General features: G+C 43.3%; 2 protein-coding genes across 4 annotated transcripts; one reads left to right on the top strand and one right to left on the bottom strand.

Moving 5' to 3' along the window:
• Positions 1 to 13,242: 13,242 nt before the first annotated feature.
• On the top strand, positions 13,243 to 19,653 carry CHRNA9 (cholinergic receptor nicotinic alpha 9 subunit). The gene is made up of 5 exons (XM_030948044.1): positions 13,243 to 13,312; positions 15,463 to 15,608; positions 16,438 to 16,592; positions 17,251 to 17,783; positions 19,109 to 19,653. The coding sequence occupies exons 1-5, from the start codon at positions 13,243 to 13,245 to the stop codon at positions 19,651 to 19,653; spliced, it is 1,449 nt and encodes a 482-aa protein (XP_030803904.1).
• A 22,519-nt stretch (positions 19,654 to 42,172) lies between these two features.
• Positions 42,173 to 119,123, bottom strand: RBM47 (RNA binding motif protein 47). 3 transcript variants are annotated; one of them, XM_030948258.1, is made up of 6 exons: positions 119,012 to 119,123; positions 118,717 to 118,857; positions 50,751 to 51,910; positions 49,082 to 49,288; positions 45,305 to 45,507; positions 42,173 to 44,937 (listed from the first exon to the last, which is right to left on the bottom strand). In XM_030948258.1, the coding sequence occupies exons 3-6, from the start codon at positions 51,877 to 51,879 to the stop codon at positions 44,692 to 44,694; spliced, it is 1,785 nt and encodes a 594-aa protein (XP_030804118.1). In that variant the 5' UTR covers positions 51,880 to 51,910; positions 118,717 to 118,857; positions 119,012 to 119,123; the 3' UTR covers positions 42,173 to 44,691. The 3 variants fall into 3 exon arrangements, with proteins under 3 accessions (XP_030804118.1, XP_030804117.1, XP_030804116.1); XM_030948257.1 differs by lacking the exons at positions 118,717 to 118,857; positions 119,012 to 119,123 and adding an exon at positions 117,630 to 118,077 and having other exon boundaries at positions 49,082 to 49,285; XM_030948256.1 differs by lacking the exons at positions 118,717 to 118,857; positions 119,012 to 119,123 and adding an exon at positions 117,630 to 118,077.
• Between the last annotated feature and the right edge of the window lie 10,230 nt (positions 119,124 to 129,353).

Consider the following 129,353-nt stretch of genomic DNA (forward strand, 5'->3'; position numbering starts at 1 on the left):
CCGGTCCGCCGGTGCCACCCGATCCGGAGCAGCCATCGGGACCGCACGGCAGCCACTCCATGCCGGGCTCCCGCCGCAGCAGCGCCAGCAGCGACCAGAAGGGTGAAGGGGCAGCCGGCAGCTCAGCTGTTCTCTCCATCACCAACAAAACAGCAGCCACGCAGCCAGAAGCACGTAAGAGCAACTCCTCGATGGTGCCACCGTGCTGCCCTTTTATACCCTGGCCCTCCAATGCCAACTGGAACGCCCCCTGTACGCGCCCCTCTGCGGCCCAATCCGAGCCTGTGCCTGAGGGTCCTGCGGGGCTCCCCCCATCCTGCCTCCTCCGCCCTCTTCCCACGGGGATCTCTGCGGGCGACTTACCTGGAAGGCGACAATTCCAGTGCCCAGCAACTGCTAATCGGCCCATTATCGCCTCCATTGTGCTGCAGCTGAGGGCCAAGGAAGGAGCAGAGAATGTGTCCGCGGGTGGCTTAATCTGTCCCTGGCCCTATTGTTCTGCCCTGCCACAAACCTGTGCCATTTTGTTAGTAAAAGGAGAGAGCCAGCGGCAGGGGGAGTTACAGAGGCAGTACAGGTCTCTAGGACGGCCAGGGGTAATAGTCAGATCTTGAGGGGATGGAAGCTCCCCGGGAAGGCGGCCGCCGCCGTCCCCGGACAGCTTTCTTCAAAGAGAGACCCAAAGCTTAAGTTGTCGGCTGAGGAGCCTGGTAGCTTTGGCTTTTTCTTAGGATTTTTCTGGGATAGCTACTGTGGGAAGGCAGCCGTCTCGCTGAACTGTGCAAAAGCATCTCAGCCTTTACTTTACAGCGGAGGAAGGCTGTTGAGTATTTCATTACAGAGCCAGCTGCCCTCAGCGATTCTCTGCCAAACCTGGAAATCACGTCTTGCAGAGCCCAGGAGAATAGCTGGGAGGTAACACAAGTACATTTCTCTCCTTTTTAACCTTATCATCAAATCCAGTCACATTTCAGCCTCTGGTAGAGGCCTGGCCGTTTCACACCTTCTAGTTCTCAGGGCGAGCCCGGCTTCCCATCCTCCACCCAATCACCGAGGGCAGCGCTCGGACCCCACCGGGGCTGTTCCGAGGAGGGCCCCCGATAAAAGGGCCCCCAGGGCTCAGCCTGGCAGTCTCCGTCGGGCGCTCCGGCCGCCGCTGCCTGTTCCGCTGCCCGTCTCGCTGCCCGTCCTGCTGCCATGGCCTGCCCTGCCCGCGCTGCGCCTGCCGCCTCGCCCTTCTGGGACATGCTGGCGCTGCTGGCCCGGGAGCCGGGCATGGAGTGGCTGGAGCCTCGCCTCGCCGGGCACGGAGTCACCTCCCCGCCTCGCAGCCGAGAAGCACCGCGGAGCGGTAAGTGCGGGCCGGGGCCGGGCGCTGCCGGGGGCACCGCGCCGCTGGCGGCCGTGCCTCCTGCCGGGCAGCGCCTTGGGTCTGCTCGGGTTCTTGTGTGAGGCTGGAGGGTTCGGAGGGATGGGCTGGGAGAGTTCTCCCTCCTGGGCTGGGAAATAATGTTACTTAATGGAGGGAGTGGGCTGTGTGGCCTTTGTTGTTGTTACTTCTGTAGTCGTCCCTTGGTTTAAAAATTGCTTTCTATTTGTCTTTCCCATTACCGCTCTGCAACCGGAGTGTTACCACATCCAGTGCCTGAAACGGGCCTGATATGTTGCTTGTTTCTTATTTGAAAAATATCTCCGGTGCTTCTGTGTGCGAGCTGCCTATCAGATAAACTCGCAGCGTTTTCTGGAGGTGTAATGCGCTCAGGAGTGCTGGAGTCTTTATTGCCGCTTAAGCAGTATGCTTATGTCTCTTGTCACCATGTGCTAATGTGGATCTTCTCTTGCAGGAGGCGAGATCAGTTATCATCAGAAGCATTCCTTGGGACCTTGGCCTCTGAAGACTTTGTCGTTGCTGGAGCACTCAGGGGATAGTAGGCTTTGGCAAGCCTACCTCGAAGGACTGAAGAAATTCCTTGTCTTCAGGGAAAGCACGGGAATGCCCGCAGCCTGGCCAATTCCAGTGGAGCAAATTAGAGGGTTTTTGGCCGTGGAATCTAATTATTCCTCCTCGAAGACACTCATATACATGGCAGCACTTTCTTATTTATCAAAATTGACTGGTAACTCTGATCCTCTGGAAGATCCTATAACCTGTTGCTTGGTGACAGGGTTGAAACGTCGAGCGGGTATCCTGAGGGATAAATACTTGCCTGTAACAATCGAGATGTTGAGGTCTCTCTTAGGAGTCCTGGAACCTTCATGCATAACTCACTATGAATGCTTACTGTTTCGTGCATTATTCACTGTAGCTTTTTTTGGGGCACTTCGAATAAAAGAGATTGTGGCAAAGCACCGTAATGTACTGCAGCCTGAGCTGCTGTACCTGAGTGATCTCCAGCTGATGGACAGGAAGGTGCTGCTTTTCCTGCCTTACTCTCCTGTGGATCACGAGAGACATGTCATCAGCCTAGCGCTGTCTGGAGAGCCATGGGTGTGCCCTGTTCTGGCCCTCCGGACCTACCTGGCGGCCCGTCCACGGCAGGAAGGGCCGCTCTTCGTGCACTCGGACTCCCGGCCTGTGACGAGGAGGGAGTTCCAGGCGATTCTCAGGCGTGCCCTGTGCCTGCTGGGGCTCTCTCCGGAGCAGTACGGCGTGCACTCCTTCTGGCTGGGCACTGCCCTCACCGCTGCGCGCTGTGGCTATCCAAGCGAAGATGTCACTCGCCTGGCAAGGTGGCCCTGTGTGATCCCAGAAAGATTCTTGCCAAGGAGACCAACAGGAGAATAGAAGCTAAGGAATCATCTTCTTTATGTAGAGTCAAATTTAGCTGTATAGTTTGTAGCTTTTGACAGGAATTTAGTATTAACACCTGAAATTAATTAACACCCTCACAATGGGGTGGTCCTAAATTAACACAGAACTTGTTTGTTCTGTCTGTGTTTTAAGGTAGGGGGAACGTTAAACCCTTGTGCATGGACTGCATTTTTATCTTGTATAGTATCTTTATTATCTTGAGATAATAAATATTGCCTTTTTAAAAACAGTTTCTGCCTACTAGTACTATTGCTGGTATTTACTCAGAAATCATAATCTTGGCTTTGAGAGCAAAGAATGGCAAACTGACTTTTCTCAGTTTGTCATTCTTTGCTGTCAAAGGAAAACAGAGCATTTAAACTACTAGTTCTAAAGAGGAAGTCGTTAAATGGTATTATATTTTGGCATAGCTCTACACGTTTTGACACTAACATTTCACTAAGGTCAAAAGGAAAGTATGAGCTACATTATTAGCCAAATAACAGACACCAAAGGATGATCTTCTTAAAATGTTGATCATCATAAAATGTTCAAAATTATACCTTTTACTGTTTAAATGGATGCTAGTAACTTTTCATCAGACTCTGCCTCTGAAAAAATTTAATCTCTAGACTCAATTCCCTGTGAGCATAATTAGCTTAATCAGCATTTTAAATAACAAAAATAGCACATGGTTCACCTAACAGTTAATGATTTCCTTAGGATGTGCTACATGCTGGCCTTAATTTGACCCGCTTTTTTCCTGAATTTTAAGTTACTTTTTTAAATTGAGTTTTCAACCATAACCATAAAGTACAATGGCTTGAATATTTCTAATTTTGGTGTTAATAGCATTTGTAGCACTTTGATAGCCTCTGGTGGAAAATATTTTTCATCATATGGCTGGATGGGGACAGGAGTTGGTGAGTCAGACAGTCCTTGGTCTGAGAAGTGTGGTGAGCAAGCCTTTTAGATCTCCCTTATTACTATCATTGCTTCAATCCTGTACTATGATTATAGCTCAACAGGGTGGTTTTGTATCTTGCTCTGCACTACACCCTTCTCTAACAAAATTATGGGGAACAGAAAGATGGTAGCTAGCTGAAATTTAATGCTGGCTTCATCTCCATGTGGGTGATCAGCCGTGATTTCTGAGACTTTTTGTTTTTAGTTGAAATAACCCCTGTCCATGCAGAGCAGCCCCTCCATCTCTACTGTGCACGGTGTTGGGCTCACTGTGGGAGTTACCTACAGCGCAGCAACACTTCTGTGGTTATGCTGACATCAGAGATAGCAGCTAAAAGCTGTCTTTTTCACTTCTTTCCTTTGTTCACCTGAACAAAGGTGCACAGTAATTCCCATTTCTGTGCATGAAATCTTAAGTGTAAATAGAGCTAAGCAAACGTAGCATCTCCTCAGGAATTATTCCGAGGTGCCCACCAGCTGCTGCTTCTCTTTAGGCCGAGCAAATACTTAGAACACACCTGCCTAAGGAAGTGCTTTGTGCTCCGTGGAAGCTTTGGGTTTTTGCTGTCCCCTGTGTATGTGATGTGTCTGCTCACTGGCTGGTGCTCTATCTAGGCAGGCCGGTTTCTAGTACTGTCTGTTCACCTCGCTGTGAAAGGTCTGTGTATTGGCATTAATTATGTTGCACGGCTTTAGTCGTGGTGGGAGGGGGGACTGCAGGGGTAGCTCTGTAGAAAGAGGTAAAAGGGGCTGCCCCATTCATGTTTTTGTTTCCCAGCACCCAAATATTTTAACAGCCTGACCATTTAACTACCTGCTAGGACTCTTCCATTTAATTGATGTCAGCAATAAATTGTGTTTCCCAAATGGGGATACAGGAAAGTTTTTTGCAAGTATTTTAGGGGTATGAATTGTTGTCCTAGCAGACAGGGATGGCTGTATTAATGCTTGCACCTTTAATATAGGTGCTGTTATGAAAGCTTTTAGGTAAGTCTGTCTTCTGGGGAACCTGGTATTTGGCAAGCAAATGTCATGATGATTGCTCAGGAGTACTGGGAAAATGGATGTCTGCCTTATCTGTAATTTCTATGCCTCTGATACGTGAAGCAGAAAAGAGGATTATCTTTGCTCTTATTTCTGCCTACATTTTATACCCATAGCCAGAGTTTTGATCTTGTACCACTCCCAAGTGGAAGTAAAACCTCAGAAGTAGCACCTCCTGCCCCTCCTTCTCCACTGACCTGGGTGTCTGCAGAGTTGTTCCTTTCACATATTCTCACCCTTCTCTTCTCTGGCCACAGTTACATCTGCACAATACCTTTCTTTCTTCCTCCTTAGATATGTTATCACAGAGTCATTACCACCATTTCTAACTGGCCCAGGCTTGGCCAGCAGCATGACTGTCCTGGAGCCATCTGGCATTGGCTCTGCTGGACACGGGGGAAGCTTCTGGCAGCTTCTCACAGAAGCCACAGCTTTAGCCCCCTGCTACCAAAACCTGGCCATGCAAATCCAATACACCAGTTTTCTTTTCATTTAGCAGTTCTAAACAAGGTGTAAAGTAGGGAACTATTTCAACTCACATTTTCCCCTACCATGTCAATTAATGGTTTCATGCATTTTTATCATGTTCAGGATGAAAAGCTAAGTGTACTGACTCTAGAAAAAGCTGAAAAACTCTTTGTCTTAGGTTGCAATGCAAGATGTAACCATAAGTATTCTATCACCATCAGTTAAAACCAGGTGGAGCAATGTTCTTTATCTCTTCCATGACCCACCCCTCATAACTCCAGGGGGGATGTCCTCTGTGAATAGGCCAGCTATCAAAACCAGGTAGGGTAGTTTTCTTTATCTCTTCCATGACTCATCCTTTGTCCAAGGAAAGTCTCACTGCATCTACACCACCACTAGACCTTCAGAAGGAAACTACACCCTTCTACCAGGCCACTACTTCAACAAAACTAAATCTGTCACTCCAAAAATGCAGCCACCATTTAATCAGACTTCTACCAACACCCCAACCAACAGGGTGTCAGGTTGTATTCTGACTCTGTCAGTGTTGTTTTGTCTTACTGCATTTTTATTTTAATTTTCTTAATAAAAACCTGTTATTCCTATTCCCATATCTTTGCCAGAAAGCCCCTTAATTTCAAAATTATAATAGTTCAGAAAGAGGGGGGTTACATTTTCTATTTCAAGAGAAGCTCCTGTCTTCCTTAACAGACACCTGTCTTTTCAAACCAAGACACTCTTGTATTACTGATGACTCTGCTGTGGGATTTCACTGTATTATGTGCAGATACTGGTGAATCATTCACATGGAAACTCAAACTATTAAAATTTCTAGAATTTATAATTGTTAATTTAAGTAGTTAGACTCTTCAAGAATAAAAGGGAAGTAATAGAATAATAGAATCACAGAAATTTTTGTGTTGAGATCTTTAAGACCACCCAGTTGTAGCCTCCTTGCCATAGGCAGGGACACCTTTATTAACTTCCTCAAGTTACTCAGAGCTCCATCCAGCCTGGACTTGAATACCTGCAGGAATGTGGCATCCACAAGTTCTCTGGGGAAACTCTGGGAGTACCTTATTGCTCACAAAATAAAAAAAAAAATCCTATTATCTAAACCTACTGTCTTTTAGTTGGGTCCATTTCCCATTGTCCTGCCACTGCATGCTCCTGTAAAAAATCCCTCTCAATCTTTCTTTTAGGCTCCATCCAGGTACTGGAAGGACACAATTAGGTGACTGCTAAGCCTTCTCTTTTCCAGGCTGAACAACCCAAATCATAGGAGAGGTGCTCCATCCCTCTAATCAGCTTGGTGGCCCTCCTCTGATGGGTCCATGTCCTTCCTGTGCTGGAACCCCAGAGCTGGCTGCAGCCCTGCAGGTGGGGACTCACCAGAGCAGAGCAGAACAGAGGGGCAGAATCCCCTCCCTCCCCTGCTGCCCTCGGGGCTCTGGATGCAGCCCAGGACACCTTTGGCTCTCTGGGCTGTGAGTGCCCATGGCTGGGTCATGTCCAGCCTCTCACCCACCAGCATCACCAAATCCTCCCTGGCAGGGCTGCTCTGGATCTGTTCATCCCCCAGACTGGGCTGATACCAGGGGCTGTCCTGACTGAGGTGCAGCACCCTGCATTGGTCTTGTTAAACCACGAGGGCCCACTTCTCAAACTTGCCCAGGCCCTTCTGGATGGCATCAGGTCCCTTGGGAGTGTGAATAGCACCACTCAGCTTGGTGTCATCTGAAAATCTGCTGAGGGTGCACTTAATCCCTTCATCTATGTCCTTAATGAAGATACTAAATAACACTGGTCCCAGTACAGATCCCTGAGGGACACCACTGATGTCCACCAGGACTCTGAGCCATAGACCACTACCCTCTGGATGTGACCTTTCTACCAATTTATTATCCATCTAACAGTCCACCCATCAAATCCATCTCTTTGTAATTTAGAGAGAAGGATGTTGTGGGGGACTGTGTCAAAGTCTTTACAGAAATCCAGATAAATGATGTCTGTAGCCCTTCCCTTGTACCCTGAGGGAGTCACTCCATTGTAGAAGGCCACTGGCTTGGTCAAGCAGGACTTGCCCTTGGTGGAGCTGTGCTGGCTCCCTCAAATCACCTCCCTGTTCTCCACGTGCCCTAGAACAGCTTCTGAGAGGATCTGTTCCATGATTTTCCAGGCACAGAGGTGATGATGACAGGTTGGCAGTTTCCCCTTTCTACCCTTTTAAAAGATGGATACAATGTTTCCATTTCCCCAGTCATCTGGGAAAGGGAGCTTCACCTGACTGCCATGACTTTTCAAATATCACTGGATGTGGCTCAGCAGCTCTATCAGCCAGTTCTCTCAAGACTCTGGGGCGCATCTCTTCAGGCCCCCCAGACTTCTGTGAGTGCAGGTTCTTCAGGTGGTCATAAACCTGATCTTCTCTTACAAGCGCTTCCCCACTCCTCATCCTGCTGTCCACTTGCTCGAGAGGTGTGGGAAGAAAGGCTGATATTAGAGACTGAAGCAAAAAAATTTGTTGAGTACCTCAGCCCTTTCCTCATCCATTTTTACCAATATTCTAACCTTTTTCAGGGAGGCTACACCTTCTTTGAGGTTTCTTTCCTGGTTTACATATGCTTGCCTAGGGTTTTTCTTTCATTAAAAATATAAAAAAAATTTCTTTTATACCTGGTTGGTATGCATTTGATTCCATTCTGATTGTGATGCTTATATTAAATACATATTCCTTAGAATGATAGAACTAATGTCGCATGCTCATTACTTCAGTACTAATCAAACATATGTAAATCTTATACAGCTAGAATTTTAATTTTTTTAAATTGTTAGGAAAGGCTGTACTTATACTGTAGATTTTCATCTGCAAAATTCCAAGCAATCATCCAAAAACATTATATTGTTTTCTTCTTTTCAACCCATAACACTTGTATTGAAATGAAGATTCTTAACTGAGCCACTGTGCTTACAAATACTTCAGACAAGGGATGCTGTCTTCAGCTGAAATGGGGATGCTTTGTTCCCAAGACACAAATGACTCTCTTGTGCTGGAATGAATGTAGCTGCAGAGTTTGAATAAATCAGCAGGTTTACTACAGCGTTTTGCTCAAGAGGAAATATTTTTGCTTAAACCACAGCATAATGTAGGTGTGTTCATGCTAGGACATTTTAAAGAATGTCAGTGCCCATGTACCACAAGGTGTTTCAGTAACTAAACCCATGGTTTATCAAAAGTTCTTTTCCCTCAGAGATGAGTAGTTGCTGCTTGCTTTTTCCCACAGGGAGGTTTGTTTGGGCCTAAATGCATTGTGGTAATTTAGAGTTGTGTCCTCCCCTATGGAGTAGTGCCATATTTTGTGTTGCAAGGCGGATGCGAGTTTACCAGGAAAGCATGTGTTTTTAGGAAATGCTAAACCCTCTATACAGGTACTCCTGTGGTCATGATGAGTTTTAGTAGTGTTTTAAAGGGGTGTTCCTATCAACCTCTAAATTTTGGAAAGAGTGAAACTTCAGTTTTGAATTAGTGTCTAAACTGTTGCCTTTCAGTCTCGCCTCTTCAGACATTGGTTTAATGTCTGGGGTTTTTTGTGATGCGCATAAAAGCTGAGGCACCTAGAGCTGTCTTCAGCCTGCAGTGGGAGCTGGGAGACTCTCTTCTGGTCCAAAAGCTGAGGTATTGTGCTGCCTTCCATGGCTCAAGAGTGACCATCAGGAGGCAAGATCATGTTCAGCACACTTGCAGCTGAAAAAATTCAGCCTAGAATTTTTTTCTCTAATTCAGCTTGGTTTGGAGCATCAGGCTGCCTATCAGAGCAAACTTATGGTTTGTGTCTAAGCCCAGAGGTAGCCTTTGTGTAGAGCTCGGGTTCTGCAATTGGCTATTCAAAGGCATGTTACAAAGCTGGAAATTATCCCAATGAGAAAGAGCTGTGTATAAAATAGCTTTCTGATACCTAAAATTATAAACTAGTTTTGTCCTTAACCCTGCCAGATACTGATGGACAAAATACTAATGAGCTTGTAAGCATTGTGCTGGAAAAGGGGTAACCTGCTGCATGTTAGATCACATTAAGTAATACCAGATTTCTAAGTTCAGAAAGTTTCTCTTCAGGGGCTGGGAGGTGGTTGGCAGAGCTGCCCGTGTAAGTGCACCAAAAAAATTTATATTCAGAAAACCCCAGAACTGTAACATGCAAATGAGGATTTCCTGCCTCTGGAAAATGTGGCTAATATCCTACATTATCTCATGAGCTAGAATTGTGAACTCTCCTAATGTATTTCCTATCTTCTGTGTGTACAGCAGGGTGGAAGAAAATATGAATGAGTATGTTGGTTTCGGGTGGTAGGGGATTTTTAGAGAGAAGGAAGGAGGAGGCAGTAGGTGGGTGAGAAAAAATGAGGTGGAGAGAAACATGTTGCATCTAAATGAAGTGCTGTGTGCTCTCAGCTGTTGTTACCCGTGCTGTTAAGACCAGTTAGTCTAAGGAGAGAAGTCTGACTCTGAACAGTTAGTGTGCTGCTTGACCCTATCACAAGATAATATTCAGTAGCAAATGCTGTGAAGAAAGTGAATGCAACAGCTTCTGTGGGGAAAAATTGGCAGGAAGGCAAGTAGAAGCAGACTGTGAGACATTTCTTACAAACTGTGCTTAGAAACCAATCTGTTCTTCTTTATTGTTCGCTGATGAAGGGATGGATTATAAATGGTACAGACGGCCTTGAGGCCTGTGATAGTACAGTATCTGCAGCTTTTCCAGTTGAAGGCTGAAAACTCTTGGTTTTTATGCTAAAAAGGGTAAGAATCCATTAAAAATTCTGAAAATGTGCATGTAAAAACCTTAGGCTCAAGAGCAAGTCATTATTTTATGCAGGAGAAGGATTGAAAGAACAAAGTTCTAAATATGTTTTTACACTTCTCACCTACATTGCTTATAGTTTGGCTAAGATAAATATCTAACTTTGGAAGTTTTAATATGAAAGAGATCTCTCATGTAATCTCCACTTCAGTCTGTCCTATTTATATTTTTGATGATGTCTACATAGTAGTATACGTGTGTCTAGAAGCATAAAAAGTTACAAGTGTTATGTGAGTGGTGTGCAAGCTCAGTGCACCAATGAATGGTCCACTCTCGTCCCGCTGAGTGTTCATAGCTCTGTCAATAGCCCAGACTCATTCCCACGGATTCAAATGTTTGAACAAAATACGTGGGAGCGGGGTTGGATGTTGCGCCATGTGCCTCAGTCACTCTCCGCATGGGCAGAAGCAGCCAGTGCCCAGCTTTGTGCCGCCTTCCAGGGATGGCACGGCTGGAATTCCCTCCCCTGGAGCCCCCCGTGGCTGGGCTCGGCCCTGCCGGTCCTGCCGAGAGGGATGTCCGGAAAGAGCCCGGATTCAGCCACCGAACGGTTTGGTTCCTTCTGCTCATCTTTCTCTTTAAAAGAGCGTCTTGGCTCACCGTGACTCACATCAAATGTAAGGCAGAGGATCCGCGAAGCTGATGGAAGCCGGCTGAGACGCGATGGGATTTTTTGCGTGATCGGTAGGCTTGGTGACAGGGCCATCTGCTGGCACAGGGACTCCGTCAGCATCCCGGAGAGCTCTGCTGGGAACGGCTCTCCTCCTGGGAGTGCTGAAGGAATGGCTTCATTCTAACCTCCCAACACCCGTCACTCCTCTTAAATTATCTTTGTAAACGGCTTCGTATCTTGTATTAATTTCTGATTTGGTAGCAGAACTTTTTACTCTAAAGAAAGACAACTCTCGAAATTTAAGCTTCATTCAAAAGTTAAATGGGATGTTTGATCTGGGAATAGTATTGCCTTAGATCATGCCAAAACTTAAAAACTATGTTCTGAGGAAGTGTGGGTTTGTAGAAGAATCTCTCAGATCAACGAGAAATTAATGTTAATGCTTAACATTCGTACAAAATATATACATTAGGGATATTTTGATTTAATATACAAATCAGATATCTTGTGAACAAACATAAAGAAGCCAAATGGTCTGTCATACTAACATTGTTAAATTTCTTGTGTTTTCAATATTGAAAAGGTTTTTGGAGGTGTTTTAGTTTACTTTTGCAAGCACTGTGCAATCAGTGCAGTGTCTCAAATGTAACAAACATGTCTGATATATATGTGTGTGCTCATGTTTACTTCTCTGTATGTTTAATTTAAGTATATCAGTCCACACTGCTTGACATGTGTGTATTGCTGATGTAACAGGTCACAAGGTTGTCTCAAACGTGTGGCAGAGCAAGGCATGTCCTGGTTCCAGCAGCGTTTATAGCAACTCTCTTAAAGCAGTACCCCTCATCACCCTTGTGATTGCAGTAAGAGACGTTATACAGTAGCTCCTTGCTGACAGAATGGCAATTTATTGTAGACCAAAACTATCCCCTGAGAATGCACTTATCTGGCTGCATCCAAAAATCTTTTGTCTTCTGTCCACATTTGTTGTCTCTAGCATCACATACCTTCATCCCACAGAAAATGCAAGCTATTACATACTGCCTAGGGGCTGTTCTGACCTTTTTGACTTCTAAACAGTTTTCTGCTTTTTTAGTCCTTTGACAATTCTTCAAATTAAATGACAGAAGTGGATTTCATTACAGGAGCTTTGACCAAAATTACTTATTGCTTACCTAGTAAACCTGGCCATAAATGTAATTGATTTATAAATTCCACAAAAGCACAAACATTAGCCAGTGACTGCTTGTAGTGCTGCTGTGTAGAAATTATGTGTATGGAGGGATAACTTTTCTTCAGGCCAAAAGACTGTGCAAGAATAAAACAACAATATTTTATGACCTCTGTGGATCAGGACTATTCTGGACCAATTTTTTTCCTGGTAGCTCATTCTATATTTGCACTTTCTGTTTTAGTGACTGTTTTCTGTTATCTGTTCTGAAAGGATGGCAGAATGGACTGCAGTATATCATGAAGGATGGATTGGACTGTGGAGAGGAGGAAGTAATCTCTTGTCTGAGAAACTTGGAAGAAAATGTCTGTGGTGCTAGGAAGCTAACCTGACAACATGAGTAATATAGACAGGGCTGTTGAAGTTCTGACCATCAGGGTGAGATGGAAGGCCAGGTGAGGTACTGTTTCATGTTCATATTTTTCTCCTGAAACTCTTTTGACTAAATGTAAGTGTGGTCCAGTAAATGTAATTGTTTTTTGTCAAGTTCACCTGTGAAAAATTGTACTGTATAAGGGAAATGGCATTTTACCTGCAAAGTCCAGTTTTGCTCCTGATTTACTGTGCTGAGTACTGGTCTCCAAGTTGTCTAGACATGTTGAAGTTCTTGTTTGCACAGTGATATTGGGCTACTGCAAATATTAAATGTGTTTTCTGACTTTGGTGTAACTGCATCTCTTCCATTACCAACACATTGGTAATGAAAACCTTGTTTTATCAGCATGGGAGTGGCCGTGGACATTGGGGTTTTTTTCTCTGTGACATTCGATGTGTGATGTACAGCGCTACTATTCCTATTAAAGTACTGAGATCACTTTCTTGTGAAGGTCCACAAGTTCCATAGAACAGGCTCTGAGAGGGCTATTGCAGAATATAAGTGCAATAAAACAAAGCCCTCCAAAGAACCGTAAAAGGATTTGTCATAAATGGGACGAAATCTTGCATTTGTAGTAAAAATGCAATGGAATACAGTTTTCGCACTGATACCCAATCTGTTGGTTTTCTGTCTCAGCCCCAGCTTGAGAGCAGGCAGCGCTCAGGTTACTCGGGAGGGAGGGTTCAGCAGAGCCCCGGGCGGTGGCAGGGACAGAGCCCACGATCGCTGCACGACTCTGGCAGCTGCGAGGGACGAGCGAGCTGCTTCTGGAACCGCATCCGTGTATCAGCACCTGGATGCTGCTGTACAACTTGATTTACTTCTTTGGCTAGTTTTGGATGGTGGTAAACACTTCTGTGCCCTTGGGTGAACAGTTTTGTTTGAGGTCCAGAGATGAAGATGAGGAGCCTCTCCTCCTTTTACGTCTCTCTGTGGTTGCTGTTCACAGCAGTGATACTCAAAGGTGAGAATACTGCTTGCTAGTTAAATGTTGCACTGAAGTTTATCTTATTCACATAGGATCTTGTGACCTGATCTACCCTACATGGCTGAGCCCCAGAAGTGTTTGATCTGTTTAGTTTAAATGTGTTTGATGCACAGACAAAACGATCATGTACGACCAGAATTGCAGCGCTCTTCGGGAAGTTTTGGTTTGTTGGGATATCTTTTTAGTCGGGAAGATTTGCTTTGAACTCTTAATTAGTCCGGGAAGTAGGTGTGAATCACCAGAGATATACTCCAAAGCACTTGTTCCCTACGGATTGCCGCCTGGCATTCGCTCGAGTCTTGCAGTGTGTGAGACTGGAGCGCTGAAGCGATAACGACTCCAACAACTGGCCATTTGCAAAAGCAGCGGGTGCTCGGGTGAGGCCCTATTGCATCCCACCACCGAAGGGGAGGAAGGTGGGCACAAAGCGGGTGAGCACCCATCGCCAAAGATCACCGGGACAAATTAACCTTTGCTTGGCAACAAGCTTTGAAAGAGATAAGGGAGAACACCGATAAAAAGCAGGTCCTATGAGATGGGATAATACTTCTTATCATGTACGCTGGTATCGGTCCTCTCCATTATCTACTCTCATCCTTTCTTGCTTTTGTATTTTCTTAAGTGTAATCTTTGTGCTTTTATATTGTTTAATTTCCATAGCTAATAACCGATACGACTACGTACCTCTTTCCCACTGCTGGAATTAAGGCAACATTTAAAATTTTTGGGATAACGTTAGTCAGCGGTTTGCTCGCCTTTGCCCGGGGCGGGGGAATTGAAGTTTGTCTTCAAACGACAGTTCACCGGGTAAGGTCTGATGGGTTTAACATCTACAGCTGGGGCGTAGCCAGAAGGTACCCAGGAAATAAAGGAACATTAACGGGCATTACTGCCCTGGAGACACTTGGTCTGGGAAAAGGTTGATAAGAGAACCAAGGAATGAGGGCCGAATTAGTATCGGAGGCGAAGGGATCAAAACCAATAGAAGATTGAACTCTAAGAACTGTGTAATTTAAAACGAGTGAACTTGAATTACTTTGGGGTTTTTATGTGTAAATAGGTGAAAAGTCTGGTAAAGAACCATGTAGGATGGAATGATTTTCACTGCACAACCCGGGCATGTGTGGATGAAATAATTTCTATTGCATGTCCTGCTCAGAATGACATCCTGCTCAGAATAAAGTAATACATAATTCTCTAACATGGAAAAGATGTTGTTGGAGAGTTTCTGTTTTCCCTGTAGTTTCAGTGACAGCATTGCATCAAGTTGTTCTAAAATAAACCTGCCATACATAAATATGTGTATTTATACACAACCAGTCATTCAGTGTTGTTTCACTCTTTCCCATCCCAAGGGATCTATCACGAAGAACCTCAGTTACCCCACCTTCAGGAGTGGGTTGTAACAGAGTGGTTCTGTTGTTCTTGCCCTTTGCTTGCAGAAATTTGTGAATCTATGTGAAGAGGCTGCCTAGAAAAACTGTGGTGTACAAAAGAGTATGAAACAGCAAAAGTATAATTTAAAACCTCAAGTTTCAGTTAATTGTCTTTAGTATCTAAGTTTGGATAGCAAGAAGCATTTCTAAATACATGGTTTGGAAAAGATGTTGGTGCGCAGATGTATTCACACATTAAGTAATTGCCAGGTTGTGAAGAAGAGCAGCTCAGACATTTTACAGGTGTTAGTTTAAAAAGAAAAAGATTAAATTCTGGAAGTAGCAGGAGTCTTACCAGTGCTGCAGCTAGGGACATACCAAAAGCCATTAGCCTGTGAGCAAGTGTCATTTCAGACCTTGCTGACTGTTAAGTCAGTAATACCTGCCATTGAGAGTCGTTCATAAAATAAAAGTAATTTTAATTTACTTTCAAAAAATAAGGATTGCTATATACAGTGTCTTTCAGTGGGTGTGAAAAGCTCAAGTTAGCTATTCACTTGCTCCAGGTGAACGCTGTCTTTATTTGAATAACTCCATCGGGTACTCTTCTGTATCTGAACTAATGATATTCTACCATATATGAATGATAAATATGGTTAGAGCAAATACTGCTTGAAGCAGTAGAAAGAAGGTGTTTTCTGATGCTGCTCAGTGCTTAATCTCATGTACTAAAAAATTTATGTTTTATAGCTGTAGAATCAGCCAAAGGAAAATATGCTCACATGCTGTTTAATGAATTGTTTGAAGACTACTCCAATGCTCTGAGACCAGTGGAAGACACAGATAAAGTACTGAATGTCACCCTTCAGATCACATTGTCTCAAATTAAAGACATGGTGAGTAAAAGTAGAGTTCTGTTTTTCTAAAAATATGCAGGAATATACTAGATGTAAGCCTTTTGTTTGGAGTAGGAAAAGCAGCCTTCAGTTTGTTGTGACAACTTCAGGAATGCTTCCTCAGGGGCAGGGGAGAGGGGGTGGACTGAGGGGTTGGGGGTGCATTCTGTTCTCCAGTTTTTTGTACATTCTTCTCTGGTTGCATCACTTAAGGCTTCCATTATAAGTCTGGAAGCTTAGAGCTGCTGAATTTTTAAGATTTCTTTTGTAGTTAGGTGTTGGTATCACACCCTCCAGGCAACTTTTGCTGAGTTTTAAATACAGCAAATGCTTTTTCTAAGCTGCAATAATTTCTATATAAAATCCCTAAAATTAGCCTTCAGTAATTTTTATAAATACATTTTTTTAGATACACTTTTAAGGCAAAAGAAAATGTGTTTGGAAGGAGAAGGAAAGATTATTTTTGTGACTTCTGAATTATAATTTCAAGGCCTCACCAAGCTCCCAAAGAATTTCTGAGCCTGGATCTGTTAGCTCTTTGCTATTCTGAAGCTTGCAAAATGAAATTAGGAAGAACTGGGAGCATTAGATACTGTGATTAAAACTGGGGAAGGTGCTGAAAGGTGAAGGTTTGCACAAGTGGGAGTCCAAACCGGTGATTTTCCTGTACAGTGTATGGGCCTGGATGCCTGTCTGAGAATTACTCTGTGGCCTGTTAGTATTCTGGCCTGTTTTGAGCACTACATCAAAGCCACATCACAAATGCTGTCTGTGTCTAAGATATGATTTTGTCACCTTCAGCTAGAAATATCTCTACATTTTTATGCAGGATGAAAGGAACCAAATTTTGTCAGCTTACTTATGGATTCGACAGAGCTGGTATGATGCATACCTCAGATGGGACAAAGATAAATACGATGGGCTGGATTCCATCAGGATTCCAAGCAATTTGGTTTGGAGACCAGATATTGTCCTATATAACAAGTGAGTGTGGCTGGAGAAAATCAGCTTGCATATTTGAGGGAGGGAGGGGGTTAGAGGAGAAACTGGCCTACAGAGTCTGAACTTTCATCTCTACCTTACTTTAGCAAGGGGTATGTTTGTTGTCTTAACATTTGTTGTTGATAATCTAAATATTTTGCAATGAAGCTATAGACAAGATCTGAAAATTATGCTACAGAACAAAGCTCTTCTGAATTTTTCTGCACTGGGCATTGAATACCCTGGCTGTCTGAGGTGCTTTCTGCTGAGGTTCCTGAGAACTCTGGAAGATTGTCCACAAAAAGATGATACATAAAGGCTGCACTCCCTGTCTGCTCTCCCAGGCCAATACTGACCTGCAGACTGTTTTCATCTTTTAATGGACTCCTATCCTACTGTGTTCTGTTTGAGGTCAAGTTTGAAGGAACTATGGCCAACAAATGCAACATAACTCAGCAGCACTGACGTTTGGCATTCATGGGCATTCATACCTGTAAATAATGGTTATTAGTAAGTTCCTACTAAAATTCAGTGTAAATATGATTTCAGAAACATGCTTTTAATGGTGTGAAAGGAGGGTCTTCCCCATTGCCTACCTTCTCTGGCCCTCACCCTTAAGTTTTTGTCTGTCAATCCTGACTGCCATTTTTCTGTCTTTTAGGGCTGATGATGACTTTTCAGAACCAGTAAATACTAATGTAGTGCTGAGATATGACGGAAAAATCACTTGGGATACACCTGCTATCACAAAGAGCTCTTGTGTAGTGGATGTGTCTTATTTTCCTTTCGACAGCCAGCAGTGCAACCTTACCTTTGGGTCCTGGACCTATAACGGTAATCAGGTAGACCTCATCAATTCTCTTGATAGTGGTGACCTCTCTGACTTCATAGAAGATGTGGAATGGGAGATCCATGGTATGCCAGCAGTTAAGAATGTCATCACTTATGGCTGCTGCTCTGAGCCTTATCCAGATGTGACCTTCACGCTGATTTTGAAAAGGAAGTCCTCTTTCTATATATTTAATCTGTTGCTTCCTTGCATTTTGATCTCTTTCCTGGCCCCACTGGGATTCTATCTCCCTGCAGACTCTGGTGAGAAAGTGTCTCTGGGTGTTACAGTTCTTCTTGCTCTGACCGTGTTCCAGCTGATGGTTGCAGAGATCATGCCCCCATCTGAAAATGTACCTTTGATAGGTGAGTTTTACATACTTTGTCTTTAAGCATGACTTAGTAATAGCAGGGTTGTATGTCAGCGAATCTTCATGTAATTTGTGATTTCTGGGAAGATAGATTTGCTGTATTTTTGAAACATAGTGAAGTACTTAAAATATGTGTGGAATCTGTGTAAGTATGCTACAGTATTTAGAAGTTATTTTGTGTTTATTTTAAATTATACTAGCTAGCTGTTTTATATTTATGAAATATAGTTAGAGATTTCGAATTATGCTATCACATCTTGAAGTAAAGCTGGTAATGGAAAACAATTTTAGAACTAACACATGAAGTATAATCAAAAGCTATAAGCACAAGGTCAGACTGTTTCAAGATATGTTTCTGTCAGATCCAGGCTGTTGGATGGCCTGGCTGGCATACTCACAGTTGACTTAATATCTGACAATTGCTTCATTGGATTATAGTTCCTGGGAATTCAGTATGCTGAAATTTAATTTTTGTCTGGGAGTTCAGGAAAGTCCATGTGCAGTGAAAGGAACCTAGCTCAGTCTGTTTTCTCTATTCCCACGCTCTCCCTTGCCATCCGTTCCAATCCCTTTGGAACTGGGTTTAGGCACACTTGTCTGTGGCACGTCCTGTGCTGCTGTGTTGCTGCTGTCAGCTCTTGCTTCTCCTGCAGATCTGCAGAGCAGGGCTGGGAGCTGCTTCTCTGCACAGGTTGGTTGAGTGCTCAGCTGTGTGCTTCAGTTGCCGAAAGCAGGGGCAGAGGAGCACAGCTTGTGTTCTCTCCAGCTCTGTGCTCTGACCCTGGGGCTGGCAGCACACTGGTTGTGGGTGCCAGCAAGGTCTGCCTATTCACTGACATGTTTGAGTGTGAGAGCATGGATCTGCTGGTGTGGGCTGCATCAACAGCTCAAACAAAGTGTGGTCATCACTGTTGTTAATACCTGAGGAAATGGGATTTCCATGGTGCCGTGTGAAGCCATTGCCATGGGGATTTTGCAGATACTATGAAAAGAACAAGGCTCTTGAGAAACATTTTTGAGCTGCTTTCTGAATGGATGTGTTTCAAGTAGTCAGAGGTTTTAGCTTGCAAATATTTACCATGCTAATACAGTAGTCACACACTCATCTGATAAAGACATGCCAGTAATGAGTATGAGATTTTATTTTAATGGCTTTTATCTTTGTTTTTAAATGGTGAATCCTCATCTAAGAGAATTAAAGTGATTAAAATTTTATTTCCCTTGCATTTATGCTTAGTACTATGTTGTCACACTGTTGATTCTCATTGATTTTTTTAAATTAGAGTAACATCTTTAATATAATTTTATTTTGTGTTCTAGGGAAGTACTACATAGCAACTATGACCATGATCACAGCTTCCACTGCATTGACAATCATTATAATGAATCTCCATCATTGTGGCTCAGAAGCAAAGCCTGTTCCACAGTGGGCCAAGGTGGTTATTTTGGACTATATGTCAAAAATCTTTTTTGTTTATGATGTGGGTGAAAATTGCACAAGTCCGAAAAGAGAGAAGGAAGAAGAATGTAGGTTAGAGGGGGATGATGGGGGTCAGAGGAGGCACAAAGAGGTAAGGAGTCCTCTTTCCTCTAGGAATGATGACTGCAATCTCAAGGAGAAGCTCAATGGAAATTGGAATAAAAGCTATGGAGTTCATGGTGAAAATGTTAATTGCTGTTCTTGTTACAAAATGCTGATTAAAAATATTGAGTATATTGCTAATTGTGTTAGAGACCATAAAGCAAACCGGGCCAAAGGAATTGAGTGGAAAAAAGTTGCAAAAGTGATGGACAGGTTTTTCATGTGGATTTTCTTTATCATGGTGTTTTTTATGAGTGTGCTGATCATTGGGAAAGCTGCTTAACTGAAAATGAGTGTGTTCCTTTTGTAAATCTAATATTCTATGTTAGTTCATTTAGGAGGAGTTTAGTGATGGGGTGCTTTTGGGATCTTTGTCTTGCATTCTGTAACAATAAACAAATTGATTCTGTAGGCTGTGACAGTGAGTTGAGACTCAACATAACTGAGGACTTTGCTGGTGACTGTCCTTGCCTCTCAGTATGGGTGTTCTAATGAGGCTGCAGGATAAGCAGTCACTGTTCCACCTTGGTGGGAGGTGGCCCTCACTTCAGGCTGTCTGCTTCACTCCATCGCAGCAGTGGAGCAGACAGCCTAGCAGGGAGCTGTGTATTCCCAGGGCTGCATCTCTACCCCTTGCAATTTGATCAGCCCTTTCTCTCTTCCAGGGGGAAAAAAAAAAGTGTATTTGTGATATGGCGACATTTTCTGGAGATCATCCCTTCATGGCATTGCCTTTTTCCCTTTTATTTTAGCTTGACTTGAAAACTTATGGTTTTTGTTCCAGCTCACTGATCGCTGTTCATTTCATAGGCTCTACATGCTGTGCCTTTAGTTTCTAATATGGTTGAGCTTACTGAATATGATCTTCCTCTTTATCATTTTCTGCTGCAGAATATTACTGTGTTGTCACCATGGCCCAAGTAAGCCAAATTCCCAGGGTTTCTTCCTCACTGAGTCAGAGGGCCTCTTTTCAATTCTTTCTCTTGAGCCTAATAATAGGAAGCACTTCTCCTCTCCTTCCTACATGTCTCATTGCCCTGGGCATTTGTTCAAGATGTGCCTTTAAATGTTACTTGAGACTGCTAAAATAGGAGGCTGTGACTTCTGTCTTCTCTCACTGTATTTACCTGCCAGTGTTCACCCTTTGTGTCTCTTGTTCACTCTTACAAGCTCTTTAATACTTAAATTTTAAACAGTTTACAGGAATGCCAAGGTTGCTCTGTGCATTACTTAGCACAAAATTATGATTTACAGATTCTTTAAAGTAGTGCCATAATCAACACTCCTTGCTCAACACCTTAGTTCTTACATATATGGGAAAATGTTTGTTGCTGACAACACCAAAAACCCCTGTTCTGTGTGTTAATTTCTGTTAAGCCTCTCAGACTAATGGAGCTCTGGAGGATGTCTCTTGTAGTAAAGTAAGAAACCAGTACCTCGGGCATGTCCATGGCAAATAAATTGCTTTTGCAAAGCACCCTGAACTTTGAAACCATGATATTCTAGATGCAGTGGGAGAGGCAGAATGGCATTGTAATGGATCCCAGTCAAAAGTTCATGTGATAAAACTAATTTTCATAATTGTTACAGTTAATAGGAGCATAGCTGTGAATCAGTAACTTAAGAGCAAGGAGCTAACCTGGTAAAGTGATGCAGTTGTTATGCCCAAATTTATTAGAAGAAAGGGAATTGCTCTTTTTATTTTGATGATGTAAATGATGCATTGAATTGCTAATGGCAGGTTTTCTTTTGTGTGGAATAATTAACACTGTAAACTTATCTGGATTCTCATACATAATGCAAGCCTAAAGTCCAGGTTTTAATGTAAAGCTAAACTGGGTGTCTAGCCAAGAATAAACTCAGTATGTGGAAAAAGTCTTAAGTGTGTTCCCTGTGTATTATCAGTTCCCACTCAACCAGGGTAACTTTGAGCAGCTCCTTTAGAAGACAAGCTTTTCATTTTCGTTCACTGTGCAGAAAACCGATTGCATCCCTTTGCCACATAGTTCAGGGTCTGGCACTTACACTGCCTGCTTGAGGAAACTGGTTTGCTCTTCCTTGTGGAAAAAAATATTGTCTGGAAAGCTGAGGGAGTAAGGTATTTAAAGATAAGGGTAAAATATTCAGGAGTCTTCAGCATGGAAAACTGATGACCAAGGGTTTATTTGAGGCTTATGGGTGGCATAAAGAGCTACTGTCCACAGTCTCTTACAATACAGGAACAGGGTACATGAAATGTACACAGTGTATGGCAGTGGGAGAATCTGTACAACATGTGATGAGGCTGAAGAACTCTTTGCAACACGATGGGTGGATGTCAAAAGATTATATGGATTTCCAGACTTAAGGGAAAAAATAAAAGAAAAATCTACTGGCATACTTCTAAATACAGTCACCAAGCATCTAAAGGAGGAGCAATATTTTAGGGATTCATGACTACATGTTCTTCAATGCTCTTCATCCCACTGGTGGCATCCACTGGAGGCAGCTGCAAGATTTCCACAGCTCTTTAGTCTGATTCAGAATATCTGTCTTAGAAATTCAGATTTTGTCCATGTCACTCTGTTCAAAACAAACTGTTGCAGTTGTGGGTTTTCCATGTGTAAGGGAAAGTTTGCAATCTTAGGTGGATTGTGGGCCTCTGTCATGCTGGTGCTTTTCAGTACTCTGCATGCTTGGATGATCATGATGAAATCATGCTTTGCAATTCCCTAATACTTTTTATGTGAAGATGTGATGGTATAAGAAATACCTTCCTTGCAAGAATATGATTTGAAAAATAGTTCTAATGAGTCAGCTTATTAACTATTAAATTTGCTTTTAAATTTTTATCCTTTTCTTTGGATCACCAGACATTCTCAAGTGTTTCTTTCACCCTTTATTTACATAAGGTGATTTTTCTTGATCTTGTAAGAAAGATTTTTCCATTTTTAGTTCATAAGAACCCTGGATTTGATAAAGATTGTGAGTAGCAGATGATGAGTGCCAGTAGAAGCTGGTCCCTGAATTTTTGTGATGCTAGGACCCTTGAGCCATGTCCCTGGACTTGATCATCATTCAGGGTAAAAAGCATGATGTGACACTGCATGCCATGATTCTGGTGACAAGGCTGACTCAAGGCCCACGCTGCTGCCGGGCAAGGGCTGCCTGGTTTAAAGCTAGCTCAGGAGTTTCTGAGGGACAGTAGCTTAGGTCCTAATGTTTGCAGAATCGCAGAATCATTTAGATTGGAGAAGACCTCTGAGATCATCATGTAATGTCCAGTCATTTCTTGAACACCTCCAGAGACTGTGACTGCACCGCTCCCTAGGCAGTTCATACCAACCCTTTCCATGAAGAAATTTCATCAAGAAGAAACTTCTAAATCAGCCTTGTGTGTGACTAGGCAGAACTGTACATGGGAGCTGTAGTGCTGAGCGAGACAGGACTGTTTAATCTAATTTTACCCATCTTGGTCTCTTTCTCTTTCCTTTGTGTGCCTTGTGCTCAGATCCAGTAATCTTTGAGGAAGATGAAATACAGAAATTATTAACAACTATGATTGTAGTAACATAAAATTAGCTATTTATGCTCTGAGTAACTCTGTTTACCATGAAGGCAGCTGGGTGACTTTATATTTACTGAGGAGAACAATGATGCTGTAAAAATGCTGTTTTAGGTCTCTATGCTGCAGAGGCCTTCGAGAGATGAGCTGACAGATTCTTTTGTTGCACCATCTCTTGGCAGAGAGATCAACTCTCCTTTCTTGTACCGAGTCACTGCAGTGTTGAAATGAGGAAAAATAGGAACTGTCTCTTGTGATGCCTTCACTGCTCTTTTCACAAGCAGAATTACAGAGCTTAAGTGTAATGGGATGTTGGGGTGTTGAATTTTCAACGGTGCAGAAAGGAAGAAGATGGTCTTTCCTAAGCTAGGAAATCTGTTTGTGTTCATGGAAATTGGAGCAAGAGGGTTCAGACTAAACCAAAAAGGATCATCCTGAACAATAAATGACATTCTGAGAGAGAAGAGGTTTTTCCCATGTTTCAGGAATTCAGACGTCACATTCTAAGCATCTACATCTTTTGTCCACTGGTTAGCAAAACTTGGTTCTCTAACACTGCCAGGATTATGATACATTTCTCAAGAAATGCAGGAGTGTGGCAAGAATTCCTGATTGTGCGCCAGTCCCAATTTGAGCAGCTGATGACCTGAGTATGATTGTTTTGGAGAGAGGAAAAGGAGACTGTGGGGTGAAAGGCAGCTCCTCTCATTCTGTTTGAAAGTTTGAAGAATCCATATTTTCTTACAAACTTCTGTTATTCACTGAAGAAAAGAATATATTGACTCTTGTTTTCTTTCTTAACATGTTTTCATCAGTGACAATATAGGACCAAAGGTGACCTCTTTAGTTTGTGTGCAGCCACCTCCGTTGTACCTGCAGGCAGAGTGAGTGACCTAGAGCTCCATTAAAGGCTAAACATCTATTTTCTCACTGTTCTCTGAAGTCTACTAAAAAGGAGAAATCTTTCTTCTTTGTTAGAAACAAGTCCAACTCTGTGAAGGGGCACAGAAGGTAGTGAAGGTGTTTGTATCTAGTTTGTGCTGTGCAAATTAGGGCTTCATTGTCTCCAGACACTTTTTAAGAACTTCATTTTACCTTTGCAGTAAGGAGTAACAGAGATAGCGAGTACCCAGCTCACTTTTGTTCTTATGTCTGTCTTTCTAAACACTTTTGTACATTTGATTCCTAGTCTGCAGGCCACAGACCATTGAAGATCTGCAGGGCCACCAGGAGGACGCTGCAGCACCAAGGTGAGGGTCTCAGGTGGTGCCTTCTGGTTACCTGGGGTGCAGGTCTCTTCTTGGGTATTCCTGCTTCAGAGTAGAAGTCCATCTACTGAACATCCAGAAAATGCAAATTAACATTAAAAAAGGGCATCTGCAATTTCAAGTTGGGTTTCTATTCTACTTTCTGAAAACATTTATTTAAAAAGTGATCCAGTACTACTTTTTAAGTAACCCATCTAGGATCATGGGTTTTTCTTGGGAGCAGGTATTGTTTTTTCCCTCTGCCATTATCATGTTCTCTGTCTTGACATTCACACAGTACTCACAACAAATCTTTATCTCTATTTTAAAAGAACCTGAAACAGATTTTCATAAGTCATTATTTTTATTTATATCACTCTTCACTGAACAAGATTTTATAAATGGTGTTGGGAGTGCTGGGGAGACTGCATACCACAGTCTTTCCTACATTTCACTTTTATTTGAAGAAAACACTAGTTTTGATTAATTTTAATGTGATGCCAGAGATATCAAAAGAAGAGCGGAGCAAAAAATCATATGCTTTAAAAAAATTACTTAAATTTAACCCAGATTACTGTAGGCAGAGTGTTTCACTGGATAGAATTATTAAACTGGATTCACTGGGTATTTGCTTTCTATGTGTCTGTCATCACTAACAGACATCTTGATTAATAGCAGTCTTAAATGCTGTATAATCACATCATACTCTGGTTTTGTTTGCTTTTGAATTCTCCATTAGCATGTTTAACAACAAGTTAGCAGGAAATTTTTTGAGGCAATATAATATGAACAAATAAAGAATGATAGCATCATTAATGCACACATCTGCATGCTTCTGTTGTTAGTGTGCCACAGATAAGTCATAGATCTGGTTGTTTTATTCATTTTGTGTTTTCAGTTCTAGCTGAGCACTACCAAGCTGCTCACAACATTGCAGTGACAAGAGTGCCTTTTGTTAATGTTACGTTGGAGCAAAAACGCACCCTAACAAGAAAGGTAAATAGATGGTAAAGTCATCTGGAGCAGTCTCCAGCAGTTAGAAAAGACCTTTACAGAGAAAGCATTTGGCTAGAATGTGGAGTCCATGTTCCATGGGGATGGAAGTGGTGGTTTGACTTCCATGGGGCCACAATTGCTTAGGGGATGGTAGCAGACAGAGCTGCGCTGCAAAATAATGCTACAGAATGTTAGCAAAATGAAGAAGAGGAAAGAGATGGGAAAAGCTAACTAAACATGGAGTGAAAAATGTAAAATTACTGAGACTATTGATCAGCACCTGTGGGTTCATTAGAGCACATTCAGGCTGTGGGATAGCTGCTTTAATTCTACATGTGCCATTCACTGGGCAGCCTGTGTCCAGGGGTGGGCTGCTGGCAACCCTGGGGCTGCATCACAGCACTGGCTCTGGTGTGGGGTAAGGGGTGACTGTCTTAGTCAAGGACAAAGTGCCAGCTTACCCTGAATCATGATGATGTGTCCAAGCCTTCACTAGCTTGATGGATGGGTGGGACCCTGAGGACCCACTGCCATCACCTACTGGTAAAGCACATCTACTTCATCTCTCTGCTCAGTTCCCAAAAGTGTCTGCTGGCCTTCAGCAGGAAAATTGTCACTTCTATGGTCTGGAAGGTTGGCTTTCTCTGGGCTAATTCATAGCACTAAGTTCCTTCTGGCACCATGATTATTCAATAATTTTCTGTCCAGCTCACCCATGTTCTCACAGGAAGCTGGTAGCTTCCTCCACAGAAGGCCTGACATGGTTCATAGCTGTTATAGGGGTATTTTCTTGTCCTGCAGGTTGTGCCTACTTTTGATTAGCATTTTAATATTCTAGGTGAATGCCAGCAAGATATCTGTGGTGAATTAAACTTCTGTTGCTTTTATCTACTGTTTTTAACATAGCTGAAAACAGAATGGTGGTCACAAGGTAATCTCTTTCCTCATAGTCAAAGGATGAGAGTTCATGAAAAGCTTTATGAAAAAGGCTTAGCAACTAACATCCCAAACCCAAGGGTGAACTGGCTTCTTACTCCCTCACTCTGAAACAGTCGTGTGTCGCAGATATCTTTTCATGAAAAATCCTTTCCTTAGGATTTTTTCCTCCTGAGAAGATGAGAGACCTCAGGAACAAAATGTCAACAATGGCTATCTGCTGCTGTGGAATGCAACAGGTGGATCTGTGATTGGAATCATGTGGTTGTTTGTAATTAATGGCCAATCACAGCCCAGCTGGCTTAGACACAAGGCCCAAGACACAAACCTTTGTTATCATTCTGTCTGATTCTATTCTTAGCTTAGCTAGCCTTCTGATGAAACCTTTTCTTCTATTCTTTTAGTATCGTTTTAATGTAATATATATAATAAAATAATAAATCAAGCCTTCTGAAACATGGAGTCAGATCTATGTCTCTTCCCTCATCCTAAGACCCCTGTGAACACTGTTGCAGTAGTGGAGTGCAATGACCTCAGGGGTATGCTGCTCAGGTATGGGCAAAACTCAGTCACCTTCAGGTACAGTGTCTCAGTTCTGCTTTGGAATGCCACGTCCACTACCCTGCAGAGGCTGTTTGACCTGCCACAGAGAGCATTCTCAACACCTTGGTTCAAAGTGGACTGGGCTGGATAAGTGAGTTATTTGGGACAGCACCCTTGAGCTGCATGAACTCTCAGCAGTGCTTCAAGCCAGCAAGTTTTGTGTCTCCAGGAGCGTTATACTGGGGCCCTAGACTGCTGAGGCACCAGCAGCAAACCAGTCTGGGGGTCCTGCCCTCGGGGGAATGGTAGAGAGGTGAAGGGTGTTGGAAAGAATAAGTCCAGGGCCCAAGTGTCTGCTGTGAAAGTTCCTTCTGAGGAGTTAATTCCTCATCTGAATCCTGAGACCTCTAGGGGTCATACAAGTACTGTTCTAGTTCCTGGGGTGCTTTGAGGCCAGGTTTGTAGGCAATTAAAAAAAAACCCAACAACAACAAAAAAAGGGGCTCTTAACCCTAAATGTGCTGTTTTCTCCAAGATGCAACAAGTGATGCACCCTTGCTAGCACAGCTGCTCCTTTATTAAGGACTGAGTAAATGAAGAATTCTATCCTATGGGTAAGAGCAAAGATTGCTATTCTGGAAGGCTCCTTCATTGCTTCCTCAGAAGCCATGCTTTAATTTATAGTGTGATTCAGGGGTGAACAGTCTTAGGAAGAGGTCTGATTTGAGGTAGGCTGTTAGTCCTTGAAGTACTGCAGGTTGGAGGTTTCATGAGCAGTGGAGGTTGATCCCCACCCTTGATCAGAATAGTCTGGTATATTGCTGGGACCAAGAGAAAATGCCTGCTGGAGGCATTTGGAGCTATGACAGGAGAAACCTGAGCCCTGGACCAGGTTGTGAAGGTAATTTCCCTATAAGAGCCTTCACAAAGCTGTGCTTTGCATTGGTAGCTAGAAAAGTGTGGCTAACACCCCAGAGCTTTGGCTTTGTCACTGAGCAGTGCTTCACTGCATCAGTCTGTCTCTCCAACATTCCCCTTGCCAAGGAGGCTGGAGCTGGGCATGATTTTGGGAGAGGACACAGCCAGGACAGCTGACCTACTGATCAAAGAGTACTCCATAACACAAGACATCTGCTCATCTATAAAAGCTATGAGAAAAGAGGAAAGGAGAGTGGTGGTAGGGAGGGGGTGGGGAATTTTTCTTCCATGGAAACTGCTGTGTGTACTGAATCCCTACTCCCCAGGAAGAAGCTGGACATCATCTCCTGATGGAAAGTAGAGAATTAATATTTTTGTTCGCTTTGCTTCCATGCACAGCCTTTGCTTTTGCTTTATTAATCTACCTTTGTCCTTGTCCATGAGGGATTTTTTCCCACCTTATTTTCTCCCTCCCTGTTCTGCTGAGGAAGGGAATGGTAAGAGTGACTTAGTGGGTACCTGGTGTCCATTGAGGGTCAACCCACCATACCAACTTAAACTTTCATTGTTGCATTAGGTTACCATCCTCTGAAGAATTCCTGAAGTGTAGAGACTGTGCAACTGCTCCTGTGAGGTAACAGATGTAATAAGACTGTGTTGGAGGTAATTTGGTCCAGCTCAAGAGACCCAGAGCACTCTAACTGCTGCTTGGGCCTGGTTTATGCTCTAACCTTCCCCCATGACACTGTTTCCATTTTACCTGCCGATGTGCTTTGTAGGTGGTGCTCTTGAGCCCAGCCAGGCAGGTGACTCCTTCCCCTTCCCTCTCCATCCCAGAGGACTCACACCTGGAGCTCTCCTGCACACGGCAGAGGGGAGGAGGCAGTGCTGCTGAGCAGGCAGAGTGGCTGCAGACACTACCAGACTCTGTCACCAGTCTAGCTGTATTTGCTGGCGCGGTGATGTGACCAGCCTGGGGGCAAGGACTTCATCTTGTGCAGCAGCAAAACATCAGCCACTGTTCACTCCCACTGTGCTGCTGCTGTGACTGCTACATTGCTCTTTGTAACTTGTCTTTTCTTTAAAAAACTCACAAACAGAAAAAAATAGCGGGAATAAGAAGGTAAACGTTAATCAGACCTGTATCAATATTGTCTTAAAACCATTAAATACACAAAGCCTTTCCTACAGAGAAGGAGCATGGCACAATTACTGATTTCAGAAATTTCTGATATCAGAAAAGCAATTAACTCAAAAAAAGGAAACCTTGTGAGAATGCCGTGGGACCTAAAAATTGCAGGTTCTGCACATGGATGATGGGGCTTTATCACAGGCTGGAGAGAACCAGTGGGCAGATCTGCAGTGGTGCAACATCTAATTTTAATGAGATGCTTGTTTAAAGATGAGGCAGCAAAGTATTATTATAGCTGTGGGCCATGGTCCTCCTGCTGCTTGTCTTGCTGTGACTGAGGCCTCCTCTTGTGGCTTGTACATCAGCAAGCACCCCATGTTTTTTCTCTTTAGCAGGATGTATGAATAAATTGCTCTAAATGGGGGTGAATGCAAGACAGAACAGAATGATACTGGGTTTTTTTTCATTGCCTGCTTCACTGTGTTTAGTGGGGGTGCTTAGCTAGGACACTGTGTATTGGTAGTGATTTCCCAATTCCTTTTACTTAATGACTGTAGCTGTTTTTTCTTTCAAATTTTAGTGTCTCTTGACAAGTTTAGAGATGGCATTTGTAGAAGTAGAGCATTATGCTAGAATAGCTGCTTTGGTTAAGTTCTGGGTCCTGCCGAGGTTCTTCATGCCCTGGTAGCAGGAATTATCCCAAAAGTGTGGCAGGCTTTCCTACAGCTCTGTAATTCGTAGTGTTGACCCTTCAGGTGCACCCAGGCATTACTGATGAATAAACAAACACAGGCAATTTCTATTACAGAGATAAAGATTTCTCTTAAAAAGGATTAAATCTGTAGGGAAAGGGAATAGGGACTTCATTTAGTCCAGGAAGAGCTGTGGTGGGGAGCAGGTGTAGAACAAAATGGAGATTTGTAAGAATTTTCACTTTTTACCTGGTATGTGAGCCTCCCTCTTTTTATTGCTCCTGTGGTTCATGCTGTCTCACTGTAAGTAAGATCTCTCCAAAGAGCAGCTTTATCTATACCAGGTAATTCACCTAATTGCATGCTATTGAAAGAAAAGGATTTTACTCTGGTAGGGAGCTAGAAGTTCCAAGGTTCATGGCAAAACTAGGAGAAAAAGTATCTTATCAAGGATCTGTACAATCACTTGTAGTTTGCTTTTGTTCTCTTAAATACTGTCCAGCAACTCTGGATTAATGTGGATTAAGTTTACTTTTATGACCTCAGTATACAGACAGTGATGTTTTGCATACCTCTTCTGACACCAGTACTAATTCATTTTGCTGCTGTTGGTGGATGTTGCACAGCCTAACTTCTGTCTTGCCTTCTTTGCTTTCAACCTTGCTGACTAAAATGCCAGAGGTTTATTACACGCTCTCTGTCTGAGTTAATTTTTTTGGCCTCTGAATCTACTAATTGCCATTTGTAAATTTTCCTGGTGGTAAAGGTCACAGAGATAAAGATTGGCCTCCATAGCTCAACCTCTTGGCACATCTCAGGTTATGAAAGGCGGTGTTGAAGTCTGCTGATTAAATTAATTACTCTTCTGAGGTTTCATCATAAAGAAAAAACTCTTTTGCCTTTGTAGTTTGCTTCCATAAAATTTTTGCATCATATCTCAGAGCTGGGTTAGGAACCTCTAATTTTACTGGAGCACAATCAGATGGTAGAAAGAGTTTATCCCGGTCAAACATAAACCTGATCCTGAACTGGGTGTTGCATAGATGCCTTCCTCTGCTTCATAAGACTGGAAGGCATGCTGCTGCTTTTGCTTTCCCTCTAAACTTTCTGCCTTTGCTAGGAACATCTCTGGGCTAGAAAAACCTGAGAATAAAACTGGAAAAAAAACCTGAGAATAAAACAAGAGCATTTTGGTGTCTCAAGCCACACAAACCAGCACTCAACATTCACTCTATCCCCTGCAGAAAACTCACCCATGAAAGTGTGTGCTTCTGAGCATAAGATACACTTTCCAAAGTTATGCCTGAGTGCCAACAGGGGACCTGGTGCCCGAAATTAACCTATTCCTATTTGAGGGAGCCAGGAGCAATCTAGTACCAGGATGTTGTCATAGAAAACTGGTCTCTGGCTGTTCCTTACACCCAGCACTCCTAGTTAGCCTTTGCTCCCTTGCACTGAAATGCCATCTCCTGCTGTTCCTGACAGCCAGAGTCCAGCAGGGTGGGGACAGCTGAGTTAATACCAGATCATGCCGAATAGCCCTTGATGTGAGCTCTTGGGGAGGATGTGTAAAAGCAAGCGCCCCTGTCCCTTCTGCAGGCTGTCCCCTCCTGCTGTTCTTTGCTGGGGTGGTTCTTACTGTGTTTATTCACTGGGTACAGCATTGCAAAGCTGGCATTGCCGCTCTTCTGGAACTGTTGGAATATAACTGATTGTGATCTGCTGACCCTGAAGCTTAGAAAGCTCTCCAAAGCCACTGCAGCAGAGAAGGCCACTACCTGCAGAGGTAATTAACGCAGGGACTTCTCAAATACCTCCTTGCTGTAGTCTGGTGTCCCTATGGATCAGCACTGCAGCTTTGTCTTTCCTACTAAGATCATCTCCAAGGCAGTTGCAGCAGAGCCATTGTGGTACCTCTGAAATGTAGGTTATAATTTTTAAAACAAGCAATACAGTATACATGTGGCTATATAAATCACAAGGCAAGATATAATCATTGCATTTATAGACTTATAGAATGGTTTGGCTTGAAAACAATCATCTACTTCCAAGCCCCTGCCACAGGTAGAGGTACCTCCCACTAGACCAAGCTGCTCAAGTCCCCGTCCAGCCTGGCCTTGAACATTTCCAGGGATGGGTCATTCACAATTTCTCTGGGCAACCTGTTTCAGCGCCTCACCACCCTCATAGGGAAGAATTTCTTCCTAATACCTCATTTAAATTAACCCTTTCTCACTTCAAAGCCATTTCCCCTTTTCCTGTCACTACAAGCCCTTGTGAAAAGTCCCTCTACAGCTCTCTTGCTCTTCCAGTTCCCAGTGCTGAACCCCAGCTCAGGCAGAGGGGCTGGGGCCAGAGTGTTGCAGCTGCCTGACCACCCCTGGCTGCTCTTCTCCATGCAAGTCCAAGCCTCTGGGGGTTTTGCAGAGCATTTGGAGAAGAAACATACCCTATAACATCTGTGTCCTCTTGTGCTGGGGAAAAGCTGACTTCAGCTCTTTCCAGGGTCTTTGCTGGATTACGTTTTAGCACAGAATTTATGAATATAATAATTAAATGTACTTTTGAAGCAGCTTTTCTGGCACTTCACTGTAGTGGAAGTAAGGGCAGCTTTAGAAAAAAAAAGCCCCTCCAAGCAAGATCTAAAGGCAACATTCAAAATTATCCTTAAGATGCAACTGCCTTCTCTTTCCAGAACATCCAGTCCTCATGTCACCTCCTTTTTTACTGCACTTCATTTTTCCAAAGCCCAACTTCACAGTTCCTCTGCTCTGTCATTTCCCAGCTTGGAAATCATTTGCAGCATTTCCTTGATCTTGGATACGTGAGATTCCCAGCTGGAGCCAGACTTTGTTGGCCCTTGTGCATAGGACATACTTGATACATAAGCAGTACTATGCCCAGTCTGTCCATTACATCTGCTGTATTTCTGCCAGATGTCAGGCTATCTTCCTCACCAGAACAGTGTTTGGGCATGATCTGAACAGCCTGAGCACCTATGGCAACCCCTGGCACTGAGGTTGCCACCTGCCTGCCAACACAAATTGCTTTCTGCAATATTGGGGCTGTTGTAAGCTTTATTTGCTCCTGTGGGCTGTCTGCTGTTTCTCAATTTGAATTGCCTTGTGGAAAGTAGCTCTTTCATCCACAACTCCTTCCTTAAAATCAGTGATAGCAAATACCAACACGTTCAGAAATGCTCAAGATGAAATTTTCAAGGGCACATTGCTCTAAACTGCGTTTAGTGCCTCAAAAGCCAAGACAGAATGAGGGCTAAATCTTCAGAACTGCAGAGGAAATGCTGCTGGACGGGTAAGCTTGTCAGAGTAACTGCCACAGTCTCCAAGGTGAATATCCCTTCCCACCTTCCCACAATGAGACATTATTCTCCCTCTATATTTCAGGCCCAGGAAAGTCATGTATAGTTTGAATTGAAGTAATGACAGCAAGGTAAAGGGAGTGTACAAAGTACCTATGCAAAATAAAAAGGAACCATGTCTGGTTGAGCTTCCATCTGTTTTATTTGAGAGGGAGAGTACTTGTGTGTTGACAGTTACTAAATAAACAGAAAACATGTTCAGCTGCAGAAATCCCCCAAGCTGGAACTGCATGGAGGTTGAAGGGACGCTGGGGACAGTAGATAAACTTGTCTTGTTCTTTCTCTTCTCTGGTTATTGACTTCTGACAGTGGTGGACACTAAATCTTGGGCTAAATGGATCCTGCATCAGACTCAGCACAAATACCTGTAAATTCTAACTGTGCAGCTGCTGAAGAGATGGAAATATCTTCCTGGGGAGTTAATTTATTTCCTTCCTAGGTTGTAAGAGGTGTGGAAACAAATCAATCACTCTGCTTCTTCTCCACTATTTATCTTGGGCTACTCTGAAATACCATCTTCTCTCTTAGCATTCCTTTTAGTAGCAAGCAAGTTGAGTAAATTTAAGCTGCTTTGCAGTTTGGGCTCAGCAAATGTAGAAATAAGAGTTCAAGGTAGTCACAGTTGTCTCTGTTCTGGCAGAGAGCACCCATAGTACACTGGACCAGAACAGCCATTGCATGAAGCTCCTTATAATGGGAATGTCCAACCAAAAATCAAAATTTCACATGAGCAGTTGCTTTGGCAACAGCCTGTTAGCAAGCTGTCATCTAGCAAGCTGCCAGGGTAACTCTTTACCAAGTGGGGAGGTGTTGGCAGCTTAAACCCATGGGAGCAGAAGTGATGGGTCAGGGCTGCAGCACGGGGGCTGACGCTGCGGCTGCCCAGTGCAGCACTGCTCATTCAATGTGCCTGTCCTGATTGGGATGCAGCTCAAGTGGATGCCTCTGAACAGCTTTTTGGCAGAAATTTCATAATGATTTGCCCAGCTTTATCATTTGTATCATAGTTCCTGTATCAGCTCATCCTTGTTATTGAGCCTTTAATGTCAATTTAAATGTATCTATTTCTAGCTTTCATCAGTTTGAGCCTCCTATGCCATCTGCTAGATGTCCAAAAGTTGCTTTCTTACTAGAAAATTGTGATCTGCTATATTTACTCTTCAATCAGATATTAGCTCATTTGGACTTGTTTTTTGTCTTTGATCAATAGATCCTATAAGAGTCATCAAAAGCTTTTGTTCCTTCTGATCAAAGTGGAAAAGTAAGATGTAGAGAATCACTTCCATTTTCCTTAGCATTCTTCTGCTTTTTGAGATGAAGATCCTTATTCCTTGTCTATTTTCTCTCTTCTCCACCCTCTTAAGCTTCATCACTATTAAATCTTATCTTTTGGGTTGCCATTATCTTCTTGGATCAAGCAAAGTCCTAATTACATTGAATTTCTATATTAAAAACACTGGGTAGCAGCTCCTTAACCTGCTCTGCCATTTCTGGAGTGAAATTGCTTCATAAAGCTGCCCTTTGTTTTCATTGTTGACCTCTTGCAGGTTTTTCCACTCTGCCTTCACTTTTTTCCTTCCCCCTTCTGATTTCATTAAAAGAGTAGCTTTCATCTTTTGTTTTGGGAGGTGTGTGTTTCCATGGGCGCTCATGTGCTGCTTTCACATCAAACCCAACAACAGCAGAAAACTTACAGGGGGCAAGACCTGAGACCTCTAAGCCCTGTCCAACCCTGTGACATTGTCCTGCTCATTATTTTAAATTTAGAATTGAAGTATCAGAAAGCTGTTCTGAAACCTCTTTTTGGCAGGCATGTTCTCCTTTTCCCCCAGCATAACCTGTGGTGCTAGGATGTCTTAGTAATCGCTTCTTAAAGACTTGTCATGAAATACGCAAAGACATTATGTGTATATAAGACTATTAACATGTGATCCCTTATCTTAGACAATCAGTTCCAGGGTGTTCCTAAGTTCTGCCAAAGTCAAATCCTGAAATGCTTCTTGGTAGGAATTTTCCACAGTTGTGGTAAGATGAGAAGAATGTAGTTCTGTGCAGGTGCAGTCTGATATCCCAGTCAAATCAGACCCACAGAGGAGTGATGCCACAGGAGACCAGCTCATCCTTTGCTTTTCATTAATATTTTGGTCCATTCCCTATTACAGGCAATGTAGCCTCTGTGGATCACAACAGCCAGGCCAGGTCTCCCCACAGCTTTCTCTGTTTGCAGACATGAAAATCTATTTCTCAAGCGAACTGGAGTTGACGCTCTCGGAGGTGAGCGCTGTGAGCGGTGTGTGTGAGCGCTGCCATCGCTCGGATGCTGACACCATGGCAGGAGCAATGGGGGCAGCAGCCGCCGGGGCAGCGTCCACGTGTGAAAAGCTATTGGTTCTCCATCCTTCTCCCACCGGTGGCTCCTGCTGCTGGCCCCTCCTAAGCCCTGGGGAGATGTGTAATGCCATTGTGTAAGCAGCGGGCGAGCCAGCAGAGATGAGAGGATTCTGGCGGAGTGAGTTGTCGGGGAACGGGGGCTGTGTTGTGCCCAAGAATTATCCTAGCAATAAACCTCCTCACAAGAATAAACGGGGGCCGGAGAGCTGCCAGTTAATAAAAAAGGCTCATAGCAGAAATTATTGGGGCTGAGCATCAGAAGCAGCCTGACAGGCAGAGTCACAGTGCACTGTGGCGTTGCCCAATTTTATGTACAAGATGTTTTCTGTGCCAAAGGTGGGGCTTTCACATTGCTCTGCCGTGCCATGCCTACCTGCCAGGGCATTGCTCGGTGTGCTGCTGCTGCTGCTGCTGCAGCGCCCTCAGCATCGCCCTGTGGATGCAGGCAGGCTGAGACGGGAGCAGCCGCTGGGCTGGTCCTGCAGAGCTCCCTTGGGTTGCACAGCTCAGCCCTCTGCCTCCTGCCTGGGCCAGTGCAGTGGCTCCTGTGGGGACGTGGCAGATCGCATCAGGGAGCTGAGCCTGGTTAAACACAAGCCCTCGCTCCTCCCCTTGGGTCCTGCTGGCCGGCGGGAGCTGGGGCAGCCAGACCGGGGCTGGCAGCAGCGATTCCCAGGGCTGGTCACAGGTGCTTGGGGTGTTGGCTCACCCACCATTGCTCTGGGCTGGTCAAAGCTGAGCCAGCTCCAGTCTGGAAACCTGGATGTCATTCTCTAATAACACCTGACATGGAAAGCCCTGCTTAGCTTGTATGGGTGTCCAGCTGGCAGCTCCCAGGAGATTGCAGCAGTGCCTTTACAAAGGTACATTTCATCTTCAGCTGTTGTCATGCTTAGGCCAACATTTCCATGGATTGAGTGGACTGCAACATAAAGCTGTTTAAATAATATGATGAGACTAAGGTTGCCCTAAAGAAGATGTAGGCATGCGTTAGCATGTGGGAGTGAAGCCAAACAAAAAACACCAAAAGCAAAAAGCCACAGTTCTCAGAAATCACACCACCCTAGGTGCTGAAGAAGACAATCTCCAGTGCCCAGCACTCTGACAGCTGCTGTTGCACCCCTCAGTCATTTGAGGTCCGTTCTTTGTGCTAACAGGAAAATCAGAGCATACCCTCCAGACTGCACCAGGGCAAGTCATGGGCACAGTCTGCAGTTTCTTGAACATCTTCTGTCCCCATGAAGGTTTCCCCAGCCTGTGTCCTCATCTCAGCTGACAAAGCTGACTAAACATTGCCTTGCCAAGGGCTCATAACCTCACCTACTGTGTGTCTCAGGGGCCAAGACTGCCCTTGTCCCTTCAGGGCTGCATGCTGGTCCCTGGGCATGCTCCATTAGGAGGGAGCTGCTGAGTGTACCCTGGCATCTCCACACATTCTTGGAGCATGTTCCTGATCCAGGATGGTGGCAGACCTGTGCCTCTGAACAGGATTTTGGTCTGAACTGGATTTCCCTGTCACAGTATAAGAGAGTGTGCAGCTCACCAAACACCCAGCTGTCATTTCAAGAGTTTATGATATTCTGCAGATGAAGCAGAAGTTATAGTAATTGCTGCTGCTCTATCTCAAAATGTAATTGGCTTTTGGGAAGTTGTTATTCATACTCTGGTTGCAAAAGGGAATGGTGGGCAATCCTCACCTGTGATGAGCTGACATGTCCCTAAATGCCACAACCAGGGAGAAGTAGTGAAGCTCACTGAGAGTTTTCAAGGTAAGAAAGAGTATTTGGTCACAAACAGATGCCCAGTCCCAGCCTTACCTATGTGAACCAATTCTGTAATATTTTTTTCCTCTCTTGTGGGCAAATAATTTACTGCAATTTAACAACAACCACATGAAATTCACTTCCTTCTGTTGAAAAAAAAAGACAAGAAAAATAGGATTAAATATCTCAGTTTATCTTTCCACATAGGTCACATGGCCAAAGTTGATTGTAAAATGTTGAAATACTAGTTTGAGGTGTAGCCAGTGCCAAGTGTTGTACATTTCCGTGTTCTCCCTCCCCTCCTATCGCTCACAAAGATGTCACAGAAAGACAAGGAAGTTCATTTTCTCAGGAGGCAGATTTTTTTTTAGTGTAAATTTAAAATACCATTTATTATCCTTAAATCTAATCCTGTTAGACCTTGGTATTGTCCTAGTCCTAAATCCAAAAGGAACAGCCTGAAAAAAACTCACACAAAAGCTAAAGTGTGTAATGAAGTCACTTCATCTAAGTGTGTCTCAAAAGCCCAGATGAGCTGCAAGGAGTGGGCCCAGAAATGTGAGGTGAAACCCTCAAGCACCATGTAGACTTTTGTGGAAGGAGCAGTGCAGGTCCCTGTGTTTTTGGGGTGTCTACAGGCCCAGGCAGGGGGTCAGGCAACGGGGAGCTGGCTGAACCTGGTGAACCCCTGCCTGGCAGAATGCTGAGGAGACTGGGGGTTTGAATCAGCATTTGGGAATTTGGCTCCTAAGGGTCATGGGTGTGGAGGAGTTTGGGACTCAGAGACAGTACAGTGCCATACAAAACTTGATTTTTCTTCCCAGCTACAAATTACAGCAGACTTCTATGACTTCTTTATCCACGAGCAGCAGCTTATGTTCGCTATGGTGGAAGCAACTCTGATGCTGCAAGCTCTCCTTAGCTGCCCCATTGGTGCCTGGATGCCAGCACTGGAGCTGCTGACCAGGATTGTGTCCCTCTGTGTCCTGCACAAAGGCTGATGAGCCAAGGGATCCATCTACTGGAGTGAAGCCAAGCTTTGAGGGAATACTTGGCTTTTCCGCGTGGCCAGAAAGCCTCCTGCAAGGGACAGCATCTGAAATGTCAAAGACTCAAGAAGCTAAGGATGCCCTGTGCACTGCCAATGCATGCATAACAACTTTAATAAGTAATCCCTTGTCATTACATGCCCTTTGGAATGACTGTAAGATGCCTTGGTCCATAGCCTATGGATTTGTTACAGGAGTGAGAATTGCTTGTTGTAGTTATTGCTTCAAAGATTTGGAACAAAGGACCTGCTTTAAGGGTAGGGTGTTTTGCCTCTGACTGACTTAAATGCGTTTTTCTCTCTGCTGGTTAGCGTGAGGTCACTTCTGTGGGTTGTGTAGGCTGTTTGCAGGGGTTTATTTCATGCTTCATGAAGATCTTTGGGCTTACCTGTGGCTTCCTGCTTCCCAGCAGTGCACAGATTGCAGGCAGTAGCTGAGCTGATGATGAGCTTCTGTGACATTGCAAAAACATGCAAGGATGGGCTCAAAGTGCAACCTGGCTGGCAGAAGTTATGTGTGTGTGTTTGGAGAGAGGTGAAAAACAAAAAGAACACAAGCATATTTTTCTTCACTGTAAAAGTATGATGGTGTCAGCCAAAACATGCAAAGTGACCCAGCTCCCCCTGGGGCAGCCACCACCCCACAAACCAGCTGCATGCAGAAGCACAGGAACAGTCAGGGTGAGCACCAAGTTTGTGAAGATGTGTCTCCAAATGCCCTGGGGAAAGTGGCTGTGGGGAGCCCTGGTCAGAGGAGGGGAAGCCCCAGGGCCCACTGTGGGGCAGAGTTTCAACTTTCACAGTCTGTTACATGGAGATGTCTGACAACTGACGCAGCCTAGACAAAGACATCTGACACTATGCTGGGAAGACAGAGGCATGGTACATGTGGGACAAAGCTGAGCACACCTGAGCACTTCTCCCTGTAAAGTTTTCTGGTGCAGACAGTCCTTGACTGGTCATCTCCCACGTGCAGGATTTACAGTTTTGCCTGAGTGAGGACTGTGAGACAGAACTTCTTGGATTAGGAACCAAGTGAACTCCAGTTCTTCTCTTCTGGCTGGAGGAAAAAAAAATCTGATCTAATTCATCAGCTTGACAGAAAATGTTTCATGTGGAAGTACTTCTACAGTTCCAAATTTCTAAAACTTTCCATTGTCTCTTTCCTCTTTGGCAACTTGAACAATCATAACTGCATGGCACAGCCTGTCTTTGTGCCAAAAGGGAGGGCCTTGGTGCCACAAAACTATCTTTTTATTACTCCCTAGCTTGCAGCTTCTCCCTGCAACACCATCCTGACCATTTTGCTGCCAGGCAGGACTTGGCTCTAAAACTCAGTCAAGTGTGATTCAGCATTTAATTGACACACTGAAGCATAAAACCTGAATATTGCTGGCTTTTAGATGCACAGCAGAGGTAGTTTCTCTTGTTACAATGTAGGTCTTGGGTTTATTTATTTTACAGGTCAGCATGATGGGCCAGGTGTGTGGCTTAGTGGCATCCAGGGAGCAGAGAGTCCTGTAAGTGCTCAGGACTCATTCAGACCAGAAGTGTTAGGGGTGTAACACCAGCCACAGAGAAGGAGATGAAATACTGCATCTACCTTTTTGTATGTACGAAAAATGCATTTTACATATACTCTGAGTGTTTTTATAGATGAGATGTTGCCATATCAGAGTGGTGCACTTGGATTTCTTCTAAACCTGTTCATGTAATAGTTGTATCACAGTTGTGCTACTGGATGGTGTTTCCTGAAGAAAGCCAAAGCTGGTTTTTAGCATGGTTTTTAGGATGATACCAGCCAGGGAAGAGCACATCTGTTCTTCAAGACCATGAAGAAAGACATTCAAAAAGGGAATGGGATCACCTTGATCCCAGCATTCTGAGTTGTCACGGTGCCCAAGGCCTCAGCAGAGCTTCTGACATTCCCAAGGCAGCAAGGTCATCTTGAAAGCACAATTGCATTTCTCTGGCATTGTTTATGTTAATATCCTGAGAATGACTTGCACATTTCAACCTTACAATGAGTTAATAATTAATTAAGATCTTACAAAACTGAGGACAGAAACCAGCAGTCTAGAAAAATAAAGAAATAATCTTGTAAAGTGTATGTTAAGAAAAAGTTGTGTAGATTTTTAATCTTGGTATCTTGGGTAAAGGGAAAAAGGAAAGAGCAGAAACATTTCAATGTGGCAGATTTCATCTCATTTGGAAAACATTGCTTTTTGTGAAGATCATGCCTCATGTTTAAACTATAAAGGGCCGGGATTTGCTGGTGGTTTCTTTCTCATCCAAGTGAATTATTGAGTCATTAAGGCTGGAAAATACCTTTGAAATCATTGAATCCTGCTAACCTAGCACTGCCATGATCACTAGTAAACCATGTCCCCAGGTGCCACACCCGTATAGTCTGTTAACACTACCAGGGAATGGCGATTCCACCACTTCCTTGGGCAGCCTTTCCAATGCCTGACCACCCTTTCAGTAAAGAAGTTTTTCCTAATATCCAATCTAAATCTCACCTGGCACATCTTCAGGACATTTCCCCCTGCCCTATCACTTGTTACTTGGGAGAAGAGAACAACCCCCCCAGTTACAATCCCTTTCAGGCATTTGTAGAGAGTGATCAGGTTTCCTGTGAGCCTCCTTTTCACCAGGCTGAGCACCCCCAGCTCCCTCAGCTGCTCCCCATAAGCCTTGTGCTCCAGACCCTTCCTCAGCTCTGTTGCCCTTCTCTGGACATGCTCCAGCCCCTCAATGTCCTTCCTGTGGTGAGGGGTCCAGAACTGGACAGGATTTAAGATGTGTCAGTGTTGGGTATTGGGGGAACAATCACTGCCCTGGTCCTGCTAGCCACACTGTTGCTGACACAGGCCAGGATGCCATTGGCCTCCTTGGCCACCTGGGCACACACTGGCTCATGTTCAGCAGCTCTCAGCCAGCACTCCCAGGTCGTTTTCCACTGGGCAGCTTTCCAGCCAGTCTGCCCCAAGCCTCTAGCACTGCCTGGGGTTGTTGTGACCCAAGTGCAGGACCTGGCCTTGTTGAACCCCACAGCATTGGCCTTGGCCCATGGATCCAGCCTGTCCAGGTCCTTCTGCAGAGCCATCCCGCCCACCAGCAGATCAACACTCCCGCCTGACTTGGTGTCACCTGTGAACTGACTGATGGGCACTCAGTGCCTTTGTTCAGGTCATCAACAAAGGCATTTAACAGGACTGGCCCCAGTACTGAGCCCCAGAGAACACTGCTCTTGGCTGGCTGTCAGCTGGATGTAACTCCATCCATGGGTCTAACTCTGGGCTTGGCCATTCAGACAGTTTTTTACCTAGTGAATGGTGTGCTCCTTCATGCCATGGGCAGCCAATTTCTCCAGGAGAATATTGTGAGAGACAGTGTCAAAGGCTTTACTAAAATAAAGTTAGACAAATTCCACAGCCTTTGCCTCACCAACTAAGTGGGTCACTTCTGATAGTTCCGTTTTGGAAGGTTTCTCCTTCTACTCCTTCTTGTAGATAGTTGTCAGATTAAATATCTTCCAGCAACTGGGATCTCTCTGTTTAGTCAGGACTAGTGCCCCAGACTTCTCTTCTCCACAGACTTGGTATTTGCAGCAAATTTTCTCCAAGTATATTTACACCAAGGAAACAGCCAGGGAGTCTAGAACACTGCAAATGAGGTGCAGCTTAGCTTTCTGTGTGTTTGAAGCATGGAGCATGCTGAAGGGAAAAGGATGAACCAGTTCCCAGTGCTCCTGTCTGGCAGTGAGAACATACAAGAGAGATACAGGAATTTGTGTGGGTGGATGGAAAGCACAGAGAGATATTAGCTCCACTTCCATCCACATCTAGGCACTGACTCTAAACTGCATACAAGGAGAGATTTAGGCTGTTCAGAGGATGCTGGAAGAATGGAGAAATGCCCAGTGTGCATGCTGGGAAGGTCATTGTCCTCTGTGGGTGGTGGGACAGAAGAGTCGGTGGGACAGAAGAGTCAGTGGGACAGTTCATCTCCCCTCCCTGCAGGAGCCTGCAGGGATGCTGGCTGCAGTGCCCTGCTCCCCTCCTGCCCTGAAAACCCTCTTCCCAGCTTGGAGGGGAGCACAGCCTCGCCAGAGTGGGATGTTGCAATGAAGTAACAGTCTCTGTTTTTAAAGAATGCTTTATTCACTACATCCTAGAAATGTACCATAAATGGAGCAAGAACTAAATAAACTCAGAGGCTTCTGACAATACAGAGAAGAGAGATACAATAAAATATCTAAAATATCAGCTCTTTTGAGAATAAGGCACACTAGCTTTGTTTTTTAATATATATATTTTTTTTTTCTTAGAATAGTTTGTTCTTAACCTAAAGATGTTCACATTTCAAGTTATTAGACTTACCTCAGTAGTAGTGTACATGAAATGGTTTAGAAGTAAATGTCAAGACAGGCATGGGCAGGAGGCTCAGCATGACCTGGCTGCCTGCGTGCCTGGGTCCTGCCTCCATCCCTGGGTACTGCCTGCTGCTACCCTGGCATGGGCAGCACCCACTGTTGGCTGGGGACACCTCACAGTTTTCCCTCATTGGCTCCTTTCTCTTCCTGCCATCTCTGTGAGCAGCAGGTCCCTTGTCCTGTTGGCAGGGAGAGGATTAGTGGGAAGGGAGCCATCACCCTTCCTCTCTCCTCTGGGGTCAGCCATGGCGTGGGGCTGGAAGGGCCGGCAGAGAGACCACTGGAGTGCCTTGTCCTGGCCCCAGGGCTGCTTGTGCATGGCCCAAGGACCCACGCTGGCGTTTAGTGTTGAGCCATGTAAGACCTTAGACTGGAGGAGGCAGTGCTGGACTCTGGCCAGGCGCTTGGCCCTTGGGCTTTGCCCAGATCTCCTCCTCTCTCACCCTGTACAAGGGCAGGACCTTGGGGCTGAGGTCTGGCTGTGCTTTCAGATGTGCAGGTACAGACAATAAAAGTTTCCTGGGAAGGGGCGTGGAGGGGCAGAGTCCAACCTAATGGGTAACCTCACAGTGCTTTTGCTAATGGGTTGGCAGGGTCAAGGGGAGCTCAGATTGTCTGAGCAAGAGCACCTAAAATACAACTGCTCAATTTTGAGGCAAGCAAAAGCAGTGTATTAAAAAGGTCACTTAACTGAGCTCAATGTGGTCTCAGAGTGGTTCAGTTGTCAAAATATGGCCAATGTGAAACTCCTTTGGTATGTACTTACACCTCAAAAAGTACAGGAACATTGTTTACTGACTCCCTGCTTCTCACCTTCTGTCACCAGACTTGTGTTTGTAGAGCTGATGCACTTCACACAAAGGGCAAGATATTTTTTACCATTTTACTCTATTTTACATTCACTGTACTACTAAATAAAAGCCTTTAAACAGGCCACAAAACACTGCAAGAATATATTTACTTCTTAATAAAACAAACTTTTTTATAACATTGCAATAAAAGGTTTTTGTTTTGTGGCAAACCACATACCATGTAAATTTGCAACATAAAATGACTTTAAAAATGTATATTAAAAGATATTTACAAGCTCTATGTCTTAAAATCATTGGGTCTAATCACTCCCACCCCTGATGTGCATGTACAACTCCAGTTGTGGAGAAGGGGAATTAAGAGTGGAAGGGAAGCTGGGAGGGAGGCTAGCCCTGTTTCACTAATTCCAGTATCACTACCACCCCTAGTACCTTTGAAATTTCTCATGGAGCATGATGGAGCAATGAGCAAGTAATGCTGCACATCCTCTTGGCGGGAGCGTGGCTACTCTTGCTAACAGCAACACAAAGTGTTCTCAGTCACTACAACGTATACTTCAAAGAATAAAATGAAGAGCATTGAGAAAAAGCCTTGGCTTTATACTGGATGAAGATCTAAGTCAAGACACCTCGCGCGAAACGTCAGCTACTTGTTTCTGTACATGCTGCAACTACAAGTAGCTTCAATAAATAGAAAATCCAGTTGCTAAGGAAAACCTGGAGCCTTTCTTTAGCTAAAAACAAGCCTGCAAATCACACTGTGAAGAGGTATGTGTGAGGAGGCTTTTTTTCTTTTCTCTTTCTTCCAAACAGGCAATATTAGTTACTTGTGATTTCAAATAAGAATGAGCAGATTGTATTAATGCCAGCAAAAAATGCAGAGGTCTTGCACATTTTTCAAATTGCACTTTCCAGTATAATTTTTAAATAAGATACTTGTTGTTTTCTTCTTAAAAAACAAAACAAAACAAAACAAAAAAACTAAGGTATGTATTCTTTAAATATTGAATATACTCTTCAAAATATATTGTTAAAACTTTCCCTAGCTGCTCAGGTGTGCTTTTTAATATATAGCTGATATATTATTAAAGGCACTACAAAATAGACATCTCTGGAGTGCAGAAATTACTAAAAAATAACCTTCATACCACAAATATATTGAAAATATAACTGCTAAAAAAAAAAGACCCTATGCAACCCTACTGCAGTGCATATAAATGCATGTCAGTGGTGGGCTGGATGCACTGAGGTCCTTTGGAAATGTATGAATACAGGCGTGTTAAATTTTTAAAAATAGCCTAAAAAAGTTAGTGAAAACTTCAAGCATAGAAAATATTCCAAACACGTTTTTCTATGACATTCTTCACTTTCTGCATTGTTTTACCAAGCCCAAATGTTTACTCTTCCGCAGACAGTTCTTTCTTCATAAATAGTAAAGTGTTCCTTCAGTGTGTGTTTCTCCAGCACCCTCCTCGGCCGACAGTTTCAGTAGGTCTGGTAGACGTCGTGGATGGGCACCTGGATGGTGGCGGCTGGGAATGCCGGCGGGATGTAGCTGGCGTATCCCCCGTAGGCGGCAGCGGCTGCGGCAGCGTTCTTCTGTAGCGTGGCTATTGTCGCTGTGGCCGCCGCCGGCGCCGCGAAGGGCACGTAACCTGTCCCGTAAATGCCGGCGGCAGGGATCCGCTGCACGCTGGGAGTCATGGTGTACACCGGTGTGATGGGACGGCCCTGGAGGGAAAGGGTTCAGACCTCACAAAATGTGCTTTGTTGTGACATCCCGCTTCCATGCCCTGAATGGCAAACCCCCAGAAGGGAAGGGGGTAATGGAGAGGGTAGGTAGTGCGTGCCCTGTTGATTGAGAGTTATGCTGCCATGGGAGGCTGCTCCCCTGTCATGGTTTGGGTCCCCCACAGCAGGGAAAGCAACAGCCCAATGTGCAGATGTCTGACGGGTCAGATGGACTTCAGGGCTCTTGGGCACTGTGACATCCTCAAGAGCCTGTCCTGAATGGAACAGGGCAAGAGACCAGGCTTTCCCCCACCCTGGGTATGCATAGCAGGATGCATGGGATGCAGGATTTCTGTGCTGAGCTCACCTGGAAGGGAGGAGGTGTTGAGACAGCTGGTATTACAGCTGCGGCTGCGGCTGCTGCGGCAGCTGCTGCGCTAGCTGGGTCCTGCTGGACAGCTATGGGGTTGATGATGTGCTCAACAGTGTGGATTTTGCCATCTTCCATCATCTTGGCTGGTGGAGCTGCCTGAAACATGGAGTACTGGGCACCAATGGCAGGGATGGCCACTAGGAGAGACCAGACAGATACATCAGGAGAGAGTTTCCAGGACCTCTTGTCACAGACTCTCCCTCCCAGCTGTGCCAGCTCTCCAGCAGTGATCCTGTGCTGCTCTTATCAGGGGAGGTAGCCTTTTGTGCAGGCAGGGGACCTGGGGCACCTCTTCCCTCCCATGCATGAGAGCACCATAGCTGATGCACAGCGACAGGCTCAGTGCTGCTTGGTCCAGCATCTTCCCCCATGCTCCTGCCACAAGTATCCTAGGGCCAGAGTCCTCCTGTGACTCAGATTTACACAACCCCTTCTGACCACTGCTGTCTTTCCCTCTGGCCGAGAGTGTGGCCTGAACAAAAGGGGTAATAGTGTGTAATGTCCCAGTGAGTCCCTGCTCCAGCTGTTGACATCAGGCAATATGTAGCTGCCATAGGAAGAGCTCCTCCAGGAGAGAAAGTTGTGGTTTCTACTGCAGAAGTTACAGGCAGCAATGAGTCTGCTTTACATGCCATCCTTTAGCCAACCCTGTGAAAATATCAGCTCTTTTACCAGCATTTCCCAGTACTAGCTTGGCTAAATATGTTTTATCCCATCTGTCTGCTACAGGATCAATCTACTTAATGACATTAAAAAAAACCCAACCAAACAAACTTCTCTTTAGGGAATTCTCCCTCATGCCAAAATTGGACAACATGATGTAATTAGAGCCATGGTCTTTCAGACAAAGGGAGAACACTCTGGTCACAATAATAGTGTTCAGGATAGTGAGTTTGTACATGGTCCAAAATAGAGCTTCATGTCTTGCTTAGGGAAGAAACATTCTTTGCAGAACATTTCCAGTAATCACAATAATTGCACATGGCCTGGCAAGGTGCACTTGTAGCCCAGAAAAACCAGCTGTATTCTGGGCTGTATCCAAAGTGGTGTGGCCAGTAGGTTGAGGGAGGTGATTCTGCCCCTCTATGCTGCTCAGGTGAGACTCCACCTGGAGTGCTGTGTCCAGTTCTGGGGCCCCCAATATAAGAAGGATGTGAACCTGTTGGGGCAGGTTCAGAGGGCGTTAAATGGGATGGAGCACCTCTGCTGTTAAGTCAGTCTGAGAGAGTTGAAGTTGTTCAGCCTGGAGAAAAGATGCCTCCGGGATAAAGATCTCTGCTGGAGCTTTTCAGTACTTAAAGGGGGCCTATAAGAAAGACTTTATGGTAAGGCCTGTAGTGATAGGACAAGGGGTAACAGGGTTAAACTGAAAAAGGGTTGGGAATAAGAAAGGGATGCTCTATAATGAAGGTGATGAGACGCTGGACTGGCTGTCCAGAGAAGTTTTGTGTGGCTCATTATTGGAAGTGTTCAAGTTCAGGTAGGATGGGCCTTTAAGCAACCTGATCTAGTTTAAGACATCTCTGCCCATGACAGGGGCATTGGATTAGATGAACTTTAAAGTCCCTTCCAATGGAAACCATTCTATGATGCTATGATTTCCATCATTGCCTCATATTGCACACTTCAGCATTCAGCTTGTGAGCTTTTTAGCAGTAAGGTTATCCACAAGGAAAACAAAGAAATCCATAAATAATGGATGATGGACTAAGAAGTGGCATTGGCACTTATGGGAGGTGCAGTCACTAAGCCAGAAATGAAGCCCATTATGTACACAGGTTTATTTCTGTGCAATGGAAGTTTGCAATGTTGAAGTGTGCAGTTATGCCTGGTGGAAGGAGGTGACAGAAAACAGTACTCTTGCTCTGATCCTGGAGACTGCAACAAGGAAGCTGATCAGATATCTTTCAGGCAGAGATGTATCCTCCACCCATGGACTACCACTGTTTCCTCAAGCAGAAACCCCCAACACATGAGGTTTTCCAGTTCTCCTTTTACACCCAGTCCACCTGGTCAGGTCAAACCGGTTTTATCTCTGTTTTAAATATCCTGGATAATTTCTCACCAAGGCAAAGAGCTCACATGCTCCATTCTGCAATAACTTCTGGCAGAAAACCAGTAGCAGGCATCTGGGGTATTGGGGTGACCTCCCAGGAGTATTCCAACTATTTGCAAAGAAATGAGCTTTAAGGTTGGTCCAAACAGTAGGCAGGAAACTTTGCAGTCAGTACATTTTTACTGCTCTGTTCTGTTAATGTGCTTTCAAAGTCATACCCCCTTAACAACAGAGGTAACTCTTGTGTGTGGTACCTCTTATTAGATCAGCTGATGTGACTGGGGAAAACAGACTGGGTGCTTCTGCGCTCAGAGGCCGTGCTGGAACCATACCATAGGGGAAGGTCTGATAAAAAAACCCTGAATCTCAACATGCTTCAAGTGTAGAAACATTTTGGCTTGAGATTCAAGCTTTTGTTTGGCAGTCGAATGACGTATAGACACCACTAACAAGCATGCATTTCCAAGCTCACTTTTCAAGCATCCTTTAGTAATACCTGGAATTCCCAAAGTATCTTTGTAAACACATATTGCGCTAATATTTTCTGGTGGTGAGTGGGTAGTTTTCTCAGGAAGTCTGATCTTTCTCCAGCTCTAATCTTAACAGCCTTCCTTTGTCTCTAGACTTCTGATATTGTCTCATCCAGCTGTTATGAGGAAATCTTCACAGACTTCATTAGATGCAAGCTGTAATTTTCACTGACATAAATGAAACATGTTTCGGGAAACCACAGTAGCTCTATTATTAAGCAGTCTTGTCATTTACCGTTTACTTGGAAAGAAAAATGGAGAGAAGACATCAGGACTTCAGGATGGGGTCCCTATCCCCTTCAAGAACCTTCTTCCTCAGGCTACGTTTTCAAATAAAAATCTTTCCAAACAGGATCTTGAGGAATTGCAGAGCTTCAGCTTTCCTCTTGTTCACTTGGGAATGGCAAGGGCTGGGCACTCAGCTGACAAAGCAGCAGAAGGGGGCAGTCCCTGCCCCAGCCCTTGGACTGGCCCTGCAGAGCCCAGCACAGATGAGAGCACACCTGTAGGCACTGCACAGCTGCAAAGATAGACCTGAGGGTTCCCTGCCTTGCTCCTTCCCCATGCCACTGATGGAGATGGAGGAGCCTGCCTCACCCAGGGACTTTCCTGCAATGGGAAAGCCCCAGATCCTTTTCTCAGCCTCATACCACTGGAGCAAGATGGATTAAACAACGCAGGGCTCCAGCCTGGCTGGAAGTCTAGGATAGGAATCTCCGAGGGTGAAATTAGCACTGAAGACATTAAAAGAGACGAAGATTGATCTAAGTCACCATGTTCTGGTTTCCAGGACCAGAAGGAGAGGAAAATCTGCTTCCTCCTAAACAAATGCAAAAGGGGAGAGGAGGAGTGGGAGTTGCTTTAGTCCTTTTTACTTTGGCCTGAAGAACTCCCAAATATTTGTGTCCCCTATCCTGCTGTGTGCCTCTTGTGTGAAGAAAGTCTGGCCAGGGCCAGGAGGCACTCAGCACAAGGGAGCACTGAGCCCCAGCCCTGGGGCCACCCCCATTGCTGCAGTTGCAGTTGTGGACTGGCCCTGGAGGGATCCTCACATGCTTGAGACAGGGCTTGGAGCGGGGGCCTGCCCACCACCCCTGCTTTCCTCCCCTCCTTACACATACTAACCTGCTCCAGGCTTAATGGCCACTGGATTGACTGCAGGTAACTCCAAGTTGGGAACCAGTTCAAATCCTTTCTCTTGCTGTTTTCCTTTGCCTTCATGGTACCTGCTGTAGATTCCACGGCCAGCGGAGTATCCCCCCAGGTAGGAGCCCCTGGGACCCGGAGCTCTGTTGCCAGCTGCACCTCGCCCTCTGCCTCGTATGCTGCCTGCTTATGATAACAACACAGAAGATTGTGAGTAATGGAGAGTGACAGCCCCACGGGGAGCACGAGTGACCCCAGGCTGAAATCTGGAGGCTTGCACTTAGAAATGTGGCTGCTTAGGTCAGCATGGTTGAGTCTTAGTGACCCTGCTTAGGAAAACAGAAGTGCCTAAGAAGCATCCAGTAAACCTATGCTTGTTTAGCTTTTGATGTTTGTGAGCATATATTAACTGCTCATTTATGTTGATGGAACTCTTGTGGCAAGTGTTACAAGGTTCAATGCAGTCAGTAGAGAGTGAGGGGATCCTCTGGCTGATTTCTGTGCATTAGGAACAGCTTCTGCTTTCAGCTGTCCTCCAGAGGAGACCCAACTGGCTGCAATGGGACTCTGCCAAGATGGCACAGTGTCACACCTGCCCTTTAATCAACTTTGTCCCATGACTGCATATATTTTCACTTACATTGTTTAATTGTTCTCTCTGCTATTTTATTAGGTGTATATAACCCATTTCCAATAATATTGCCTTTATTCATCTTAGTGACTCCACATCTGTTATGACAGTACTTTGAACACTGAAGTATTGATGTACTTTATGATGATCTAATTGAATATTTAGACTGTTACTCAACTCTGTCATAGTTAATTGCAAGTACAAACCTGGAAATTGAGAAGAAGCTGAAATTCTTGAATGACTACGGTTAAAAATACTTTTCAGTTTATGTGGGTGCTTTAAGAATATATTTTTGCTAAATTGCTTCTTCTATGGAAATACACATCAAATGTCAGGAAACTTTAATTCCTGTAAGTACAGGATAGTTGTAATTATAATACCAGTTATAGCTGTTAGGGTTTTTTATGAATAAGAGATTTTTGGTTAATTTTAATGACTGTAACCAATAACTAATTAAGGTATACATAATAAAAGAATTCTTTTTCACTCATGTGATTCCTTCTGCTTGTAGTTCTCAAATGACTTTATGAAGGACAGCATTGCTGTCATTTTAATGTGGAAGGTAAATGACACCTAGAGAGCTCCTAACTAAGGCTTCCCCTACCCTCCTTCCCTTTGGATAGGTCATCATACCCACGCCTCCAGAGCACTCTGTCATAGGATCCAGCTCTTTGAAAGGAGATATCAGATGATGGAATCCTTAGACTTGCTCAGACTTAGTACATCACTCATAAAACCCAGATCCATCTGTTCCCCATTTCATGCTTGGTTTTTACTTATTCTTAATCCTGTATTTGATACCTCTCTCATACTATCTTGCACATTTGCAATTATTTATAGATAAATACACTTTGTGTAGTCATAAACTAAAGACCCAACAGAAATATGCCAAAAAGGCCTATACAAGAGCATTAAGAAAAAATTGCGTGGCACTAGCTGTCCTTTGGCTGAGGCAGACCTCTGGCATCAGCCTAAGATCAAACCTGCCCATCACATCCCCTAATTGTGCTTACTAACCTTTCACAAAGTAATCTCTGTTGGGCCCGATCAAGGCATTGTATGGATATCCATAGTATGCTAGTGTGTATGGATCACAAGAGTAAACATAGTTAGGTTGCTGCGTTACTTCGGAGGTTGCTGCAGCCCCTCCTTTTGCTGCTTTCTGGTAGCGAGTGTATTGCTCCTTGTCTACCGGCTTGGCCAAGGTAACCTCCAGGCACGAGCCCTCTAGTTCAACACCATTAAGGTTGTTCATGGCATGAATGGCATCTTCCCTGGTTGTAAAGTGCACAAAGGCGTAATCACGGATTTTTTTCACTCTCTCTACACAGCCAGGGTTAAACTGACCGAACACCTTTTTAATGGTGTCCTCTGTGGTCTCAATCATTAAATTCCTCACGTATAAGATTTTAACAGTCTCCATGACATCTTCATCCACATCTATCTCTGGCTCTGCCCAGTCAACAGCAATTTGATGTCCCCACAGCTGGATCCTTCCTGGCATGAGTTTTCTCCTGGCCATGGCTGCTGCTCGATGGCTCTCATACTCCACAAAGGCAAAGCCTCTGTTCTTCATCTTGTCTGCAGCGCTGGCATACACGATGACATCCAGCACGCCTTCTGTCACCTTGGCAATCTCTTCCAGGATCTCCTCTCTCTTCTTCATCTTGGGAATGCCTCCGATGAAGAGCCGGCAGTTATCCACGCTGCAGCAGACACCCAGCAGCCTGCCGGGGCGGATTTCGTAGTTGTTCAGCTCCCTGACGGCGCGCTTCGCCTCGTGCTTCTGGGTGTACATCACGAAGGCATAGCCACGGTTCTTCCCATCGAAGTCCATCATCAGGCGCATCTCGTAGATGCGGCCCACAGACTCGAAGACGGGGACGAGCTCATCCTCGTAGACGTCGCGGGGGATTTTGCCCACGAAGACTTCGCAGCCCCGCGGAGGGTGCAGGCCCTCCCAGCCGGGAGGAGGCCCTCCGTACTTGCGCTGCCCGTTCTCCTGGATCATGCTGTATCCAGTGCGGGCCATGAGGGCCAGCAGAGCTGCCTCGTTGGGTGCACCAGCAACACCTTCGGGCACTTTTGTGGTGGCCACATTAGTGGAATCATTGCTCATCCTTGCAGTGGAATCCTCGGCGGTCATGGTGTCAAACTCATTCACAGCGTGATAAAACCTGGGCAAATGAAGAAGGAGGACACTTGTTAAAAGCTATTATCTACCATGAGAATTTCACCTCTGTCTTTCATTTTCCTGCAGTTGTTCTGCAAGTTTGTTTTTCAAACTGGGACTAAGGCTACAGAAAAACAGAGGAACAAGCCACACCAGCCTGAAGAGTGATACTGCTGGGACAGTGCATCCTGGACATAGGCAAAGCTCCTCTTCGAGGGAATGGTTGAGGATCACCTGCTCACACATCCCAGGTATCAAGAGCTGCTGCCACAGGACACCAAAGGCACATGAATGGATGCCATCAAGTACCTCAAAATCTCAAGACCTCTTTGAAATGGTAGGAAGGAGATTCCACAGAATTGGAAGAGAGAAGATACTGACAGGAAGCCAGAAGTACCCACCTACAGAGCCTTCTCCTCCCTCTCAGTCACTCATCAGTTAATCCATTTACTCCTGAACAGCACAAGCACCAGGTGCCATATTCCATGGTGAAAGGTGGCAAATGCATGAGAAGCACCAGACAGTTTCCATTTGATAACAACCCCTTGCTCCTCTAGACCTCTGCAGTAACTATTATTTCCGTCAAGTAGGAAATAATAAATACACTTTAGCAGTGGGGGTGAGGGACAATTCTTGTTCTTTTTGTGCAAAGAGTGATCTGACAAGCTTTTGAGTTGCCTACTGCTTGTGTTTCAATGTCTGATGTGTTTGTCTCTTCCATTATTACAGCAGGACTCGACAAAATCTGAAGAGAATCACTCCTTTATGAGAGGCTGTGCTTTAAACCAAGCACAGCGCTGCAAGCCTGCAAGAGGAAGGCAAATCTCAGAAACCTTATTCTGCATTTGAGCACAGGCAGAGAGCAGGAAATGTAGACATACAGGAAATGACCATGCTAACAACCAAAACTGCAAGACAGTGATCTTGCTTTCTGAGCACAATTAAATAAGACACCTTGGACTCTGAGAGTACTTAGTTCATTGACTTTTAAAGCTGCAGTGCTCCACCAGACAATTTAATACAAGTGATTGTATATGACATGGACCATTACATTTTAGTGTTATTTGCACATTAGGTGCTATAGTATTTATGTGAGTAAATTGTATCTTCCACAAGGACCTTGGCTGTAAGGAATCACAGAGCTGTGGACCACACATCCCTGTATGGCTTGTTTGCTTACCACTCCGTCATACAAATAAGTGTGCAATATTTCTCATGAGAATTTCTCTGGCTCTTGCTTCCAGATAGGATTAGATAAACTAAACAGTCTTTCAAGACCTCTGCTTATGCCTTGTAGTGATATTTAAGTCACTTAATCACAACACAAGTCTGTCTTTTGAATAGAACTTGCAGGCTAAGCTCACAATTAGTCACTTTCACCTAAAATTATTGGCCTTTGGTCTTTTGACAGTTCTCTAGAGCTTCAGCCTTTTTCACCTTTACTACATACAGGGATGAAGATCATCCCTCCTTCTTCTCCCCATGTCTGTCCTGCCAAAGCCTGCTTCTTCACACATTCTCACTAGCAAGTCACATGGAGTTGGGTGGGTTTTTTTCAATTCTGACCTCAAATCCTCTATGGAAGCACCACTTGCTCTGGTTATGTCCCATGCAGCAGGCATGACTTGTGTTTATTACTCTGAATGCCACAACCTTGCATTCAGCCCTATCCCAACTAACTTTGAGTAGATCCCACCTATTGAATGTTACACAATTGGCTCCTCCCCATTGTGTTTTACAACTCCATCAGTCTTTCCTTCACTGATTTATTTGTCCTGACTTGCATTCATCACCAGTCTGTTGATGGAACTGTCAAAATACACTGATCGTTGTAGGACACTGCAAGCCACTCTAAGAAATGTTCCCAATATATGGGTTTGACAGGGTTATTTTTTATTTTAAATAAAAAAGGACAAAGCTTCAGAGAGATTTATTTATTCTATACAGTTTTCTTATTCAGTGAGACCCAGGTTTCTCTCTGTCCCATAATTGCATTGGTGACCACCAAGAAAGATCTTTCGTTAGTGCAGCAAGCCCGAGTTCACAAAAGTATCGGTACAAATTTTAGTCACCAAAGTCTGATTTGTATGGTTCACAAAATCTATTTAAATCCTAGTAATCAAAGCACCTCAGTTTTTTCAGTAAAACTCCTGAGCTGTCCAGAATTGTGCTGGTCTATACCCAGAGGTGTCTCTGCACAAGCCAGGGCAAACACTGTTGAGCCTGGTTCATCTCCTAAATGCATTTGGGATTGGGAAACTAGACCTCTGAGCTTTGATCTGTGGTAGGACCTGATCCTGCACGTGGTTTTGGGCCGTGAGTGTTGCATGCTGATGCTTCTGAGCCATTTTAATTTAAAAATATGGAGAGTAGAGGAGATAAAGAAAGTAGAGGGCAGTAAAAGTGATGCTGATGCTCAGGCAATACTTTACTGAACACAATTCCTTTGAAGCCAGATCTGTCATGGATAGCTTCTTGAACTGTTGATACACATTTCTCTCAGATTCAAGCATTATCCTTTAACAGTTATTTAACAGACACCCTTTAACAGACATTTTAATTTTATTCCTGGGAATTATTTGAAATAATTAAGAAACTTAAGACAGAGTAAAACAGCTTCATTTTTCACTTGACAATTTGCTCCTAGAAGTGTAACTTCACCTTTCTTGGAATAAAAGCAAAGCTGGTTGTACAAACACTTTAGTGGGAAATAATTATTACCTTTACATGAGCCACCTGTTGGCAAGTCAAGTACTTATCACCCCAAGTTTGGCTAAGTTTAAAAATTACCAATTCCATTCAAACCACCTGTTTTAGGTCAACTTACAAAATAGGTCTCTATATCTCTCTTATCTGCAGGGCTCCGTGTCTGGGGCTATAGTCTGGAAAGCTACAGATGACTACTGGGTTTGTGGGGGGAGATGAAACAATCTCCCCTGAGGCCCAGAAACCAGTTGGTAATTCAATGGCCATGCAGGTGATTGCATGTTCTCCAGCCCTTTGCACTGCACCAGCAAGATGATTTCTCATATTGCAAGTTGTACCTGAAGCTGCTTCTAAGTGCTGCTGGCCACCTTTGCTGCAGACACTGCCATACACCATTTGTGACAGTGCATCATTAAAAATTCCTTATGAACCTAAAATGCATTTATCACCATGTAATTTATTTTGAATCAAGATTCATGATCAAATGTGGTTTGGGTTTTTTTCCTATGCAGCTACATAGACCTGGGTTTCATAAATAAGTACTACCTAAGAAAGTTAGAGAGCCCACAGAGCCCTAATTTTTATGACTAAATACACACTTAACAACTTGTTCATTGCCATGTTATACAATCAACACCTTGACTAAGTTCATACAATCAACACCTTGATAAATGTCACCAGAACATTTATCATCAGTGATCATCTGTAGCTTGATGAGAAAATGCACAGGCTGTCTGGTCTGAGAGCTCTTCTCTCCTGCTGTTACTGCCTTTCAAAATGGGCTACCAACACAATTTAACCCTTCTCAGACTGAAATGCAATCCCTCTCAAGAAAACAGTTTTTGAAAATACCAGTTTCCAAAGTGTTCAAACCTGCTTGTGCATTTTGTAAGTCAACAGTAAACTGGTCATGAAAACCTGCTACCCTGTCTTGTGGGTCTACACAAGGCATGGGTTGGTAATATGGGTCTAGCGGCCTTAATAAAGCCAAACTGATTTCCACCATCCAATAAGTGAGATTAAGTGTAGAAAAGGCAAAAATTTAATCTCCAATAAAATGCAGTGTCTTGTGAAATATAAGTGCTTGGTTTCTAGACTCTGAGGAGGAAGGCACACCTGATCTTGATAACATAGATTCAAAAAATGAGAGACACACAAATACATTTTTAACAAGAAAGGTTCTGTTTTGGATACAGCAAAGTTTTAAATTACTCACTATCTGGACTGAGACAAGTCCTTGGCTTCTTTTTAGAAAAAGGTAAATCCAGCTTGATTGTTCACACCAGGTTAGATGGATGCTAACATCTGCCAGCCTACCAGAAGTGAGGCTTACCAGCGCCTCAGGAGTGAGGCGTGAGTGAACCCCTCAGTCCTCTGTTCCAAGGACTCTTCCTAGCACAGGCGAACTCACAGACACACGTTTCACTGAAACCATTCAAATTTCACTTCACCTTGTTTATGAAACTCCTCTGCTGTCAGTAGGAAGGGTGTAAATAGTTGTTGCCCTAAACATGAATTACCTTCTCTTTAAAGGCACTTTTATCCCACATCCCAGAATATTAAATGGCAACCTTACTGTGTTGGCAGTGACTGGCCTAAAGCATACTGTGAGCAGGCTGGTTAACTGAGGCAGGTATTTTATTAAGTAGAAATACCACACCTTCATCAACAACAATGCAGGGCCAAATGGTGATGTCCCTTGTCCCAGGGCAAAGGCAGCTTGGGGCCTCATCAAGAAAGCAATGCCCAAAGTCCACAAAGGAACTTATCCCTGGGTTAGTCCAGCACAGGGCAGTGCCCCGAGAAGTTAGGCAGACACATTCTCCTCTGTTGAGCCTAGTGTGGTCAAACAGGCTTTTACAAACACAGGGGCACAGCCAGTGTCCTTGTGGCAGTAACTGTGTGTCCACTTCACTCACGTGCTCCTATAAAATGAGGTTGTTTATGTCTGGACTTAATTCATCCCTCCAGTTTTGTGTTACATGGATTTAGTGGCATCATCTGTGGGTGACACAACTGCTGGCAGCCACAAAGCCTGGGGACAGGTGCCAGCATCACCACAGGCAACAGGAGACACCAGGGAGATGTGCTGTCTCTGTGATAACTGTCCAGGGGAGGGATGGGGACACCTGTGCCCCACCTGCAGACCCTGTGCTGCACAAACTCCCACGGAGCTAACAGGGCGTGTCCTCATGGACTCTGCACAGCTACTGCTTCCTTCAAGAAACTGCCACCGTTTTGCATTTTAAACCACAGAGGGAAAGACAGTTGCTGAAATTTCAAATACACCCAGTTGGCACAGGAAAATAACAGCTACTGATTTAAATGTGACCTTCCTAGTATTTTACTTGAAATAATAAGGGAAAATGTTGATCCTGATGATGATGATAGACAGCAGCTCTAAAAGCATAGCTGTCATTAAAGTTATTTATTTTCAAATCCTGACTCTATTCTCATGATAACTTGATATTCATAAAATGCATACAAAAAGAACAGTTTACTAAGAACAACTGTGTAATTTTATCACAATCATCAGACACCCCAGAAATGCTCCTGCTGAAAACCCAGTTTGCCTGTTTAGAGATCTATTGGCTGAACAGAAAAATTCAATGGCCTCATCAATTCTAGATAAGGTAGTGCATTGCTTCAAGTGTCCTGTGCAAGTTACCTCCCTGCTTAAAGATGATTTCAGTGTCATTATACATCACTTTGCTCTTTCTTGACAAGACTGTCACTCTTTTCTTCCTCATTAATTTCATAAATGAGCTGAACAAAGCAGGTGTCTTTGAGACTGTTGCCAAAGCTGAGCCATGGCATGGCCAACTGCAGGATCTGGGGCCAGCGTGGGGATCAACAGGAACTGGATCACACCTGGTTTCCTACATTCTGCCATTAATGAAATTCCGGTGTCCAAAGCTGAAATTTGTGGTGGGTCAGTGCAAGAGAGTGTAGCATTTCAGTACAGCTTTTTGGCCAAGGCCCTTTTCTGAAGGTCTTTTAGGCAGGAAAGCAAAGGGTGGGTGGGATGGACGATGCCTTCACCCTTTTACAGAAAAGCCATACCTGAGGCCAACAGGCCGTGACAATGTCTGCAGTGTGTCAGACACATCTTTACCTGCAGCTGAACTGAGTAAAGAAGTTGCCCTAGGCTAGGTGAGAGATTTTGAAAAGGTGAATTTTCATAATCTGTATCATTGTGGCAAAACTTAGTGGAAAAAGTGGTGCACTGAGTCAGCAGACCTGAAGGGGCAGGAACAAGGGCTGGCGAGAGGTTTGATGAGTAGCTTGTGATGAACGGCTTGGAAGAAAGTAACCTCAGAGATCACTGACAATGACATGTCTGTCTGCTGTGCAATTTATCCTCCCGCCAGCACGGCTAAAGGACTGCTTATTCTCATCATCATCTGCATGCCTCAGCTGGGTCATTGAACTTGTCCCTTCAGCCAGGGTCAGGAACGTTTTGGCTCAGGTGCTGCACAAACGCAATGAGATGTGCATGGAGCAGCATTTGCTGCACCACACATTTCCCATGTGTGTTCAGACAAGAACATGCACAAGCAGAGGCTCTCTGCCCGCTAGAAGTACTATATTTAAATACAGAGAACAACAGTGCCTGAGAGGCAGGATAAAACCAGCCTACTAAATCCTGAGGCTAGCTGCTGAAATTAGGACAAAAGGAAACAGCCGCAAGTTGCACCAGGGAAGCAAAGATTTCTTCATCAAAAGGGCTGTCAAGCATTGGAACAGGCTGCTCAGGGATGTGGTTGAGTTGCCATCTCCAGAGGCATTTAAAAGACATGCAGATGTGGCACTTGGGGACCTGGTTTAGTGGTGGGCTTTGCAGTGTGCAGCTAATGGTTGGATTCAAAAATCTTAGAGGTCTTTTCCAACTTAAAGATTCTATGATTTTATGAAATTCCCACTTCTACTACGGTGACAATCAGCATTCTAATCTAGAGCCTATCATCAGAGTTCTGATTGATTGCCAGAGTTTGTATTTCATGCTTAAACTTCAGTTTTATTCTGGTCAGTTAGTTATGTTCACTTTGTAGGGGCAAGTTAATGTTCAAGGCCTGAAAAGCAGTCTTCAGGGTGGATTTTCTGCAGGGAGGGTCAGCGCATGGTTTTCAGTTGCTTAGATTTGCCTTAAGTGGCTAAACATATTAAAAATTGTTGGTTCCATTTAAAACCCACCAAAATCTGTTGACTTTGACTTTTGATTGTATTAGGTTCAAAGAAAGAAACAGAAAATGAAGTGTGATATTTCTGACAGTACTCACATGTAGCATGACTCCCCTGACATCAGTTACGAGACTCTAATGGCTGCAAGAGAGATATATTTAGGATAGGGATGAGCACTACAGAAAATCCTGCTTTAAAGGTCTTGCAGGGACAGGTTATATTCTCCAGACACCAACCAAAAGCAAGGTATTTGGCTTTAAAAATTGTAACAGAATTACTAGAAATCTGTTCTTTTACTTCTTGCTCCTTTTTAGGAGGAAAACACTTGAAATTATTCTGTAAATTAATATCCTGGAATTTCCCAGGTTAAAACTTGAATGCTAATCAGATAATTCAACAAGGAATTTGTACAGTCAACAATTGGCTACAGCTTCAAACTAGGATTTGAAGGTTAAACTTCTTATTTTCACCCTCATCATTAGAAAAATAACAATTATGGATCTAATTCCCCTAACCTTATTATATCAGCCCCCTTGGTGTATTAATCTGGCCTCACAGAAATTTTATGTACAATTTTAAAAATGGAGCTAAAATTATGATTCCCATACAAAATAAAGGCACCTTGTGTTGTGCAAATGTCCTGCCAATCCTGTTACCAACCCTCTCTGCATCTTTCTATGGTGTATTTAATCTTGTGTGTGATCCACTTGCATTTTATGTAAGCACTATCCATGCCTAGCAGTGAACATTCCCAGGACGAAGGTCCCTCAATGACCTGACCTCCTGCTTAAAAACTGCAAAAATTATATTCAATGAGATATGAATAATAAGTTTGGGTAAGCAAAACCTAGTCCCCCCTCTTATTTTATAATGCACTTTTCTGCAAGTCATTCAGAACTTTGTCCAACAGCTTGTGTAATCCCTGTGTTATCCTGTTTGCCCCAGCTCCATCTTTAACCCACTCCAGCTGACACTAATTCATAACTCTCCCCTATTTTGATAGGACTTGTTACTGGCTGAGGCTGAAGTTATTACCCTGCAATGTATTGAAGCCACACATGGAGGAAGGCCGAGAAGATGAGACATGGTTTGTGTAATCATATTATTAGTGGTCTAAATCAGGAAACAGCACAACCATCCCCTTCTCCCCAAATTCCCATATTTCAATCCAGTCAACAAAGTCCATCATTACCATGATCAGACAGGAAAATAAGTGATATATAAATTTCAGCGTACTCTTTCCTATTCTGGATGAGCTGTACTTGATGGGAAACTTTTCCAGTGTTTCTTTACCAAAACTGAAATTAAACACAGTTCTATGAAGAAATTCTGGTACAGGTAAGTGTGTCCTCCTCATTAACTATCTGCTTTAGAAAGCATTCTGCTTGGAAAGGGAGAAAGTTTCATTCAGGATGGACTAGAAGCTTGCAAGCTTTTGCCATAAGAAGGACAAGAGAAGCAATGTTCTGCAATTGGAAAACAAAACCACAACTAGACTCATCTGTTAATGATTACATGGGAAAGATAACACATTCACTTATTTCACTTCTTGTCCTTCTGAAGAAAAATCTTATATATGAACACATTGATTTAATTTAATAATTGAAAATGTCTGTCAAAGTCTTTGCTGAACTCTGTGGTGCAGGAATTTATAACACAGTATCTATCTGTCTGTCTACATAAAAATTACAGTAATATGTTCCACTCTGCGGTGCTACAAATAGTATCTTTAAAAGTTCATCACTTACAGCTTTTCTGATCAATATTTTCCCTCTAACTCTCCTGGAGATTTCAGAGTGAAACATAACACATTCTGCCTGTTCATATAAAGTCTACTTGCTTATCAAACTTATTACAATAAAAACAGCTTCAGAATTTTGAGTTTACCCTGATCCCATGCACTACTTTCATTGCAACATTCTAAGCTCTGTGTATACCACGTGAACACTGCAACAACAGGGGGCCCAACCTGCAACCCTGCTTTCAGCAGGAGGCAGAGATTCCAGGAAAAGCTGAAAGTGGCTCAACGTGTTCCCTCCCCCTCAGGTCACTGAAATGAAAATCAACATAAAGCAAACCACAGTTGGGATGTGAATATGTGAATGTTCGCTGCTGAAAGTACATTAAACTCAAAGCATTTGGCTTAGTCAGTGGCTGGGGTTTTGTCCTTTTTTTTTTCCTTTGTGCACTGACATTTGACCCTTTTTATAATATGCACCTTGCACTGCTGAAACCCAGTTAGTTATTAATTAAACGGAGGTACCAATGGCTGACTTGTACATATCACCATTTTAACTGCCTGCACAGAGGAGTGGGGGCTGGAAGGCAATCCTCTCTCCTGTGAAATTCTGTCATATCGGCAGAAAGGAGCTGCAAAGTGCAGCAATTTGTACCTGACCTCTGAGCTAAGAAGTTTGTACAGACCTTTGAACGTTGGGTTGGAGAATTGAGAAACAAGATTTACAAGTACAAGGAAGAGATTTTCAGCACTTGTTACCCGTGCCCAGCGTTAATATTATAAATTTAAAAAAATGTTTAACCAAGGCAGGAAATCTCTCAGAGGGCAGCTCTCCTGTGCTGGGTTAATTCAAGACAATTTAAGTCTGCCGAAATTACAGCTCACTTGAAAATATCTATGGTTTTGAAATGAAATTTCTGTTCCCTCCAGAAAAGGAGTGGGGTTTGAGACACATATAATTTGAAATTCACCTTTTGCTGACCTTAAGTGAGACTATTTCTCTTTTAATTAGAAGCTGAAGAAAGAAGACAAGGATCATTTGATTCAATATATTTTTTTTCAGAAAAGACTGGAGGTAAAATGCAGAATTGAATGGAAATCATTAAAAAGAGTAGCAAAATCTTTGTTAATTTTATTTTTATGCAACATATTTTCTAAACTTGGTTATACAGTGCAAAGCTATATGAGAAACCCATGGAAAAGTAATCAGACCAACAACATTACAACAAGTTCTTGACAGACAGTCATGTGGCCTTGCCTTGACAAACACAAAGGGCACGTTTCAATGTTCTTTTGGATTAACCATGTCAATTTAATTAGAAACCTCTCTCAACTCTTACACACACTGGCAAGGTCTTTGGTGCAACACCATCAGCTAACACCAACTGCAGAACTGCACTGGGTGTGAAGGCCTTCAGACATCAGCTGTGATAACTCTGAAAAAGATGTCCTTTCTGCAAGCCAGTCTGCCGGGCCATGGAGCACTGCAGGGCACGGCAGTAACATTTGCCATGACATCCCTCAAATGCTCTGAGCACAGGCTGTCACCCATGGCAAGCCTGGATGTGCAAGGGGAGAGGGGGTGCTTCACAGATACATTTTGAATCACGGTTTCATTCCCACCTAGCTCAGGACTGGACACCATTATGTACAGCTGCTGCGTCTGGTCCACATGTAAATTGACATTTTTGTCATTGGTTTTAATTGAACCTTACTTTCAACAACTACATTTATTTTTTTCCTGGTTTAAGTTCAAACTCCACTACTGTTATCAGCACTGACCCCAATAAAGCAATAAATTAACAATGAAATTAATAAGGGTGAACAGATTAGCGTCATGTGTCCAAAGTCACATACAAGTCTTACACATTTCACATGTTGCTTAAGTAGAATATGAATATCAAAGCTGACTTTCTTTAATGCTTTCAAATTTTCAGTATGCACATTGGGCTATATAGATTCATTTGTATTAATAATACTTGCATATATGCCCTGTTTACTCAAACATTCCTGGCCACCTTCAATCTACAAACCCTGAATTCTGCACCAAAACCTGATAATCTACTTTTAAAGTTTGATTTTTTATGCCAATCTCTTGAAAAAGCAGAACAAAATACCAGGCGGCACAGACAATGGCAGAGACAGACTGGTTGAAAACACAATGTCAAGCAGTTGGAATTGGCTACCTTTTGCTTCGATAATTTAAGATAGCAGAAAAGATATCTCAGAAACATGATTTTGTTCTCTTCTGTCTAAAATATCAATGGCTTAGTGTTCATTGTTCCGACATTTGTTTTGGTATTTGCTATGCAAATTCTTTTAGATATTCACATGTTGATCTCACAGCTCAGTCTTACAAGCAGTTGCTTAATTCTCAAACAACCCCTTAGGACCCTCTAAAGGATGGCAAACCCCTGAACCCAAACCTTGATGATGACATAGTTTTGGTCTCAACTCCCTGATAAATGAAAACCAGATAAAAAGCCGTACAGAGCAAACAAGATTTCCCTTACCTCTCCGCTCCTGTGATCGAAGTGCAACAGGTTAAGGGGACTCGCGCCTTTGCCCGAGCAACCTTTCTTCCTAATGGCAAGAGCTGTGCAACCTGGTTATAGAGTTTATGCATCTCTTTATTGGCCAGCGAGCGTTAGCCATTTAAATTCCTTGGGAGTCATTTGTTAAGGGCTCTTAGGCTGAGGCTAAGTGGGTGGGACGAGAGGGAGAGGGGATGTTAGTGCTGCCAGACGCAGCGAGCTCTCCGAAGTGGTTTGAAGATTAATAGAATACTATCTGCAACGAAGGGATCTTTGGAAGGAGGGCTGGGTCCAACCTTCAGGGAAGCATAGGAACGACAGACTGTCACATTTTCACAGGTAAAAAGAGTTTGAAGAGAAAGATTTCATTCAAAATTCAAAACTTGGAAAAAAAGGAGTGAAACATGTACAAACAACTCCTTCCTAGCACAAGGCGTTGTGCAAATAGCTTGGGTTACTCATGACAGATAAGATAAGAAAAGGGCATATTTTGCTTGACTGCATGAGGCTTTTTCAGTGAAATATTTCTTTTTCTTCATGTGTGTCTGGCAAAATTATTCCAGGCTGCGCTGAATCAATTTACCTCTGGTTCTAGGAAAAACAAAGGGTCTGCAGCTCCTGGAGTGAGAAGCAGATTTACTGAGCATGTCGGCGGTGGGACGGTAGGAATAGCTCAGCCTGTGCCGTGTACCCGACATGCACTGTGTCAGCAGTAAACACGGAAACTCCAACGTGTTTGCTCAAAAGGAAAAAAAGCACCTGGTGCAGAAGTAAAAGCACAGGGGTGGTAAAACATGATTCATGACAGTAGAAATGGTCTGTACATAACAACGGAGCATTAGGCCCTGGGAGCACTTAGGCAAAGCAAACAACACACCTTCTCGAGCAGCCAAGAGGAGGAACTGCTCCCAAACACTCTCTGGATGATAGATTTGCCGAGTTGGCAAGCAGTGTGCGCAGCCAGCCGGCGGGAGAAGAGGGAGCAGGACATACCTTGGGAGATGGCTCATTTCTGGGAAAGGAGACAGCCTGGAGAAGGTGAAAAGCAAACAGCATGTTGCAGTAGCAAAACAACTACAGTCTTCAGTTGTTTCCCAGGTGTTTTTTACAGGCATAACCATTGCTTTCTCCTTTCTCTCCTTTTTTACTGTTTTTTCCTACCCCAAAAAGAAAGCTTGATCCAAACCTCCATCCAAAGCGCAGAAGCAACAACCTCAGGACATCCACATGTGCAAGGAGAAGTGTCTTAAGCTCTCAGTGATGAACTATAAGTACAAGTATATTCTGCAGGGTCAGTTTGTTTGAGATGGTCCTACATAATAATTTATTCTTGTCCTCTGAGTCCTTTAGTCTGGGCATGTAAGACTTAAGAAATAACCTCATATTGCCAAGTCAGAGGCTGGTCAATAGGGAAGAGGGGTAAGGGAGTCAGTGGGTGTAGAGATAAGCACTCTAAAAGTGCTCTAATATTAGAAGGCTCCAAGTTAGAGAGAAAAATGTGGGGCATGGCAAAGACGGGCAAAAGAAGCATCTTTGTGGTGGTTTCTGAAAGCAAACAGGTAGGAGATCTGTTCTACTTACACTGCAAACCGATGGGTGATTACAATCACTCTGTTCTGGATTTTTATTCTTGTTTATCCACTGTGCTGGGCTGTGGCGTGTTAGGCACTGTACAAACACACCTGGAGCCTGGATCCTGGTCCCAGAGTGCTGGCAGCCCAAGTCTACCATGCAAATCTTGAATCTTCAGAATTCATCCCTACAAATGTTAAGCTGTAAGAGCTGCAGAGAAGCAGGTACTGCCCTGCAGGCAGGGAAGCTGCAGCACGGAAATTTAAATGGTTTACCCGAGACTGTGGAAAGAATCAGTATCAAAACTGGGGGAAAACAATCTAGGAGATTCTGCCAAAATAAGATCCATGCCTCAATCCCACTGACCTCTATAAGAAAGTGAATATAAAAAATCGGCAGTTATGCATTTGCAAAACTCCATCAAATTAATTGATTTTTAAAATTCAGTATCTTTCTCTTAGTTCATATTTTTCTGTTGGAAAACAAACCAAACTTACAGCTAAAAAGTATTGTAAAGTGAATCCCATCAGCTAGAGTTGTGTGTGTACTTGAATGCCCAGAGAAGACTACTCTGGTGTGAGAAAGCACTGATGCCAGTGAGCTGATGGGCTCATTTTCAGAAGGCTGTTCAAATGCTGTGTCAATTAGGATCATGCAGGGAGGCCTCTCGAACCCATGGCTTTCATTTCATATGTTCACTTTTAGCTGCATTCTGTTGTTAGTTTCCAAGTTATTTTCCCATTATTGTTTAAAGAAAAGATCATCAACAGATCATCTGTTGCAGGGTATTCTGAGGTGTTACGATTCCCAGTTGCAGAATTTAAAAATGTACTAGTTTTTCCTGCAGGCTGTGCTTTTAAAAGAAACTTCAGAAGTTAGGGCAGAACTCTGCAGTGTGTCTCCCAGCTTTCCCTGACATTAGACACCTGGTTTCCTTTGACTTCAAAACCACAGTGTTCATAATGATTGCACAACTCTTTACACACCTCTTTATGATGGCACGTAAGGAAGAGTGGAAAGTGTTAAGGGCAGAGCCATGCAAGCAGCAGGGAGAATGGGTTGCATGTACACCACACGTTCCTCTCTTCATACCGAATCCACTGCTATGGGCTAAAAATATAAGCACTTCTTTCCTAAAGTACAGCTGGTTACAATGAATAAAACCCACCCACTGTTACAATAATAACATATATATTTAGTTCTTTTGTCATTTTAATTTTTGACAGTGAAGCAGGGGCTAAATCCTCAGAGATGTGAAAGGGAGCAGTCCAGACCAGTCCATGCCCATGTTTCCCTCAAACCTTCCTTTTATTCTTTCCTGTAGTGGGATTGCAGGTGAAAGATTTTTCCTAAATAATTATTCTCCTGAACACAGTGATAGAAAAGGCTAGAAATGTAAAGGAGAAAAATGATATTCATTGGAACATGGTAATGCCTGTGAACGGGGACCTTCTCTCTGATGCCAAAAAGACTTCCAGCGAGTTGGTGTGCTTCCATTCAGCTGTCTCTCTTCTGCAAGTAGACACAACTGGCCTTTACAGAAGGAGTGCACTGGGCTCCTCAGTGTGATGACAAGCTCTAATGAAGCATTAGATCTGCTTCTGAGATTTTTAGAAAGATCAAACCCAAACGCTTTGGGAAATCCAGAGGCTGAGCAACATTTTATTGGCAGGATGTCATTGTCCAGATAAGAGTGAGTATTTTTGATTATTATGGCAGTAAACAGGTTTTCAGGAGATATTTTGTGATGGAAACTTAGCATCATGTGGCAGTGCAGACATGTGAGCAAGTGAAATGAGAAGGGAGAGTAAGGAGTGAGCAATGGGTTGGCCTTTATGATTTTATTTGCTCTTCAAAAACTACTGAGAGACTGCAGTAGAAAGAGAAGGGCATGTACCAAGTAAAATATTTCACTGAAAGGGCACATGAATCTAAGACTGACTGACAAGGTCACCCATCTCAGTCTCAGAAAGTTTTGATCACTATATTCACACATAAACCCAGTATCAGTCACAATACAGCTACAAAAATTAGGATCTCATAATGTAACAAACAGCATTTTCCCCCCTTTTTTATAATTTCCTTCTCTTTTTAACAAAGACACTCTGTATTTGGTGAAACAGGTTCCCACATGTTTATAGAACAATTTTATTGCCTACTTGAATGTTTAAAGGAACAACACCATTTTATTTAAATTAATAACATGTTATTTTACACGTGTTCTTATATAATGTGAGTTAATACCGCAGATTTTGTCATTTCCTGACTTCCTTAAGCTATTGCAGACCAAAACCTGGGGAGATCCTTCAGAGAACATAAAGCCTGTAACAGGCACAGCTTTCCAAGTTCTCTCACTCCCAAGCTTCTTCTATGCATAACCTATGTCAATGTTTTGATCTTTACCTTGCCACGTCACAGAGAACTACCCTTTTAAAGATGGATTCCCCATCTGCTCTGCCAGCAGGCACATGCTTTATCCCACCATGGAGATGACAATGTCACAGACCTGAAGGTGGAGTACCAACAGGGGGAAATTTGGCCAAGGACACCTTGGGCTTTCCCATTTTGTTTTGTAGTCTTAGGCTTTTCTAGTTCATGGGCAGTGGGATTTGCTCTGATAACCTTTATGGTCACTAGGCAAAGGTTTTGTTCTATTTTTAGCAAAAATCTATTTTATTGTCATTCTGCAATGAAAGTCAGCACAGAGGATCACTGTAACAGTCAGGCTCAGTTTTCCCATGTAGAATTTTGTGCTTTCATTTAAACTTGAAAGCAGGCTTTAGGTTCCAAAATGTAAGACAGATACTGAATAAACCCATGGAGTGTAATAGCTTTTTAATTAGCACACACAACAGGAGGAAATCAGCAAAACACAAAGTAGGTTTTTTGTTTTTATATAGCCATAGCCATTACATTTCTGTGGCATGTTTGCTTTCCATTAAAATAAATACAGGGTGAGTTCCGGATAGACATATATACAAGGGAGGTTAATACAATAATTGCCTTTCAGCCCTAGGGTAAATAAAACACTCCATAGGAAAAAGGTTTTGCCCTTGCTAGCCTGATGTGGCTGCATCAGACCACTCTTTCCCACCACAGCTTCACCAACATGCCACACTGGTGCTGTCTGCACAGGGTCCCTCTCCATCCTTACTGCAGCCTCTGCTTGTGCTGCCACAAGGATTTGTGCAGCTGCACCACGCACCCACCCACACCACCTGAGCACCTGTGCTGGCAGAGGGGTAAAAGAGGGTGGGACCTGTCCCTCTGCCAGCATTGCTGGCTTAATGCATTTATCAAGTCACCAGCATTGAGCAAATTCATGGGAAAACAGGGGAAGGGTTTCTTTTAAAACCTGCTGAATCAAGTTTCAGAGCACAGCTCCTCCTCTGAGGAGGCCAATGAGATTCCACAGTGGGGTAAATGACAGCCTTTCTGTAACACCAAGGAGCCCACTGAATCATTCAGGGAGACCAGAGGGTAGAATAGTAAAGTGCAACTCTTTATAAGTCTGTATGCGGCTGGTGAATTTTGGCACTGTAGCTATTGAGAGGCTGAAGGTCCTGGAGGAACCAAGGAAGGAGGGGCAGCACAGCAGTGTGAGCTCAACAGATCACCAAAAGGTACCCAGTGGCCACCTCCTGTGGCTAGCAGGGATATCCAACCAGCACAAGCCAGCCATGTACCAACCAATTTTGAGAATTAAAAGGTTCCTGGCAAACAACATTCTTGCTAGTTCCTTGCAGGACCTTTTTGCACAGAAAACCACAGGATTATGTGATACATGTTCACAAGAAGGAGAATGAGGACCTCCAAATGTATATTTACAGCAGCTTTCAGAATCAGGGTATGAAAATGAGTGTGGTTAGCACACACAGTCTCTTCTAGTAATTGCTCTGCTTTTATACAGCTCACAGTAGAATATAAGGATATTAAGGGAAAAACTCTTCCTCCAGCCAACAAACATCATCTTTGGTCAGGGCATAAGCTTTTCTATTTTCATTCTTAATGTCTTATTGAAAATGAAACAATAAGTACCACATGGAAATTGTGTGTAAAAAGAGGTTATCCAATAAGGAGACTGACAGAGTTTCCTTTAGGAAGACAAATATATTTTTCTGCCTCCCAGTAACATGAAGGAAAAGTTTAGACTACAGGAGACTGAATGATCTGCTGGGGAATTTAAAATATCCATTAACTCCAGCATCTCTAATATTGTATTTTATTACATGTCCACAACTTTCATTTTTCAGAAAACTGGTTTACTATCAGGATTAGAAAAAGCAGCTTTTGATGATGTTGGCAGAATCTGCACTGGCATGAACAGCAAAGGCACCATTACCAGAGAAGTCTGTGTTGAGCAGGCTGTGATGGGACTTCACAAGGAAGGAATTTGCTGTGACTCAGTCACCCATCAGTGGTGGGTGCTGCCATGAGGCTGGAGCGGGGTCACACCTCTTGGCCATGGCACGGCAGATTTTGTCCATGTGGTCCCACACAGATTTACCCACGCTGTCACATGCCTTACCTAAGCTCAGCCCAGCACTCCGGCTCCTCCTCTGCATCCTGTCTGCTCCTCTCCACTGCTGACCTTCCCTAGGGCAGGCAGGACTGGGGCTGCAAACCTGCCTCCAGCTGAGCTTTCTTCTCTGCAGCCAGCATTGTACCAGAAACGAGCTGCAGGCGTGCTGTTCCTGAGCCACTCTTTGGGGTGACTTGAGCTATGTTGCCAGCCTGAGGTGAGCTTCTGCAGCATAGGAAACAGGATGGATTTGCCTGTTATTCCACCAAATGTTATCTACAGCACAGGCAAGTGCTAGAGCTACATCTATCCCCAGCCACCTGCATGGCACACAAACAGAAGTGGAACGTGAGCAACTCTTGACAGAAACTTTGCAACCTTGTGGTAAAAGCTCTCACCTTAAATGAAACATGCTTAATAGTAAAAGGGCCCTTCCACCTCTGCAGCTGCACCTGGGCCAGGGTCCACTGCTGGTGTGAGACTCTGAGGCATCATCCCCCTGACTGCCAGAGCTGCCCAGGTCACCCCGTGGGGGAGAGCCAGTGTAATTAAACTTGAAAGTGCTCAAAGGCTGTGTTAATGGGCAGCTCTCCATAACCACAGTGAGGTGATTTTTTTACAGAATTACACTTCTGCTATAAAATGCTTCTTTCTCAAAGAAAAATCTCAGAGTGCTGGTGACATACCTCAATAGATATTTGACAAGATAAACCAGGCAAAGTGTCTGTGATTTCAAGGACCATAATAGCTGAAATAGTTAGGAATGAAAAGAATGGTCTGAATGGCAGTAATTATTAAATCCACTAGCCAAATTGCTCTTTTCCTTTCTCAGCAAAGAAAATATCTCTACAATGACCCAGGATCTGCCACTCTTGAGCCATTGACAACACCTAAGCAGGAGATATGTCTCATTCAGGAAGAACCTAAGTCCCATACTTCCTATCTCCAAGAGAAGGTTTGTATTTTCAAGAGGACATTTCCAAACTGGCAGTAAGACTTAAGTCAGACTTGGAAGCTACATGTAATGGTCCTGAGACGGGGAGACACTTTTACTTTGGCTAAAGGAGGGGCTGGAGCCACAAAATGAAATGTTCTACACTCTCAGCTCTGGTGTGTTTCTCTCGCAGATTTCTTCTCTTCTGCAGGATGGATGCTTGGGCTGCCAAGCTAGGCCCTGTGGTTGAGGCCACCTTGTTTTGGGGGGGAAGGAGAAGGCTTCATCTAAAAGGTTGTCTGCTGTGCTGTCTTTGGGTTCAGGGAAGATACCCAGCATTTTTTATTTGTTAGCAGAGATATAGCTCATGTGATCAACTGTTCTGCTGTGGGGCAGAAATAATGCTCACCATGCACCTGAGATATGAGCTGTTTGCAAGGAGGCATCTGCAATTAAGCAGGAAATTGCAGTTTGTCAGTGTGTTAAATGAGTGACAAATGGCAATCAATATGCAGAGATACTCCATTTCTTTGGAAAAAAATTAGAATTCTCAGGAACTTTAAAAGGTCAGTGACTTTGCCCTTCTGAAAATAAGCAAGATAAACTCACTCCTAAAGGAAGTACATTTAATTGGTGGGAATATTTATAGGTTACATCTTCAAAGTAACCATTTTACCAAATATCCAGAGAAGGAGCTGCAACTGTCTCTATGCAAGCTAAAATGGTTGAAATGTGACCTTTGTCTGGCTGTGTGCTGTCCTCAGAGAACCAAAGGAGGTAGGCAGAGATTTATGCATGAGGACATTGTCCTTCCTGCTGCCTCACTGGCGAGTATTCCATAAGATTAGCACAGAATGTCTGAATATGAATATGTAATATATTGCTATCTAGCACATAGATTAATGTGCCAACCACCAGGTTGTCATCTGTCCAAATACTTAGAGTTTCATGTCGCCTCTGAGGTCTGAATTTTCTATCTGTAGGAAAAAGTATTTGTTCTGTTTATATTTAGGGGTGTATATGAAGAGGTGGTTGAAATTTTGTTGGTGTATTTAGTTTATTTGAATGAAACCAATACACTCTTGGTGCCACATCATCATGCTTGACATGAACTATGTCATATCAGGACTTTAACTTGACTTCTCGTATGTTTCATGGTATGAAACTAGTGGTATGTAAAAGAGAGCACATTCCAGAAAAAGCAAATAAAGCTATCAGGTGGTGAGGTTTGCCTTGTTCTAATCTCTGGCTTTTGAAAAGTGAAGCAAAATTATTTTCTGAAGATGTACCACAAGACCAATGAAGAGTAGTAAGGTTATTCTGAGGCTTTAAACTGTTTTACTTTGGAAACTCTTAATTCTTTTGGGAACAGTTATTGCTAGAAATGAAATCTAAGTGGATTAAAATTGCCTTGATGATGCCAACAAAAGAAAAGTAATTTCTTTATGCAGTTACTGAGCTGTATCATTTCAGAGAGGAAAAAATTTAATATTTTGCCTTTGTGTATTTACTCCAGAAAAGACCATTTTATACACTTGAAAAGGTTACTTTTGGTCTTATTGATCACCTTAGAACATGAAACATAACACTAAAATAGCACTTGGGGAGCACAGCATGGGGGTTGCTGTACATGCTGTGGCGCTGGTGACCTGGAAGAACAGAAGCCTCCACAATGCCTGCCTGTTTCTCACAGGGATTCTCAGTCATGGTCAGAGCATAGTCAGCTTCACAAGAAGATCAACTTTCCCATCTAAAGCATAAGACAGTCTCTCACATTTAATAGCTAAGACAGATTTCTGAAACAAGATTTTCCATAACCCCCTCCTCAATGGACATTGCATTTTAGGGCATCTACCACTTCCCAAGACACTAAAAAAGGTCTCTCACTGTCCAGGCTCCCTTTGACACAGCCTGAACCCCTTCTAAATACCACAGGAAATATAACTATGACCACAATACTGCCAGGGTTATGGTGACTAACATACAGGTCGTTCCTCAGCTGGCTGCCAGAAGGAGGTTTGTGCCCTGCTAAGCTGTCACACAGCTGGTGCCTCTGTCAGCAGGGTGTCCCCAGCACCCAGCCATCCACTGCTTCAAGACCTCAACCAGGGACTTTGGAGGTCACAGAGAAGCAGCAGGACAGACCTTGTGCTTTCAGATGCTCTTTTACTGAAACTATCAACGAAACCTAAATCATTACAACCCCTAACAATGACTGGAACTGATTAAAGGGCATTTTACAAAAGGTTCCTCCCTGGGTACACTGTGATCGTGTTTCGCCGGGAGCAGCCAGCTTCTCTGCTACTTCAGCTGGCCAAAGGTTAGCGCGTCAGAGCGAACAAAGTCTAGCTGTAGTTCATGGTTAAAAGGCTAAAGCCACTCTGGCTTATGGCAGGTGCTCTAGCAGTAAAGCTGCTGTGACACTGAAAACACACACATAGAAACTACTGTAAAATTGGGAAGAGGAGAGAGTGCATTTCGGTACAGAAGACAAACAAGGTTTGCTGCCGTACCTGTGCAAACCGGCAATAATAGACTCATTGTCTTTGCCTGAGTTAATTTCCCTGTTTGCACATCCTAACACTTGCATGCTCTTCCTGGTTTTGTTGAATGCGTGGTGCTCCCATCCTGGTTTCCCAAAAATGGTCCCACACCCTGCCCTTGCAGGGCCTACAAACTTGTGGCATGTCTTCCAGTCTTTCATCTCCTCATTCCCACTTGTGGATCTCTGCACCAGGTGCAGTCAAGCCACTCATGGGTGGGGAGAGGTCTCAGGGAGTTCATGCAGCCTTGGGAAAGCCAGGACTAACTCTGAGATTACATTTCTATGAAGCTGAGGGAGAAGCAGTCAAAGCTGAGCTTTTCCCCAGTGCTATCTGGGGAAGCAGTGGCCAGCAGAGCTGTACAACATGCAGGTGATGGCATCCATGGCCCTCAGCAGCCACACAGCCTGCAGGACAGGGGAGAGGTTGAGAGGGTGGGAATTGCTGGGAGTCTGGACTAAAGCTGGAATTGCTCTGTAATCCTACAGTGGCATTGTATAAAAGCAGACTTAATAAATTGTGTCAGTCAGAGATCAGCCTGCTATAATTATTTTAAATCCTCCAGTCCTTGTCTGTCAAATAAACACTGAGATAAGTAGAAACTAAGCATGCTCAAGAGCCTTTGAAGACTCTATAGGTGCCTAGATCTGGGCTTGGGAGGTCTGACTTTAATTATTCATGTCTTAAAACAGCAACATATAAAAACCCTGTTCTGTCTTTCAAACACAAACTTGAATCACTCACATCTTGCCCAGGTCACAGAAATTTTATTGAAAAAAGTACATGGTAACATTCTAACCCTGAGTAAAAATCAATTTTCTGAGATTATGCTGCACTTTATTTCACTAGACAAAATTTTTAAATTAACCTAGACTTAAAGAAACATATTCCAGAAGAGCTGACCTTACAATGAAACAAGGAAGAAACACCGAGGACAGGTAGAAATCTGAAGAGCAGAGGATATCTTCTGATAAAGATGTATAAGGGAACAATCCCATTGCTTGTCTGCCTGTTGGTTTGGAAACCTCTGACAGCTAATGTACTGCATGCTACTGTGCCTTTATTTCAGCAAGGGAAAAACACACTTTATTTGTTATCCCATTATAGGGCTTTGTTTCTGATGTCCTTACACTCAAAAGCAGTAAAAGCACCAAAACAACACACTGTTTAATATCAACAGTTCTCTTGTTTTTCATCAGAATAGGGAAGTCAATGCTTCCTCAGCTGCACAACCGGAATGAATATAATTATATGTTTAGACTGGGATTATCAAATAAAATAAGGAACAGTATGAAAACAGGGCAAATTTATGATAGCAGCAAATCCTGTTAGGAGTTTCTCTAAGTGCCTGTCAAGCTACAAGCACAACGTTTTATAAAACTCAGTGTCAGTTCTTAGCTCAGAAAAAGGAACCAACAACTGCAGATGTGGCATGTGGAAAAGGAATACCTTGCATTTCAGTGCAGAGTGGCACACAAGAGCCCCAACTTTTGTAGCTGGGATAGAGGTTACTGCTGGCATCTCACAACTCAGATAGATTCTCTGCCCTGCTTTGAGTAGTTCTTTCTCTTGGTTTGACCCATAAATTACATTCTCGACATGAAAGTTCAATTGAAACTTAGTTCTTAAAAGGACATTTTTGGTTCTAATCATGTATGCTCGGCACCAAAACTGTGTTTTGCTTAAAAAAAATTCTCAATAGACCATAACATAAGCACGTCACCTGGACTTTAGCTTTCATATCTTGAGGAGGAGCTGCAGAAACTCCCTTCTGAACAAGGATCACTTTTACTCCTAGGAGGAGATTCCTGGTGAAGGAAGGACTTGCCCACTGCCTGTGCTGCACCTCCATTTGACCTGTGAGACAGCAGGGCATGGTACATGTGTCCTGTCCATTCCCAGCCAATGGACCCCTCTGCTCTCTTTTAGGTCCTCTTTTAGAGAGAATCAGCCAGTTCTTCCTGACCAAAGTTGAAATGTGGCTCCAGGGACAGACAATGGATCAGCTAGTGCCAGGAATGGCTGCCTGGGCTGATGCAGCAGAACCTTCTAAGTGGATTGTTGCACTCCCAGGTGACCCTGTGTGACCCTGTGTGACCCTATGCTCTGGTCAAATGCACATCTTCAGTTTCACAACACCCCTCTGCTATACTTCAGGAGGTGACAGCAAAAAAAAGCATATGAGAAATTATAATTATGCTTAGAACTAGGAGGGCCATCACATGTACTAGAGAAGACATGGGATACCTGTTATATGGATGAGCCAGCCTGCTCCAGAGAGGTTAGCAGGCCACCCCCAGCTTCTGACACAAATACTACATTGATAGTAATTTAAATTAATAAACTGTCTGCTACCTACTTTTATTTTCCTTAAGCAACACAGCATAATTAGCAAATATAAGTGAAAACTGTTGGTTACAAAAGTTACTCTAAAAAAAAAATATCTAGGAGGCAAAATAAATTCGGAAGTCTGAGGTGCAAGCTGCACATGTTTGGTGTCATACCTCCACATGACTTTCTGTGATTCTACTGAAACCTGCCAGGAAAAACCTACCCTGGGGTCAGATGAGGCAAAATTTATTTTCCTTCTGGTTTCTCAGAAGTGGAGTAGTTGTATGAAATGTGGGCCTATAACTAAAAGGTTATTTCATTTATAAATGTGCAGAAACTTGCATCTAGCATTGGACCAATTAGAGGATGCTGCAAACACTCCTATGTCTGCCCCCCTCTCATAGGCATTTTCACTGCAAGTGGTTAAAAAAAAACCCACACAAATAGAAATGGCATCTTCTCCTGGGAAGAGACAGGTAAGCAGAGGAGAGAGAGGCACATCATGGCACAGCCTGTGCTGACAGCCTTAAATCACCAAACAGGAATGAAATACTGTGCCATTACACCCTACTTGCACAGAAAGCATCCCACTGCTAGCAGGTGAATGGGAAAGTCATATTTCACAACCAGATTTCAGCAAGGAGGTCATGCTTTGAAAACAAGAGGCTGTGCAAAAGAAACAGGCTATTTTTAAAAGTGAAGCCCAATGCTTGGAGAAAACCTGTTAAAAGGTAGCCGCCAGCACAGCTGTGTTTATGGGTCTATTCAACCAGAGAGCTGGCTCATAGAACTTGAGTGCAAGCAATGATTCAACATCATGACCCAAGCAAGAAACTGGAACACTCCAGAAATAATCTTGGCAAGGGTTCATTTAATGAGTCAGAGTGTCCTGTTATCTGATGGCATGCTTTTACATGGGGGGAGCTATTTTAATTGCTGTGTAATAATCTGAGAAGCTGCAAAGGGTTGAACGCTTCCCCCTTCAGTACCTGCCCAGTCAACATCCATCATGGTTGTGCATTGTGTCCTCAGCAAGGGAAAACTGCTCCCTCTCCACTGGACCTATCTGGTCATGGGCCAGGGCATGGAGTCACCCTGCACATGCCCTCCAGACAGCTGGGACTGTGACCTGGGCTGCAGCTCTCCTGTCCTTTCCTCTGAACTTTCCTTGCTTTTATGGCTGGGGAAGGGGTCCCATATTCCTGGTGTTTGTGTCTGTTCTTTTTCACATGAGCAGCAAGAAGAATAAATGAGAAATAGAGCATGTTCAGGAATCAGAAATAAATCCTATTTGAAAGCAGAAGAGATGATTCAGATGGGTACATTTGTTCTGGTGATGGTTTTCATAAAAAATCACCTCCCAGACTCTTTACTCAGTCTCACATTAATTTTCCAAAAAGCCCCCAGCAAAACCCGAATATTTGACCCTTTTGATCTGTTACTGATAGAGCTGGCAGGAGACTTACAGACACTATGAATTAACCATATGACTAAAAACTGCCAGTCCCAGATATTTTTATAAGCAAACAGGAAAATCTATTGCATGTAAGAAAACCACCAATGTAATATGCTAGTCTGAGGCGTCAAAAAGCTGCCCTCACAGCTAAAAATATTTAACATTTGTAAAGTTGCTTAATTAAAAAAAAATAGTGTTTTTTTTTTTTTTTTGATCAGGAGAAAGTTAGATCTGGAATGGTCAAATGCCAGTTGCTGAACTATGTGCAATCACTTTTCTGTCAGGAATTGCCATAATCTCTAATACCAAAACTCCACCTGCATATATAGGAATATTGAATATTAACTGCCTTCCAGAGTCAAGGTGATCAGAGGGATTAAAGAGGAGGAGCAGAGGGACTTGCTTGCACATCTGTTTGTCAGGTCCTTGCATATGCTCCCCTCACACAAACTCACAGATCTTACTTGCTGACAGCCTGAAGGACACAAAGCAGAGATGTTTCCTGTGCCTGCTGTCTTGACACAGAAACTAATCTACAAGACAGAATAACCCTTTTTTAAATTCCTTGCAGTTCACTCACAGAAACATAAAATTAACATTAAGTAATTTATATAATTTCAACTCTGGAAAACCTGAGTTTAAACAGAACAGCAAAATCCCGGGAACTGGATTGGACAAGCAGGGAAAAAAAAAAAAAAAAAGAAAAAGAGAAGACACAGATCCTATTTCCCATAGCCTGACATGTTAGCACAACTCTATTCCAAAAAATTTACTTCCTAAAAAACCTGTAAAAATCTGACCTCTTGAAAATAACCTTCCTGCCCTCTTCCCCCCTGCACCCCCCCCTTTTTGTTTAATGTATCTTTATGGCATATTCAAGAACAAAACAATCAGGCCTCAAAGTTCAGCACCATTATAAAATTAAGTGCCAGTTAATAACTTGCCAAGGAGAGCAATCATGGACTCTGGACACAAAGTCTAGGGAGGTCACTGGAGTGTCCTACATACCCAGGGCTAATGGAGACCTGCACCATGAAGTTCTGTTACGTGGCGCTAGCATGGAGTCCCTTCACTTCATCAGGTAGGAGTTTAAGAAGGCTGCTCATCACCATAAGGAAAGAGAGGGAAGAATTCTTGGAAGCATGACTTTATCAGTTTTGCTATTGTCCATCAGAGATTCTAAAATTTGACTACGAATGATTATTATGTGTGTTTTTGAAATAATTCCTTCTTGACCTGTTTTTAACCTAGTTCTTCAGTTTTCCACAAAACAAAGCTCTAATTAGACTCCTGATGCAGCAAAATATCTAAGCAAGTGCAAGCAGTTTAAATTTCATCACATTAACATAATTATGCTGTGTCTAGAACTACATATGTGCTGTTGGGGGTGGATCCTCCCTGCATCTCCCAAAATTGTAGCCAGAAGTCTCAGTAAACTTCCTACCACTGTGGTTAATGAACAGAAGAGTTTCACTGTCTTTTCACACTGCCCTAAAGACACTCCCAAGTAATTCAACAATTCCTTTATTGAAACTTCCTTGTTTAAATGCAAATGAAGAGCAGAGGAGCTGAGCCTACAGTGTTGAATGAACATAAATTGAAATGCCTTAACCGGATTTAATTTCCATGCCTTCCCTCTTCCGTTAGGAAGATGTGTCATCACAAAGTTTAAAAGAAATCTCTCTATGCATCCTCTTTCTATTTACAGAGGGCTGCTCACCTTTCCATTTGCCACTTTTAAGATGAACTAAAAAGAAACACATTCTTCATTGAAACATGTCCTTCACACCTGTGCAGAAAGCAGTCACTTTGAAAAATGCTCAGTTGCAGACATGTACATTATTCCAGTTAGTGAAAGTCATAGCATTTGTACCCAACATCAACACTAACTTCCCATTTACATCAAAATATTCTGCACCACAAAATGCAGTACTCCTAGAGCGAAAAACTTAGCATATAGAACAGTACCATATTCAACAGCTGTGCATGACTCTAGCTTTAATGTGGGCTGTTATTTTGGTGGTAGTACAGAGCCACAGTGGTGGCTTTCACTCTGGCTGATCAGAAAGAAACTTTCTTCAGCCTCATTGGAGCAACTGCACAAAACAAAATAGATCAGGAGGGTCTTTGCTGACATCAGGGCTTTCAGGAAGAGGACTGTAGCCTGTTGAGTCTGTCAAAATAGATTTGCACTGGATGTACTGACCATTCCCCTTATTTCTGGATTGTGAAAAGGAGGAGCCTGTTGTAAAGAAGACAGGCTTGTTTAGGCCCTTTCTATTGCTCCTCAACACTCTAGTCCTGGATTTCCAGCCAAGTGACACCTTTCTGCTATGGGGTGTGATACATCCCTGAAACAGGCAGCTCTTCTGAAGTCCGGGCAGTTGGTCATCAGCCCATCTTACTGCTCCCCCACTCCCTTCTCCCACCATTCTCCCTGCTTATTTCTGTGACATTGCTCCCTTCCCTGGAATTTTTCTTAATGTTGTCCTGATAAAGAAGAGGTGTCCAGAGCCCTTTTCCTGCCTTTCAGCCTTCTCTCAACCAGGGCAGCAGGGTTCCCCCATGCCCACCACCATATCCAATCCTCTCCACAGAGATCTCTGGGATCAGTGGAGCTCATTTGGATAGATGTACTTGATCATGTCCCAGTCTCCCCTATGATATTGGTTTTGTAGGCACTGTGGTATGATAATGACAGCATTACTCAATTTCAAGCAATGTCCCCTCTGCTGAGAGATCCCCACCTGACTGCTGACACAGAGCTAAGCTTTGCACTTCTATACTGATTGACAAGAAATTGTAATAAAAATGTAGAGTAGATGAAAATATAGGAATTTATAGAACGGGGTCCATAGGCACATCCTATCAATTTTTTGGTACTGCAGCCTGTTTTTCCCTGGCAATCCATTCAGAGCTATCCTTGATGTTATGTCCATATAACGACCCAGGCATGCATTGACCTTTCAGATTTACTCATAAGCACAGTCCCTTCAGTAGGTGGGATGTAGTTGCAATGTAGGTCCCCAGGATAAAGTTAACAGGTATAAACCTGACACCAGATAGAGGAGGGTTTGCAGAATCAAGATTTTATCTATTATTCCCATTGATTAACATCAATGGAGCAAGTAATCCTGTTAAATTCATCCTGAAGAAGCCTATCCACACATTTTCTTAGTTTCAGGTTTATAAAGTTGTCTGCCTATACAGAGCTAATTACAGATGTGGTTTGATAATTTCTGGGAACCATTCAAGGAAGAGCTTCATGATAGAGTGGCTGTGACTTGGAGAAGCATGAACAAAGGTGCCATAAACGAGGGTAGCAAAAGCTGTTTCTGTGCATTACACTATATTTACATAGCAATGTTCCTTTTAAAGCATCCCAAGATTTTCAGGTGAGAGTATTCTGTTCAGTAAAGCTTAGCATGATCCCAGCTAACAGTTTTTTTAAGGGCTGTTGTGGGGGCTGTTTCCAGTTGCAGTAACAGAGACTTCCCAGCGGAAAGAAGATAAGAGCAAGATGTGCAATTTTTCTGGAGACCATTTAAAACTACAGTGCTGCTAAAGTACCACAGCATTTTGTCTGATAATATCTTCACAGGAGGTAGGAAAGACTGGAATAATGACTGTTTTCTGCAGTTCTTCAAGAGGGATGAGAAGTTGGTAGAGGCTGACTCTTCACTCAAAACCAAAAAAGATTTGGTTTGAACAATGTGTTTTCATTTTTAATCCAAATATTCATTAGATGCAAGAGATTCAATCTGATGACCTCTCAAAGTTGTTTCTTTCAAAATACAAAGGTTCAATGGCACTATGGCACTTTTGCTCAGTGTCTTTTTGCTTTTCACCCTTACAGCCTGGGAGTTGCAGGGAGTCAGAATACTGTGCTATGAGACCTAAGCCTTGCTTTAGTTCAGCCCTTTAAAAACATCTATGCACAATTATTTGTTATTGCTTCTACTTCTGCCTTCTAATGTGCAAGCAAATGGTGTTTGATACTGACAGCTGTTTAATGCTGGAATTAAAGGGAAATTGTGGCCCAGAACCAGGGAGGGGAAGGCAGAACTGCCATTCATCTGGATAGATATGCTTGATCATCAACTCTATACTGCACTCTGATCTGTGCAACACCTGACTCTGGAGGAAATAAAAGTTCTGAACGTTATTACAGGAAGCAAAAATTGGATAAAGAAATATCACTGAAAGCGCACATTGCAAAGAAGGAAAAACTAAATCAAGATCTATGCACTCATTCCTCTTTGGCACCACTGGGAGCCACAGATACATGCATGCAGCACAAAATAATTTTTGTAATTAAAATAATTAAAGTTACTTCATTTTGTGGAAATTGTATTTCACATTCAGCTGCAATTCATAGGTTAACTTTGTGTTATTTTAGCAAAATTGAAAAGCTGGGGTTTTAATGCATCACTAGTACTTCTGCTCAGCTCAAAATGTTCAAAGGTAAGTTTGCTTGCTGGTAATCACTGTCTTTTAATGTTTGCATTTTACCTGATAATTTCATTCACTGCAACAGAAAGAGGAAAGTCAGCTTATTGTCTCAGAATATGCTTCTTCAATTTGCTCTGAAAAAATAAATAGCTTCCCCCAGAAAACTCTTACTCCTATAAAAGAAAGTGCCCCCAAGTAAGATTTACACTTCTGCCTTAAGGAAATAAACTGCTGAAATGTCAGTGTTTTAAATTACTCCCAGAGTGACACAAAGAGCTTTTTCTGGTCGTGTGGGTCATGTACATGTAGACTTCTATAGAAAAGATTGTCCAATATTTAGAAAGAAAAGCCAGTAGCTTTTTTTTATAGAAGGAATGAGTCTTCTGCCAGAGACTGCAGAGCTCTTGCTCTCCTGCCCCAAGCCCAAAGCATCTGCAATGGCCATAATCAGCTGCCACGTGGCTGTCAGGGGGAAAAAGGTAACTACAAAGTTGTCATTTGGGGTAGGCTCTAAAACAAAGAGGTCCAACACAGCAAGACACAAGTAACCCACCTGATCCAGGTGATTTGTTATCAACATCTTTGTAAGGGGGAGTCTCACCAGAGGTGTGATAGCTGCTGCACAAACAAGTGCAGTAAGCAAATGCAAGCCACCAGAACGAGTGCTCGAGTGCAGGAGGTCACTGAAAACAGGGTCTGGATGCTCCTCTTGGCACCCTCCCAGTGACAGTCCTGTCACTCACTCACTCACAGAGAGCAGGGCCTGCGGCTATCCCAGCCTTCGGAGGGGCACTGCTCACCTTGTGGGGCCCTGGCAAGCATGGGCAAGCTGGGAAATCCTGACACTTTCTGGGGAGGAGACAGCAGAGTTTTGCAATGCCCATGCTGCAATCCTGGCTGCATGAGGGTTTTTGTTAGGCAGGGTTTCTTTTTTTGCCACTTGAATATCTGGCCCTTACACTGGGAGCATCACTGACAAAGTATCTGAAGAGACCATTTCCACTTAATATACCCCTTTAACATGGTCATTTCTGGTTCAAATCTAAATTAGAAATTTTAAAATAGCAGCATTATGTAAACTTTGCGAGATCCAGGACATTTTATTTCATAGAGGTTTAGCATTAACACCTGTGTCACAGGAACTGCCTTCAAGGGTGAAGAGAGAGTTGTTTTTAACTAGCAACTCTATAACTAGCCCAGTCTAAACACTAGTCTCAGTCTTTTTTGCTTTGTATATCCAGAAAAAGGTTTTGCAGACCAGATTGTCCTCGTGATCCCTGTGCAACCCTGCTCCTTTCAGTCTATGTACACAGGTTCAACCAACTGAAACTTGGTAAACAGCTGAGCTGAAAATCAAGCACAGGGGATGAAACCGGTTTGCTTCATTGATATGTTACTATTTGCTGAAACAATTTAAATTGTTCACAATACAGATTGTCATGGCTCCCTTATCCTGCAAGTTGTCTCAAACAGGACGTAAAGACTGAACAGATTTTGTCTGTGAACTGTCAGATAAGATTTTACCACTTTTTTTTTTGTTATTGCAAAAGAAACTTTTACATCAGTCCAAATTTACTGTCAAATTTACTGTCAAATACTGTCAAATACTCCTGGGAGGAGTGGGCAAGAATCTCACAACACTGTGACACAGATGAAAATCACAGGTTTTAGTCATAGTCATACTTTATCTCTACAAATTCACCAATAGACTGAAACTATGATGCAGCCTTTACCAAAATTTTTATTGAATCATATTTCAGTCTTTAAAGCAGCCTTTTGCGGGAATCCAGTTGCTTTGTTCTCCAGCAACCCTTCCTTGCACTTTTCTCTAGGAGTTTTAGAACTACTAAGAGTTGGAGTCACACTTAGACTACTTTTAATAAAGTGAATGTGTTGCCACACTCTACTACAACTTTACACCACAGAGCACGTACTGAGCATAAATAACATGTAGTGTGCAAGCACAGTTAGCAAACACATCAAGGAAATCTCTGTGACATCAGGAAGGATCTAAACATGAAGCAAGCACAGCCAGGGCCAGACATGGATAAACTGGAAGCAGCAGGTTATTTTTTTTAAATCTCTCGCATTTTGTTTGGCACACAAAACATACTGATGATAAATCATGAATACAGACAACATATCATTCACTTCACACTGAGCACTCTTCAGGATTATTTGACAGCTGCCTGGGGTGTAAAAAGTAATTTCTGAGGAGTCACGATATGTACTTTTATAAAAGTACATCCAGATCAGCAAAGCACACATGGAGGACGGCTCCTGCATGAATGAGTCAGTTTCCACTGCCGGGCAGAAACTTTCAGTCACTGAGCAAAATTAAAACAATTATTCAAATCCATTCATCTAAACCTCTCTGAGTGGCATATGCATACTAGGAACTTAAATCCTGGCATTTTTTCTGCATCTAGTGTCCATGTTCCATGTTCCAAGGAACATGGAAATAATCTTGAAAAAATTAGTCACTTTGCCTATTTTTGCAAAGCTCGGTCAAAAATCAGCAAGTGTTTTTCAGCATGAGTCACTGCCCACATCCCAGTTGAAATAATTGCATTACACATTTTCATTAAAACCTCTGACTATCATTCCTACTCTTCAGTTAGAAGATGAGCAGAAGTCAGGTTTGGGTTTTATTAGAAGACAATGACATTTTCAAATGCAATTATGCACTAATTTTATTTGAAGACACAACAAAATCCAAACAACTAGCTAATCAAGTGTGAGTTAATCAACCCATGCTCTAGACGACACCGTTCAGCTACACCGTGAAACTACAACTACAGCTGAAAAAAGCAAACTGCAAAATAACAAGGCTAACTCCTCTTACTACTTCCAAGCTTTGGCAAACCCCATAACCCAGAACCACTGCCCTTCTGCCTTTCGAGGCTGGGAAAATGAAAGTGGAAAAGGTACCTGGTGAGAAGCTGCAGAGTTCCCGTGGGCACTGCTGCCTGGGCTCTCGCTGCCTGCCCGGGCAGCGCTGCGCTCCCAGCGCCTCGCCCGCCGCTGGTCAATGTTTTACCCGGCTGGGAGCAGCCCGTGTGTGTCCCACCCTCCTGGGCAAACATCTGGGCCAAAAGGCAGCGCCGGGGCCACGGGGCAGAGCCAGGGCTGCAAAGGTTGCTCCTCTTCTACCTGCCCTGCTCTCCACAGGGAAAACAAAGCACTCAAGAAAATGAAAACTTGCTAAGAGGGAGATCTAGGGAAAGCATGTCGTGAAGGGTAAAAAAAAAGGTACATAAGTGGTGCTATTAATAGATAATTTGTGGCAGGTAAGTCATGATAACCTTTCTCCGTATTGTTCTAAGGTTGCAGGCAAGCCTAAGCGTGCCTCGCTGAGGGCTGAGTGAATGCTTAATTTGTGGGAGTACATCAATTTCCAGGTAAATCTTTTGCATAAGAGAGCACTCAGACAAATGACAGCTAAAACTCCAAAATTTTAACAAAAAGACCGGAACTTCATGATGAAATAACGCAAAGGGAGCCTGAACACAAAGATGGGGGAAAGAAATGGCCAAAGCAATCTGCAACATCTTGCTCTACTCCTGTGGCTTTTCAGGAGTGCCTCAGAGTTAAAGCTCCACCTGTGCTAAACAGAAGTTTCCTGTTCTCAGGAAGTTAACAATTACAAGCAGAGGGCAGACGAAATGGGCTGGCAACTGAGCCCAGTGCTGATAAAGTGACACTGCTGCTCCCTGAGGAGGAAAGGGCAGCTGCTGAACTTGGGAAGAACCCAGAGGCTGGGACTCAACATGGAGTGGCTGCTCCCAGCATGGGAGACATTTTCTGGACCTGGTACGCAGATATTTGCTCATGGAGGAACAATGGGAAAATCTAGGCTATGTTGTATGTTCTGGTTTTGTGATATTGCCTTGTCTGTCATGAGATTTCAATCCTGGTTTGGGGAAGAGCAATTAATTTCATGTCATTTGGATCCCCAGCCTAAACAGTATGTATTTTAATGTATATGTTTAAGGAAAAAAATCTACACCACAGCTGCTCCAGCTAGTCAGATTAGCTGCTAAAACCTGCCACATGGTGCAACAATGATCATTGTAATGGGGTCCATGTGATGGGGCTGCTGTTGACCTGAATCTTGTACAGCCTTGCAAAGGGTTGGGGATGTCCATATCTGGTGATGCTGGGCTGAGGGACACCATCTGGGTCCAGTCAGGTTGGAGAGGCACTCTCTGCCTGCTGGGTACCCTGCTGTGTGTGTATCACAGGTGGCCAGCAGCACAGCTCCATCCAGCTCAACAGCTTGCACACACATGTGACACCGTTGCTTCAGCAGTGGGTTGTGGCTTGACTGGAGCAGATGTGTCACTGGAATCAGGAGTGCCTTCCCTGAGCCAGGACTGCCCAGAGCCCAGGGCACACCTGCAGGGGCTGAGGCATGGCCACTTGCTGCAGCAACACAAGCCCCGTGGCTGCAATCTATACCAGATGCCCAGTGTACCCAGCGCACAAACATCTGCTCAGCTCTCCAAGGTCCATTTGCTCTGTGTGTTTTCAGGTGTGTTGCTGCCTGCTAGGATGGTTCTTTACTGGGAATGGGCAGGATGCTGGCATGATTAGAAAAGGCATGTGGACTTCCCTACAGCTGCTAGACACAATCCTGCTGCTGTAGGACTACCTGCAAAATTGATCAATACCTTTTGCATGAACCTCATGAATTCCCAACACCAATTTTTATACCCTCTGGATGAAAATCCCTCCCAGCTGCTTTACAGCATCTTCTTCCAACCTGTGAGGAGAAGTGCAATAATTGTGCAGGGAAGGGAGAGACCCATCTTCCTCTGCCAGCTTCTCAGGCTTGTAAGCCACATCCTGATAACCTCTTTGTGCCTTGCTGATATCACAGTAGGAGTAAGAACACCCTGCTATTCCACAGAGCTCCTTGGAGTCTCAGCTGTGGCTATCAACTCTGAGACCCCCAGGCAGAAGGAGGGGATTTATCTGAAAGAGCTTATCTAGGCTTAAGACCATGCCTAACCAGATTTTGGGAGCAGGAACTTCTCATGGCAGTCTTGCTCCACCTGGTAACCAATGCTGCTCTCAGCGAGGTGCACTAGATAGGCAAGGGAGAAGGTCCAGCCAAGCTGTTTCTCTCTTCAGTTTGGACATGGAGCCAATTCAAGATCTCTCAAATTTTTCCAACAAAACCTAGTTGGAAAAGACCATGTTTCTGTGAAAAGGTTTCCTTTTGGCAGTTTAACATTTTCTGGTTGCAGTAGCATTTCACAGAAGACTCTGGAGGAGACCTAGCCACACATCTCCATCAGATACAGTTTTTGTCACTGCTGTATTCCATGTCATGGTCTGGACTTTGGCAAGTTGAAAACTGAGGCTGTAGTGGTGAGATTTGGGAGTAGAAGAGCAACACACTGGTACTTGGGTTATGAAGCCAGATCAAATTTACTTTGCCTGGCAGCATAGACAAGGTTATTGCCTGTTATGGGAAGGTTGTACAAATACTCAGTTTTCCACAGTGCTAACATTTCTACAAATCATGTTAGCCTGGTACAAGCCTAAGAAAGTCAAATAGTGTGTTATATTTACACTCTAGGCCAGTGGACTTCGAAGAAGCCCAGTGATCAGTTGTAGCTGCCAGATATAGCTACCACAGAAAAATGATAGCTCTACTACAGCACACCTAAAGTTGTATCATGTCCCCCATGGCAAATAGAGCAGTGGGAAATTTGATGGGTCCTCTCTCTGAATCTGCCCTTGCAGATTAGCTGATATAAAGAAACCAAACCTTTTTTTCATGGTTGCACAAGAAATAAAAAAATAACCTTCCCTGTATAGCCATCACCTTGAGAAAACTCAGTCTGTTATTCACACATTTTCCTCTCTCAGAGATGAGGTTTCCACAGGGCTCATAGAGGAGGATGCTTCTGAAGAGGCCAAGTCTGCCCTGGTGTCACCTGGTCCCAGGTGTGCCACACCAGGCTTTGCAGGTCTCGAGGGCTTCTGATTAACACATGGCTCGCAGAAGGGACTGGGGCCCATGGAAACTTGGCATTTCAGTCTCCTTTCAGCCTGCAACCTTTGTCACAGAGCACAGGTTTCAAGGGCAATGTAACACTTGCATATTTACTCACTGTGGATGGAGGAGGTGCCGGGTTGGAGAGCATACAGACGGTAAAGTCAAACATTAATTTGATACAGACATCGTATAACTTCGTACTGGCTTGGGAGCAACTAATACACAGGGATATTAAAAGTGAGAAAGCACCTAAAATTCATAAAGTTCTTTCAATGAAACACCAATTTACTTACAAATTGTTAACAACACTAACAACACAGAGACCAAACAACAAAACTAAAACATGGGTATCAAGTAACAGAGGGGAAATTTCTGTAAATCTTAAATAGGGCTTAATTTTGTTCCAGTTCTCTTTCAACAGATGCATTTGTATTTCATCCTGCAGGGCCACACTTGCTTTGGAAAGGAGTACAGGCAGATCCAGAGGGGCTGCTGCAGAGGCTTTGAAAATTTTCCATTCCCAGTAAAGAGCCTGCATCTGAGCACATGGGGCTATTAGGAATATGTTTAGACCCATCCCTAAGCAGCGTGTTGAAACCACCTCCCCAGGAAATACAGGTACAGCACTGATCTCCTCCGACAGGAGCTACATCCCCCTCTCTGGAGCAGAAGGATTAGCAACTACCTGCTGCTGCTAAAAAGCAGGTGGGAGGGGGAAAATAATCACTGTGAGCTGTGGAAGATCTTTAGCACAGCACAACAACAGAGACCTGAAGTATGAATTGAGAGCACTATTTCAACAGTGGCCCAAATGCTGCACACATGAGGACACCTCTCCAGCTGTGGGTTTGACGGCGTGTCTGGGCTCTTGGAAATCTTACCTGGACATGCCAGCAGTGCAAGATCTACAGTCCTGCCATACCTACTCATCCTTTTGGTCCATAATTTAGTATCTTGTGCTGAGCTTTCAGATCAAAATGCCCTGTAGATATTAATCTATCAGAGAATGAGTCCTCAGCACTTGACAGAATACTCCTCTGGATGATAAAAGAGATGGTAAGGAAACTGAAACATGGCTGCTAGCTGATCCCAGAGCTGGTTGCACTGGATAGGAGTTGAAGTCATCACTATTCCCTTAGAAGGAGCAGACCTTGCAAAATACACAAGGTACGTGAGAGAAGTTGCTCGTGATTCACAGAGAAACCAAATGTTGATGGGAAAGAATATTTGCAAGCAGTTCTGTAGAGCTGCTAACAAAGAATGGGCAACACTGATACAAGATCATATATCAGGCTAGAAAACACCCTACAAAAAGAGGCCTTTTTTCAAGAAACAAACCAACATATCCCACCTTTCTTGTTCATTCCCTTATTTGTACCTTTTTTTTTTTTTCAAAAATAGTATTACAAAACATTATCATCCAAAGCTTTCAGAGAGTATTGCCTATTTTTACTCTATCTTGTTTTGTAAGACCACACTACACTTGTGATTTGGCAACTTCACACTGTGGACAAGTATTTCAAAACATTCCCTTCTTCTGAACATGCAGCTGTTAAACCACTTTCACATGTATTGCTGCATTTTGTGATTCCACCCACAGTCACTCTTAGGAAAGGACCTGGGAAACTCAGTGTTTTAAAATCAGGGATGTACATACCCCATGGGTTTGATTTTAATGCAAAAGTCTCTCATCTAAGCTGCTTCTGTGATTTGCTGATGGGACAATTTTATGTAAACAGGGAGAAGCTCAGGCTTTGGTGGTGTTGATTTAGTCAGGATCCTCACTGAACAGCTGGGAGCAGTATTTGTGATCTGGATGCTTTAACAGTGTCCTCATCTTACCCCTGGGCCCTTGTATCCAGTTGTGCAGACCAGGTGCAGAGGGGCACATGGACAGGTCTGGGAGGAGATGCCTTCAGGAGCACCTGTGCCACCACAACTGCCTGGCAGGCACACCTGTCCTGGCAGCCACTGGATGGCACTGGCTGCAGGTAGCAGTGTCTGTGGGGCACTGGTGTGTAGGGACCGTGACATTAATTTATTTATTATCTATTATCCATTATCTAGCCTTATGTCAAGATACATTAGCTTTCAAAATGCTTTGTAAGAGCTGACTAGACATGTGGAGCTCTAAAAATTTAGAGTTATTCTAATAAAAGAGAATACATGTGTTGCTAACAATACTTTAATTCTACTTTCTTGGGCATTAACATTGGAACTGAAACTAGCCTGTAGCCATTTCAGCATTGAGCATTCTTCTTACACTGTCCTTAGCACCTTATGTTAAATTTGGGCAAATATTTGCTCTCAAATTCAGTTCCTAACATTTGGTGGCATAAAGAACCTTCATTAGACTCCACAAGTGCAGCTAGTTGCTTTGAATGAACCTCAGGAGACAAATAATGTTTTTAATTTAAAATAACACTTAAAAAGATACTACATACAGAGATTTAATAGCTGAATGGAAAAGAATGGGTCTGAATCAGCCTTTCCAGAACATACTGCCAAGATGATGAATGAAATATTTTTATTCTTATTTGCTTTACTCAAAATCTCAGAGGAGATACTGATATGGATCTCTGTGAGGCCAGTTCCTGAGGACTGTACTTACGTATTTGGAAGCTATTATTTACTTAATTATCTGCATGCAGCCCAAAACATCCCAAAGCTTCAGTGCACAGATGCCTTTTACAGCACATCCACCTCATCACCAAATTCAAGGCACAAGGAAAAACATTTGTAGAGGAATGGGGTGAAGATCTGAAGGTTAGACACACACAGTGGACCTCTTGCTTTGTGGTTTTCCTATCAGCTGCTGGTAAGAGGTGTCTGGCTGCCTCTCACTTCTCTCTTTTGGTGGAACCCAAATATTTCCTGCCTAGAAATAGCAGAATGGCTAAGACACAGCTGGAGGTAGATGGGTTACCACAAAAGCATGAGTTGAGGATGCCAAGGATAGAGTGAGTGACTTAATAATTGTCTGAAAGGAAGTTAAGAGAAAATCATGGAGATTAACAGACATATGGTTCAGGAGGAGCAGGATATTGGGAGCTGCTTACAGGGTGAGGGATAGATGCAGAGGAAAGTGGGATAGAGCTGGAAGGCATCTTGTGAGTAGACAAAGAAGTTACTATATCAAGAGATAGGAAATCCACAGTTTCTGAAAGGAAAAAAATAGGATGGGGCAACATGGCTACTGAAGAGAAGTTGTTTTGGAGGGACAGCTGATGAGACATAGTAATGCTTGTGAGAAGGGAGAAAATGAGGGTTGAATTGGAAAGAGGAAGTAGCAAATACAGGATGTGCAGATGATGGCTCTGAAGGAGTGCCTGTGAGTCAGGTAAACTAACAGTGTGCTGGAAGAACATAACCAAAAGGACATCTAGTCCCTGGGTGAAGTGAGAATTGGTGGGTAGTGTGCTGGCACCACTGCACTGGGTGCTGGAAGCCACACTGCTCAAAAGCTGAAGAAATGGAGTCCATCTAGAGAGAGAAATGGGAAAGGGTCAGAGGGGACAGTGCAATGGAGCCTGACCACATTAAAAAAGGGATATTAGGGACAAAATTCCTCGTGTGGTGAAGCTGGAAGGATGCAAACTATTCAAGAGGAACTGATGGGAAAACCAAAATGATGAGAGCTCATAGGTTTGAAGATCAGAAAATAAACTGCCTATGGGGATCTGATCAGTTAGGGAGCATTTTTGTGACCAGGGTGAAGTCTTGCTTCACTTTCAAGAAATCAAGCAAAGCCATGAGGCTGAGAAGATAGAAAGATAACAGGGACACAGGACATTGAATGACAGTCACTGTGCTGAGAAATGAGAGATCTTTGGGGCAGCAGGAGAGTGCTTGAGGCGCAACATTTTGGGAGGCAAGCAATGGGGAGCAGTGTGTGGGCAGGTGGTTGGGCAGAGGGAGGAAGGAGAGGCAGTGCTGGGTGCAGTCTGCAGGGACTGAGCTCGTTAACCCTTGCTGGCAATCGGCGGCGCAGTGTCAGAAATGGGCGGGCACCGTGGCTGGGGATGGGGACGGGCCCCTGCAGGGCAGCAGGGAGGGCTGGGCCGGCTGGGACAGGGTGAAGGGAGGAGCGGGAACTGCAGCGGTAACGGGTGAGGAAGAAAAATGTCAAATGAACCTTTTTCCTGTTTATGATGAAAATACCCCCAAGCAGATTTTCATACTAATTAAAAATATTCTTATAAAAGGCTCCTAGGAGAACCAGCGATACCCTCTCTACAACAGCTACATCACATGTGCAAACGAAATATGTTGTTAAACTTGTTTTTTTTCTATGTAAAGACTAAAAGCAGATATCATTTACCCCTCTGCACACACAACCAGTAATGGTTTATGCTTGTAGAGTTCCCATCTATTGTATGAAAGCTGGAGAGCAGAGTAACACAATGTTCTGTACCAGAAAACTGCAGCATTTAGCCATTCTATCAGCTCCCCAGCGTAATTTAACGGTATTTCTATTTTTTAAACCTTCTAGTAACAGTGAAAGTGGATTTATTTTTCCATGCAAAGAAATTATTTAAGAGCAAATCTGTAATACCTACTCTGGCAAGCACATTGATGCATTTTCTGAGCTCAGTGGCAAATTGATCTTCAATCTGGCTGTTCTGAGGCAAGCAGCATGGCTAGTGAGAAAATCATGATTCAAACTCCCAAGTTAAAAAATTCATCTTGCTTCTGCTTAAGTTTTTAGAATTTAAAAACCTTTCACCAGATTATGCAGAATTCACTTTATAACATTTCATCTTAGGCAGACAATGTATTTTGAGAGCTGGTATACAGAACCCTGCTCTACTCACTACTATGAAATCAGGAGCTATTCTATACATGCATTTCAGTGAAAAAAGTGCTATCTACTTATAAGCACAGTCACAGGTATTTGTGGTTTGCTGGGTCTCAGTCTGGCTTAGCTGCAGGCTACAATCCAGATTTGAAGCTTGGACTTCATTTATGTTAGAACTGGAGTTACACATTGTGGTCTCACTAATCTTTGCACAAGATGGAGGGACTCTCAGGACCAGCTTGCTCTTGCAAGTCTTTTGCTTAGAGCAAATTGTCTCAGAGAACAAGAGTTTGCATTTGAGTTTAGCTTCATCTGTACTAGAGCAAGATCTTATAATACTAGAATTATAGAATTATAGAATAATTTGGGTTGGAAGGGACCTTTAAAGGACACCCAATCCAGCCTCTTCAGTGAATAGATATTTCAACTTGATCAGGTTAGTGAGATCCCTGTCCAATCTGAACTTGAACACTTGCAAGGATGAAGCATCTAACACCTCTCTGGGTAACATGTTCCAGCATTTTACCACCACCATCGTAAAATTTTTTTCCTTATATCTAGTCTGCATACTTTATCTATAGATATATTATATTTAGATATATATACATATCTATAGATACAGATATATCTATTTACCCTCTTTTACTTTAAAAGCATTACCCTTGTCCTATTGCAAGAGGCCCTGCTAAAAAGCTGTCTTCATCTGTCTCCCTTTAGCTCTTATAGCAGTGGAAGGTGCTGTAAGACCTCCCCAGAGCCTTTTCTTCTCCTGGCTGAACAACCTGAACTCTCAGAGTTTCCTCACAGGAGAGGTGATCCAACCCTCTGATCATCTTCATGGCCTTCTTCCAGACTTGCTCCAACAGGTCCATGTCCTTCCTGTGCTGACACCTCCAGAGCTGAATGCAGCACTCCAGGTGTGGTTTCACAGGAGTGGAGAGGGAGAATCACCTTCCTTGACCTCTTGGCCACATTTCTCCTGATACAGCCCAGCCTGTGGTTGGCTTACTGATCTTTGAGAGGACATTGCCAGCTCATGTCCAGCCTCTCATCCAGCAGCACCCCCAAGTCCTTCTCCACAGAGCCATTCTCAATTCCTTCATCCCCAGCCTGTCTTGATGCCAAGGGCTTCCCTTACCCAGGTGCAGCACCTGCCCTCATCCTTGTGCCTCGTGAGGTTCCTCTGGACCCACTTCTTTGTCCCCAGGGGTGGCATCGCAACCCAGCTTGGCATCATCTGCAAATGTGCTGAGAGTACACTCTTTGGCTTTTTGCTTTCAAAACAGTTCCCTAAGCAGTGAGGACTTAAACACCTAAAAGTACTTAATTTGATTCAGCACAATTCCGTTTGTTCCATGAGGATTTTGAAGAGCACTGAAATTTTGCCTTTGTTGTGGACCCCCAGCTGGGTCATTTTTATGGTACTGCACATCACTCATGGAAAGCTACATTTTCTTCCTGTTTTTTAAACAGAGTAGATGGATGAAAACAGCTGTTCAGAAATAACATACGAAGAGTCCTAAACGGATGTCATGGACCACGTGAAGGGAGATGATGAATCGTATTTTAATGATTACGAAGACTCTGAGCATCACCAGATTATGAGAAAGGTCTTAGAACATGCCTTAGTAAAGATTGCTAGACAGAGTCTAAGTCACTCAATTTATCACCATCAAAATACCAAAATCTGAACCCAAACTGTTAGTGCCCTGTCCCCAAGTGTGAGAACAGTGCTACAAACCTGTTAGCAGGGTTTCTTCATGATTGATTACTTTCCTTTTTTTTTTTTCCTTACAATTTATCACCTGAATCTAGACTGAAACTTTATTTGTAGTTTGAAATAATCCTGAAGTATTCTGCAGTGATAGTTGGTATTTCATGTTACACCTATGTTCTTGTGGGCTTCAAATCCTCTTAATGGTGTACATTTCCTTAGCCTTTCCCTTGAAGGAATCCCAGCTCACTCATTCTTCACATGGTGCTTTCACCTCCTTTGACATACAGTCAGCTCTGAAGGAGAACACTGGAATGATTAAAGGCAGAAATTAAAAAATAATACTTGGTTTCACTAAGTTTACTGTGACCATTTTGAGTGATAGGACAACCATTTATCTGATCTCACACATTAGTCAGATACTGGTTAAAAATGTAGGGATGGGAAACTGAGCGTCTTGGCCACTTCTAAAGAGTTTTGTTCTTAGTAAAGGACAATACTGTCTCCAGACAAAACGTACCAGCTACCAGCAGCAAGCACCATTCATCACAGGAAATGTCAGAATGCTGTCATATATTTAATTATTAAAATTGAAAGTGGCTCCAGATCATGAAAAGTGTTTCCATACCTTCACTCATTGCTTGGGCTGGCAGTGGGATGCCAGACTTCTCAGAAGCAAAGAACTGCAGAGAACAAGAACAGGTCCAGCACAAAAAAGAGCAATGACTCTGCTGTGTTTTGTCTGGGGCCAACCAAGGCTGCTAAAAATTTCCCGTTTGCCACTTATATTTGCTTCATTAGAAGAAATAGATTATCTCCTGCTAGACACTGGGCCTGTTTGGGCCAAGGTAAGAATTGCCATTGCAGCATCTTTTGCAGAGATCCAGCACATAGCTGGTGTGAGCCTGCCCTCCCCAGCTCCGACAGCCTCACTCCTCTGTCAAGCTCACTTCCAGAGCTGGACCTGCGAGCCTGCCACCGGGCAGATCCTGGGATCCTCCCCCCACCCGGCATTCCCTCCCAACATGGCCACAAGGAGGCTGGGAGAGCAGCCAGGGCCGGGGAGTGCCTGCCACCCTCCTGGGCTGAGGTGTAACCCCAGAACACCCAGGACAAAGGTGAAGGTGTTTCCATCCTCAGGGGTGATGGCAATGCATGTTGGAACACCCTCACTCCTTGGCACAAACAAGTGAGGGCAACCCAGACAATCTAAATAAACAAACAGAAGCACAGAGGGAGGAAAAATACACCTTTTGGATTTGCTGCTATTCTTCATGGGTACATTTGACACTTAGATGTTATTACAATGGATGCTGTGGTTCAGTTATTGATTGAATCCAAGTTGCTGAGCCCATTTCTTGTTCCTTACTGATGTCACTTTATTGATAGGTTGAATATAATTTCATTTGCTTGTGGTTAAGTAAATCATCAGTGAAATTCTTTATTTTCTTGCAGTGCTAAACCCACTAAAAACATGAAGAAGGCAGAGCATCGATGAATATAAGCTTGTGGGATCACACTGTGTATGAGCCTGAAATTCCAGACTGTGAATCAGTCTGTGTGGCAGAGCCTTTAGTGAGCCTTTGTACAAAAATGGAGTAAGCTTTGTTGAAACTTCATTCTCATCAGTGTGTTAGTCAATGTTTTGGGTGTTAGCATCTTGCTGATTGCTTGATTTGTTAAGGAACAGTAAATAAAATGGTGGTGTGTATCTCCTTTGCTGTGCAGATCTCTCACCTGTGATGATGTATCTCTGAGGGGAGAAGAAAAGGAGAGATGGATTTATAAGCCCAGAGTTGTACCAAGGAATTGCTATTGTTAAAACAAAGTTCACTCCATCCCTGTTCCTTCTACGTGATAATTGGAAATGGAGGCAAGGGGTTGTATTTTCTTAGCTCTGCTAAAATCCCTCCCTTGCCATCTGTAGACCTATGTGAAGTGGTATATGCAATGAAAGAAAGAAGATAAATGATGTTCCAGAGAAGGTGGAAAGAATTCTCATGGCCTCATTAAAAACACATTCCTGGGAAACTGGTTGCTAGAAAATAAATTTTCTATTAATCTCATTCCAGTTGAGTGAAGAAGGAAAAGGTGGGACTATGGCAGTCACTCAAAAAGAGGCTTCAGCCCTATCTTATTTTGGTGACATTCTTTTAGAAACCTGTGTCTCCAAAATCCTTTTTGCCTTGTGAATAAGACACTGAAGGAATATCCAAGCTAAATGTCTGCATTTCTAACCTCAAGAAAAATATCATGCTCAGTCATGAAAATTCATGTGTCAGTCAGAACCCACCAACATCCCTGGGATATCAGATCAACTTCTTTTAACCTAATGAGTCTGTATTCTTCATTAAAACCAACTAGCACAGTTCCACTAGCGTCAAGGTAGAGATCCTGTTTCAGAGAGCTTCACAGCAGAGCTTCAAACAATGTGACTAATACCAAGAATAAGTTGCTTTATCCCCTCTGAAACAAAACCTAGAAGTGCTATAGCAATTAATGCTTATATAAAACCTTAAATAATGCATATACCATTTATAAAATTTTATAAAATCCTGTATTCCAGGCAGTACAGATATGTACATATCTCAAAAAAAGCCCATGTGAAAACATGCCTTAGCTCCCTGCAGCCACAGAAAAGCTCACATCTTATGACTACATGTATCTCTGCACACATTTCACACAATTCTCATTATTTTTTGTATATATGTGTGCACAAAACTTATATATGTGTGCAGTATCCCTTTCTTAAAAAGTATTTGTAAATAAAAATATTTATTATATTTTTAAAAATTTAGAATGTTTATGTAAATAATTTTTACCATTACTAAGCCATAGGAGTATCAGAGTGCTTTTTTCTTCATAACAAACACGCATTGCATGTATTTTGCCATATTGTCACTCAGATGATAAACCCACAAAACACAGTGGGCCAAAAGCAGCTTGTCAGAGCTTCCCCTCCTCACAGCTTCAGACTTTAAGGCAATGGAACTGCACTGATGTTTTTAACTAAGTGCTTATCTTTCCTGCTCTGTAAGAGAGGGGGGATAAATAATACTTTTTTTTTCTGGTAGTCTGAAGATAAGCAAGTTAATTTACACTACCGAGTATAATTTTTCTTGCTATATATTCTCAAGTTCAAGGGCAATCTAAGTTTTGCTGTATTGCTGTGACCCATGTTTTACTTATTTGGAGGACAAAGGAAGAACTTGGTGTCATTTGTTAGTCCACAAACTTTTAAAAATTATTTTAGTTTCCTAAAAGAAAGCACAGATCTCAGTTCTGAGTCTTCCTATGCACAAAAAGAGGGACAAAGTGGAACAGAAGAAACAGAGAAGGTCCTCTTGGCTAGGGCAATCTTGTCAGGCTAGTTTAACAGGGTTAAAAAACCATCCTAGTGTAAATAAATGGGAGCACTATAGCACGTGGCTTCACAAAGCATAGCCTGCAATTTACTGGACCCCAGACAAAATATACTATCATGCAATGCTGCCCTTGCCACTGAGCCCTACTGCTATATCTCCCCATGCATCTGGTACCTATGGCCATGGTGTAGCTGACAGAATGATCTGCTTCCCAGAGGTACTGTGGTCCTACTGCTCTCTGCAGTGCTCTCCCCTCCAGCTCAGGCATAGATGGGAAGTAAGAGCGCCTTAAATTAATCTACACATAAGAAAACTGATATACAATTGGCTCACAATTCAAATAAAAATAACCAGTGTTATTATTTCAGATTTTTGGGGCTCATGTAGCCCAGTAACCTGTCTGCAGCAGTGACAAAAAACTGATGACTGAAGAATAGCAACAATAGGATGAACATAATTGATCTTTTCTGCAACTTGTCTCCCAGCCTCCAACCATTTTCAGCTCAAGGGTCTCCTCCAGCCTGATCTAGATTGCCCAGTGGTGGACCTCTCTTCCAAGTAGTTGCCCAATCTTCCCTTGAGTGTCTGAAAAAAATTGCTGCAACTGTCATACCCTTCGGTAAAGAGTTTCACAAATCCAGTATTTGCTGCATGAAGAAATATCTCCTTTTATTCTGAAAATGGCTCCTAAAACTTTGTCTAACAGTCACTACCTCTTGCATTGGGAGAGACTGTGAATAACATCCCAAACCACCCACTTCACACCACCCTGGATTTTATAGACCTGAATCAAAGAAACCCCATGGTGATCTCTGCCTGAGCCTGAGCCTACTCAGCCAGAGGCTGACTATCACATGTGTTTTGGCTGTTTTTTCCAAGAGATTAGGGAATTTACTAAAATGTTCGTATTGCCCAGGGTCTCAGCACATCCTTGTGGCAAGACTTCAGCCCTCATCCACTTGCTGGACATTGAGCACAACAGCCACGCAAAGCTTGGTGTGGGCCACTGGTCTCAAATATTTAATTGCCAGAGTGTGAGTGCTGAATTATGCTCTTCATGGTACTTTACAAAGTACCAAAGATTTTGCTTTACCTGGTGTATTAAGTTTTGGATATTATAGGTAAGATCCCCTCATTACTTAGGTGCACTCAGTAGCTTTTCATTGTATTGCCTGACATCATGTTTCCCTTCCATCACATTGTTCTGCCACATTTTAATTTGCCTTATGGCTTGCTTTCAGTTAGTTGTAAGTAAGCCAGAAAACAGAACTTTTAATGGTCATCAGCACTGCAAGCACTCATATATTTATTGCTTCCTGTAAATATTTGCATGTGATGCTACTGAGTAAGATTTTCAGTTGCCTTCTGAAAGCAAAAAATTCATGAGCTCAGTCAGCAGACTTCTTTAAAAGCTGGCTTCCTAAGGAACGATTTCTAATGCTCCAAGGTTTTGCTATTTTATCTTCTCTCAGTAAGTGGGCTGGAATGGAAATCCTGCCTGATCAAGCAGATCTTGTTCAGGCAACATACCTTCAATTGATTTTACATCCATTCATCAGAATAATTTGCTTTAAAAATTGATTTTATGTCTAGCTAGAACACAAGCAAATTATGTTTAAACCAGGTACCCCCTGTTTACATGTGCACCATATGGCTACCTGGTTTATCCATTTTTAATTATTTACAGCCGGGGCAGCTCATCATAACCACATCTGTAAAAAGCAGCTTGGCCGGTCATATTCCTCACAGGTCTGTGAAGCATCCCAAAAGCATATCCTGCCCTGCTCACTATGCAGACCTTCGGACATCTTCTCCCCTGCTGAGGCAGAGGAGGGCAGGCAGGGCTCCCCAGCCCTGAGAGTAAGTAAATGGCATCCTGAAGAACAGCAGCTGGAGCTGGGAATGAATATGTGCAGAATGGTGAGAGAAATGTATCAAATACCTCAGGTTAATTAGTAATCAATTAAAGCTAATGCCTAGGAAAGCTCTCATGATATTACAAACTCAGGGCTAAAAGTGGTAGATATAGAAGGCTTACATCTCCACAACTTTAAATAGAAGATGCTGATATTTTTTCTCACTTATTTACTTATGTTTACTATGTTTAGCGATTTTCCAAAGCAAATTTAAGACGATAGTATAGACCAGAAATAACTCCATGGCAGCACACTCAATGGGGGTGACTTGATCAGCGTCACTTCTATTGACACAGGTGTTTCCAAAACACCACAGTGGCAGCAGACACAGCAGAGGAAGACAATACTGCTGTAAAGTGCAATGAAGTGATACCCCTGTGAGTCACCACTCATGGTCTTTCCCTCCATTCTCAATGGTCACAATATTGCTCTGGTTTCCCCAGGGACCTGGGGGAGGAGCACTCTTACATACTTCACATAGCCCCCAGGACCCCTCTGAGAGAGACTGCTGGAGAAACAGCTTGGACCTGAGAATCATATATGGGTGGGCTTATGGGTGGGCTTTGTACAGCCAGGGCCCTCGTTCTGTGGCAGAGCTAGTCTCAAGTTAGTAATTGCACATTGAGCATACTATGCAAGCATTTCTTCCTGCTTTTTCACAGGTATCAATTCTGCTCTGTGATAGCCACTCCTTTTCTCGCTGATTTCACGCGCCACAGGAGCCCAGGTCCTGTTGGCATCAGCATTCTCCCCCCAGCCTTGCCTGCCCTGCAGCAGTGACCCTGTGCTTCCTGGGTTAGGGCTCGTGTACTGCTCAAGCCATGTTTCTCCTGGATTCAAATTACTAAGATCAAAAGTTCAGCAGGTTCTATGCTCAGTCAGTCTGTTTATGTGTTTATTTGTTCCAGTAACCTGCCAGGTCTTCACAGGTCTTAACGATCCCGTGAGAAGATCCCTGCCTTTCTTCAGAGCTGGCTTCACTTGTGCAAGCACAAACTGAGGGGCTGCTTTGGAGGGAGAGCAGAGATGAGGGGTTAGTGAAGGATCATGAAATGCTGTTTGGAGCCAGCAAATTGCCATTAAAGAATGCTGCCCACTTATGTAGAAAAACTGGGTGCCAGCCACTCACCAACCCTGTTATTCAAGTTCTGCAGCCTGCAGCAAAAGGCTCCTAGAATTAGCTCTCCCAATCTGGTGGTGAGACACTTCTGGTGTCTGAAATGGGCTTGCCTTGGGGTTGTTAAATACCTGCTCCATGTGATTGGGCTAATTAAAAGTTTTTAGCCAAACAAACCCCTGTTTGTGAGGGTATAAGAGCTAAGAAGATTAGATGTTAGTTAAACTAGACATAGCTGAGAAAACAAAGTTGCTGCTGTTAATTCTTAAAAATACTACCCCACTGTGTGCGGGTGAAGGAGTGGATAACAAAATTGATAGGTGAAACAGAAGTCTCAGATGACAGGTATATCCCATCAGAAAAAGTGCTTCCTTGAATTCAATATTGTGATGTAACAGGGGAATATATTTATTCTACACAGAGATGGCAAAACCAGCTTTAGTAAAAATTAGTCTTGATCTTCTGTATTCTTCTTGCAAAGGACATATAGGTATTTTCCATTATTCTATAGGTTTACTGCTATGGCTCAGTGACTAAACAGGTGTATACAAATAGCCCCAGAAGCTGGCTAAGCACAACTCCACACTTTGATCAGAGACATTGTCTTCTACTACACTGAGAAACTGGATTAGTCTCATTGTTGTACTGACCAGCTGGGAGATCAGTGCCTCTCAAAGACTTTCTATCCTGTCCTTCCAGGGGGGTCTCAGTTAAAAAGAATCAGCTTCTTTTACATTTTTTAGGAATCAGAAGTCAACTGTTTTCTTCTTCCAGTAGGGAACTGCTTGCAATTGCATCCCCAGTAAGAACAGGTTAGGGAAAATTGAACTTTGATCCACAGCATATTTGCACTGAATTTGTTTCCTCCCTACAAAAAAACCCCAAAAAACAAAAACCCCCACAAAATCCAGGCCATTAGTGCCTCCAGACTCCTCCTTCCCCCCTCTGCAAATAGACTCATATCTTATGCTTGCTTAGAAATTCTTGAATCTATTCCCAGTGAAACTGTTCAGTTCAGCAGCAGCCAGCAGCCCTCTCCATCAGCATCTGCTGCTACCTGTCATTTTGCCTTGTTTCACTCCTTCCTGGGCAGACATCCCGTGGATCCCAGGTTTTTATCTTGATGGCTTCATTCTCTCCTACCAGCCTCATTCTAGAACACCTGCTAAAGCTGCTAGCACTAATTATACTTTTATTTGAATGCAAATACTTTGCTTGGGGACATAATAAGTATTCACCTGATTTTGGAGCCTCTGAAAGAAGGCTGTTGAGCTGATCAGTGCCAATGAGGAAGGGAGAGATGTAAGAACTACCTCCACAGAAGTAAGTGAAGTCAAACATGTCAGTGAGCATTCCTAGATGCTGGAATGGAAACCAATTGCACCTTTTAAGATCCAGAACAGCTGACACACTTTGCACCCCTGTCATTTAAATAAAAGTTGCCCAAAACAGAGGGCAGATCATCACTCTCCCAGGCACAGACCGAGGCTTGGGGTGAGCTCTGCATTGTACCTTACACACAGCATGGGTGTTGCAGTCATTGGATTTTGGCGGGTGACAGCATCCTCCTCTGGAGGCAGCCAGCCCCTGCGCCAGAGGGCAATTCTGGGCACATCTGATTTACTAGCAGAGATGTAGCTAATGGGGAACAGAGATAGAAAACCAAACTCCTTATTTAACAAGTAAAATAAAGAAATCTTTTACATCTGGAAATACTGAGGCGGATGATCAAATAATTAGCACTGCAAGTTTGTACTGCCTGCAGCTAGAAGAACTGCTCTCTGTGGAAGCAGGAATGTGGCTGAGCCTGCAAAAACCTGATAAGGGATCTGTACCTAAGATTTTTGGATGGTCTGCATACGTCACAGGTAAGTTTCCACAGAGTTGAAGGAGCATTCAGGACTGGACTCCCACAGAAAAACTCCCTGCTCTACCCAGCTGAGGATGGCTTGGCAAGCAAGTGCCAGTGCCACATTTTTACCCCTTTTGAGGAGGTGTAGCAAAACTAAAGGTGTAGAAACAACCTTTTTTTTTACATCACAAGTTGACCCCAGAAACAGCAATAAGAAAAAGCCTTTTTACTTGCTTTTCTCAACCAAATCAAAAATCTATTCCAGTTTAATTTTTTTCCCCAGCACTTTAGAGGTTCCTTCAATTTCCACATAGAGTGCTCACAACTGAAAATTGGAAATATTTTTCTTGGAATTTTAATTTTTATACAGATAGTCTGTTTTGCAAACTTGACCCAAATAGTTTTATTTTTACAGAATCTTCACTTTTGGTAAGTATGTAAGCTGTTTACACATATTTTTATCCTAGCTGGAATCCTGATGAACCTGCATATTGTAAAGAAAAAAGTATGGGTATGGATTTCTATGCTGGTGTTTCATCATATGTGTGGGCTGAGGCTGGCTGTAGCTATGAAATACAATTGTAGTATATACAGATCTTGCTGATATAGTAGAAATATTAAATAACAAATCTCCTGGCTCTTTTACAGAAGATGATTCAAGCAATCCATAGGTTCCTAGGCTGCTGCACAAGATCACAGCCTGATCACACGTGTATGATGGCATAAACAGATGAATAATAGCAACTGCATTTTCAGTCCCACCCACATTTCATATTTTTTTAAATCACATTACACCTACACACAATGCTTGGCAAGGATTGACAAACACAGACTACAAGAAAATCAATATGTTGTTTCCTATATGTGTGTATTTCAGGAGGAAATAATACTTGGGAATTTTTTCCCCCTTTTTTCTTGTTTTTATTTTCAAGGAAATAAATCTGAGAAAGCAAACAATGGAAGTCATTAGTTGTCATGGGATTTCAAATGCTGAGTCCTGACACAAGTGCAGGTAAGATCCGACTAGAGTAGGAGACAGCTGACCTATTCCAAAATATTGCTGCCTGGCTTCCCCATCAGGCTGCTGTCAGCTCCAGCACATGCCATGACCTTGCCTTTGTTGAGAACTGGAAGAGTTCTGGCCTTGACTTGAATGGCAGCAGGACCAAGCCCTGCTCAGCCAGTTTCACACTCTGCGTGTCGGGTGTGCGTGCCAGTGTTATGCAACGGGGCGAAAAATTAAAACCTGTCAGGCACAGAACTGGTGTACTCAAGGACATACTGTTATTTGTCTTGCAGCTTTGGCACTCTACACTCTGCTTTGCCACAGGGATTAACCGCGTGCCATTGATAGCTGCCATGATAAAGTCAACCAAAGCACTTCATTTTTTTAACTTTCAGAACATGATCTAAGCTTTTTGGGAAATGGCTTGCTTGCCCTCAAGTTTTTATTAGAAAAAAATATTATACTGGGAAAACATTTACTTTTTCCAGTCTTCTTTCCCTAATTTTCCCTCCTTTGTCTCTCAGCTAACAAAGCAGCAGATTGAATTCACATCCCAATTCCTTTATTAATTATTTTTTCAACCAAGTGAGTAGGTATTGTAAGTTGCCAACCTTTGCTTTCTGGAAATTCTTTGGTGTATTACTGCATAGCAGAGTGGTGTGACAAGGATAAAGAGATTAGAAGTAATTTCATATAACTCCTTCTGTCAAAATCTGCAGAGGGCTTTTACTGGTAACTCTGAGTTGCTGAAATTCTTCATTAAAAACTTTCAATATATGGGCAGGAAATCTCTAAGCTCTAAGACACAAAGTAACCAAAACAGAGGGAGAGAAGGAATATTAAATCAAAGTCTGAATAGAGAGGGAATACAAAGGAAAAAAAAAAAACACCTCACCCCACTCAAGTACTACAGTAATAATGCATATTATCTCCAGGGGCTTTGACAGCAATTTAGCTTTGAAAGCCAGAAAGCCACATGCTGATTTTCACCAGTTTCATGTAAATGGGCATAACCTGTGCAGACACAGGCTCTCCTTACCAGCCTTAGACTGCCCAGGTGGCTGTGACCTGCTTGATGGTCACTACTGCAAGCTGTCTTGGCTCACACAAAACTCAGGCTGTGGTTTCCCTGTTTGTTGTATCAGCACACTTCACCTACAACCTAGACAGGTGAAATCTGGCCAGTAGACAAAGAATATTTCCTAGTATGGTGGTCAGGTATGGCCCCTCGCACTGTCAGTGTGAGAAAGCAGAGGTGAAGCACACAGAGAAGAAGGAACTAAATATGATCTGGCCAACAGAGCTGGGCCAGCCTACAGACCTGATGAAAAAGCTTCGGAGATAAAAAGAGCGTGATTTTTCTATGGTTGCTCTATTAAATGAACAGAGGAATAATGTCAGTCCTCATCTTTTCAAAAGTTACTATTGTGTTATAAAGCAATCACCAGGTATTGAAGGTCCTCCTCAGAGCCTGTGGCCTTGCAGAAGAACAGAGAAAGCGCAGATAAGCATGAGCACAGGTGCATGAAAGGGAATGTACTGCTACCACCATGGATTAGGAGAGGAGTATCATTGCTTTGTCCCCTATTCAAGGTGCATACTCTTCTATTTTTTGGGGGGTCCTTTTCTCTCTTTGTGAATCATTCACCCATTAGTTTCCACAAACATGTTCACATCCCCCGGTTTACTCAATGAGGGCTGTAGCATAATCTGCTGTGTTGCAGCCCACCCAGGACAGGAGTTTTCATCCTTATCTTCAGCCATTTGCTATGAATGAGGGAGATTGCTCTGTGTGCTTAATTTCTGATCCTGGATTTCAAGTTGGTTGATCAGGGGATGCTTTCCCTCTGCTATCTGCAGCACCCAGTGCAACAAATGTTTCTCAGTTGTCCATTTCTGCTTTAAAAAGAACCAAATCTTTGCCAATATGCACTGTCTAGGAAATGTAATGCATTCAGGTTTTGATCCTACACCTTTCTTGAGTCACATTTGCTTTTGGTATGGGAGGGAAAGCAGCCCCATTGTATAGCTGTGCCTTAGCCCCAGGCTGCCTGAAGGCAAAGTGCAAAGGAGAAACACAGCCCTGTGTGGTGGGCAACCCTGAGTCCACAGTCCCATCACCTCAGTCTCTGACCAATCTCCTGCTCCTCTCCTGAAAACAGCTTAACTTCAGGCAGCTATCACTTGTAACTGCCATCCACCAGGAAAAGGAGAGTAAAACACCACAACAGCACAGGCTGAATTGCTACATTTGACTTCTGCCACTTTACAGGACACTTTAATGAACAGATCTCTAGAAGAGGTGCACTGTGGTGGCCCGAGCCGTGCTGAACATATTCCCTAAGCAAGGAAATGTCTAACCCTAGTACACCTAGTATGGGTAATATCCCAGTCCTTAGCACACTGCTCACTCTATGTCTTCCTTCTTTACCCCCCGATCTTTTCTTACCATGCAGAGGACACCAGCCTCATTTATGTTTTCATGTGTTTTTTCAGCTGCAATGCTGTCAGTGAAAGAGGCTTGCCCTGCAAGGTTTTGGTCACCTGTCCTGCTGGGCTGGTCTCATCAGATCTCCAGCTGACCAGCAGGGATGCATGTGGGACCACTGCATCCTCAAACCAGCCCCTAAGGCAGCACAGTTCAGACTGTGAGTGACTCCCACCCATGAGAAGCCATGGTTCACTCCTCCCTCTTTTACCACAATGTGCAGAGATGGGGGTAAAACACAGAAAGGGGCCATGGCACAAAAATGACAACGCAGGATCTCCCTTCCCAGCCCAATACCTAATCAACCATTGGTGATGAGGATGCCTCTACTTGTGAGTTCTTCTCCTGGCCCCACAGATCCCTGACTAGGCAGTGGCTGGGGGCTGGCAACTCCCCGCCCCAGCCACTTATTTCTGATGTACCCCAACACAGCTCCACAGCCCAGGAGGGACAAAAGCGTTGCAGGGCTTTCCTTGGGTACCCTCCAACCTGACAAGTGCCAGGTACCATTGCCCTCCCTTCCATGTTTTACCAAGGGAAGGTGCCAGCCTGGGTCTAGGTGGATCTTGCAGATGTGTGCATGGGGTGTGAGAAGTGCAATGTGCTGCTCCCCTGGAGCACCTCATGTTTGGAACCTGGGGGCTGCAAATTTGATCTCACACTGCTCTGGACCCTCATGGCAGACAGTGGCCTCCTTTGCTCGACATGCTGTAGAGAGGGTAGCCTTGTTCCTGCAGAGAAGCTGGGCTCAGACACCAATAGTGGCTGCTGTCCCCACCATTCTGTCAGAGACAGCAGAGGTGACAGCACCTGATGCACTGCAGGAAAGGGGAATCCACAGCTAAGGCAAATAAAGAGGCTCTTGATTACAGCTTCCTGCCTTTGGTCTGCACATGGATCTTGTGTATCACTGGCCAAGTCACTTAAACCAAGCTTTGTACAAATGGTGACCAGCGGCATGCTCCTTGTTTCCAGATGGGAACATTTTCTGGACTGCAATTTGCTTGCAGGAGCACTTAGAGCTGCAAGGGAACTGTTTGGGAAATGCATTTTGAAAATGTGGATCTCAAGCAAAATGAAGTTTTCTGGAAAGTAGAGTCATGAGGCAAGCAGTGTGACTGACTTATACTAGTAGCTGAAGTGCAAACAAAACAAGAAAAAGAGGACAATTTGTTTTGCCTTGAGGCAAACATTAAATTTCTGAACTCTTTACCCCATTTTTATAGTTAAATTTGGTGATATTTTCTAAATAAAATTCCACTCTAAAGCAAAAAAAAAAAAAATTGCGCAATTTTGAAAACATGGAAATAATACATCAACTTGTTTGTGTACCTGTATTTGTGACCACCCAAAACCAACTCTTAGCTTGACACAAGCCTATAGCTAGAGCTTGTTTACCATTAAGAACACTGTTCAGTGAAGGTGACTTTTATCTAAGCAAGTTCACCTGTGCCTGGCCATGGCATCCTAAACTATATAATCAAAACTATGGCAAACTTCTTTGTTTATATCCTTAGTAAATATTTATTAGTAAATAAATATCAAATGGTTATTTTTTAGTAAATATTTTTAGTAAATAAATATCAAATGGTTGTTATGCAGATTATCTCGTTACTATTTGTAAGTATTTAAATGTTATAGTAATGAGCACTACTAAAAAGCCAAAGAGTAATAAATCTCTCTTCAGAGCAAAGGAATTCAAGAGCATGAACCATTTACATCCCAAACAGCAGGAGAAAAAAAAAAATATTTAAAGTTCATTGTCCACCCTCATTTTTATGGATGGCATATGGCAAGGCTCCTTCAAAAAACCTCATCAGCACTGAATGTGTCAAAAAGCCACAATCATACTATAATAATATATATAACAGAAGGCAAACTAGGATTGTGCAGACTATAAATCTGGCACTTCACGTTTTTATGAGCAGGATATAGCTGTGCATGGTTTCCTAAGCTTCCCTGTACGTTTTTTTTTTTTAATGCGAACTGAAACCCAGCCCCAAATTCCATCATGAGGCATCCTACTGATGTGTGTGTCACCAGAGGGGTAGCACATGATATTTACTGCTTGGACTTCTGTTTCACAAAGGAACAGTAAATGACAAAGTCAGGGCAGCAGCAGAGAAAGAGGAAAGGGGTGTGAGTGGGGGACTCCTTACAGCTTCTTGATGGAAAGTTGGAGTGGTGAAAACCCTTGAATTCACATCCCAAAGTGCTTTGGCTTGGGCTGCATCCAGTCACCTTGGATGACTTGTCCTTTCTTCTGCTCCTGCCCTGGTCCAATAGCAGTGCCTCAAACTCCCACATCTCCTTCCTCCTGTCATTGTCTCTAGCCCTGAGAACCCCTGCCTGGCTGGCTCTGAGTGCAGCTCCCCATGTCAGACCTTGCTCCCAAATGTGCTGTCTCCCTGCCCAGCCACCTCTTCTCAGTCATTTCTGAGTTATCAAATCCCCTTTTCCATCAGCCTTCTGACTCTTCATCAGCTTTTCAAGGCAGACAGCGCTCTTCTCTCTCCTGCCTCTTTGTCTCTCTTCTCCCTCTTCCCTTCCCACTAGGTTCCACCGTTCTTCAGGAGCCCCACAGCCCAGCACCTGTTTCTTTGCTTTCTTTATCTTTAGATGCCCTATAGACTGCTCTTGAACACAGGGCAGAGACTCCAGCAGGCTCATACTAAAACTCTGACTCAGGTTTTCTCAGAGCATAGGCAGTGTCAACAGTGGCTTTGGGGACTTGGATGTTAAAAGTTGAAGTTTCCAGTAAACACATGGAAACTCAGTTTTCAAAGGTTCACATCCTGCTTTGACCCCTCCACAAGAGCTACTTCCCTCCTTGAGGTCAAGTACTTAGGAAACCTTAGGAAGAAGTTTGCAGGAGTTTGAAAGAAAGCAAATTCTCTAGCTTTGATTTTCAGAAATTGTCAAGCACTTTTAGGCTAAGTGACTCTTAGGTCTCTATACAGGTAAATGCAGAACAATTCATAGGCCTTAGGTATCTTGCCATGCAATGCAAACCTTTGCAAAATAATGAACAAATAACACTGGTCTCCTAATAGAAAATGCAGGATATTCTTGTTAACCAGAGTTGCTCTGTCTTCTTCCTTTTACATCTGCTTGTACAATGGAAAATTTTGGATGGTAAATGCCATGCACTTGGAGCAGTTACAGTCCCGGATCTCTGCAGGCTATATTGTGTGGACACTTTTTTCTGGAGTGGGCTACAACAGTTATATCTACTTATCAACACTAAAGCTGCAGGCCCTTTAGCAGTACATTTCAAACTGCTTTTCCCAAAGCAGTCATCTGAAACAGAAACCTGGCACTTGTCCCACCAGCATCCTGGGGACACCTGGCTCTCCTCTGTCCCTGGAGTTTCACAGCAGGTGCTGCTCACTGCTCTGTGAGCAGGACCTTGCTCTCACTTCACAGGGACACAGCTGGATCATGAAATGCTGGCAGTGCCCCCTTCCCATTCCTTGACAGCCTGTGCCATTGCAGTGCTCCATGGGGTCCCCCTGACCCCAGGGCTGTGGGACTGAAGGAAGGGGAGCTGAGGCCAGGAGCCCAGGAGCTGCCAGAGGTTCGGGTTAAGTGTCCAGCTGCGACTGGCACCTTCCCTCTCCTTCCCCAGGACTCGCACAGCACAGCGACCCAACCCTATCAAAATGAAGACATAAACCAAACAAAGAAAAATCCCTGGGATTTGCTGAAGTTCCCCACAGACTGGCCATAGCAGAGCTCACAACCTGGTGGGACATTCAGCTATACCAGCAGAGACCAGCAAGCACAAAGCAGATATCCACAAAAACCACTGGACTGTACTCATGCGTGTTACTTTCTATGGCAAGGCAGGGACATGAACCCAGGTTTCCTAAGTTTTATACTGGTGCTTTTCCTGCAAAACCAGTCATTTGTATACTTTTTGCTTCTTGCCTGGCTTGTTCTACACCCTGTTGCACATATGCGCACAATAGTACCTGCGAACTCAGAAGAAACCTTTCTTTAATAGTGACTGACATTTGCAGGAGCTTTAAGAATGCAATGATTTTGGCATCAGTTCCTTTCCAGGTAAGGATTAATGAACCAATGTGTCAAATACCACCTAATGTTCTTTGTTTGAAAAAGGCCACGTGTCAAAATGGCAGCAGCTTTCAGATTTTTTTCAGAAAGATTGTGCTTTGGTTTGGAAATAGGGAAGCACAGCAAGGATTGCAACACAAAACAGATAAGATTAGATGAAGAGGAAATGTGATAGAAGTGGTTTGGATCTACAGAAGGACAAAGAAAATTATGTTCATCTCACACTGTTCATGTTACAGTGCTTGATTTAGAAGGCACAAAAGCAGTGTCCCCCCATCAGAGCTCATGCAGAAGCTAAGCTCTCTCTGTGTCTTGGTACTGTGGCTGAAACCCACATTTAAACAATGTAGAAAAGCACTGAAAAGGAAAGTCTGGTTCATCCACCTTGCCTGTCATTCAAAGCTCCTGATGTTGGCCAGAAAGGGGTTCACCCCTTTTGCTTTTCCATGGTTCCAACATCTCTACATCCAGCTGTTTGCTGGGATGCAGAGTGGGTGGTCTGTGGGGCACCAGGGCACACACAAGCCAGTTCAGAGCACAGATCCTGTGCCAGGATCCCTGGCCACAGTGCCAGACTCGCTGACTGACACAGACAGAGCATGCAGAGAGCATGGAGACCCAGAAACTGGCACCACTGCCAGAAGGCAAAGGTGAACCTCTGAAGATGGGGAAGCAGTGAGTCAGCTTTGAACACAGAACTCCGAAAGAAACTTGCATAGCAACAGCAACAACTAGCAAACTTATCTAATCCTCTTTGCACCAGCCTCAGCTCTGCAAAGGGTTTGTCAGACCCATTTTTGGGTATTCATGGGGCACAGGGGACAGGTAACCTTGTATCCACAATTACAACACAATTACAACTCCCAAACTGCAGCAGCATCCTTTGCGATTGCTTTGGAGTACAACAAAAAAGAGAACACACAGTTGCCTATGTATTAAAAACATGAAGGTGCACCCAAAGATACTATAAACTTACACCCCAGCTTACAAATTCCCTGTTCAGTCCATGTCTTGTGTACTGGCAGCATGCACTGAGAGTTGAGGTCTTTAACTGATTTTCACTATTACCAGTATGAAGCTTTATTGAGAACTTAACCTTCTAGGTTTACAGATGCATGGCATTTTCCATAAAATTAAGTTTCTTACACTCCCCATGGGAAAGTAGACCTCACTGTCAGCAATTTTGCTTAAATTTCCTTTTGATAACCTGTATTTTTTACACAACTTATTTATTTAGAAAAAAACCCTGCTGTATCTGTTGGAAAATACAGAGGCAGAGATGCTTCATGCTTCACCACTTTTACATTTGTAGTATATTCTTTAACAGCTCATCTGTTGTGGCAATCCTCAAGAGTGTATATCTGGTATACACAGGGAGAGAAAAAGAAAATGACACAGTGGGCAAAATGATTCCATAAGATCATCTCCCTGAAACAGAGATAAAAATGGTAACTGACAGTGCTTTAGGAGTTGGAAATCCAGCACTGAGACTGATTTGTGTTGATACCTCTAGTGCACGTGCTGTTTATATATATGTACAAATATAAATACTATATTTTCCTTTTAAAAACAAACCAACAACCCAAAATCTCAGTGATCTACAGATGAAAATGCTAGGGTTTGACTCAGATTTCAGTCTCCTTGGTAAAGGCCATTGAGATGGACACGACAAGCGGCTCTCAGCAGCCCCCCAACCCAGGGACTAGCAGGATCACTGTTAACACCTCTCAAATTCCTGAGTTTTTTTAAAGGTGTCTCTCTTCCCACTGGCACACCACTATAAACCCATCTTTGGGAGATGACAGGAATCAAAAAGCCACTGTTGAAACTCCAGGTAATGCTCTGGATAGAGGAGGGGGAAAAGCCCTGAAACTCTTCTGTAAGCAAAATGCTTGCCCTGGGCTTTTCTCATTCTGATGTGAAAGCCAACAGACAAGACCACCAGTGCCTTTGGTTTAGCAATACTTGCTGTATTTACTCAGGGCTTCTGGCAGTTCATTGCACATTCCTCAGAGCTGTAGGATTTGTACAGTGCCCTGTATATCAACCAGACAGTGTACCTGAGAAACTTCCCCCGAGGCAGGTGGCCATGGGAATGGCCAGGAATTTGTGCAGGAATTTGCACAGGAATTTTCTTACTTAGACTCATAAGGTTAATAAACAGTAAAAACTAAAACTGTTCACCAGTCAGTCTTGCTAGTTACCAAAAGTGTAAGCTTGCAGATGACTCCCTGCAGAAAACCAGAGCTTTCAAAGAGAAATAAAGAGTGACCATGGGAAGACACATTCTCACCACCTCCAGCAAGGACCTGCAAACACCTGTGATGAAACACAGGTCAGAGAACAGACCTTAAAATATCAGGGAGGGCTCCCAGTTGGCAAGGCAGAGAGGGGCAGAGGAGCACAGACACAGCTGTGTGCAAGAGCTGTCTCAGATCCTCTTCCCACTGATCACACACCATGGAAGGAAGGGCACTGTGCTGACATCCCAGATACCTCTTGCCACCCCTGTGGTGCTTAGGAAGATTTATTCTGCACACATACAGTCTGACCTGTGACTCACATTGGTAAGCTGAGACTTGGGACTTCAGTATGTGGAAGAAGCATGTAAAAGCCTTTTTGTTTATTGTTGCTCAATACAATTATCCTCTATGAAAATCACATTTTTTCCTTCCCTGCAGGACACTGTGGCTTGTTTGAGCCCTGCCCAGGTTGAAGCTTGCTTCTGGGTACATCTGCAGCCACCCTTGGCCTGGGTGCTCAGGGTGAGCAGACAACTTTGTCAGTAGCATCTACTCATCCCATTTGCTTTGTAAACACTGACTAAGACACCACAAATGGCAGCAACAGCAAGCACATTCAGATCTCCTTGACCCAGCCAGAGGCACCTCCACGTTCATCCAAAGTGTGCACTCAGTATGTCAGATAAGTTGTGTCTTTTCTTGCCGGCTTCATGAGGCCAAGAAGCTAAAGCAGAATCCATATTCAAGACCCACACACTATAGTTCAGTCCCAAAAGTTTGAATGCATTCACCAATTAAGTCTAGGTCTGCTTGCAGCCTTACCAGTGACTATGCTCCTGTGAGCTTCAGGTACCATATTAGTGCTACCTTTAATGAAAATGCTAACGACAGTGAAATGCTTCCTGTGAGGACTAACACTCACATTAGGATGTGGATAGTAGTGTATGAACTCTGGTGAAATTTCAGTATACAGTGAACAGAAATTTTACTGCCAGAAACATGGCCTTAAGTCATGGTAATAATGTTGATATTTAATTGAGGTGAGTTGAGCGTGCTCTTCTGTTGCAAAAACATCTAGAGGACATGTCCCTGCGTGCATGATCGTGCTCGACTCTATCTTCTCTCCTTGCCTTTCATGCTTTTTTCCCCGCTCTGGCTCTTCCTCCCTCCCCAGCCACAAGAGCTCCCACAGTTGCACCCTGCATACTGCTCACACCTCATACCTTCTGTTTGTCACCCCAGCACAACTTCCAGCTTTAAAGACCTGTTAGCCACAGTATCTTCATAATTCCACCCTTACAGGTCCTGAAATCGCGAGCACAGCTTTCAAACCCTAATAAAGCACCTCTGCCTCAGCTTTGCTGATCCCATTTGGGGATCAGACTCAGTGAGCTGACCTTTTCCTCCCCTGTCTCCTTCCTCCTCCACCTCTTCCTCCTCCTCCTCTTTTCAAGGATTGCTCATTTGTCATTTTCTCCCTTCCATTCTCTTCTGAGCCCTGCAAATGCCTCCCCTTCACTCAAGTCCATCACCTTCCTCCTTGGGTTTTGATTCCCCATTTTTCTCTTCTTATTGCTGCTGATTTATGCTGATGACCCATATCAACCTCTTTGTCATGCTACGTCCATTTTACCAATTCTGTTCCTCTTCTGCCCTGATTCTTTTCTTTTCCTCATTAAAATAGACTGTTTATTTGGCATGCACTGTCCAGAGGCTATCTACTGCTGGGTTTTTCCTGCACTAAACTACAAGTGGTCCCATTCAGCACCATCCATTAGCCTCCCCCACTATGTCCACCATTCAGCCTTTTTGCAATTTCTGTTCCACCAATCCTCATGACTTCTCTTTTGCTTTTAGCCTGTACCTCTATACCAAGTTAAATCGCAAAATTCTACCTACATTCCAATTTTCTTCGATTTTCTTCCCCATAATATCCAGCCCAACCAACACCGCTCAGTTGTTTCTCTTCTGCTAGAAAGGTTGAAAGACTGTCTGCTGAAAGCCCAGCCATCACTTCCAGCTATATGTGGATAAAGCAGAACCTCTAATACTGTCCCCCTCTCAAGGAATACCCAAAGTTTCTTTTCTCTCCTTTCCACAGTGACCATTACTGCTCTGTTTGCAGGCAGGGCACAATTTTTATTTGGGCAGCCTTTCTTCCAGGTACAGCTAATTCCTGTTGATGCTTTCTGCATGCACGTCAAAAACGTTGGCTATTCTATCTGCCCTCAAAACTTAAATGCTTCCCTGGAGTCTCACCCTCACATTAGCTCATTAATGGTGACATTCCTTTTTGCCCTTTCATAATTTGATGCACTGTTGATCTACAATCTTGATCCACTGTTTTATCTTCCAAATATTATTTCAAGAGTCATTTTCATAGCTTTGAATGTGCCACTCATTTTCTATGCTCCTGTTGATCCTCTTTCCGTCTTCTAACAAATAAAATAGAAGGTCCTTACACACAATACTTGCCTAGGCAGGCAGAGCTGAATAGTACAACCAGGTGTCTTTTGCAGCTTACGAACACCTACTTTATGCTTCTCATCATATGCCCTTCTGTTTTCCTTCATAATTCCTCACTGGGACTGCCTCCCTGGTCACAGCTGCAGAGGAACTTTGCTCACCTCTCCTAAATTCCTTCTAAAATCTCTCCCTTGCTGCTGAGATAGCCCAACAGCAGCCAGTCTGCTGGCATGCTGCTCTGGCTCTGTATCCAGCTGACCCCTCACCATTTCCTTGTGCTCCACCTGCATCCATCCCATCCCTTGCCTCTCAGCAGCTATTTTGTGCACAAACCTCACATGGCAGTGGCAGCCCTTCCGCTCCGCCTGTGTGAGCAGGTCCCCACAGCAGAAACACCCAGGTCAGGAATCCCAGCTCTGTGACACAGCAATCATAAATGACATCTTGAATGTTACTGGGAACTCAGCTTGCTGAAACTCAGCCTACACCCTGACTTGTGGTGGAGCTAAGTTTCTCTGGTAAAAGACAAAAAGGCAGAAGCAGTACCTCAGTTTATTTCTACAGCACAGCTCCAGCCCATCCATTGGGTACTCAAAAGGCCAAAACATGAAAGCAAACTCTGAGCTACATCACTTGGGGTGCTGCTTTTCCACAGTAAACCTTCCAATGGCTCTCCCATTGGCAAATGGGATAGAAAGCCTCTCAGTTGTTAGAGGCTGGTTAAGCTGTTGTCCCTTTGGAAATAGATGAAAGTTACTGTTGTCGCATTATTATTGGTTGAGGATTCTCATGCCTTTGTAATTTCTTTCCATCTCATGGCAAATAAGCCCATCTGTGCCGACTCAGTCTCAGCTTTATGACCTACCTAAGGAAAAGATAACATCCAAACTCTAAGCATATTTTGTAAAACACATTTTAAAAATATCAGAAACCTCTTTCTTCTTTTCAAATAAAATCTTACTTGGGATCAGGGCAAATGAAAGCCTGGAAAGGACAAAAATGCCCTCAAGTATCAGGTAGTCAGCTCTGCAGTTACTAAAAAGTTGCTTTTCTCTGTTGAGTTTACTGTGTCACCAAAGCCCTACCAGCCATAGCTACACAATGCCTGCATTGTCTCAGCAAGGCTACTGAGATGTTCCTGATCTTGGCAAGAGCTAGGTGTACCCAGAAGCATTTTATTGAAAAAAAATTACTACAGCAGAAAGAAATATTATTTTAGGCCTCATACTGGGAAGATAAAGGTCAGAGTCCTTCCCTCTGCTAAGGCAGCAGACAAAAATATCCTGTTCACAGGATCCATTTTACAAACTTGAAAATTGCACCTAAAATCCCCTTATGAAACAAATTTCAAAGTGACTACAATATAAGGAAGGATTTGTTGGTTTAAGTCATCAGTAATTTGGAGATTTCAACTTCGTGACAAGAGAGGCAACTATATACACAAGCATGGAGATGGTCTCTTTAAACTCTTTATGTTAGTTCTGCTTTCTTGCTACAAAGCAAACCTGAACTTCATGTTCACCTTTGTGTTCATCATTGACTTTTTTTTAAGCAGCAACAGGATCTGCCCATGTTTCTTCACAAAGAGCACATACTTGCCCCTGCTAAATTTCTCAGTAAATCACAGCAATATTGGTTCAGGAAACTATGCACAAGTGATCAGGGCCATTTGAATGAAAAAGGCAAGATCACCTTTTTGTTTCACCCATAAATGTGGTGTCACCTCTGCTGGAGTTTGTCATCCTAGCAGTGCAGTGGGCCTCTATGGTAACCCAACAGGTACTCTCACACCACTCCAGGGCAACCCCTGGTCTCCTCTAGCTGTCAGATGCTCCCACAGCTTTCACAGAAGAGGGTGTAGCATTTCACAGAGTGGTAGCAAAATGAGGGGGCTCTGCCATGTGGAGTAGGCCAAGACTCCAAAATGTGGGAAGCTGCAAAAGCAGACCCCAGTGCCAGGGATAGCTTTGCTGAAGCCAGCCAGGCGCGGGCCACACAGGATCAAAGGTTCAGACCAAACTGACATCGAAACAATATTCCCTGAAGGCTCTACCATCTCCAGTACCTATATTAAATATTTTTATTACAATGTTTTCAACTTTTAAAAAATCTGTTGTATTGAAGGCAGCACATTATTTTCTAAAACTTCAAAGAAAGATTTTGCATCCTCAGCTTCAGCAGGGACACTCAAAAAATTTTAGCAACCCCATTTACATGCCGGTCCAAAAACTCCAAATATTTCCCTAACAACACTGAGGGCCCGGAGCCTGTGTCTCAGAAGAGGTCAGACCCCAAAAGCAGAAGAGGGTGCTGGGCTCTCCCCGGGCTACGAGGTGAGGTGGGAACAGCTGCCCTCAGCTCTCCGCAGGATGCACAGCTTTGAAACAAGCCCGGAGAACAACCTCTCTCAGGACGGGAATATGCAGGGGAGTGGCGGGAGGGAGAACGAATGTGCCGAAGGAGCGTTGAATGCGCAGGAGGAGTGTTTGTCTCGGTTTATCTCGCAGACAGCAGTCTGCTAGCTTCGAGCCTGCGGACACCAGCAGCGGCCCATTCCTGGCGTTATCTCCACCTCCTCTCGGAGAGAGCACGCTGCCTCCCAGTTCCCAGCTGGATACCAGGATACCAGGCTCCGCTTAACACCGCGGGCGACCTCTGCCCCGGCCTGGCAGCTCCGCGGGCGCGCACGCAGCGCTCCCCTCGCACCACGGCAGCTCGGCCGCACTGGGACAGAGTAATTGCAGACTTGTCCAAATTATCATTCGCACAGTCTGGGAGACACATCAGGGCACCGATACTCGTCTTGCGTTAGCCTCGGGCGGCTCATTTCAGCCCCATCTAATGCTGCTCCTGCCTTCTGCCAGGTCAGCCCAGTTGAGCCGATAAAATTTAGTAGGGATTTTGCGACCTGTAAGGTCCCAGCCCATCTTTAACCATTATAATAGATTGGCTTTAGCTCAAAGTTCTATTTCAAGTTCCTGAGAAGAAATGAGCTGCGCAGCCTCACCTCTAAAAAAATTTTAAAATCTGCTGCTTTTTTTAACATGAACCCAAGTATTTCTCATCTACTCACGCATATCTCAGCGTGAAGAAGATGCCTGATCTCCTGATGGATACATGTATTCTAAATGGTCTTCAGAAACTTTTCACAGATAAGATCCCATTCTTATGCTAATGCCTGTAAGAGACTGGCAGACAGCAGACTCAGAGCCCTCTTGTCACCTCCCTGTCACTTGTGCCACGGCTCCGTGGTTTGTACAAATTACAGCATTTTAAGTGTTCAAAAAGAAAAAACAGCCATGAAACGAAACACTACTTCCGAAATTGACTCCAAAGACACTAGGCAAGTCACGCTGTGCTTTTTCTTTGACTTGGAGAAACACATATTTTAAATTACAACTCTCAGATCTGCAAATTACTTCTCAATCTGCCTTTTTTAGTACCTGCCTGTGCCTCTCACCTGTCATCTTTCTTCAGAATCACCAGAAATCTGTCAATTGGAAAGAGTCACCAAAACTCCACCGAAACCCTCTGCAGTTCTCTCCATTTGCCTTTCCCCCGGAAAATATTTTAAAATGTATTTTCTGAGTCAACTTCTGGTCGCTTACATTGTCAACCCAATCACAGAGGAGTAAGTACAATCCAGCGCACAGCCAAGGACGGAGGAAGTGCAGAGCAAACCGAGAAGCGGCGGTACCTACCTGGAGCCCACCTCAGCGCCCAGCACCATTCGCAGCAGCGGCGGCGTTTTGGGGTAGCGACCTTAACGCATTGTCCTTCCTACCGCGCTGCTAAGTGAGAGTTGAGCAACTCCTTGCACTGCTGCTTGGAGCAACAGCTCTCCCAATCTTAACCCCCTCTCTTGGCTCTTTGCTTCTTTCCTCGTTTTTTGGTTTGTTTTTGGTTTTTTTTTTTTTTTTCAACCAGAGTTTTTGAGCACTAAAACTTGCAATTAGTACAAGCTAAGCCAAAGCCCCTGCTCGCCCCTGCCCTAAGCCGCACATTCCAGGGCGCTGAGCTGAGCGCTTCGCCGGCACCGCGCAGCTCTTGCACCCCAGACCCGGCTTTCTGCCTGCAAACTCGATAAGGCTGCAGGAGCTCAGCAACACGCACTGAAACCCGGACAGGGGAAAAATTGGTCTCTAATCTCCAGCCTGGGTGGTTTTTATTATCCTCCTCCCCCCCTCCTCTCTTTCTCTCCACACTCACAGTAGCAAGGTTGTCTCCGGACTACTCCCTGCCTTAAACTCACCAAACCAGATTTTTACTCCCAACACCTTCCCGTAAATCTGAACTGAAATTTTACCCTGCTTGCTGAGTTCTGGCTGGCTGAGGGCCAGACAGCATTCCTGTTGTTTTAAGAGGGCAGATTTTAAAAAACCAAACCAAACAAACAAAAACCCCAAAAAGCACCAACAGCAAACCCCTCCCCCAACAAACAAACAAAAAACCCAACCCAAACCCCCAAAACAAAACCAGAAACAGAAACAAAACAACAACAACAACAACAACCAAACACCAACCAAACAAACAAAAAACCCCAAAAAATCAAACCCCCCAAAACCAGAGAAGAAAACCGGGACAGATCCAAGGGCTGGAAGCAAACTTTTAAAGCAGCTTTACTAAAAATACTGTGGGATGGAGTGATTCACATTTATCTCCGAAGGGTCAAAACGGTGATTTTTTTTTTTTTTTGGCAGTGCCAGTCATGAGAAAATACCCTTCTCAGCCATCTGCCTCCTTCAGGTGGATGGGTATTGGAAAAGAAAATAAACCTCTGGTACTCACCTGAAGGACGGCAGCAGGCATCAGCACAGCAGCGAGAGGAGCCTGCACCTTTGCCTGATCGAGCTACCCCAGGGCAGCGGTAACGCTGCTTTAAGAAGTGCCACATTTTACACTTTTCTGACCTGAAGTTACATGTGGTTTCTAGAAAAGGAACAAAAAAGAAACCAGTTTACATAGACAGAAAAAGAGCAACCAAGCCTTCTTTTAAACTCCGTGTGATCCCTCTGACCGTTGTCTGGAACTTAAAGAAACAATGGAGCAAGACTGTAAACTTTCTTACCCCCTTTTACGTTACCTGTCTGTGCCTGGCTAAGGGCTTTGATGTATTGAAACAAAGCACAAAACCTGTTTATAGTAAACGAAACCAACCAACAGAGATCTAATTCAGACTTGTGACTAAACAAACTGGAACAGGAAGCACACACCAGCAGATTTTTTTTAAAGTAGTAATTCCTGCTAGCATTGTCATGAAATAGAAAAAAAAAATGGATTTGCTTCTCCCTTCAATCACTTTTGTTCAAATGCAGGAGTTTTTGACGGTGGGTTTTTTTGTTGTTGTTGTTTTTTGTTGTTTTGGGGTTTTTAAATTTGTTGTTTTTTGGTTTTTTTTTCTGGAGTGCAAAAGCCCAACCATCCAACCAACCAAAATCCCAAAACAAACAAGCAATGTTCCATCTGTATATGTAAATATTTAACAGAGCAATATTTACCACTGGTGGTGGCCTGGAGATATTATTCATCTATTTGTTTCCACATGTAGGTCATTTGTGCAACTGATTAGTATCATGACCCTCACCCCAATTAACATCTGTAACTGATGAGTAGACAGATGATCTTCATCTAGGCTAGTTCAAGTTCCCAACAGTAGATTAAAAGTCCTGCAAGTCAAATTTTTAAAGAATAAATAGTATTGGATCTCAAAAATAGTGAAAGAAATTGATTTCCATAATTCTTTGTAATTAAAAAAATAATTATTTTTATTCTTAATTAATTCTTAGCAATTCTTAATTAAGAATTCTTCTTAATTCTTCTAAATTCTAAGCTTTTAAAAAGATTTATTCAGAGCTGGGTACCCTCTATGCTGCCTTTTTTCTGTGATATTACCTATACTTTTTGAAAGCAGTTTGTCCTTCTAAACAATTGTAAATCTAATTGTATTCTTTTTCAAGTATAGAAAAATCTCACAGGTTTTACCTAAGCAAATCCACTTTCACTTCCTAAGAGAGTTTTACTGCAGGTAGAAACCAATTAATCAAACTACTATTGATATAATATGGAAAGCTCACAGTCAAATGTTGCAAAGTTCAAGTTAACAGTGTGTTCTCTCCAAACTATTGCAGTTCAAGAGTTGACAAAAGCGTGTGATTCCAGTTTTAGTACATGCATCAAGAACAAAAAAAATCTTTCAGAACTTACCTGCATTAATAAGCAAATAATCATGGGGAAAATTTTCATTAAATACTTGAATTAAAATGGGAGTTCAGCATTAGCAGCAAATATTATGCAGTTAAATTCTTCAAGAAAAAATAGTCCAGAATAGTAAATGATGAGGGGTTTAGTGGTACAAAAACCTCCTAAGTATTCTTTAGTACTCTTTAAAATCATGACCCATTTGCCCAAAAGGAGGTTTTCCCATAGAATGCTCATCTGATAAGTTTGCCAACAAAGTTCTCAGGCAATCCATCTCAAGCAGAGAAACCTATGCTCCATTTGCTCCATTTTCTGGCAGAAGTAGTTTCTTGCCAACATGTAAAGATTACCTCTGAATGAGTGTCTCTGTAATACAATGACTAGTACAGAAAATGGAAAGACATGTGAGTGCGTTGCCCTGCATGTCCAGAACACAGGTACACGACCAAAAGCCATGGTTGCACCACTGTGCTAATGTCAACTATTTTAAGGTATGCTGCTAAAGTGTTCTGCCTGTTCTACTGACTCTGCACATGTACTTGTGGGCCTTGCCTCTGAAAGCCAGTTCATGCCTTTCTGGTGCAGGATGCAAATAGGTTTCCTTGGAAGATACTAGAGAAAGGAAAGAGCTTGACTTTCTTCTTAGTTCAGTTTAGCTGCAGGTGAAGTGTGACAGCCGTAGAGGTGTCTAGTTAGATCTAATCCCTGCCAGTAGCTCATCCAGCAATTAAAATACTCCTTATTGCTCACCATCTGTGTGAGGAAACACATTCCATGGACCTAGGTGAGACTGCAAAGTACCACATCTCTCTGCATACTCCTGCAGGTGTAGGGATGATCGTGAAACTTCTGCTCACAACTTTTTAATGGACTTCCAAACCTTGGTGAGGAAAGCATTTTTTACATTTCTCATCTGCCAGCAAAACAATAGTGCAAAACCTCTACTATTTATTGCTTGTGCTTTACTCTGGTTCACAGATTCCAGACCAAATAACAGGTAATGTTGCCAGGTTCTTCCCTAAATGCACTTTCTCAGCACAAAGGAGAGGAGCAATTCAGGAAAGTCTCTTCTTGACCACCAAATGCTGAATCTATCACAAGCTGAGATAGGACAAAAGCAGCCTCAACAATCAGTTGTAGGAATTGTTGCCATTGAGGTTTCAGGTAACTTAAAATTAAACATTAGATCTAACTGATACAATGGCAATCTGAGATATTTTTGACACAAGGATTCTTTTTCTCCCTTTTGTCCCAGTTGTCCAGCTGACAAAGTGTTTTGAGGGGTTGTGAGCTCCTTACATAGGAAGGAAGGGGTGACCCACATGTAATTTGCTGCAGCACTCCCCAGTCTGTGTGTTAAAATGAAAGAGCAGTCACAACCCTCCAACATGGAGAAGAAATTTCCTGTTTCTCTGCCAAGCCATGGCAGGGTTTCTGACCAAAAGAAAGAATTTAATGAGACCATAGCAAAACAAATTAAACTAAGTGCAGCATGATTAGGCTGTGAACACTAATCTTTAAAGGCAATAGTATTTGATTAAGAAAGGTGTCCTCCAAAATGGATCTTAAATTGCAATAAAAAATGTCAGGAGGTTTGGGGTGTTTTTTGGAGGGCTGTGTCTCCTGAACTGTAATTTTTCCTTCTGAATATGGCTTACTGTATTATCAGTTATGTGAAATACCTATTGTAGAGTTTGTCACTCCTGCCCAATAGCTGACTTCACTGCAGCAAGAAAACTCATCTTGAAAGTTTGGTGATTGCATTTCATTAAGGAGATTATGGGAAAATGTTTCCCTACCTCCCTCTAATTGGGAAACTATGAAAAAGTGAGAGTATGCTACTCAAGAATGAATTTCTAATTATCGGAAAAGTAATTGGAGAAGTAGAACACCTGCTACTTCAGTCAAAAATTAAAAAGCCTCTACTTCAACTCTAAATTTTGTTTAGGTTTTCTAACACAGAATGTTTCCTATTACAGGTTGAACATTTGAATGTAGTTGAGTAATCAAAGAGTCTGTAAATAAGTCTGCAATCATACAGCCTTTGATTTTTTCCCAGTTAAAGTTGAAGTTTGCAGAGTGAGCATTTCTGATAGTGGTCTGTGAAATTGTGTCCCTTCCTAGGTAAAAGATCTCAATATGCTTAATCTGTAACACAGCACCTTCTTCTTCAGAAAGATCTTGTTTTCTTTTTCATACTTCCATGAAGTCTGTTTGTGACCTCTGTCACTGTGGCCCCCCCACCATCTCCTTCCAGTCTGTACCTCTTGCTTTCCTACTTGGTTTGACCATCCTGCCCCTCTCAAAAGCTGCTTCCTCTACACACTGTTCAGACTCAGGCTTTCATTTAAACTCTTAATTTCTCAGCCCCTCTTATTCATGCCTCCATCTCAGCACCTTGCCTCTGTCTCTCCACAGCTCCAGCAGAACCAGCCCAAGTCATGGTAATATTTGCTTTTCTACAGGTAACTTCATGTGTTCCTCCATGCTGTCCTCACACCAAATACAATCCCCCCAAAAAAGAAGGAGGTAAAGCCGCTGCTCTCTTTTCTTTGAGTCCCTTCTAAAGGCTATCTGTTGTGACAGCAGTGAGACTCCCAGTGGTGTGTTTTAGGATGGGGATGACAAGCCTGGAGGTGTGTCCTCACCTGGCCCTGGCAGAAGCTCTGTTGCCTGCCTGGCTGTGCTGAAGCTGCTGTTCTCTTTGCCCTTCATCTCTCTGCAATAACTCTCCTTCATCCCCAGGCCCCAGCTCCAGGTTGCTGTGCAGCCATTTACACCTGTGGGAGCCAGGCACAAAGCAGTGGGTTGGAATCTGCTCTGTGCAGGAGCCCTCGGCAGCAGAGGTGCAGCCACAGCAGCTCCATGGCTGCTCCCCCTGGCCCAGGGCCTGCCAGAGTCTCTGTCCCCATCAGCCTGGGCTGGGGATGTCACGGCTCCAGCTGTTTCTCTTTGATGTAAGCCCTTCACTTGGGGCAGCTGGCATGTTGGTATACATGCCACGTGCTCCTGCTGCAAATTGTTTTCCTAGCAAATAGCCTTTGGGAGTTTCTGGCCAGAGGGGTATATTGGGGTGTTTTTGTTCAGGGGTGTCTGCAGGATGCACCTTGGCTGTATGCAAACATGCCCTTACATAACCCTCCAACCAAACCAACAACTCACAGAGTAATGCAACAAGCTGTTGCTCTTCTTCCCTCTTGATTTTATTAAAGCTTTGGAGGGAAGAGAGCTCCACACTTTCACAGAGCCACAGGCAGCACCACCTCCAGCACAGAAATAATAATAGTCATGTCATTTCCATTGTTATTATGCTGAACTCTCTCACACGTACGAAGTGGTTTTCCAGTCCTCATAATAAAATGAGGACCTGAAAAAGCAAGGGCAAACCACTCTGAACGTAGTATTACCCTTCTGTCACAGTTTCACAGCTCAGAAGAGTAGATAGTTTGCACAGGTTATCTTCTTCTTTGCATATTGTTGAGAATTCACAGCTCAAGACTTGCTCAGAGCAAACATACTTTAGACCAAAACTGGAAGCCATTGCTGATGAAATCAGAAGCTGGGTAAAATCACAAGGCTCTGTGGTCAGATTTAACCCTGGCTGGGAGTCACACTGTTCTGGTCCGGTATTTACTCTGCAGTCACTTCTTCTGGAAGGGAAGTGAAACAGGCAAAGTGCAGCAGAAGCAGTTCAGCAGGAAATTATCATTATGTACTGAAGCAAGACCTAAGAACAGAACAAAAGTCAAGCCAAGAATTCAGCTATTTATTAATCCTTGTAAAATGGGGGAGGAGAGGATAGACATGGCCTAAATTCACTTCTGTCTCTCAGCACACATAAGCAGCAAGGTCTGAGAGGCCACCAAGACAGCGTCAGATATCACTGTGGTACATGTAGACATTTATGTGCTTGTCTGGGCGTGAGCTTGAGTAAAGGCCACGGGAACAACCAGGAAGGTTTGTGACTGTGGGAGGGAGGGAGTGTTCACACACATCCCATAATAGCCATGGGCGGTTACCAGAAAAAAAGGACTCAGATGACTCAGGGACTTGAAAATAATGGTGAGAGCTGAACGCCTTCCACACTCCAATGGACAGAAGTACTCCAGCAGGACACAGGACATGGGCTATGGGACTATAATGCACAAAAGGAAGCCATCAAACAGGAAGGTCACCTAGATACACAAGATCTCTTGTACCACATAAGCCTTATGTTAATAAACACTGATATTCTTTTTGACTTAAATAGCCAGGTAATTTTTTTTTTTTAATTAGCAACAAAACCAGGAATTTTCTGGATGCAGGAGAAATCATTGATGAAATAATTTATTTCAGCAACAGATGATGCTAAATCAGAAGGCTCCTCCACAGGCTTTCAGTAGGACTGTTCACCTGCACTGCTGTATCCTGTTGCTTTTCTTCTCTGTTCTGTGCATTGGCTTGGAACTTCTGAGCCCTCAGTTGTCTCCAGTCTACCCACCCATGAGTAATCAAGGCACTATAGAATGTTTTGGGTTGGAAAGAGCCTTAAAAAGCCTTAAATCTTAAATTCCAAACCCCTGTCATAGGCAGGGACATCCTTCACTAGATACACCAGGTTGCTCCAGGGATGGGTCATCCACAGCTTCTCTGGGCAACTTGCTCCAGTGCCCCAACACCCTCATTGTGAGGAATTTTTTCCTAACATCTAGTCTAAATGTAGCCTCTTTCAGTTTAAAACTCTTTCTGAAACTTTTGAACATTTTTAAGTAACATTTTTTGTAAAAATGTTCAAGTTTTTGTAAAAATGTTCAAAAAAGTTTTCATGTTCTTGACCATCTAACTCTGGGAGAACATATGTCCAAAGACAAATTTCAGCAGAAAATTATTGTTACCTCTACATTTGCCTTGACTTTCATCAAAGTTCTGGGTCAATACTCAAATTGGGAGATTGTTTTTGTTTCTAATACACACTCTGGTACAGGAGCTCCTTCAATACTGGATGACAGATGTCAGAAACCAACATCCATGAGCTCAAACTAATTTTTGAAATTATTCCTTAAAATATTCCCATGGTGCCGTGATAGGGCAAAATGAAAAGTAAGAGTGGGCCCTTGACCCCCTGTGATTGAACATTACTCATGTTTTCTCATGCCAGGCTTTGGGCAGCTACTGCCTTCTCCCACTGCTGAGTAAACCCCAAACACCAAGTGCCAGCATCCAGTTCCATGGCTCTTACCCTCCTAAAAGGACACAATGATTAATAATTGGTGATGCAAAGGGAAAAAAGAGGATGCAGACTACTAGGAAAGATAAGCATTTGCAATGGGGGCACAAGGAGCAATTAAACATGACAAAAAATCCATACACCTATCTGGGAAATAGGGACAGAAGGCTTTGTGACAGGAAAATAGTTGAGGCCACAGTATTTTTTATGTTCTCTCTCTCTTTTTTAAACATTTTTTTTAAGAGAAAGACAAAACACACAAAAACCCCACATCAGGTTGAAAAACTAATTGAACTGTAAGCCATTATAAGAGTTGGATTTGCACTGAGTAGTCTCAATGGGTGTAGTCTCAAAATTGGAGAGAGGAAATCTAAAACCACTCTGCTTTCCTGTCTAGTCTGCTTGAAACCTAGAGACAGTGACCAGCTCAGGCAGGAATACTCTGAGCAGCACTGAAGTCCAGTTTTGAAAATTTCTCTGGTAATAATTTCATAATTGATCATCATATAACAGCAGCACAATGTGTCTTGCTGCAATATTTGAAGATGCCTACACTTACCAGCCCCTTCAGATTCATAGCAGCAAGATGAACAGTACAAAACAGATTTGAGGAGTTATACAGAAAGCATATTTATCAGCTTAATTTCCTTACTTCAGTGTCCTGCAGTTAGCTAACTATGAACATTTGTATGTTTCTGTTTCTTGCTTTTTCTCCATATTTCACAGCATCTTTTCAGCTTAACTTGAGAGTTCAAACAAGTTGGTTCTAGAGAGCAAGTAAATCCTCCCCAGCTGAAAATTAATTACAAATGTACAGTGTAAAGATAAAATTCATCCGGCCCATGTGAAAAATGCAGACTGTATATGCTTGAATGAAAGATGCGGCACATTAAAATTCATGCTTTACTTTAGTCTTAGTTGCAACATTCTAAGTAATTCAGTGTTCTTTAAAAAATTAATCTAGAAGCAAATGTTTAGCACTGCATACATCAATTCATGAATAAGAACAAGATCAAAATAAAACTATGAGTTCTGATTATACATAATATGGCAAGTGGAAGAATTTGGAACACAGTCACAAAGAGGGGCACAGAGACAGTTTGTTTCACTTTTAAATAAGTATGACTTTTAAAGATATATTTATATTTTTTGAGTATAACTCACAACAAAAAAGGCAATTCTTGCTGTTTCATCTTTCCAGTCTAGGTGTACTCTACCCTAAGGAAGATCTGTTGACACAGTCTATTCAGATGGTAAGTTCTGTGGGGAAAAACATGGGATGTGATCCACAATTGGCAGCATTTGGCATAACAGGATCCTGATCCATGACCAAGTCCATCCAGATCTACAGTAAGATGAGCTACATTAGTGACCATAATAAACATTAGCTCTTCTGTAGGTTTTCCCATTAGGGACTATGATGAAATATTTGGCAGGTTAATTAATGGGATTCACCAGAAAAAAACTAATGGCTTAGTCTGGTCTCAGTAAGTGAAGGTCAAATAAATCTGTGCACCCTCAAATAGTCTCTTAACAAGAGCAGTAAGAAGTACAGGTTGCCACAGAGCTGATGACTTACACTGACGAGCTGGAAGCCAGCCACCCTCTGTGCCACGTAATGGGGCTCTGCCATCCCTGTCAGACTGCTCCTACAAAATTAGAGAGATTATATGAATTTTATAGGCCTTAATTGTGGGGTGTTTCTTTTAATTCTATTAGCTTAGTAATTAGTGGTTTGCTAATAATAACTTTGACACAGCCAAAATAACTGCTGGTATTGTTTTAAACAAGAGTGATGGAGAGGAATGGCACAGAGTCAGGACCACCTTCCCTCTAGTCAGTGCTGATATGACTGGGTTCCTTCCTGCCTTCCTTCCTTCCTTCCTTCCTTCCTTCCTATCCAGCTGCAGCTTTTCCCAAAATTCACCAAATTATAGATTCTGCCCAGTGTGCAGGAGCAAGTGGAGAAATCTAGAAGCTGGCTTTGAGCACCCAAGAAACATTTCAGACAGAAGCCACATGAAAACCTAGAGTGCTCTGACCCTATTCTCTCCCATCTTCTACCACTTTGTTAGTACAAGCTGAGCTGACAAAGAAATCACGTATGCACTCCCAAAATGTAGCTCTGGTCAGAGCCATCTCACTCAGCATAAATAGCCCCTGAACCACCAGGGAGGTGCTACTGAGGGCAGCAGGGGAGGAAATGCCCAGTTATCAAGGAATGGTCACCACCTGGAAACAAACCTGTTCATGCTCACAAGCTACTGCAGTGGGACCAGTTTCAGGCCATCACACTTCCATTCACATTAGCATCATGAAGAAGTTCACCAGATGAAGTAATTTTTCCCTTTCAAGGTGAGGATCTTTACTAAAAATTGAAATTTCCATTGACTTGTGTGCTCTTATTCCTAGTTTTCTTGTGGAAGGTAGAAGAGCAGTGATGAAAATGGCTGTGCAAAAATCTAAATCTCTGAGATATGGTGCCTCCATTCTTCTCTAATATAAACCTGTTACCATACAAACAGGTAAGAAAATAGTAATTTTACTATATATCATTGGGCTGAATTCTAAAAAAGTTCACTGGGCTGAAGTCTCTAAACTAACAAGACAGCAGGACACCCCCTGCAACTGGGGCTCCATTTCCAGATCCATACATTACAGCTGTCACAAAAAGCATAATTTTGAACAGAGAGCCTGCCATTAGCAGCTAGCATCATAAGTACAACTGTGGTAATAATTGGAAGAAAAGAAACAAATGTTTATAACAATTTTACATGGCAGGAGAGTTTTGCACACCTATCAATGAGCTCTCCTTGCAGATGGAAGGATGTTTTTTCCTAGCTGTTAGCTGCAGCCCTGCAAAGAGTTGACTACTAGAAAAACTAGCTGTGGGACTTTTGGCTTTGTGTTGTCACAGAGTCATGGTGCTGGAAGAGACTTTGAGAGGTCATCCTGTGCATCCCTCTTCCTTAAGGGATGAGCAGGTATTCCCACAGTTTCTGACATACTTTGCCATTAACCATCACTGTTAATTATGAACCTGGAGACTGTGTTGTGCCCACAGTGCTTTCAGTGGGGACTGTACTTGCAGTGCAGATGCATGATATAGCAAAAAAAAAAAAAAGATCCAGCTTTCTGCTCCTTACCTGTGATGGTTTAGAGGATCAAAGAAATCCAGAGGAGAAGGGAAACAAACAATAATTTACATTATCAAACTATCAGGATTCTGAACACAAAGGTGCTTTTTGTGGTTTGGGTTTCTGTTAATTAGGATCATACTTTGTAATAGTGATCATGAGAGCTGTGCATGACACTTCCTAGCAAAATGACTCAAATTCCTGCACGAATTTTTGCAGTATGCAGTGCTTTCAAGAACAATGGGCTTAGATCCACAAATTTGCAGCTTGTAAATTGTTGGGACTATAGCAAAGAGATTCAGAATACCAGAAAGAAAACTCACTTGCTATCATTACAGCTGCTGTTTAAGCAAAATTCTATAACCACTGTGTGTGTCATGGATTCAAGCAGAAGACTTTGCCATGCCCATCAGTGCAAGGTAGGAGCAAATCAAGAGGTGTTTTGAATAGTCTAAAGAGCTGACTATGTAAGGGAAAAAATAATGAACAAATGTGCTAGACAGGATGGCAAAAGGCTGAAGAAAGATCCCTTGCAGAGGCAGAAGGCCTAGAGGGTAAGGAGAGGAAAGGAAGGAAGGTCAAGCGACTTATTCAGCTTCTTCTGCTGCTTTGGATAAGAAAAATATTTTCTTCACACCAAGTCAGCAAAAGCATTTCCTGACATCTTGATCTCTTTGCTGCTGTTTCTTTTTTCAGTGAAAGCTGCTTTCTAAAAAGCATTGAAAAATGTGGGTGCCAGTCAAAGGAATGTACTCAACTGTCTCCAGGCTTAATGGTGCTCTGTTGCCAGAACACCCAGGCACTTTGCATCACGCTCCTGTGCCAAGGGTGAGCTTCACTTAGGCAAAGCACACTGTGCAGAGCAGGTGGAGAGTGCAGGGAAC

The sequence above is a fragment of the Camarhynchus parvulus genome, chromosome 4 (genome assembly GCF_901933205.1).
Source record: "Camarhynchus parvulus chromosome 4, STF_HiC, whole genome shotgun sequence".
NCBI lineage: Eukaryota > Metazoa > Chordata > Aves > Passeriformes > Thraupidae > Camarhynchus > Camarhynchus parvulus.

Bases quoted from the DNA above. Each gene is read 5' to 3' on its own strand.
- CHRNA9 (XM_030948044.1), top strand. From the start codon at position 13,243: ATGAAGATGAGGAGCCTCTCCTCCTTTTACGTCTCTCTGTGGTTGCTG. The intron at 15,609-16,437 runs GTGAGTAAAAGT...ATTTTTATGCAG, and splicing joins TGTCTCAAATTAAAGACATG to GATGAAAGGAACCAAATTTT. The intron at 16,593-17,250 runs GTGAGTGTGGCT...TCTGTCTTTTAG, and splicing joins GATATTGTCCTATATAACAA to GGCTGATGATGACTTTTCAG.
- RBM47 (XM_030948256.1), bottom strand. From the start codon at position 117,658: ATGGTGCTGGGCGCTGAGGTGGGCTCCAG. The intron at 51,911-117,629 runs GTAGGTACCGCC...TCATTTGCCCAG, and splicing joins GGCGCTGAGGTGGGCTCCAG to GTTTTATCACGCTGTGAATG. The intron at 45,508-49,081 runs GTTAGTATGTGT...GGTCTCTCCTAG, and splicing joins GGCCATTAAGCCTGGAGCAG to TGGCCATCCCTGCCATTGGT.